The following is a 144,179-nucleotide window of genomic DNA, read 5'->3' on the forward strand; positions in this document are numbered from 1 at the left end:
ATACAACTTCAGTATGTTAACCAAGCAATTTTTCTAGTGTAGTTTTCCTAAATGTGTCCTTGACGAAAATGGAGTCATACTTCAGATAACAGCAACATGAGGACGATGCGGTCTACAACAAGAGACAAGATACCTGGAGACCTCCACCTTCCGAAGCTGCGAGAATCGTGCACTAGAGCCGATCAGTGCCAAACTCATCCACAGCTTACAACTTAAGCTTAATGCTAAACGAAATAAAAAGAAACAACTCGAGTCATGCCGCATCCTTTCAAATGTTCAAGTTAATTATACCGAAGTAAAATTGGGTTTGCCCCAATCGAACACAATTTATAATATGACAAAAGTTACAGATATGTATTTGGTCAGGATAGGTACAACTTAAAAATCGTTACACCGCACGAGTACTCACAACAATTGAATAGTTCACACGGCATATTTGTACCTGGATACGAAGGTTTTGTTAAAACCACAGCTTTTATTCCAAAATGACAATAACACCAGTATAAATCGAACGTCATTACAGATAGTAGACTGTAGAGTATCATTCACGGAGACAAATTGTACATATACAGAGGAACTGATAATTTATTATAATTGCAGCTAGCACTATTCCTCTCGTTCATTTGGCAGTTTGAGCCGAGCAAGCCAGTAAGAGCTGAATTCTGCAACGCGACAACACATTGTCGTAAAATAAAACAAATTTATCACAATAACGTACACAGCAAAAAAAAAATTCCTAGACATGTGAAACTGATTAAGCAAATCTACAAAAAATGTAACAATTAGCGGGATAACGTTCATTGCGAGATACAAGCTAAATAGATCTTACGGATGTCATGCAGCGAGAATAAACTTGTCAAAATATCAAGGAGTGCAAATGCATAACATAAGTTTAATACCAGAAATGGAAATAGTTAACCCAACGTTTTACTGAAGCTGTGTCTTGATATTGAAACTGCGAATTAACGACTCTTGAACCAAACAAGCATTCCTCTGTAAATGCTTTCTTACTTGAAGGCTACCGATTAACATTGCACAAATGTGTTACCATGCATTTAGCATCATTTTGCTATCAATTCAGCAAATGTGATAAAAAAAATTCGCATTACATTCAAGCAAACTTTACATGCAGAAATGAACCACAAACGACCGCAATAAGATGTACTTATAGTAAAATGCAGATAAAACTTAAACTTAGCATATTAATTGAAAAAAGTGGCAATGAGGTAAATGCAGTGACTTGCAGCTTAACACGAACAAGATCTGCTCACGTACATTGCAGTAGTTTGATATCAAGCACATCTCCAATTAACGTACAAATAACGCATTTCCGAAACCAACCACAAACTTTCTACCATATCTTTGATGTCCGCACGGCAAACACAAGCAGTTCATGGCATCTTAATTAACAAACTGGGTCAACCACAAAAGAGCTTGTACCATGTGAAACATCGGCCAAGTCAGCTTTCCACAGTTTTGAGAGACAGACAGACGCCGTCACTCGTCTTTTCCACTATGTTCATCTGCCATGCCTTCAGAATGCGTTGGTTCTTGTAAAACTAGCTTCTGTTCCACCTGTTTTTCTATGTCGTCAAGACCCTTCTCAGCAATATTTTGTTCACGAGGTTTCGCACCTCCAAAAATTGAAGAGTTTGGATTGGCTACCGCATTTACAGGTGCATTGACGGTTCGGGGTTTTAACTGAAGCCGGGGTCTGCCACTAGATTCATCTGTTTTGAAAATATGTACAACTTGCTTAAAAATTATCTTCTATATGCACACGGCACAAACACATGATGATGATAACTACCTGATGATAGTTGTTTAAATTCTTGATCACGTGACACATGTCGATCACGTCCATAATCTCTGTCTCGACTGCTGTAACCTCTGCTGTGTCCAAAATCTTGACCGCCCCCATAACCACGATCATGATTGTTATACCTTCCGCCTTGGAAGCCATCATGACCATCACTATGACCTCCTCTTCCACGGCCACGACTAAATCCACCACGGTTTTCACCATGCTGGTCGTAGTCTTGCCGTTGATGCCCTAAGATACAACACAAACAATGCCAAAAATCACACAAGAAACAAATCGATTTGATTGAAGTATCATTAAGTTAATATGTCCATCAGCGTAATGCACGAAACTTGTACACAAATTTCCAGAGCAGTACATGATAGATTTAGTTGTTTTTACACACTTAAGACTCGCTCGCCATTCATTGCAGACTTCATTTTAATCATTCATCAAGAAACATTAATGAAGCGATTAACATGAATATAAAAAGGAGAGCTCAAGGCAGTGTGTTGCTAAAGTAGCAAAACACATAAAACGCAATTTTACCGAATCCTCCACCCCTGCCTCCTTGATAGCTTCCTCTTCCACCACGACCACCTCGGCCACCCCCTCTTTTGTTTTCTGCTATGTTCACACGTAAGTTTCTATTCTCAAAAATCTGCAATGAAAATAAGGTCTCTGTCAAATGAGCTTGTGCCTCAAAGATGTTGCCTAACTAAATCAAAGAATTAAACTATTGAACAAATATGAATATAACATTAATATTCCATTGGGAACAACAATGACCAGAAAGTTGATTATTTTACAAGTTAACAATACAATGCCGCAACAAAGTATCTACAAGAACTATGCAGCAAAATTTGGTAGTAAAACTTGAAGTGTTTTATGCTTAATGTAGAATATAAAAATAATCTAAGCAAATAATTTTCCAAAACACACTTTAGGTCGGAAGTACAAAGATTTAGTTTAATTTCATCCATCTGAAATTTGCATGTTACACCACTGGTACTGGATGAAATTCTACATTTACAAACATTAACTGGATCACCACAAAAATGAAGAGTCTGTATGTCTTATATCACAACACTTGTAATGAAGGCTGTTACCTTTACCAGATTGCATGAGGAATCAACAATATAATATAAATGGTATAGTGTCACAATTTGCGATTGATAACAGGATTTGCTGATTGCTTTATCAAAGTGAAAATATGGTATTGCAGTCTTCAGAACATCACAAAAAATTTAATTAATAATAAAACTCATGGTACAGGCAATTTACTACAATGCCAGTTCAAGGATTAAGCAGCCGCAATGTATCAAAGTATCCACAAGTGACATTATCAATGCAACATGACGTTTTCTTGCATAGTAAACTGTTAGCAGTACGTAAGCAACCTGTCCAGAATTACATGGCAGGGTGCTCCATTGATGTTAACTGGTGAGACACATTATTTCTGAAGATAGGCCGATAAAGTAGTAACGTCCTGACAGAGCAAATAGAGATCAGATCATCCGCATAAGCATAGCAAGAAAACATCATGTTTCATGATAATTTGCCTGTCTAGAAGTCGCAGTTCAGGATTGTGTAAGTAGCGGTAATGTCTGGAAGTATAGCGTTGGCCTATGTCTTAACCTCATTCTTGCATACCATACATCACTAAAAATACTATGGTTGCCACCAGGCATAGTAACATCAAATCAAATAAATTAGCAACTGTAATTCTATACTTTTCGCAATTTTTTTTTAAATACAATTCCCATTGTCCTAGTGAAGCTAACCCAAATGGGAAAATGAAATGTTGGTAGAAAATAGTGTACTGAATCTCACCAGTTGTGTATTGTATTTGATGTACATTACTGAAGTTAGTGATTTCACATTTTAGAGAGCAAATGGCATTCAAATGCAAGCTGTTTGCAGTTTTTATATTAGCCATAAGATACGATGCTACAACATCAAACAAGATTTTTGACCATACCGTAATAAAAGTAAAATGGAAATTTTTTTGAAATAAGGGCTCAAAGTTTTTAGTAACTGGATACAAATAACAGGCAACAAGTGCTACACCAGTTGTGATACATGGGCAGAATATTTTATGCCTTAGTTAATTTATTTATGTCAACAACTACCACATTTAAGCTAGATTTTTCTTTACATCAGTTTACTTGAGAAATTTTCACTTTTTTCAGAATGACAACTACTTGGAAAAAAGCAGTATACATACCGCATCATTGTACTCCAATGCTTCTTTTAGTGAGTCCACATCTTCAAACTCAACATAGCAAAACCCTAAAAAGATTTATACATTATCTTGCTTATGATGTGCAATTCTTGCAATTCCATATAACTTAACCGATACATATGCTTTGTAAGTGAACAATACTAAATTGTTGAACGTTGGCATCTAGAATTCTAGAAGGTTCTTAATAGTCTACTTCTTTTTATTCGTTTCTGGCAGATGTGATCAAAACAAAACTAATCAACATTGGATTCAATGAAATTTCCTATCTTTTACAATGGATAATAATAACCAATTACAACTGCAGGTAGGCACATGTTGTACTATGGAAATTTGCAAACATACAAATGTAATTTGTCTTTGAAAATGCGCTGGAGTGGAAGCCTTTTTTTAATTGCTAAAAAAGCAGAGTGGTAAAACTAGTGCACTTTTTTCTTTATTGAATAGCAAAAGCGAGGCCTTTTTTCACCGACGAGCAAGAGCAACGTTCTCTTTAACACTAGAACGGCCAGAATTGCGATAAGCTGTCAACGGCCGCTAGCGGTCATTTTGACCGCCTTTCCGAAAATTCGTTTTTTCTTGGAATTGCTTTGCGTGTTTGCAGCCTAATTATTGAATTAATATTTAAGTCACATAATTCCATCAATCTATCCACCAAAAAGATTTTTATTTCAAGGAATGGGCAAAATTCTGGACACAAAATTGGAAAATTTTTCACATTTGCGTTGTCGCACATCTAATACATTCAAAAAGCTCCATAGCGGTACACTTACCACATACGGTTTTGTTACATTTCAAACAACGCTTCTTGGTTTTGTTTTGTTTGCAGTTTGCAGCTATTTCACACTGTTTACTCTTCTTGGCAATTCTTTTTTCACGAGCATTCGGCAGTGTTTGAGGTCTTGCAATTGTAGCGTTGCTGCTTGATCTTTCAACGATGTAGTCTTCACGTAGTTCTGTAGCAAGCTTAAAGATGAAATCTTGTCTTGAATCCTTGTCAGCTGTTCGTTTTTTATACAGCACATAAGCATTGATGCCTGCTAAATCCAACATGTTATAGAAACAGCAGCGGGCCAACAATGTGTACCTGCTTTGACTGAATACTGCCTGGCCATTTGATCAGCCACGTCAACACCACATTTGGTCTTGTTATAAAATTCAACTGTCTCCGGTTTTTTTTTTGTCACTGTGCCAAGTTCAACAAACTGATGCAGAGAACTAAAAATACAAATGCTTTTCTTGGGCTTACACTGATACACAGTCTGAGTTGCCACATCGCCTGCCTTCATGAGCTTACTAGAATAGCGTTGCTGCAAACATTTTGCAGATGGAGGCAGTTCACGTCTAACCTTGTTCATAGTTCCAACAAGACTGGTTTTCTTCTTTTTCAGCTCTTTGGCAAGTAAAAACGATGTGAAAAAGTTGTGGGTTGTAACATTTCTGCCTTTACCCATAAATGGTTGCATGATGTTCACGACAACGTTATCACTAAGCCTTTGGGTGGGTGGACGTGATTCATCTTTGCCCAGATATGGAATGGCATTTAGGATGTACTTTGAATCGACATCAACCGCCAGCCAGAACTTTATGCCAAACCTGTCTGGTTTGTTTGGCATATACTGGGTGAATCTACAACGAGCTTTAGTTGGAAAAAGTTGTTCATCAATCGTAATATTTTCTGCAGGTTTGTAACAACTGATACTATTGTTTACAAACCTATTCCAAATATCCGAGATAAGAGCAAATTTGTTAGTTTGCAAGCGTGCTGACCTTGTGCTGCGCAAGTTGAAGCGTAGACAACGCATAATCTCACGACAACGATTTCTCGACATGGTTTGTTGAAAAAATGATACGCCTCATTCTTTATTCCAAAAATTATAAAGGGGAAGTTTTTGCCACCATACGCTTCTCGTACATATAGCAATGCTATAAATGCATTCAGCTCACACAGTGATACCTCCCAGTCTTCATTTTCTAAGACCCTTCGATGTTCCAAATTGGTACACTGTTGAATTTGTTTGAGCATATGGTTATCAAATAGAGCTTGAAAAGCACCAACGGGGGAGTCTGCCATTCTAATGGCAAAGCGTGATAGACCTGATTGCTCCGTTAGAACATTCTGAGCTGCACGCTTTCCTCGTGCTTCTACGCCGAATTCCATAAATTCCCATTGTGTGCCATCTCTTGCTGTTTCGTTTTTGATCAAACTTTCACCAGCACCCAAACAAGAATCACCATCACAGAATGTAGTGGAATGGGATTCAACGTTAGTATCAGCAGATTGTGAATCACCTTCATGAACAATGGTTTGTTGTGTATCACTAAGTTGCTCAGTTTCTTTATCGTGGACCATCTCATCTGAGGAGCAGAATTCCCAATCTAACACGTCGCCTTCATCAAATTCACTTTCCCCTCCAGAATCATCCTCAGCTATGGATCTGAGCATAGCAGAAGCTTGTTGGGCAGTGAAGCGCTTTCGTCTTTCAGACATGATGAAATAAATTTGACTATGCTTTTTTTACTCAAGCGTATTTCAACTGTGGAACCAAAACAGGTCAGCACTAACCGGGCATGTTCTCAACTCTTCTATTACAAAAAGTAATGATCGACTAACTTAGGATAAAGGCAAATTGCCTGTGTGCTACGCTGCGTTTTCTGCCTGATAAAGCGGGCTGTATGCCCACTAAAACTCAAATCAAGTCAGTCAACAGGTGTTGTTGCAGATAATGCAGTTATAAGTGCATGTGATTAGATTTAGTTATTTTGGGAAAGTTGTTTTAACCTGAGAGTATTGATCATCAATCGTATATGAACATCAATCAATGGCCAACCGAGATGACAAAATGTAAGTACAAATTCATTTGTAATTGTACATACATTTCATTGTAATTGTCATAATTATAAGAACATTATCCAGTTTGAGTTTTTTGATGATATACCAAAGTTGTTCATGAACAAACCTTTTATTCAAAATGACATTGATACATTCCGGTATTTAATTTGTTTGTAATTTAGAGTCGATTCTAATCGTATATATAATCCATGACTTATTTTCAGGGACATGGACAACTGTAGCTTTTACTCAGAAGAAAGTTCCTGCCACCAATTTCAACACACACGAGCCAGTTTCATACGTAGCACAACCAAATACGAGGAAATCAGGTTGCTGAGACTCCGAACTGGGCGTAAAACGAACGACATCAAGACGATATGTTCCCATCATGAGCAGGAACTCTTAACAAAGTTTTCTTCACTCAAGAAAAAATGTTGCGATCCGACGAATAAACATCCGGGGAAATCTAGGACTAAATCATTAAGTGTCGTTAGTTTGGATATGTTTGAGAAACTAAGTGATCCTCCATGTGTTGTAGTACCTGGTGTTAAAGTGTGTATAGAGTGTTTAATGATTCTTCAAAGGAAAAAGGTTCAATCAAAACAAGATGAAAACGAAGAAACGCGTGCAATGCACATGGATGTCGACAATAGTTCACCTGAAAATGTGAATAGCTCGTTTGTCAATCTCAATACAACATTAGTTGATCTTGATGAAACCCCAATTAAAACCGCTCACATGCCAACCTCCACTAAAATAACTAAAGGTAAACAAAAACTTGCATCAGCAACCCGGACATTTAAGAGGAAGCTAGAACTTTCGTACAAAGTTCCGTTATACAGTTCAGATTCTGATGATGAAAAATGCGCAAAGGATTACCAACGTTACCAAAGCATAATGACACAGTTAAAAGAAAAGTTTGTACAGTCTCAGAGCTACCAAGAACGAGTACAGATACTAACATTGTCACCATTTACAATAGATAGAACTATGAAGGAATTTGGAGCCACTAACTACCTAGTGAAGAAAAGTCGTGATGTGAAGAAGCAAAAGGGGATTTTGGGAATATGTGATAAGAACAAGGGCAAAACGCTGTCAGAAGAACTTAAAAATGATGTCTGTGGTTTTTATGAATGTGATGAAAATAGTCGAATGTGTCCTGGAATGAAAGATTCGTTTAGTGTTCGAAATAAGAATGGTGAGAAAGTTGAACATCAGAAGCGACTGGTATTATCCAATCTTAAGGAACTGCATTCTTCCTGGAAAGAAACTTATCCCGAAAAGGAGATTGGATTCTCGTCTTTCGCGGCTTTGCGTCCCAAGTGGTGTGTACTTGCTGGATCATCAGGAACTCACTCTGTCTGTGTCTGCAAGTACCATCAGAACCCTAAGTTGATGGCAGAAGGGTGTTTGAAATCTTCTGTTCGTGATCTTATGAAATTCTGTGTGTGCTCTACAGAGAACGAAAAGTGTATGATGGGTCACTGTAAGGACTGCCTTGGTCGTGAAGGGCTCATCGATCACCTTAAAAACTGTGAAGAACTGAACGATGTTGAGGACGTGACATACCAGCAATGGATTAGCACCGATCGCACGAAACTTACCACTATTACGGAATCAAAAGAAGACTTCATAGATAACTTTTCCTCGCAGCTATTAAAACTCACCCGCCACAGTTTCACCGCAAAATCTCAAAGTACATACATGAAGGACCTTAAATCATCAATGAAACCATTGGAAGAGATTATTCTACAGGGGGATTTCGCTGAAAATTACTTCAGTTGTTGTTCAGGATGAGATCCAAAGTTTTCATTGGGAAAATAAACAAGCCACACTGCATCCATTCGTTGCCTACTGCAAACTCAATGATGAAGATAGTACGTTAGAACACCGGAACATTTGTGTAGTAAGTGACGTAAAGGAACATTCAACCTCGACTGTGTATGCTTTCCAGCAAGTGGTGATTGAGTACATTAAGAAGGAGTTCCCAGTAGTAAAGAAAGTCCACTACTTCACGGATGGCTGTGCTGGGCAATATAAGAACAAACATAACTTCATCAATCTTTGCAACCACCAGAAGGACTTTGGCCTGGACGCCGAATGGAACTTCTTTGCCACATCCCATGGCAAAAGTGCTTGTGATGGTATTGGCGGAACTGTAAAGAGACTCCTGACCTTTGAAGCAAGTCTCCAGAGACCCTGCACGGATCCGATTCTGACAATAGAAGCCATCATGGAATTCTGTGTTGAAAGGATTCCAGGAATCAAATTCCTCAATGTCCCACCCGAAGAAGTGACAAAAGTTGACACAGACTTAAGAAATCGATTCAATATTGCTACAACTATTAAAGGAACTCTTCAGTTTCACAGATTTGTACCACTTTCGCAAACGCATCTTTCGGTGTATAAATTGAGTACACAAGTGGATCCTCCTGTTGTGGTAGCCGCCACAGCGGATGCCGAACATGACAGAATATCGGAAGTGCTGATTGACATTGAGATTGCCGAACAGAACTATGTCTGCTGTCTTTATGACAACGAACCATGGATTGGCCTGGTGGAGGATATTTCAGACGAGCATGGGGACTACAGTATAAAGTTCATGCATCCCCATGGACCCGCCAAGCTCTTTCATTGGCCTAGAGATGAAGACAAATGTTGGCTTGACAAGAAGAGCATCCTTTGTGTCATCAACACACCATCTCTTACACTTTCCACTCGGATGTACAGCATCGGCAAGCCTGACAATGTTAAAATAACTGGACTATGCAAAAAATGGAAATGTTAACTTCAGGAGTATTATCATATTGTTAATAGCCTACTTTTACATTGATTTGTATAGCCTATGTAAGTTTGCATTATTTTAATGAAAAGCATCGTGAAGGCCTGATTAATTAATTAAAATATGTCAATTAATATGAGCAAAGCCTGTTATAGTGTTAATACAATATGACATCATACTTTGAATAAGGATTATAAGTTTTGGATTTGTACTAAACTATGGCATATCTCCTGTAGTGTATTTGTGTACATTAATGCATTAGAAGGTTCAAAATGGTCATTTTATGGTCAGGCATGCCCACTAAAGTGTATTTTATTATTAAACCAAAAATATTAACTCTCTGGATTTTTTATATGTTGTAGGTAACATCTTGGGGTATAATTTGCACTTAATTTAATTTCAAGGTCACGTGATCCACAAGGTCAAACAATAGGTCAAAAAGTCACACACATTTAACTTGCTCCTATCAAGAAAAGAATGACAGATTTGGATTCTTTGTGAAATTACCTTTCCAGTGACACCAGTTTCATCAAAATTGGTCCACCGGTTACCAAAATATCAGGGCCTAAAATTTGGCAGCCGTTTTTGCAAAAATTCGAAGGCCTATATTTCTAAAACCACTGGTCCGACTGAGCTAATATTTTAGATTTGTGCTAATTATGCTAAGACCTCCCTACATACCAAATTTCAGCAAAATCGAAGAGGTAGGGGTTAAACCCATTGGGTGATTTGACATGGAATGACCCCACTATTTTTTTTAGATTCTGGCTAACTTATGCTAAGGTGTTGTAAAAATATACCTCCGAGACTTTGTAAAATAACTGCATGTGTGTTTCACAAAGCCTTTCATAATCGGAAGTCAATCTCTTTCCAGTGCTAACTGATAGCTGGGAAAATTTATTATAAATTTTTTTTGAATTTTGAATTTTGAATTTCTTTATCATAAGTGAGACAAAGACGTCATAAAAAAAAATTAATTCATTGGTAAATATAAAGACAAAGTTTGAGTACAACAAAAGGCCTAGAAACGATATTTTTGTTTAGCGGTCAAAATGACCGCTAACGGCCGTTGGAGGTAAACCACCCTCTAAAATTTTTCTGAAAGCAGTTTTCCGCTTGAAACTTGGCATGACGATTTCTGCTTATTACTTAGGAAAACTTAAAAAATTTCACAGTCATGCGATTTCCGTAAAAAAATATATCGCACTTTCAAATTCCAAAACGGTCAAATTGACCGCATCGGCCGTTCTAGTGTTAAAAGAGTGGCTGCTCAGCACCACCTAGGGGCATGAACTCTGACATATACATATATATATACACAATTTGTATTTATCAGTTATATGGAACTCTTGCAAATAAATGCTACTGGCAGCAAAATATTCAGCTGAAAGACAATAAAATTTCATAATTTTTTGTGAATGTAACTGATATCTCTCAATATTTATCACAATAAATAGAAAACTAAGAAAAACTATTAATCAATTAAAGCGATAAAATTATAGATCTACACAGCTTAAAACTTAAGAAAAATTCGTACTGTACAATGGAAAAGAATTCTAAATTGTGGATACCTTTGAACTTGTCTGTTTCCTTGTCCCTTACCATACGTACATTACGAATCTGCAAAAGTTTGTAAAAAGTTTAAGAAACAGTTCATAAATGATTTTGAAAAGGTTTCAGAGGATAATGTACATCACTTAAGGCACAAAACTAAGTACATACAACGGTTTCTACTCAACTCTGAATTGATTCCCTGATAACAGGTAGCCAGAGACCAGAGTTGATAATTCAGCACAAACGCATATAAAATCGTTGTATATTCAGATTTCAGAATAAAAGGTTAAAAACAAGAAAAGATCAGCAACCACTGTTCATACGCCACACCGTTAACTCGAAGGATCTTCATCCGAAAATCAACTAGATCTACATTGAATGGGGTAGTAGCTTCGCACGAGGCGCTAGTGATTTATTGCTACACATATGTCGATTTAAAGATACAGTAAGTCGGTCAGAGCACTTTGCATCATTCATCAATAAATCATTTTGAACTAATAAACATGAAACATGTTATTATGTACTGGAGTAACTTGTCACTATGCATTTATTCAGCTGATGTATGTTCAAATTCTACAAATGCTCAACAAAGGCCGGGTGATGTTTGAAGAAAAACTCCAGCACACTGTTCACTTGACCATGTAAAAAGAAAGTCGTAAAAGTGTAAACATAATGGTACTTGTTGACTGGGGTTACATCAGACTTGCATGTGACCTAACAGATAGGTAAAATAACAGTGAGGAAAAATCAGTAGATGGCGATTGGTGATTGGTAAGAGCAGTGAATTTAGTGGGGACCTTTATAGGAAGTTATTTGTTAATGAACAATACAATTTCTGCACTGTAAATGAACTGATAGTCGAACGAAGATAGCCACTAGACCGCCGTATAACAAGCAATCGCGTTTTAGCTGTGTCTAGTCAAATTTTGATGTTGAAGTTCTTATGAATTGGCCCGTCTGAACAACATCAAATACAACCCCTGCCCAAATTTGAAAAAGTTGCCTATCCCTGGTTGAACATGGAAATATACACTATCTGTATAACAGTGTATTCAACGTGCATACCACTACTTGTGTAATTAAAAATTGTCCTGTAGCATACAATTTATAATTGGCAAAAATGTACCTAGCAAACTTCGATAATAGGACAAAACACAACTGGGGCGATTTGACTTAACTTTTAACTAACAAGAAAAATTTCAAGTGTTTTTCAAAGAAACAATTGGGCATCCAAATTTTGGAAGTTTGGACGACCTGCTGTCCTTATCTTGCATAAGAAAAAGCTGGTTAATTTCTATCAATCATCAATAAAGTGACAATTTAAACATGGTTCACTTGGTTGTCAGTGACTTTGATAAAGTGCAATGGGTAAAGTTTGCAGGTTTGAATTCCAAAAATACAAAAATATTCATATTCTCATGGTGTTACAATTTTTCAATTCAGAACATCCCTAAAGCAAAGCCACAAAGTGATACCTTTAGATCTTTGAAAATAAGATCAATGTCTCCCTGCACAGTTTCATGAGGCAAATTCCCAACAAAGCAAGTATAAGGCTCCTGGGTAGGAAGTTCAGATTGTCTACCACCTCCACGTGATCTGTATCCACCGTGACCATAGCTAAAAAACAATAACAATTTTAAATGCAGATAAAACTCTGATAAATGCAAACTATGAATAGGTCTAAAATGGCAAACACATTTTTATAGACTGTTTGGCTGCTTGGACTGTGGGTGGAAATAAGCATTAAAAGCAAGTCAAAGCAACTTAATGATGTTGCCCATAGGCATTGATTTTTTGAAAACAGTGAAAAATTAGGGGTGGGGCACATTGATTATATAGGAGATTTTCCCATCACGAAAGCATTAAAAATGATACAAGTTACAACTTTATGTTGTTGTGTACTGTGTAGTTATGTAGCGCTTTTCCAACTTGTCCCCCTGCTTTAAATTAAATTAAAAAATTAAAATAATCAGTTAGTACACTCAAGGCAAGTGCTCTATTAAAAATGCCATCAAAACCCATACATGGAAACAGGTCGGAGAATAAGACAACCACCAGCTCATTGAGCAAAAAGCTCAAAACTAAATCAAACTTTGGTTTCTTTCCAATTGAATTGGTTACTTATTGTATAAATAAAATGAATGAATAGAAGTTTATATTTGAAGCAAATTGTTGAAGTAAAAAATTATCTATTTAGAGAGTATAAGCAAAAAATGACAGCTTTTTTATATAGGTCGTCTGCTAATCATTAATAACAGACTGAGTGGCCTTTAGTCAGTCCAAGGCCTTTTTACCGATGTTATTTGAAAGCTATTTACGTTATTTTCTAATGTTTTTTTAATGGCAGAAGTTCAATCCATGCTTTAGATGTATTTCACAGTTTAATACTGATAAAGGGCTGGATTGACCATCACTAACCACATTAAATTGAAAAAATGTATTATGATGTCAAAGTTAAGGCATTGCAGAAGGCCGCTACGCGTTATACTTTCTGCAGTTTTATTATCAGTGGAGTAGAATTCACTTAATTTGAACATGGATAATATGACCATCCAATTTATATGATTTGACCACATTTTATTTTGGTCCTAAATTTCTCCATACGAAACTCTCCGTTTACTATTACCAGGCTTCGGATATTATGACCTACTTTTCCATCCTTTTCAGATTTTTCGTGTCAATTATGCTACTTGATAGTGACAATTGTGCCACATGTATTCCCAATTTACCTACTGGCAATCATTTTAATGATTGCAGGCTTAACATTAATGAAATAAATGATGAATTGGACATACTTTGTCATTTTTATGCCTAACTGTATTGATCCTGGAGTGGTTAAACAGCAATTTCAGTTATTGTGACCATTCAGATAATATGACACAAATGGTTTGGTCCCAAGGTGGTCATAATGAGCGGTAGTCTTCTGTACCTAACTTGGTCACCTAACTTCACCTTAAACTAGGTGAGATATGCCTTTTCTACAAATGCTGTGATATTTAGTCTTTGTGATGCCAAACTAAAACAACCACTAGTATAGCAAAACATACCAGGACCATTGCAACCCTTTTTTCGCTTGCTAGATGCTGTAACTCAAACACCACTTTTATAATCTGCTAATCTGTTTTATAATCAGTAAATCTGTTCATATAGAGCACGGGTTCACGCAAGATTAATTTGTCCGGCCCGCCCCACTGACTCACAATTAAGCTTATTGTATGGTAGTCTTTTGATCAAAATGGGAATTTGGTCCGCGATACTCAGTATTCATGATTAACTGACCCTTTGTAAAAAAAGTTTGGTGACGCCTGATAGAGAGAAATATTATTAGAAAAGTAGATAATGATGCTGATATGATACAGAAATGCTGGTGTTATAATTGAAGCTGCTTGCCTAAAACAGTTGATTCTGTGACTAATACTACCTTTGATAGTTTAAAAACCTGATGTGATGGAAAAATCTGATGTTATTTTTAAATTCAATGACCTTGAATAGGTAATTTTAGTTATTAAAATCAAGACTAGAGAAAAAAATTTTTTGCAGACCTGTCTTATCTATTAGAAATTAAGCAAGTTATCCATGTTAACGTTGATGAAGAGAAAAGATTTTAATTTAAAAAAAGATCAGCACAACCATTTGTAATTTATTTTAGTTGTCTCAGGTTTGTAAAATCCAGGATCGACACAAGTGCTTTCATATCTTGTTTGCTTTTAAAGCAAAATACCTTCAAATTAAAGTCATTAACGTAAACATCTAGCCTGTTAACCAACGCCAGCCGTATTACTAAATTGAAATATGACCCAATGCAGCTATTTTCACAGTGTTTTTCAATTTATTTTCAAGACTTATATGCAAACACCAGATTCTTGTCTTAAAATTCGATTCATTTTAACTGAACAGCAGTATGTATTGATAGTGGTACCACAAAAAAGTTTGTCTTATACTTACTTTCCCTGATAATTTCCACGATCGTTATATGCCATAGTTGATACCTAATTTACTAGCCTGCAATGCATGAAAAACAAAAAATACACGATTAAAATAATACAAAATATATATGAACCTTGGTTCACTTGGGACAAGACTTACTGGCAAACTGTAGTATACAGTAATTTACTACGCAATTCATGTAGAGCTAGTAAACTGCTTCATGCTAGCTAACATTATATTCATATACCAATATTAAACCTATACCTATTATGTTTTGAAAAGTATTAATTTAATAACCGTAAACATCTGGAATGTTCATAAATAGCTTATTTTTGACATATTTCCAATATTTGAACAGGACCAAGTATTGAAATTCATGCAAAGTATAGTAATATTTAGCATAATTAACTTCAGCCAAGTTCAATTCCCATTTACAAATAAAAAAATTAGCTGCAAAGTGATGGTGTCCATTCAACCAATGCAATTTTTTTAATAATTTTCACTTTTTGTTTGCTGTGGTCACTTGTCAATTTGATTCTAACTGATATTAATACGCTCTTTAACACCGGGGTAAATTATGCGAGTTATGCCAAAACCTTTAGAGTGAACTGTCTCAAATCACAGTAGCTAGAGCATAGGTGTCAAACTCCCGGCCCGCGGGCCACATCCGGCCCGCTTTACAATAAAACTTGGCCCGCAATGCTATTTTATACATTGAACTATTTCCGGCCCACGAGATCATTGTGCAGTATAACTTACTTTTTTCAAGCAAGAAACAAGATTATAACAAATCGCACAATACAGCAGCACAACAGTTGCCTCATCATACGATAGAATAAATCGATTTATTCCCAGCCAAAACCGTCAAAAAAAACAAAAATTTGGTGCTCTTTCGCTGACTGTTCCAATTCATATACTTGTGTCACGAAACGTTCAATCAAGTTTTATCCTTACAGCCCGCGGCGTTAAATAAGTTTTGAGTTTTGGCCCCTGGTGCGATTGAGTTTGACACCCCTGAGCTAGAGTAATCACATTGCAACCTTACCCAAAACTAGGTAGCATTTCATGGGAGTTACGCAGAATATCTTCAGTGTGACCTACAGTGAAGTGGTGTAAGTTCAGTTTGAATTGATATGACATGGGCTGATGCAGCAAATCATGTCTTGGCACAAAAGTATTGAAACCATGGCAACAGTAAACTAACTTTGCTTTTGGCTGTTGTTCTCTTGTTTAGAAAAAAAAGAGCATGTTTACTTTTTTAGAGATTGCAGTTAGCATAACACATCTTTCGTGTAACCTACTCGTTATGTACGCCAAACTGACCTTCGGTGTACGCATTGCAAGTAATGGACTTTGGCCCTAGAAGAGTCATACACTTGCATAGTCATAATTCCAGTTGGCTTTAGCAACTAAAGACTACAAATCTGTAAGAATGAGCAATGTGTGCATAAAGAATAACGGGAGTGGAACAGGTGCAGTAATTAAAAAATATGGTGTCCGCTTATATTTACATTGTAAAGTGGGCGTACTTTTGTAAGTCAAGAACTTTTGTGTGGATGTGTGGATAAAAGATTCGGGTCTCTTTTACTTTTTCAGTTCCATATTTGGGTCAAGTATTGTGGAAATATTACGCCTTAATTTCTTTTCTATTACCTCATAAGTCATACATAAGTGCAAAAGGTTAAGAGACCCGAACTTTCATTTAGGGTAAAATTTCTAACCCAGGATTTTGATTATGTGACCTATATATACATACACAGGATTCTGCAAGTGCTTGCATATTTATCTCTACTTCCAGTCCTATCTCTTTTTAAAGCACTCGCGCTTTTATCTTTGTTTTCTGCACTTCGCTCATCTCAATCATCTGTATTGCAAAAATTATTGACTCGCGTAACGTAATGTTGCTTTTGGCTCGCTTTAAGCCATCTCTTTTAACTGAGCACATGCTAAAAATTTCTTGTGACATCACCACTTGCAGCATGCTGTTTTTGAGTAGCACAATGCAATTGTTGGCGTCATGTAGTTGCTGATTTCTTATTTGAAGAGGCATGGGCGTTATAACAAGAATGGAGCTGTTATTGCTGTACAGCAGCCAATTGATTTCAAATAAGACACAGCTAAGGACTGTTTACAGCTCAGTAAATGACTAAGACTGTCATTGCTCGAGTAGCACCTTGTGGTTATTTGCTGCTGCTAAAAACTGGACAGCTCACCGTTTGGTTAAATCAAGGATGTTCAAGAATATCAAGACGATTACGACCGATAATGCCCCTGCTTCCAAATTTCGATAAGATTTGATGAAAACTTATGCTTACACGACTTTTTGATAAGGTGTTATGTTAGGATAGATCAATGTTCCCTCTAAGCTGCGCGCGTGCGCAAATGCGCACTGCTGACACGGTCTCCGCGCACAGAAAATCTGTGCTGCGCACAAGAAAAAAATCCAACCTGAATTGAAAATAAAATAAACGCATAATAATGGCCACAGTGCGCACGTGGAACGTTTGATGTTGCTCACAGTGGTCCAAGGGACCGCTCAGGGAGTTAGTGTGTTTGCTCAGACTCGTGAAAAATTAGAGGGAACATTGGGATAGATATATTTATAGTTACAATTACAAGTATTACGTTGGATATTAACTGAAGAAAGATTGAATTGATAAACACTTGGTTAGCCGTTGCATAACTGCACACTCAGTGACTCGGCGAATCCTGCCATGAAATAAAGAACAGGTGGCCATGGTTGTGGCAAGACGTGAATTGGTTTCGTGTCATGCCGACATCAAACCAAGTTTTTGTACTATTAATTTTTTACCATTCACTGTAGGAAGCGAAAAGTATTGTGCTAACCTCTTTTTATAATGATTAAATAAATAAGCTCACAAACAACCAACAAATGGGAAATTTAAGCGGGAAAAATCTGAGGGCTTAAAACATGCAATGTGTAAATTACAGTAGTGCTACAACAATGGAGGTTAGCACGGCCACTAAACCTAAAAAGTTTACGGCACTTGAGCGTAACTCACACCGAAGATTCTCTGCGTAATTCACGAGGAATGCACGCTTGCATGCAAGCAAACAGCTCCTTTTTATTCAAACTAACAACTACAGCCTAGGTTCAGTTCAGAGGTTCGGCCTTGTTGCGGCGTACAATAGTTAGAAATTTTATATTGACGTGGCGTAGAACCCAATTTTTTTGGCGGAAATCTCCCTATGGTAAAATGCAAGCTTTCCATACAAGACGGTCATGCAAGACTGCCGCCCCATTACCGGTAGGCCTAACTGTTAAAAATAAAATAATTTCAAATTTGTTAGACACGACAACCGATTATGATCGACCACCGTAAAGCTAAATGCTATTCGGAAACATGGCAACATTGCTCTTCAGCATTACAAAAAGTAAAATGCTTACTACAAGCGCGTAGACCACACGTGGAAAAGACTTCACCACGTTATTTAGAGCTTCATTTTTACTGATGCCATTTATCCCAAACGCTTTGCAAACTTTCCACTATCTATAGACATCTCATTTATTAATATACCCCAGTGTGGAAGAGAATGGTTCCAGGTCAATTCAATCCAAGGACGATTCAACCCATGACGATTAAACCCAGAACGACTAAACCCAAGATGGCCCAACCTATACCTGTGGATTGAATGTTCCTGGGTTTAATCGTACGTTGGTTGAGTTATTTTAGGTTGAATCGTCCGTGGGTTCACTATAGGGTTGCCAGATCACTTGAAAATTTTCAAGGACGTTTTCATGTGGAGATGATATTGGTTTTTCACAACTTGCACACTATAAATACTATTGGATTATAGTGTTGGGGCAAATACTTTCAAATAAAAAATGTATAGCAGTAAGTAATCAACCATATTTACAAAAAGACAATGTTACATATGTTGTCATATTCTTATCACACTTTCTTATCAGACCTTTTAATATTTTCTATGTAGTACGTAGCAATGTCAGTATGTGTTATTGCGCAACTACAACTTCACATATATGCATTAGAGCTTAGGTTAACATATCACTGTCAATGTATGAAACTTTTGTCAATCTGATCAAAATATCGGGCAATAGGCCTACGTGAGAGTAGTATCGTCCAAACATCTGCCTCACTCCAACAGGCGTCCAGTTAAACAGTGCTTTGTTTTTGTAAACTTGCTCTCACCACAAGCTATCTGATCTCAACTTCGATTCCTTGTAAAATCCTGGAAATCCTTGGGTCGACGGTGACAAAATACTCCCTTTAAATTCTGTTAGAGGGGATCGGGACGTAATGTAATGTAATTTCCAACCCCCTACCACCTCCAGTGGCCACCTTCAATGTTTGAATAAGATTTTAAAATTGGAAAACATTGCGAATTACGGTTTATTTCATTAGGCTACAGTACAATCTATTACCTAAAATAGGACGGCAAGTTAATAGCATTTGCGAGACCATGGAGAGACTAAAGCCAGGATTTCAAGGTCAGCTTCTCCGAATAGTGGCACACATTACATTTAACCGAGGAACATATAGCTTACAGTCAAAGATCATATAGAGACCCAGAATAACGAGATGAAAGTTTTGCTTGTAGACCTTCACCATGCCCCATACAGTGATATTTTTATGCAGTTGAACTGAATCAATTGGGAGACTTCACATACAATAACATTTTGATAAAGCGTTGATAAGTTTTAAGTTAGTGCAATGAAACCAATGTCATGCTAAATTTGTTCCGGGCATTGTGATCTAGAGATTTGACATGACTCGGCGTAAGTTTTCCGTTCGAAAACCTAGGTAATTGGCTTAGGGCGCAGGAAAAACTTATAAGATTACAAACATAACTCACAAGAAAGAAAGCAAAACGCACAGACTTTCTGGGAATACAAGGTTTTTGATCGAAAAACTCGCGCAGAGTCATGCGACATTTTTACGTCACAATGCCCGGGACAAATTTGTCATGATACCGATTTCCAATTAAACCAAAAATAATAATCTTTTATATTTGTATTGTTTTTTTTTTGCGTTTTCCCATATTTCAGCGTACAGGGATGACTTAATTATATCGGAAGGGTTTATTTTAAATCACGACGATTTAATTTCATCAGAAGGATATAATTTTAATCGGAAAGAAATGATTCCGATATAACTAATTCAGTTCGATTTAATTTACATCATCCTGATATGTCAAATGTTAGCTTAGGAGAGCGTATTCTGACAAAAGATAATTATTTTTTACATGCCAAGACAAAAAAAGTTGTGTTCTCTGCTGGCAAACTTCTGAGGTATTAGGAGCTCGATAGAAACAAAGAAACGAAGGGTGTGCGATTTTCTGAGAGAGAGCAAAATTTTGGTAGCGAAAAACTAAGCAGAAATGCACAAAAAAATCTCGAGCAGTTTGTTTTTTGAAAGAAAAGCAAAATTTTATGCATTTTAAATCATGCGAATTTAAAATTTTCCAAGGGGACATGCCTCCGTACCTCCTAAGATAGATTGTTACGTCTCCCGTAATTTTGGGGCTGACAAACTTAAGTCGCGCTTTTCCTCGCCTCGAGTCGCCCCCCTCCAAACCTAAAGCCACCGCTGCTTACGCTGTTCTACCGTTAAGGCGATTATTGAAAATTATTGTCTGCAAGTAACACCATGTTTTGTAAATCCTCATGAAATGACACAGTGAATTGAAGGTTTCGTTTACGGATTTGTTCACAACAAATCATTTTTACGAATCCAGGAATCGTTTCCATATCCTAAAGTTGATCTTGTTTATCATACTAAAATGCCTTGGAGAAAGGGTTAACAATAGATGGTGTAGGTACAGTATATGATAATAGATCAGGGCCCTGTATGAGTGGTGTCAAACCCAAATTGCACCTACTGTAAGACCACGTTGGAATATTCCAGTAAAACGTGAGCCACATCAACAAATCAAAGATGAACTTATTTATTTCAACTAGGTGTATTTCTATTCTCTTGCGCAGTCCCGAATTTGTAACGATCATTTTCGCATTTATTGGCACTTTAAAATCTATAGAACGTTGCTGCTCCCACGCTTAACGGCATACGGTAACTTTTGATTGGCTGCTGCTGGCTCATTTATTTTTATTGAACTTTTGGATTCCATAAATTTAGTACACTAAAATTATATGGGAAATGTTACTATTCAAATCTCTAATTGTTACGCAGAAAGAACTTTATAACAAATAAGTTTTAAGGTAATTGGAGACAGAAAAATGTATGTCAACAAACTGACGGCTGTTTGTAGGATCCTAATGTTTGTTTGTTTTATGTTACTTTGTATATTTTCTGATTTCAGTATAAGCTTATACTTAAAAAGTTGTGCAACCATTGTATGGTGAAACCCAACTTAACGTGCTCAAAGGGAAATGTTTTCTTTTTGTTAAGGTTTTGAAATATAAATAGTTGATTCAATACCAATGCTATTTTTGTGTTTTTATATTTGAAGCAAAAAAAAAACAGAAAACGTACATGTATACAAAGGGAAAACAAAATACCTCAAATCAAACATTGTGCAGTTCCAACCGAAGGTTTTCAGTCAGATTTTATTGTACAGAGGTAGGAGTTTTCCAGCGTTGGGCCCAGAAGCCAAACGCAATATATCGAAAATCAATAAATTAATTGGACTAATGTAAATTCTACCAATTAGATTTAATTTCTTGTCAATTCTCGTCACAATATTCCACACGAAAGCAGACGATATCCACATCATTTCCAACTACCATGTCACACCATTCTGTTTCTGTAATATCATAGTATATCAAAACATAATGTAATGTATAATACCCAATGCCATTTGTAAATAGGGATCTTCTACACCTAAATCTGCAACTTTCTTTATAAGTTATATCATAATTTTGGTTCCAATTTTAACAACCCTTCAAATTTACTGAGGCTATATTTTTCAGCCATCACTAATTTGAGCAACTCCTGATTTCAAAACAAAGCGAAAATAAATGTGTGACGTCAATATATCATTGTGCAAGTCCTCTAAGTCTATAATGAATGTATATACATTTTCGATACCACCACCAATTTAAAAAAATTGAAAGGAAGTTATTATTACTGGACTAAGCCTTGAAGCGCATTCCTCAGCTTCGGTGGCCACGGCATTGCACCCAAACGCAATTGCACACGTTTGGGCTTTGGAACTGCAAAAAACAAGTACTGTAATACATAAGGAAATACGTTACGTTCGTACCATGGATAAAATGATCTAGGAAAGCATATTTAGCCTAAAAGCTGGGTTACACGCATAGATAGAATATAAACATTAGATCGTTTAAGAACTGCAACCATATGGAATTGCATCAACAGGCGATTGAAGCAATATTGCTTTATTTCGTATTTACGAAATTACACACTAATGACATTGCACCCCCACGGAATCGGAGGCGTACCTAGGGTTTTAGTGCCACGGAACAGAGGCGACATTTGATCCCTCACTTGTCAAAATAAATGAGAAAAAGGAACACTTAAGGAGCGACCAAAATGGAATACGCATAATTTCTATGTCTGACCACCTCGCCGACCGTGCAAAATGTCCGAAGCACAAATTATATGAATTCCAGCATTAATTCGAATAATAGTAGTTAGCAATTTATCGTGTACAATTTTGGAACGCCATATAGAACGATTTTCATGACGTGTAAACGAAATGTTTATTGTATATCTATGCGTGTAACCCAGCTGTTAGGCTAAATATGTTTCCCTAAATCATTTCACTGTTATCCATGGTACGGATGTAACGTACTTCCTGAAATATTACAGCTCTTGTTTCTTGCAGTCCCAAAGCTCGAACGTGTGCATGCAATCATTATGGTACCCTCTGCTGCTAACAGCCTCGCAGTTGTTTGGCAGCCAATACCAAAATCCAAGTAACGGTAAATACTTGCATGCTTATAATTGGGAATTTGGGATATACAGTATTTCTCTTGTACCTGGCTAACCTACCATGCACATCAGCCTGTCTATATTAAGTCTATTCTAGCTCCTTGGACGCTGTAAAATAGGCAGATATCCCAAATTTTCGTACATGGCACTATGTAGTATTCACGCCAACTCTGAAACTAGTATACTGTTGCACCCTTGCACTTAAATTTAAAGATTACACATCATTATAACGTTTGTTTTCCAAGCCGCAAAAAAACAAAGGTGATCATGTTCGTAGACGAGACGCATACCACCAGCTTTATAAAATCAAGAAACAAGTTACACGTCGTCAACGTTTAAATTTCCCTAAACCCAAGTAATAGGTAGCTTTTCCCAAACACGCACGCCTGGGTATCGGGCGACTTTATCGGACACTTTAGCAAAATTGCAAAAAAGTGCGATTACGTTTCTTAAATACATATTAACAACAAAATATACTATCATAAATAATAACGCACTAATTACACCATTGAAAAAAGTTATTACACAAGTTGCATTTGTCTTAAAGTTTCTAGTTAGCTTAATTTAGTTGTAAGTTTTGCGGAAAAGTTAACAAAACACCTAACCTATATGTAGTAATAAGTTGTAACAGGAAGTTAATAAATGTTCATGACATCAATGCAATCGTCTGTGACAAACAAAAACTGTTACCAAACATAAAACTTTGTAAAAGGTTCACAATCCCTGATGTCGCAAAATTTACAACTGATTAAAAAAATTGAATCACTGGGGTGTGTAATTCAGAATTTTATGAGAGTTTTTCAGTTTCAGTAACTTGTAATGCTAAAACGAATCTGTTAATTTTGTTTAAACGATCGTCTCAGGGTGAAGTTTTGGCCTCCTAGGCAGTAAAACAGCATCGCAAAATGCAAAAAAATGATAGTGCTGTAGTTGATTTGAATCTAGCTTATTGTAAAGCCGCCTGCAAGTTGTCCATCCATTCTCTTGCTGCTTCTTGATCATCGGCAATAAAATGGTAAAACCGTTTTGAAGTTTTGACCTACGGTTAAAACAGTGTTTAACTATACGCAAAGCAGTAGAAAAACAATTATGTTGTTGGCTATTTTATTATACTACTATTTTGATATACTGAAAACCACAAAAGATCAAAAAGAAACAGAAAACGTTATTATACATAAGGAATTATATTATTGCTAAAGTATGTAACATGCGTAACTGCGCGTAGCTACGTCCTAATGAATCATTTATGATGGCCAACGTTTTGCATGGAATTGCACCCACGCCAAACATTCACCCATTATAATCAACTAAAATGTTTTGCTTTGGTAACAAATGCTGCAACAGTAAGCCAAAAATTAATAATTACTAGACTAAACCAATTAATTCCCTCTTTCTCTTCCTTCAGAACCCACTATGTCCTCTCAAAAAGATCGTGAGAAAAAAGGTTATGCTCATGGATGCAACTCGCAATAGTGTGGATGCCTGACCTGCAGATAAGACTTTTCTTTTGTTCCTTTAGGAGCTCCTGATATGGAATCCAATATTTCAACAGATTCCAGGTCTTTTAGGTCAATGATACTCTTGCAAGTAATATCACCTCGATTTTCGTACTGACGAAGCTGAAATATATGACATCAGAAATTACAGCGGCCAGAACACAACCAGAATAGTGGAAGTTGTACAAGGAAGCACGAACCTCATGTTTCGTGGTATCTAACACAAAAAAACGCAATTTCCATTGCTTCATATAAGCTCCTTGTTTCCATAGAGATCCTTCGTACGTTCTGACCTGCATTACCATTTCGATATCGATATCATTCTTTAGAAAACTAATCTGTTACTATTAGTATTCTAAACTTAAGTTGTGATTGAAGTTCCAATTAATTTGAAAACAGTAATGCCATACCTCAATGGCATTGGTTCGGAACTGTTCAAACAGTGACACGGCATCAATATCATCATTCTGGAGAGAGACATTATCAGAGTGTGGCCCTACTTCAGGAATCTTCTCCAAAGCAAGACTTTCTTCGCGAATTACTCTCTTATAAATAAATGTGCACAACGATCCAGGTCATTTATGTTACAGAGTATGTCAGAAGTTAAATGATATCAATAAATATTTACCCGTGATATCACTTTCACAGTCCTTTGTGCGTTAAGTTTTTTAATGTCACATTGCACTTTTTTTCTGGACTGCGGTAACATCTGTAGATTAAACACACTTCCATAGAGTTGAGTGAAATACATTTAGTGGTAGACTGTCAAGTATTAAAGCAATGAGGTACAGCTTACACAAGTTGAAAACTGAGAAGCACAACATTCTTTCCAGAGGGTTTTCCATGACGTTGAAGAAATGCCAAGTTCATCATTTAAAGTATTTATCTCTTTTAGCAACATTCTGTGAACATAAACACGTACATCACAAGACTTTAGAAGTTGAGGTAGACAATTTTAATGAAACCGTGCTAACTTGATAGAGTCAGGTTCAGCATCAAATACATTGTCATAGCAATGATTCACCACTCTTCTTCCAGTGACCGAACCCCAAACACCACTTGTCTGCATGAAAAAAAAAAACAATAAAATGCTACTGCCCTTGTATAACATCTTCAAATCTAGCTGTAACACACACTATTGTATTTTATTTTTAACTATCAAGAACACATAACCACATATCAGGTCTTCCATTGCAACAACCTTACATACTACCTATAACAGTAGCTAATTTCCAGAAAGTTACAAATCAAATCAAACAAATTGAAAGGTGGTAAAGGCTGCCAAGCCAAAATTTATCTTTTGTATGAGTTATCAAGTCAATTTTTTTATGTGAAACTTCTTGTTTATGTAAAATAAATTTTAAAATCCATTTCGTTAATTAACTACTAGTCACACTGTTTATTTTGTGACCTATTTTGCTTAATAGTGTTGTGGTTCTGTGTTTCCTAAGCTACTATTTGTTTGTTTTGTCATAAAGCTCATAAAGGAAACTAAACTTTCTTTCCACCAATTCATGTCATATAAAAAGTCAATTTTAAATATATTTTTTCTCTGATGAAGAACTGAAGTTGGTCCGAAACATGTTAGTTATTTTGTTTTAGTAAATAAAGATTTAAGATAAAAGTTATGCACTAGAGATTGTTCTGATTACAACATTTTGGTACTGCGAAACCAAATTACAATCTGTGCCAAAATTACTGATCTTAACTTTACAACCAGATTTTGTTTTAGAGAACTACCAATTTTTGTATACAAGCGGTAATATCTAATTGCGATTTTGGACATGATGAACTGTGGAAATTTCAAAATTTAAGCTTCTGCAAATAATGATGTTATAACGTCATGTTAATTTGCAAAAGTTTTTAATTTGCTTCATTGTTTCAGATAAGGAGCTTTGGTGAAACTAATCAGTCATCAGGCTATAACTAAAGCTAAAAATGACACATGACAAATTCTAGTTACAATAAATACCTCAGTGGTGTCTTCTTGGTTGTGACCGGTTCCAGCTGCTAGTTCACCTAAAAGACTATCATATGGAGGGCCCTCACTAAGTGATTGCCGAGTGTAGTAGGGCCATATTTGTAAGCTGTATACCACACCCACTGGTCTCAGGATCTGGCAATTAAAACCATCCATTAAAAACTAACTTAGCTTTTCTAAAAAACAAATACAACAACTTAAACAGAAAGGTCAGAAAAGAGTCATGTTGCAATATAATCTTCTAATAATCTAATTGAAGCTACTGGTAAAGGTCCATTTTGTAGATTATGTGTATATTTTTTTGTGTGTTTTTGTTCATAGTATATTCATCATATATATCATCATTATCATCATCATCATCATATATTTCCACTGAAAGCAAAATCTGAAAGTGTAATTTTATCTCTTTTATATGTAACTACCCATTTTAAAATAAGGAATCCTTAAAAACTGAATCTCGAAGGATTGGAACTCCATTTTTATGTGTTTTCCGAATCCTACTTATCCTTTATAGTTTCATTATTAAAATGCAGCCGCTTTTGATATAAAATATAAATGTTTGTATGTTTTTGGTTCGGGAGTGAACATTTTGCAAAAATTTGTTAACAACTTTATTATTAAATTGAAAAAGAATTTTGATGTTTCTTGCCTAATGAAAGCACTATTTATGAAACTGATAATAGTATTGGCCTGGCTTATAAAGAAAAAGGATTGTTGAAGCTTGAATTTTTTAAGATTTAAAATTCTGGATATTTTTCCCAGCTAGGATATTCTAGTATTTGAAGCATGCGTTTCAACATTTGCACGATTGTTTTTTCATCTGAATTGTTGATTCTTGGGATTCTGTATAGATATTTTTGGTAGACTGAGAATAGATTAAGTCACTTTACTTTTTCTTTTCAGAAAAGGAGCTTTAAATGCTCAGAATCCAAATGGAACGAATAACAAACAACATTCTTATGGTCTAACAATTTTTTTAAATAGATTTTTTTTGCTACAATTCTGAGGAGCACTGACTACTGCTTATATCGAGTTGGTGCCAAAGTGCGAATTCTTTTCACTTCCACTAACCATTCCATTATATTTATCATACTGTTTGCTGACATTAAATGTTTACAAGTAAATGAAGTCTTTTTGGTCTCGATGTCCAGAAATTATCTTTTGGGTGATAACACTTGTAAACTATAACTCAAAACCAATGTTTAACCTCTGAGGAATTGGAGCAGTAAAGTGGATTCAGAAACACTGCAGACTGATTATCTGCCTCTTGAATATAATCCCAGAGAGACTTCGTGGGTCTGCGATGAGATGACCCTAAAGCCGTGCAAAGGAATTTTTAGCTTAAACTAAAATAAGCTAAGCTGACCATGCCATATCATACAAAAAACGAAAATAGTTTCCACATACTTTCAGGAGATGTTCTTTGTGCTGACTTGTTGTCAAACAAAACTCCAACATCAAGCCGTTCAAGATCAGAATCAAGTAAAAATGTGTTAAAACGATTTGATGCGGAGTGATAAGCAATAACTTCCAAATAGAAAGAATTGAATTCAAATGACAAAGGAAACTGACATAAAACCTATGAAAATAAAATGAGCCTACTTAATACACACTTACCAATGGTAATATTGAAGAGGCATAATTGAAATTAAACATTTAAATATAAGCAGAAACAAGTCTTAGCATGGATGTAAATATACTGCAAACAAATATTTGATATTTTTTATAGATGTAGGTCGTTATTATAATAAAACCTGATACACAGCATCCAGGAAAGTTAAAAACACAGGGGTAAAGCCACTAGAATCAACATTGTTAAAGCGATTTCTATGAAAAAAGCGATGACCAAATGATAACCATTCTTTTTGAACAAGTGTTTGAAAACCAGTAATTGTTCTGCAACGTAATAAACAAAGTAAGACAGCAATATTTACTATATAAAAAGTATATTAGCACAGCTAATGCTTACAATGAAGTGCCTTGCAATTATGAGAAACTACCATTCGTACTGTAATTAAAGTTATACGATAACTTTGTTTACATGAACCTTTTTCCTAGTGTAACATATAACATTCCTATTGTTGAAATGTGGTATGGTTATCTATACCCTGGATTTGAGAAAATCTTTGTGTGACTTAAAGTGATTGTTGCATGGTTCATGTTTCTGCCTACCTTTTGGAAGTTATCTGTCCTTTCTTTAGCTACAAATTACTAATAACATAGTATGGAGTGACATCACTAAGATGTAGATTTCTTTTGACCTAAAGCAACCTATAGCAATGCGTTTATCCAACTGACATATATTGAAATCGCAACAAAGGACAAACACTACAGTAAATTCTAACACACCAGTTCTTTCATTTGCCTTTAAGCAAGTGTTGAAGTTATAACTGTACACTTTGACTTTATGTTACTCCAGGTTCTACTTAAAAGTCATATCATAGACATTTAAAAAAAATGCAAATACTGAAGAATTGAAGGACGTTGTGTTTTGTAGCAATGAACACATTTTAAAACCTTATTTCTTAGCAAACCAAACAATTTTTAGTACTTTTTTGTTTTCATGACAATTGTGTCAAAGTCCACAAACCAGCTACATGAGCAAGCCTAAGTGAGTCAAGTTTGGTCAACGAAGCATGTCAGGTGCAAGTAAAAATTTCTAATCATTTTGGTATTTATTTGTATGGTTAATTTATGGCAAGTTGAAAAGTCATCTACAACACAACACCAGCGATTGGGACCTCATTTAAAATAAATTGCTAAAATTTCCAAATGTCAACAACTTACTTTTCATGCGCACAAATGAATAATGCGCAAAGCGATAACATGGCTATGATAACCTATTCAAACGTTTTGGCAATACTACCGTCAAGTTGGTGTTTAAGCCTAAGCATGAATTTCCAATATTTATTCTGTCTCTTTAGAAAGCAAATAAGTGATCACTATTTTTCGATATTGTAGTAAAATACCCCAACCCGTTTCCAAGCATGTCAACCCATGTCATTTATACGAGTCGAGATCACATGACCAGACAGATGCACGAACTCGCTTAAAATCGACAAAGTATAAAGCTTCTGCTCGTGGTTAATTCAAGCATTGGTTACCTAGCTTATCAGTGTGCAGTTTCTGGGTTGTAACTGTTGTACTTTTATTTGTTTTAGTAGTTTTCTGCCCAAATTTGAAACTGTTTAACATAACCACGGATCAGAAACAAGTGTTGTTAGCACTTTTGCTCAAACAAGTAAGTAGTGCTGTTAGGGATTGAACATGAGTTTACATCCTTGTCAGTCTGGCATGTTAACCGCTTCATTTTTGAGCCTTTAACTTCACCTATAGTAAGGGTCCATCAAAAGTTGAGCTAATGATGATAACTGAGGTCCTGCATCAGCTCCATCATCAACAGCCAGCATAACAGATGCGCCATTAATATCCATAATATCTATTACTGTTCCGGCAGCAAGAATCAACTGTGACACCTGTTTAACACAGGGATATAAGAATTTGTTATGATTGTTCAAAATTATTTTTACGATATTAACTTCTAGCACATCTTGTTTACTTAATAACTTGTTGATTAGTTAAGTGCTAAAGTAAAAATAGTTTAGAACTCTTACTGTTTAAAAATATAAAAATATATTAACAACATAACAACATTAAAAAATTGAAAAGGTATTAGTGGAATCATGGTACAATCCCGTTATTCTAATGCACACCTGTTCCAACCAGTGGGAATCCTGAACACCTTTCAGAAACCTAGGCGTAGTTGTTTGGACTGATTGGGAATGACTAGATGTGGAAACAGCAGAGTCAACAGGCAAGCAGCTTTTGAGTAGAGTTTTGAAGCTAGCACGAATATGTTTTGGTTCAGGTAGATCCACAGCAACAAATACAACTCTACCACTTTGTTCATGCTTCATGTTCTAAAAAAAATATATGGATGATAGCACACCCACTACTCTGTAGAAATGTATAGAAAATAAGAAGCAAACATACTGACAAAAACTTTCATCTGGCAAATGCTTACTTCCAGTGAACTAATTTAAAAATTGACTGAATTTATAGGGGCTGCATGGTTGGGTAGTGTGGAAGTAAAACTAAATAAAAAAAAAAGACAACCAAAAAAGTAACAAACAAAAAACCCAACAAAGTCTATGATACTAATCATAGGTTTTACAAAATTAGAACAACAAATTTCATTTGATATAGCTACATTAAACAAAAAGTGCACATGAAAAAGTATAAAATAAATCAATTGCATAATGTCTTACGCTTTGTGGTTGCAGCGTAATTATAGCTGTGGTTGTGTAAACATCGGTGACTTGTGCACAGCCAACATTTTTGTAAAACCATGCAACTATTATCCATATTTTTGTTTGACCCGCCACTACTTTGCTGTGTTATCATTACAAATGTCTGTCCATTTGTAATATGCTAGTGCTATTGAAGTGTCTTGAATGCATGTGACAAAACACTTTTTAACCCAACGTTGAAGTGAACGATTGCATATTTAGCATTACACAGTCAGACAATATGGACATGTTAATATTCAGCGAATTTCATACAAAACCAGTGGTCGGCAAACTTTTGTTATAATGGTCGAAATTTTATATTCATTAGTAAATGAAGACCCAATATTATATGCAAAATATGCATAATGCAGTAAATATTATAGGTAATAACTGCTTTGAAGCTCTTTTTTGCAGCAGACAGTATTTGTTGAAGCTGTTGGGGTTTAACTTTAACTTTCAACCTACAATAATTATGTAGTTTCCACAGGTTTTAGCATGATAGCCTGCAATTAATGGACGGTTAACAAACAAAAATACAGCTGCATCACTAATGTTATGTTGTATTGCAGCCTTGAAAATGTTTAAACCATTCTTAAAACCAGAGTTACGAAACAAAGTTACAAAATTTCTGAAAACTTGTCTTCTCCTATTAAAGGGGTTTCCCTTCTACTATCGAAACAATACGGTCCTGGTCCAACCTTGGTCCCGAAATGGTTTGATTAAGGTTAATATTACTTATTATTATTAGTTACTTAATATTTATTGAATTTCATACAAAACCAGTGGTCGACAAATTTTTGTTGCAATGGTCCAAATTTTATATTCATTTGTAAATGAGGTCAACTCAACCACTCGGCTATGAACTCTCAATCTCTAGTATCAATCACATCATATTAACCATGTTGTTATAATTACATTTTCACATCATGCACAAAAAAGCCCATACATTTCAACCAACCCAGAGTCCATCTTAGGTGTACCAATGGCCAGGCATTCGGGCTTTGTAGTGATAGTTTATTGTACAAAACCACACATGAAACTACCAATTACTATCCGCTAAAACATACATGTCAAACTCCCGGCTCGCGGGCCACATCCGGCCCGCTTTACAATAAAACGTGGCCCGCCTAGTTATTTCATACATTGAACTATTTCCGGCCCGCGAGATGATTGTACAGTATAACTTACTTTTTTCAAGCAAGAAACAAGATTATAACAAATCGCACAATACAGTAGCACAGCAGTTGCCCCACCATACGATAGAATAAATAGATTTATTCTATCGCTTGTAACCTGGGCTGCAACAGAAGAATAATAAAAAATAGCCTTGTCAAAAATGGTCTTATTCAGCAGCCTCGGTTTAACTTTGGCAAGTCTAACAGTACAGCACCTTTCAATATGGCCAAACTTTTTAATGCATTTTCTAATTTTAACTTTCAAATGCATGGATTTATTTACATTTTTTGATGTAGGCTATCTGTAGTACTGTCGTGTTTGACGGAATCTTATTACTGCATATCTGCGTATGAGCTTATAGTTATATAGTATACTGTAAGCCGCGTACATTCATTTTTTACATTTTCATGTTATCGGTCTACTTTTTGCTCATATTTGAAAGCGGCTTCTGTAAACATCGAACAATTCAGCACATATTTAATAAAATATTTTTCAATTCATGTTGTTCCAACTGATTGCGCGGCCCAATTTCTGTGAAATACACTGGTTTTCCCAAAGCCTTGTTTTCAATAATAAGCCTACTTCGTGGTAGGTAAGGTTTTATTCTATTTCTTGGTAGGGTATATTATTGAGTGCGACGTGTTGGATTTGTATTCAAAGAAGAATAATAAACCGAGCTTTAAACATCAAAAACTTGGTGTTATTTTGCTGTCTGTTCAAATTCATGTACTTGTGTCGCGAAACGGTCAATCAAGTTACGAAACATTCAATCAGTTATCATCCTTACGGCCCGCGGCGTTAAACAGGTTTTGAGATTTAGCCTCTGGTGCGATTGAGTTTGACACCCCTGCGCTAAAACGTAGTTACTTAAAACTACAGATACAAACAAAAATGAATATCAATCACCTTCAGTTGAGATTTGTCTACAAGCACATAAAGTTGAGCTTTGTTAGGAACACTGTGTAAATTCTCTTGTAAAAGTGTTCCATTACTGATTCCATGCATGGAAAACTGTGTTGCTGATTGCACTTTTCTGTCACTCTAAAATGTATAATGCTTTAAATATAAAAGATTGGAGGATTTATGTTCAATGTGATTAAATGACCTGTAATGGGAACAAATATGGGTTAGTAAAAGAACACTTGGAAATAAAAGATGAGGCTTTGAAGGAAATCTAATGAACTACTTTGGAAAACAAAAACCTATAATTAATCAGTTTTCATAGTTGTGCTTGTTTTTGAAACAAAATTGTTGTGACATTTGAATTCATCGTTTCAAGTCACGTTTATTTTAACTTCGTAATGCCGTATGTATTTGAAAAGCTATTTGTAATTTCTACTCTTTGACCATACCGGGTGGAGTCTTGGTTTTCAAAAAGAAGCTGTGTGGAAATGAACGAATATGTTTTTGAAACATAGATAAATTAGCTAATGCAGACAATAATATATTTTCAAATTCTTTCTTACTAGATACTGAGCCTAAAAAAAGTTACTAAGCTGCTTTCTAACTTTATGGTATAATTAATAGGCTACAACTACAACATGACAAGCAGCTTGCATTGACAAGCAGAGCATACTTGTCCATGGGATTTAACTTTTTGTTTTTTTGCAAAGCAGCATAATTTCCTGTTTTTGAGAACAAAAATCTGTTTCAAAGCAGATTTCATAGTTTTAAGCTTAAGATCATTTCCTATATAAGTGCTAGCTGTCTTTTATCTGGTTTTAAATTTGCTTTGTCGAGAAGAAGACCAAAACAGCTCCTGGTGGCTCCATGCTGTGTTCTGTATGTCTGTTGTTAAGATGGTTAAATTCTAAGATGTAATCAATCATGGAAACTTGTTACATTTCATACAAAAACTATAAGTGTCATCCACCTTTTCTCTATTGAAAGCCTCATCAAGTTTTCCTAGAAGCTACCATGTAACTGAGTAGCTCTGCCAACTCTGACACAGACAAGTACCAAATATAAACTAATATTTATCTATACTTGCAAATGTCTACACATGGTATTTTAATAAATCTGGAAGTGCCTATATTTGCTACAAGGCATAGGCATGCCCGTAGGTTTAATTATATTTGTCATAAGGTTTTTGCATTAATAAAAAAGCCAATATGGAAAGTCAGTATAGTTCAAAACATGCAAATTCAGTAAATGTGACCTGGTAATACATGTGTCTGCATTGCCAGCATATTATGTTGTGGATGTAATTTCCGCTCCTCAGCACTAAAACATTGCTGACCGCAGTTCTAACTACTAAAGTACCAGGGTAGTGTTTACAAATTGGGATAAATGTTTTCATTTGAAGGTGATTTATGGCCAATGCAAGAAATAAGGTGGCAAAGCAGATATAAAACTCAATTTTCATACATAATAGGTTTCATTGTTATCCTACAAGTTACATAACAAGATAAACGTGCATTTAGCTTTTTGACTCAATTCACATTGAGGATTAATTTACATGACATGGATTTTGTTAACGTTGGATATAAACTTACATGTGGACTCTTTTTCATATTCTCTATAGCAGCTTTACCATTTGATCGTGCTAGAGAACCCCACTTGCGATTTTTTAGCATTCTCCCAGAATAAGTCGATCCAGCTGGATTTATTGCTGAAAGTGGCCTGAAGTGTGCCTAAACAAAACTTTATATAATTTAACATAATAATAACCATCTTTTATTGCCATTGGTCCAAAGGTAACTGTACTATACAAACAGATCATTGAATGCTTGCCATGGTAACTATTCAGATTCAGATTTTTTATAGAGCTGAATTAAATAAAAAGTATACACTATCTGGGTTTAATCAATTTTTCCAGGACAAAAAACACAAAAAATTATGGTCTTATTTGTAAAATAATGTTTGCTGTTAATGGGTGTTGCATGTAAAAAAATTACAAACCTAACTAACCGAGCTGTAGTTAAAAACTTAAAAATGAGTTGAAAAAATAACAAAATAGATTTCGTTGGTATATTTTTGTCCACCCTAAAACTAAATTACTGTAAAAGAGGTGACTTTGCTCAACTAACTAGACTTTGCCTAATTCATAACTTAGCACAAAGCAGCTTGAGGTGTTGTCATAGTACCTATTAAAACGCATGTACACAACTAGTGAAAACAACTACAGAGCTGTCATGACTATGCAGTGCAACAAGAAATAATTAAAGCAACTAAACTACAGGAAATAAAAAGAGTTAAAGCAGACCAGTAGGGTTATAGACAAACTGAACAAGATAATGAGTGTGGGACTTTTGCAAATGATATCATTCCAAAAAAATTTGCACCATTTTTTGAGCTGAGTTTGGGGATGCAACTTACAAATAAATACAGTATATGAAGCTTTTAACAACACACTATGTAAAACTACTGTGTTATATAAACCGTTTAACTATAATCGAATGTGGGTTGAAATGCGCAATACCATATTCAGACCACTTTCAAAGCAAAACCATCACTCTTACTTCTTTATCTGTTCTTGAAACCTGCGAATCTACCACTGAGGTAGAAGCTTGTGGAGACATTATCGAAGCAATGCTCAAAAGAAATCTTTCTTCTTCTGATGAGGATCCAAGAGTGCCCTCATCTGACACTAATAAAAACACAACATATATAGTAATAAAAACACTAATAAAAATGCAACATCGTAAGCAAACCTTTACTCAAATCAAGGGTTCAAAAACATTTTTTGAGACTGAATATCTATTGAAAAATCAATTTCACATTAAGTTTCCTATCCAACTAAAACTACACACCGTATGGCTAACTTAATAACTGTAACTAGTTTTAAGCAAAATACACTTATTAAATTAGTACATTACAACTCCTACACTGTCAGCCCGAAACCTACCATTTGGGAAATGTTTGCTTAAAAATAATGAGTTAGGGTTCTCACACTTACACATAGGAGTAGAATGTCCACGCTTAAATAACGTGCTGGCAGTTCTGTTACGAATTGCACTGGAGCAAACTAACACAGCATTTGACGATGGGAGCTTCCACACGACACAAGGAAATCTTCCGTGATGATGGCAGTGAGAAAGAGATTTAAGTTGCTCATCAGATATTGATAAAGGAACAACAACCGAAGCAGGATAACTGTAACAAAATTATAAAACCTCTAGTAATGTGCGCTTGTCATCAGGCGAAATTTTTTATCACCTGGCCATCTAGTGGTGAATAACTTGTGTGTAGTAGTGAGGGTGCTAAAATACATATTGCAATGGAATATTGCTATAAAACATATTGCAATATTGCATATTCATCACCATCATAAAAATGTTGATGAAGTAGTCATATAATCTTCTTAACACAAAACGCCAAAAGTAGTTCAGCATTTTACTTAAAATTATGGTAGGTTTGACAGTGGTTAAATGCATCCCAAGACAAGTGCAGCGTGACCAAACAATGAATTAACCAGAAAACTTAGCTGGATAGTGAGAATTAGAAAAAGGTTGACTCCAATAAATTTAAGTGACACTTGACTTTCTATCTCACTAATATATGGTCCTACCTTTGGCAAACATCAAACATTCGATTAACTCTTGTAATACGAAATCTGTTTTCATCTGTACCAATTAGACCAAGCCTCTTGTAATCCTCTTCACAAGAACATTTTCCCAAAGACTGTATAGTCTCTTTATTTGAAAGAAATTTCTTAGTTGCTTCGCCAACAACAGGAAATCTGAAGGAGATAAAACAAATAAATTAATATTATTATTAATAAATGTAAAAAAGTATAATTGCAATAGTCAACACAATACACTGCATTAAATAGCAAACACTTTTTATATTTATACTAAAATTTCACAACATACAAGATGGCATTGAGAAAATTAAAATCTGTTAATTATTCTAAATTTTTAGATAACAATATGAAAGTTTATGTTTTGTAAGACATTGCAATTGTACAGCTATAATATTTACCATTTGGTTTGGATCTTTCCAGTTATGAGAAATAAACCACATTTTCATATAAAGCTAAATTAAGTGTACACACTAGAGATGTACCGTTGCCGATGTTAAACATCGGAAACCCGATGCATCGGCCATTTCACTGATGCATGGGCATCACCTCTTTTCCACCTTCTACTGGCTAACAAGGAACGTTTACTTGTAGTCGTACCAAATTAAAATTTATGAAACTTTAAACGAAGAACTACACATCACATGCATTTATTGGCAAGAATAAAATAAAAGAACGAAAGTAATCCAAGTGACAAAAAAGCACAAATTAACTGTTTGCAGTTGTTAAGCGTTCTACACAATTTAGGCTGCTTATATAGGATGCCATTAACAGAGTAATTCGTGGCGGGTACTCGTGGCAAGCATATTTGTTTAAACATGTTCAATAATAATAATCAAAGTTGTAATTTCTAAAGTTAAAGTAAAGAAACATTAACATTTCCCCATTTTTTGCGATGTCTATTTCGTGAAGGCGTGTAAATATTTCCACCAGTACTGAATAAGCGCTCACTTTCTACAGAAGAAGATGGTGACGAGAGAAATTTTTTTCCCATCTCACTTAAAAAGGGAAAATTTTCGGTATTATGTTTCCACCACTGAGAGGGGCATTTTTCTTTTGGTAGTACGCCCATGCCAAGGTAAGCTTCTATTTCGCTTTCAAACCTTTTCAGTTGACTTAATGTGGTAGAATAGGTTGTGGGAACATTGTGGTACGTGTTTCGAATTGACTCACTTCGGACAGAATAAAATCGAATAAATCAAACTCTGTGTTGGCGACTTGTGAAATTGGTGAAAAAGTACCTGGAGCACGAATACTTGCCTCGTTATCATTTGCTTCTTCCTCAGCTTCTGAGAATAACTCCTTGATTTTGTTTACAAAGGCGTTTTCTTCGATTTCAAGCCTCCTTGTTTTGAATCTTGGGTCAAGAAAACAGAGAGATCGTCATTTGAGACGTATTTCTTAGTTCTTTGGTTCAAGCTAGTGATAGTTTCTTCAGTCATGGTTTCAATCTTAAGCTTCCCATCTTGGAGCAGCTTGCAAATAGCCTTTTACAAACTTTACTCTAGGTATTATGATCAATGCAGTTGCCTGATGTGTGCTGCATTCTCTCGTAATATTCTCAAATGATGACAAAAATGATAATCACATTAGTAGAGTAAATAACTAATGCTTTCTGTTGCTAAAAGATTCTTTTGAGCATATAATAGGTGCTGTTCCATCTGGTTCTAGTGTCTTGGGTAATGCGATGTTTAGGTAGTAGTAGTTGATCCTGCAGTTTCGTCAACGTGTTGCAGGTGCTTAGTGAGTGGTGGAAGTGTGTAGCAACATATGTCTGAAGTCTTCACCATTGCTTGCAATTGAATTGAATCTTCAATTATTAGCTGGAGAGTACGGATGAAATAAAGCAGCCCCATTTCTCTAACAACCGGCTCCATATTTGGTCCATTATCAGTGACGACAAGATAGATTTTGTTGTGCTGTATTTAAAAATCTTCCAGCGCTTGTAGAATTTTTGCGCTTCTTCAAATAGTAATGGTTTTATAATGATCATTCGCTGTAGAAAATCATTGTCAACCTAGTGTCCTGTGATACTAATAAACAGAATTGTGGCAGTGGACGAAATCCATATATTCTTTTATGAACATAGCTAAGAGATGGTAATTAAGGCACACTTGATTGTAATGTGGATCTGATCCATGTACAAGTTTTTAAAAGTGACATGTTTTCATCTTTGGGAATCTTCAAAAATGCTTTTCTGCTGATTTAACTTCCTTATTGTTACTTCTATTTTCTGAAAAATTGCCTGAGATGATTTCATGACACAGCCACCATCACTTAACAATTTGATTATAGCCATGTGACTTTCAACTGAGAATTTCCTAAAATTATTTTATTTAAAAACAATTTTTTTTTGAAAGAAATTCCATTTTATAATGTTGTTGTCAGTATTTGATCACACTTTAAAATTCACACAATTTATTTCTGTCAAACTAACAACGTGGTGAATTTTTTAGCATAAAAATTGTGCAATTTCAAGTATTTTAACACGTCAGGATATTTCCTCAACAATCAGACAGAATCCTTTCAGCAAAAGCTGTTGAAACAATTTCTATCACCAACTGTGAAAAATTTTATTTTGATAAATATTTTCAGAGTCTTCGAGTTACTACATTAAAGAAATTTAAACAATATTTGGGTTCACCATTTGACATAAAACTTTCCTGAAAACTAGAAAATCAAACATGATTATGTTATAAAATTAAGCATTTAAACAAAAAACTTTATCCTATAGCATGTGATTCCTAAATGATATGATCTGTAAAAAGTGTGTTGTGACCTTATAAGATTCAAATAGAAGTTATTAATAAATTCCAAAATTATAAAAAAATAATGAACAAAAATTGAACTAACAAAAAAGTAATATTTTAGTTTTTGGGGAATTCACAAAATACTAATCATGTGATTACAAACAAAAGCAATAGCCTTCATTCACTCACCAACGAAATAGAGTTTTTAAACTCTACTGTATATAGTAGCAGTTTTTAATCTGTATAAAAGGCTACAGAAGAATAACTCAGAAATGAATGATAATAAAAAAACTATATTTGAAGTTAAAAATGACAAAAACAATAAGAATTAATACAGAAATCAAAGACTTCGATCTGGAATGGCCAGAAAAGCCTTACATCTGAAACTCCATCAGACTACTGCTAGAATACCTGCACAGAGTTTTTGAGAATAAAATACAGTAGAATCTGCTTAATATAACCACCCACTTTATGAACATTTTATTGTGAATTTTGCCATATGAAATTTTCCTTTTACTATTACCAGTGTTTGGATATTATGAACACTTTTTGTATCAGTTTTTCGTGTCATTTATGCAACTTAACAGTGACAATTGTGAAACTTGTATTTGTAACAAACTTTGTGAAAAACAACAGAATACGTCAACCAAATACACTTATCTATCATAAAAAATATGCAAATACTATAAAAAGAAAGTACTGAAGCACTACAATACTTCCAACAAGCTCTGTTGTGCATGTTGCGCCGGAAATTTGAAAATAAAAACAGCAACTTACTGGTTTAATGATAACAGAGTTGAATGCTTATTGTCGGGTGGAAAGGAGGTGTGACCCTTGTTATCCTGGGGAATCAGCTGCGATAAACGATTCGTCTTATTTAGGCCAACTTTTCGCTTCGCTTGTTTGTAAATGGTTTTTGCACTTGATATCCTACAAAACATATTCAAAACATGACATTGTATAACCAGTACGGACTGAACATATTATGACATGTCGTATATCTCTATAGTGTTCATACAACAATAAATTAAGATGTATTAATAAAATTTTGTAATATCTGGTTTGTCTGAGCATAATTGACTTTTTCACTTTTTTTGAGTACAAATTTTGGTCTGGAAGCTCAGGGAGGGTACCATGTACATTGCACAACTTGTTATTTCACTCTTCTGCGATGCTATATGAGGCCTTCTTGACAAAAAGACATGCCAACATTCGATAAAATGGCCTTCGCCTGCTTGGTATATAACTTGATGTGGTTCAGCAAGATATAAGCCACTTGTCCATGACAGACAGGTCAACTTAAATAAAACATCTGTAATTCTCCACTACCAACAAGTTTTTCTAAAGCATTTTAGCCAGCATGGGGACAAATTTCGATACGTGTTCTTTAGAGGGAATAGTATGCTTTTGCCATGTAAAATATTGCTGGTGTCGCTTTCAATAAAACCACGCAAAGAGGACAGTTCTTTTTTCTTAAATTTCTTGAACATCATTATAGGATATGAATATAATATGCGAAACATTGTATATACCGATAACATATATACACCATACTTTGGTACGATGGCAGAAAAAAGCTTCAAAAAGGTAACATGAAGTATTGTAACGCAAAAGCACATGGTGGGAATGAGTTGCATGTTAACCTATCTAGGCTCTCAGACTACATGGATATCGACAGCATGCGCTCCAGAAATTCATAACAGAGCATGAGAAATTTTTTCTGGATACAAAATAAAAATACCATTATGTAACATTTGCAACTAACTTTGTGGTTTCAGGCTTGTAGCGGATCATTGTACTGGATGTCGTATTTTGTGGACTTTTTGTAGAGGCTATGGCAAATGTTTTTTCAACTGCGTCTGGATAACGCCAAGCCATAATTTCATTTTCAAGTGTTTCCCGTTGTTCAGCAGAGACTTCTTCATCAAAGGCTACAAGAAGTAGTTCAAACGTGCACGAGACCAGCTGGATTCCCAACTGATCACAATAAGAAAATAGTTCTTAATGTTTTAAAACAGTTTTTGTCAAAAACTTCATATTTTCCAATGTTTTACACAAATTTAAATACCTGGCTATTAATTTCTGGATGTGAGCTGCTATGGAAGTCATGAGTGTCAAGAGATTTAATCTTAAGCAAGGTGGAGATCGGAAAAAACCGCATTACAACCTGCTCTGCAGCTGCTCCAGAAAAAGAGAAAGACACATTGATAGTTTTAAAATTTACTACTGCAAATTAAAAAATTGCAATGCAAGATAGTGTAATTTAGCTATAATAAAATTTCTCAAGAATGTACCAATTTGCATCTAAATCATTCCTAACACATGTTTTTGGAGTAATTAGTTTCTCATTAAAACATGTGAGAATTGTCTTTTAATTATGATCTCTACTGAGATAACTACAAAACCTTATTATGGTAAATATAGAAATCTACATGCCGTAAAAGCTTTTGTAAAACTTACCAAGAGGATCACATGGTGTCCCAATAAATAATACTCTATAGTTGGAAAAAAACAGTGCTCCTTCAGCTGGCAGAAAAATTGGTCCTTTAGTTCCTGTTGCAAAGCCATCTGCCCCGAGATATGCACGCAAGGGCTTCTTCATTACAAGAAATTCACCACCAATCAATTTTGGTTGTAGAAGTTTAGGCTACAAGAAAAAATGACTTTTAAAGATACAGTTTGATTTTGGAAAAAATAAAATTGCCAGGTAAATTGCACATTTGCAATCATGGGATAAGAAAGGGTTCACAAAAGTAAAGGCCGGTGTACACTGCACGTGAACAAACTGACGAAAAACTTTTTGTTTGTTTAAAAAATGGTGGGGTTTTCCCAAAAGTTTGTATTTGGCCTTCACGAGCTTTGTGCCTCGGTTGATTAGAAAAAACAACAAAAATCACTTTTGCTCAAAATTCCAAAACTTGTGAACAGTGGCCATGTGGCCAATGCGTTTTCATTGCATATATGATACATAAGTATTTATCCTAATATTTTGGGTTTTTGTATTGCATTTGGGACTGTATCATAGGACTATTAACAAATTTTTCAGTAGGCTTAGTTAGATGAATTTATTTGAAAGGAAATGGAATAGATCAGGGGTGGGCAACCTTTTTGAACCCGAGAGCCGCTTTGGTTGTTAAATTTTTATTGACGAGCCAAGTCATAAGAACTTATGACGTCATAAATAGTTTATGTCGTTTAATTGTTCCATATCTGCATACCTCAATCGAAAAATATCATTAAATTTGGATAATTAACAACTTGTCATCAATGCTGGCCTAAATAAGGAAAAGAAAAAGAGAGAAACGTTCATAAACGGTACTCTTGGTAGCCTTTACAATTTTTTTGAAATTTTACGATTCGACTAGAAGAGCCACAAAAAACATGCCGGCGAGCCGCAGTTTGCCCACCCCTGGAATAGATATTCTAGCTTTTGCAAAAGATAGTAATCACGAAAATACTTTCTTTATAAAGACTTCAATTTCCTGCTTGTAAGCATGAGGTTGTTTGAATGCTTTATTGTTAATTGCAATTTAATAAATGATGTGAAAGTGGGTCAGTTTATGTTCACCTGTAAAGGTAGAATGACTATATAGGCCTAGTTCTTTTTTCTGGCAATAGAATGAAGAAAGCAAAAACAAAAGACTGTGATGCAAAACTTGACCTGGTCTGGAAATAAGCCAAGAATTCCGCTATGAGGCAAAATTATCAGCACCAAACTGCCATACCTAATTCATCTTTCCTTAGCAAAATTGGATGAACCCAAATCAACCTTTGAATTTCCTGCTTAGCTAAGCTTAAATACACGACAGTGCAAACAATATCTCTCCTCTGTTTATACATTTTCTGCTGTTTGTTTTGAAGTTTGACTAAGTTTATAAACCTTATACCGTTTACAATTAACAAATCATTTCAATATACAAATATTTGCTTGCATTGTGTGCGCATAGTGTCAGCCATCCTTTTCTTGTGCGCCAGACACAAAAAAGTCCACATTCCTTGTGCTGCATTCAATGTGAACCGGCCTGGATATGAAATTTTAAATGCAATAAAATGTTCACTTAAAACTAGGCTGGTTGGTGGTGTGTAGATAGAAATCTGTTATCACATTAACATGCTGGTTGGGTAGCTTGTAAAAACTTCTCTGATGTAATTCTAAAATTAATTTGTCTTTTATTTTTTGAATCAGCAGTTCCAGCCAGTTTAGATATATATGGCATGCTCTTAGGCAAGAAATTTTCCACATTTTTCCAATAACATTCCATTCAGCATGGTATGATATCAGAACCTTTATCCCAGCACTAAGGAAAATCCTCTTAAACTGGGTACCATATTAACTTGATTGTAAATCGTCCTTGTTTGTAAGCCGCCTTCGATTGTAAAGCGCATCTGATAGTGTTAAAATGTTATTAATTTAAGTCACGCAGTATGTGTGGTAATTGTGTTGAAACTAAAATATGTCCGTTATTTTTGTTTTACCCACAGAAAGAGTGCTAGCCACCTAAGAAAATTATCGTTTTACCCAAAGGACGGATAAAAAGTTTTGTCAAAAAAGCGTAGCCAATTAAAAAAAACTTTGTAAGCCACGGTTTACAATCAAGTAAATACAGTATTAGTTTCAAGCTGTTGGAGTTCTGGTTGAACAGTATCTGCATGCATTTCCTGGGCCTTGTTGTTAGTAGAAATTTGCACTGGTCACCAAAGTTACAGCTGCAAACATTGTTAATACCTTAATAAAGGGAGCTATAAAACTGGGTAACATCACCGATCTATGAACATGAATTCATTAACCATAAGCCTGCTCCTATACAACCATCACAGCACCAAACTGGCAATGAACAATCAACAGTGCATTATGCATAGCAGAATAATTACACACATATATACTACACATTACAAACGCAATTAAAACTACCTTTACAAACCCTTACCGGCCTTACATGTAATACTATGCTCTATTCCTTTTACTGATTCAATAAAATATAACTGTATTATCTCCTTTTAAACATTTTAAACTTTTTAAGTAGCCTGGTACCATGTTCCACAAAAAAGTATTGAAATTACCTTTGTCATTGGGGGAAGCCTTTTGCTTTCAAGACATACATCTTGTAAAGATTCAAACTAAAAACAAAAAGTAGGTTAATGTATTATATATTTCAGCAATGCCCATGTGGATTATTTTATTGCTTACTTACAAAAAAACCAACAAAGTAAAAGCAGACAACATTTTTAATACTGAGTTGTTTGTTGTTTTTGTTGCACAACAGTCATTGTTTAATTCTGGATGCTTTAAATCAGAGGTTCACAACTGTGGGGTTCGTACACCTAGGGATGGGCAATTAGAACAGTGAGTCTGGAAGATTGGTATGCTTAACTATCTGAAACAAAAGGCCACTGGAATATTTAGTTTCTATTTTTCAGGAAGGCATTGTTGATTAATCTGTCTGTTATTTGCAAATGACACATGCAACTAATTCTTGTGCTTGCTTTCTTAGGTATGATACTAACAGCATTATCCATGTAGAAGGTGCGAGAACATATTCATAGTTTTATTGGTATGCAAGGCATAAAAAAGTTGGGAGGCTCTGTGTAAAATAATGTTCATTGCAAAAATTATATTTATACAGAGTTTTAATACACATAACCATACTTTACAGTGAAATATTAGACGGTATATTTTGGGGTAGAAATGGCATTTGTCTTCTAGCACAATTGAAGGTGCTTATTTCAATTGCATACAATATGTTTAAAAGCTTTATTTGTGTATTTTATATGGAAATTTCATTTCATGACAACTTTTTACCGGCATTAATAGGATTCAAGTTTTTATAGAGAAGTAACAAACTTGTACTGAAATGTTAAAGGTTGTGTTTCAAGTCTTAAATGAAAATAATTAACCGTTCAACGTTCATGGTTATGAAGCTTAAAACAAATATCATTTAATTCAGTAATGAAAAAACTTGCTTAAGCAAATGTCATATAGGGCCTACCTGCATATGCACCATGGCAGGAATCTTATTAAGCAGCATTGTTGTATGCTCACTGGTAATAGAGGCTTCAGTGCAAGCTCTATCTACAAATTTAGAAATAAACTTAACAACAGTATTTGCAAGATCACTCTCCTCAGCTTTTGAATTATCATACATAGCTTCATCATCCATACTTCCATTGATGGAACCTGGCAAACTAAAAGTAACATATGTTATAGAAAGACCTATCTTTTTGTGTATCGTTTTTATACTCAATTAACAAGAGATTGACAAAATGTGGCATACGAGTGGTTGTAATGAAGCATGCTCGACCAGCTATGCATGACCAATAATGCCCTGGCCGCATTGCTGCATAAACAATAACTATATATTGGCTATATATTCACCGCATGATTAGCAAAAATATTTTGTGTCACAATAATGTTGCTACTGCTATCTATTCGCTAGCAGCAATTGAAATAACTAATACGATAATTATTAGACCAAAAGATTAATCTTGTTTAAACTATGTGGGTACCTAACTGGGGAAGAATTAGCTTCCGTTCAAAACGTTCTTTGTTCCAGCTATGCATTTAAGATGACACACAAAAATGTTGTCAAAATTATCAGTCAGTTAATGGATAAAATGAATTACCTGCCAGTGAAAAAACTATTGCTGCTGGTTTCGTCTCCTGTTGCAGCCCGTAAAAACTTTCCACGATTTACACTGGATGAATCTAGAGGCACTAGCATGAACACCATTTGCTGTGCTACATGCATAGCTTGACTGAAAACAACACCTTCTTCGGCTGCAGAGATATTTTGCTGCTGAGTTGATGAATGTTCTTTCCAATTTTCAAGCTACATAATACACATAAATACAAACTTAATGTCATGAGCATAATAATCAAATGAATTTACAATTTTATGCAGAAGACAGACAAAGATGTATACAAAAACTCAACAGTTCTAGAAATACAGCAACTGAACTTATAAAGTTTTCTAGAGCATTACGGTAATTGATCGTCACTGACAAATAAAGTAACCTGTATGGCAGCAATTTTCATACATCTCCAACTGTGATTTTCAATATCATTTAAATCACTGTCATCCAAATGTTTGGGTGTGCTAATTGAGGAAGCATTGCTGCTAGAAGTCGCAAACTTGGATACAGTTGCTTTTTCCTGCAAGGAAAACAATTAATCTATTTCCCAGGTGACAGCATAGTACGATTTTGCATTGTCAACAAAATTTAAGGAAAAGATTTACTCAATATTTTTATTTACTGTGCTGTTATAAAGACGATAAATCTCTTCCTGAACATCACTAAAAAATGCTTTTTCCCAAAATCCACTTGTACTCCAGACCGGGTGATCTTGTATCACAGTGTACATAAACTGAGTTACAGTTGGTTGCAGCTTCTAATAAACCAAAGAGATTTTATCACAGTATCAAATTACTACTGACACACACAGCAACTGTGAATGTTTTCAGTTAAAATTGAAGTAGATAAAACGATATTGTATTTTATCAGAGTAGATAATCAAGAAAAATTTTAAAATATTTGTGGATAACGTATTAAAAATTATTTCTTGACAAATTTGTATGTTTTATGTTAGAATACAATCAACAACAAAATTGATAACATTATACAAGGCTGTACAAATATTTAACAAACACAACTAACCCTGTTAAAAGTAGTAGCAACCTGTAGTAAACCAGATGCCAGTGAATTTTCGTCTAGTTGTCCATAGCTATCCTATTCAAACACAAAACTGCATTTGATGAATTTTGAATCCTAGTATAATCTATTTACCCACAACACTGGAGAAAAAGGCAAATCAATGAGTGTACATTACACATATCATGGTTGTACATTGAAAAATAACTTATTACCGCAGAAAATTTGTTGCATATTTTACTTGAAATTACTTTACAAGGGTGGGCAACCAGTCAATCGTGGCCTGGAGCGATTGCAATGGCGTTGTGTTCTCACAGTTTTTTGGTTCAGACATTGAGTTTACTGTTAATTTTCTACATCTGCCTATCGTTCGTACACAGTATATGGATACCGAAAATAATGACTCAGCGATTACTCTATACTGATAATGACACTGCGCAAAGCCGAACAATTCTGGACGGGGAGATGAACAGCCGGTTCCAATATCTAGCAGAGTACATTCGATGAGCTTATACTCATATGCAAGTAGTTTGCTTTTGAGCCAATCAAAAGGTTACCAACCCGTGATTTAAAGTGCGGGGCAAATCCAAAAACAAACTGGCCTTAAATCAAATAGTAGTTGTCAGTAAATACCCTGTACAAAGGATTTGTACTAATATTAAGCAGTTATTGCTATAAATAAGTGGCAAAAGACGCAATTTATCACTTAATAATATCGAAAGTATAACTTATTACGTCACAGTAAAAGAAAAAATGTAGATGACTGTTATTTAGATCAGAATGTTTTCTGTGGCTGACAAGTAAATATTAACAGGTATAAGCAAAGCGTACTAAAGTATATAACGGGAACATTTTGCTTTAAATAAGCCTAAACTTGCTGACCGTTGGTGTATTTGTACCGGTTAATAAAAATGCTAACCTGCAATACAATGCAGTCTTGGAACCTACCTGGAATGGAGATATGCAAAATGCTTTAACTAGCCACTACTACCATACCCAATACCAACAAAGGTCATCAAGCATATTGTTTTTACATTTTGACATCACAATGACAGTCATCTCCATCATAATATGAGGTCAAATTTGCGATGCAATAATGTTAATAACTGCTTAATCATTACATATTATTAAAAATCCATTCACAGCTATATTTAGTGGTAACTACTACTGTATTTAATTCAAGGCCAACTTAACTGACGTTTTTTAACTTGCCTCTCACTTTAACAGTAAGGTTTAAAAGGATACTGTTTTAAATGTAGCTTAAGTGACTATATAAGTTTTACTTTAGCTTTAATGAGAAAACATTGTAAAAATAACCAAAAAAACTTTATCCATATCGCAATGTAGTTAATCAATGTTCGATGAACAATAAATACCTGAAGAGCAGCATTAGTAAGTCTTGCAATATAATCAAACTGCTGATTATCCAGCTGAGCCTGAGTTTTTGAATATTCTTCTAAAATTGACAGGAGAGCACTCCTTATACTTCTGCTCTTCAGAGCACGAATAACTGTCAGGTTTATAAAATATACAGTGACAAAAAAGTTGGCAAAACTTCACAATCTTATGTGTTAACTGCGTTATAGAAATGTAATATTTGCAGGAAAAAAAGTCACTTTACCTGCTTGAATAATTTTCTTTATCTCCAAAGTTTTGTTTTCAAATATGAAAGACAAACAGTTCTTTAAAACTTCTAGCCTTCTACTATTAGATGTAATGCTTCCATGAAGCTTGAAAGGTGAAACTACAATAATAAATACTTTCTGCTCACATGTAGTTAAGTTGACTGAAGTTACAACTGATTCCAAAGTATTGCTATGCAAAAAACTAACTGTAGCAAAATTTCAAATTGACACCAACCACTGAACATTTCCATCACCATTACATTACTAAGTTATGGTGGGTATAACTACTAACCACCCAATGATATAACGTAGAATTATTTTAAGCGGTTCAGGCATAAGTTACAGTAACAGTATGAACAATAAATATTGATTCAAATATGTGACACATGCAGCAAGCACATGCCAGTATAGTAGGTCTTGATAAAAATAGGTCATCATTTGACACCGTTAAGTGGAAAAACCGTTACTTTGCGTAACATAAAAAAGCTATTCCAGATCCAAAATTTGATTTTCGATCTGCATTGTTTTTGAGATTATTATTCTTTTATTTCTCCATCAAACTTTTACTTCCATAAACAAAAATTCCTAAAATTTGGTTTGGATAACTTTCAAGTTTTGTATGTTAAGATGATTTCTCTATCTTTATATCTATACTTATATCTATTGAAAATCTGGAAAGTAGATAAATACTTTCTAAAATACTTTTCATCACTGGTTATGAGCACATGAGTACGTTCATGGAGAAACTGTCAAAAATGGGCACTCTATTATTATGATTGTTGTCACCTGCTATAACAAAGTTCATGGGCAAATAATGAGCAATATAAATTAAAAACATGAGCTTTCTACTAAGACACTACAACACATTCTGAAAGGGGCCAGAGCAAGACCTGCCATCGTTAAGCAACTGAAAGAAATATCTGTGAAAAGTAAAATGTGACGTAGACAGAAATATACAAATCAAAGCAGAATGAGATTCTTGTCGTCTTGCGTAATACAATGTCCTGAAACACTATGTCAACTGGTAAGTGGTTAGTCCAATTAAATTCTGCAATATCAAAATGCCCTCTCGGTAGTTGTTGTAGGAAAATAACCTGATAACATTGAGTTATGTCCATTATTAGCAATGGTTTTGGTATGGATTTGCATATAGTAATGTTAGTGGTATATAGGATACAGTTAGTAGTATATAGTAATAGTGTTCATGGTTGCCATCTTTGCCACTAGCGACAATGTGACTTTCAACAGCTTAAAAACTGTTTAGGATTTTACCGATATACTTTGCATCACATTTTAGATACATGGCTCCATCGCATATTCGATTTTTCCAAATAAAATAAATAAGCGTAATATATGATAGCACTCTAGCACCCGCCCTCCTCATACATGTAAATGTATTGTTTATAGTGAAGCATGAAGATACTGTCGTATTTGCCCTTCCATTTGTAACGAGAACGCCCTTATCCATGAAACCAGGCTTAATTTCATGTTTACGGTGAACTGCAACACCCTTGACTGTAAGTAACTTTTTATACAGTATAACATTGTCAAGCTAATATTACAAACTGATCATTTTGAAGCAACATTTATTTACCCACGGACCACAGTCAGATATGAACCAACCTTGAAAAAACATGCACAACGTTTATATTTACCAACCAAAGTGATAAAAATAGATAACAACAAAGGTGCTAATTGATAAAACGCTTTAAAGACACAACACAATACTGACTGAAGCTACGTGAGCAACAAAGTTCGTCATACATTTCAGACCGAAATGAACAACTCAGCGGTTTTACTGACAAGATTTTCTCAACAACCTCCGGGAAGAAAAGATGCCATCACCGTTAGAAGTCCTGACGAATCTAAGAAACGCGTGCAGGCCAGACATTGTTTATCTTCGGTGTGGGAAACATGAAATATTTCAAGACCCATTACGGGTAAAAGATGAAAATCGGAAAGAGCAGATTCGCTTCTTTAAGACCAAGCAATGTGCTCTTGAGCAGCAAGCTGCCCCAAAATGTATGCTTTTGCAAGTACAACAAAAATATTAGACTGGCCTTGCACGCGTCTCACGAGGCACTTGATATACCGCTGTATTCCAGCGAATTTCCATCTGAAGTTGTCTGAGCTTCACCAAACGACAACTGCTGAAATAACAAGTGTGTCGAGTGCCATGATGCAAAATTATTTTTCGTGTCATTGCCTCAGACCGATTCCAGAATAACGGTGCAGGAAACAATCTGGAATGCATAGGAGACCTTGAAAGACAAGCTTGTCAAAACTGTGAAAACTGAAAGTATTGAAGATCTGCCATTAAATTGCACAAAAGCTTCCAAAGTTTCTTCTTCACCACCATATCAAGATCACATAGAAACAACAACATCGTTCTGATGAAGAAATAGTTCAAAGCTGTAACCCTGATGTTGTGGTGCCATAGGTGGATTTCACTGAAAACTACACCTGCAGCTATCAGGACAAAATCCAATCTGCACATTGGAATCAAAATCAGGTTTAGCTTATTTCATAACAGTGATCATTTCTCGAAAGTGATTGCGACTGACAGCCCTGACCATTCTAAGGACACCGACATTCTCTTCATTTCTGAGATGATAAAACATCTGCCAGTAGACGTGATGCAACTTAGAATGTGGTCAGATGGCCCATCGTCACAATTCTCTAAAAAGTTTGTTGCAGCGGCATTGCCGCAACTGGAAACCGTCCACCAAATTTCCATTATACGGAACTACTTTAGCTCATATTTGGAAGAAAAAATCGCACATTACTTTCCTGGAAAAAAATAGTAATGCCAGGAATGCTTATAAATATTGATTTTCCAATAATCTTGAAAAGAAGACACACGGTGACAACACACTCGTCACTGTGACGACAAAAGTTATTTTATACGATAAATAATTCACTCAAAAATTACAACAAACGTTAAGTAACGTAATGACAGTTTCTGCAGCATTATTCTGTAATCAGTCGGAGGCAGTGACACAACAATAATTTTACATCATGGCACTTGACAAACTTGTTATTCCAGCAGTTGTCATTTGATGAAGCGCAGACAACTTCTGATAGAAATTTTCTGGAATAAAGCGGTTTGGAAAACATGTAGTCTTTTTAAGCAAAACAATAGCCAGATTGCTTCCAAAATAGAGTAAGATGTTTTTGTATTTCTTTTTGGAAGCAAACATACAGTAAAAAGGTCTCACTTTTCACTTACCTATTGCGCACCTGCCATATTCTACATCCTGGCTTATGGGTCACTTTCCATTAGGAAGACAATTTTAAACGGCCAACACTGTGTTTATGACGATGTTGCACCAAAGCACCATATTAAGAAAAGTAAGAAATGTTCTAGTTCAATGCGCATGTGATGTCGATGTGGGTTGGTTTGTTCTGGTTTTGGCGATAGCTGGTTGCAAGTTCAGACGAAGGTTTAAATTTGGTAGGGCTTGCAATTGCAAATACTGTTTTTTTTTCGAGTATTTGAAGCTCAAAATTTACTGTAAAGTTTGGGTGGTTGTTTTAAAGTACAAAGATTCTTAGTACAAGATTTTAGTACAAAGATTTTAGTACAAAGATTCTGTTTAAACTAAGTATGTAGGCAGTCCTACCCTAAATCTCATTGCAAGCCAAATTTCAGGAAGGTTCATGATGTAGTTTTTGCGGTAATAGCTTATTGGTTTAATGTACTTTGCATTGAAAAGCCTATCCCTCTCAATTGGGTCATGATCCCTTAAAAGGCTGCTACACCAGCCAAACCTGTTTTAAGAGGTGGGTCATAAAAGATTAAGAAACATGACTAGAAGTGCGGATGGTAAAGCATAACATTCTATTTTAATACTTTTGTAAAAGATGTTAGTTGTAATGACTTTCAGCAGTATTCAAAACGTAACATTTGAAGCTAAACATAAAAATAGGCTATGAAAAAAAATGAGTCAATGATGTTAAACGCCTCCAAACCATCAACTAAGTTACGTCAACATTCAATGGTTTTCAACATGTCAAACAGACTTCAATGATTAGTTTGCGTGTAAATTTCCTAAATTTTATTGTTTTAAGGATGACATGTGTTCTGTTTATGGCACAAATGGAATTCTAGTCCATAACTTTACAAAACTTTTTTGGCCAGAATTTAGGTCGAGTGTATAAGCACCCATTAAACCAAGCTGTTTTTTGGCCTGATATTCTTGTCAAAAAGTTGTTTATATGATAGTATACAGGGTAAGAAAGTATTGAAAATCACATTTATCAAATCAACACAATTTAAATATGTATACATGACAGTTGCAAGATAAAAAAATTACAGCTATGCCAAACGGCACTTACCATGGTCTCTTTCATTGACATGTTTGCATCTCTCTGAGTAATGAGTGTAAGGTTTATCCTTGTTGACAGTTGTCCTATTTTCTTCCATAAATGCTTGCACTGCTGTTACACTTAATTTGGGAAAAGCAACTTGCTTTTTTCGTTTATGAGAAGACTCTGAAGGCTTAGGAATTTTTTCAGTAATGGGAAAGTGATTGGGATTTTCCTGAAAAAAATATTCGGCACATTGAGACAGATGCATGATGCTTTGAGCTGGCGGCAATAATTTGACTTCAATAATAACCAATATGATGCAGTTTTTTTAAGTTATGAGAAGATCACACTCTTTTGTAAATCTCTTCAAAATACTGAAAAACATTTTTGGTTTCCAAAATTATATCCTTTTTGACCAGGATATAATTTTTACAGGACAGGATATTGATTAAACAATAAATTTGTGAAAACGTTGTTTTTGGCGATGTGTGAGCTTAGCTCTGACTGTTACTGCGCTTTTCATGAACAGAACCCTGCTTTATTAAAGAAAGAAAATATTATACAGTACCATCCTTTGAAAACATTAGCTTAAAACATCTTTTGAAAACACGGCATGGCCTCCTTACATTCCTACTTTGTATATGTAATCTTCGTGCAAAGTTAAAATCAGTTCATACAAACGGAATGTAAACAAATCTGTGGCAAGTATGCAAGCGTCGGCAATCAAACGCCTCAACTATGATATACAGTAGAACTCGCATATAACGGATGCATATATAATGGATAACCGTATATATCGTATGAAAATTCTAGTCCGGATGGTTTCCTATTCTTTTTAGTGCATTTCAACTTGCTTATAACAGATACATTATTGTATATAATGAATACCTACAAACGAATTCTCCAGTCCCTTTCAGAAAACAGCAATGTAAATTACCTCATATACAGTATTACGGATCCATTCATTATAGCAAAGAAATCGATTGTTGAGAGTAAAATTGTTATTGTCACAGAAGAAAGCGTGCGTTATTCTTCACATTTGATTCAATCTTTCACTTGTATTGAGTGTACTGTACTGTATTAACCAGTATGCCAAAAAGAAAAAAGCAGAACACACAAAGAAAAATTGAAAATTTTGAAGTTTGTTGAAGACAACCCTTCAATGAAAAGGTGTGACATTGGAGAGAAATTTAGTATTAAGCCACAAACTCTCGATGATCTGATAAAAAACATATGTACAGCATGTTGTTTCTGACTTTAAAATGTCTTGTAATTAACTCTGGAGTGTGGTACGTGGTACGTAATACATAGGGACCTAGCGAGCCGGCGTGGTATATAACGGATGAATATCGCTGGCCCCAACTTGTCCGTAATATGTCCTACTGTACTGTAATAATGCATTTTTCCTGTTTCATGTGGACCTCTCTAAATACTTCTAGACGACTAAGAGAACAAAGCAAGCAATATACCATAGATATCTTAGTACATAGTGCACCTGAAGAAGCAAGCTTATGCTTGCGAAAGATCGTGTCGAAAAATATAAAGTTAACCTTAAGATTGCCAAACTGTATCCTGTTTCTTATAGATATCTTAGGTTCTCTTAATTATCTTAACTCTCTTGGTCATCTAGCGGTAAGTAAACTTACAATTAATGAAATATTTTCTACTGTTTTGGCTCTTGGTACTGGTTCCACGTACCAATTGAAAAGCTTAGGACACGTCGTATTTTATCGACGTAATGTCAGGCAATCCGTTGTTAACGATAGGCAGTTACTTTAGCTGTAGACCAAAGCAAAAAGGCTGCTCTTGAAAATTGCTGCAAAGTTACGAATTATTTTATGAAGTTAAACGTTTCTTTTCCATACATAATTAACACTACATATACGTCTAATTAATTCAATGAAAATAAAACGAAAGAATTTATTTCATGCTTTTAAGAGCTTTTTGCACAGTAAGGAGGCAATCGCCATGCTCTCAGATACGTCCGGGAAATTGTCTTAGATAGTGTCTTTAGTAAAGAGCACTTACTTTAACTATGCTAATTAATTTGTTTTACGATTACAGTTTAACTAAAAGTAGGCATACTATTTTTCTTCGGACAAGTTGGAAAAGCAGGCCAGGTCACTTCATAAAACGCATTGTGATAATGCATTAGATAACTATACAACAACGATAATTAATCTTATGCCGATCTTACACTCTCACAATTGGGAAATCCATAACTTTCAATTAGCTACCCATTTTTTCATTTTCTTTTGAAAAAAATTGACGCCAATGTTAACCAGGTGGGCAGTACCGCGTTACTATAGTACCGAATTACTGTACCGCGGTACTTTTTCAGAACCGGTACCGTTGGCAATTTTGACAGAAAGTATCGAATCTCTGTACTGAACTATCTTTTCCATGAAATTTTCGTCAGTCCCGGTACTCGGTACTTTTCATGTGATTATTTTAAAATTTCAACAAGTATGTTTTCAAATATACATACTAATGAATCCTTAATACCAATTTTAGCCTGTGTTAATTTTTTTTAATCTAAAAATGCCATGTAAAATTGCAAGCGATTAAGGTCACATATGCTTTGACCTGGAGTAACCTTTACCGGGGGGGGGGATAATAGCGGCAAACATTGCGTTTGCAGCAGCATCTTTTACACAAAAAGTGCCGGTAACGAGTACCGACAAACTACCGAACAAATTTTTTGAAATAGTACAGAATACTGAATCCGCCCGTACATATTTTGCCAAGTACCGGTACCGCTGATACTTTCAAAGTACCGACTGCCCACCTCTGCCGGTAATATGTATACTCCTAGCAAATCTTCAAATTTAAGTGACTTGGAAACAAAAAACAAACGAAAACTGCATTGAACTGTTTGAAGAAACACGGTACCGGTTACCAAGACGCGTTACAGCAAAGTACGACTATATTTACCGGTAATAGGTCATGTTGAATTAAAACACATGAAATTTAATTAATTTAAAAAGTTTTGCAATAAAAATAATGCGTTTTTTTATTATGGATTTCAAAAAACTTCCGTATCCCATTCCAATGAAAAAAATTATGCCTCTCACCAACGTTGAAAAGCCAAAGCGTTACAGAGAAAACTTGAAGGCTTCTACAGGCTACGAAAATTGTCAAGAAGGAAGCGGAGCGGCATGAGTTTAAGCATTTAAAATGCAAGGCCGAAGAAGATTAGCTTCACGCTGCTAAAAAGCCAAAAATATCGAAAATCGTCATTCAATCCAGCATTCACCCATCACTTCCACTCCCTACAAGAGTGTCGCGGGCCAAAAAAAGCCATTTTTCGGGCTAGAACAAGCTTGCTTTGCCAAAGTCGCCCTGAAAGTGGGATGTGGTTATGAAGGAGGTGATTAATCACCAAATCTTCACCACCATCCTCTTTTTCTGTACCAACTTCATGCTGTCGAAGGGGGCTTACCAAGGAAACGAAAGATCTTGTACTGCAAAGTGCGCTTTTGTAACAAAAACTTTGTTATTTTCATAAGGTTAATAGACAGTATTGAATATTGACATCATAGACAGTGAACTTTATGTTAGAACAGTTTTTCTTTTAATTTACCATTGATATATCTTGTAGGAGGTCAGTTAATCAATTTGTATAGTTAAAACGTCAGTTGTTAAAGTTAGGTGTAGTGAGGTATCAGAAAGGCATTTTGCTGGGACAAAGCAACATTTAAAAAAGACAAGAAAGACATCACAGTCAAAGGACTCATTCAACCTTCTGTTCAGAGTTTTCGACACGGAAACAAACACCCACGAAATCAACTGGAGGACTGTGTCCTACACCACTGAACAACCTCTCTTCCTTCCCATCCAATCTACTAGACTCTGTCACGTCAGAACCACTCTTTTTCTTGCTTCTTTGGGGTAACAAGTATATAGCAAAAGGGTAACAAGTATATAAGTAGCAAATAAGTTAATAATGCAACATCACCGGTATGAAACTGCCGAACCCCATAAGTTGGCATTGTTGTGTATGTAGCACCAATATACAAATACAACCAGTAAATTTAAAAAGCCTTACTTACATTGAAATAAAGTTGAGATGCTAATTCTTTTACATGTTTTAGAGTATGGTAAACATTAGCGAAGTCTGTTTGCAATTTTTCTGTTTCCATAACAACCTATAAAAGTCATGAAAAATATTTCAAGACACAAACACAAAACAATGCTATGAATGCTACCAATATGGTACCATATAATATAAAAACATAATTTTTGTTAAATTAAATAAATTATTAATTCGTTCTTGGACCGTAGCCCTGAATTGAATCAATATTAACACGAAATATAGTCATACAATTTGTATAATAATACATATTAAAACAATACCTCATCAAACAAGTGTGTTTTTCGATAAGGTGGACCGTTTTCCTGGACAAATAAGGAAAATGCTTGACTTTCTAATAACTTAGGCACAAAATCATATGACGGCTTGTTCAAGGCACCAAATCCTTTTATTGCAAGATAAAGTTCCTACAAGTAAAATGGGTGAATAATAAACCATATTGCTAAAAGTATTGCACTTTTCTGTCAGTCAACTATGCATAAACAACGGCCTATTTTTAATTCAATTTCTTCAAATTTTGATTCTTGTTAAATTAAACTTATTGTTCAAAATAATGCAACACACACTGTTGTGTGAGTGTGTAAACAGTAATTTTTGAAAACATTAAGTCACTTTTGAGTTCTGATCAGAATAAAGATGCTGAAAATGCAGAATTGAAACGTTTCAACAAAGGAAGACTAAATACACACGATGGGCATAGGTTAGTGAGTTACATTACCGTAATCAATTTTGTACAATTAAAAAATGGTAAGAAAACAAAAAACCTAGTATATATTGCTCAGGCAGTGTGGTGAAAGTCTGGATATTAACTTCATGACCTTGCTTTATAACTTTGGTACGAATAATTTGTATAAGTCGTGACTATAAGATGGAAGTTAATGGTGGCGAGGAGTACAATGCACATATGCAGGGGTACCCTACTTTGTATTGCGCAACTCGTACTACAGCAATGCTTTTGTACGCATACAAAAAAAGAATAACCTTCGAAACATGATAAAATAACTTTAAATAGCTAACTAACACCACTTACCTTTTGAAATCTTATGATTGGCTTTGGATGAATTCTACAGACTTGCAAACACGAACGATAACCCATCATCAACTGACTAAAAAGGCGTAAAAAAACTGCTCGAATTTCTTTGTCCTGCATTTCATTAACAAAATTTATTGAAAGAAGTAGATTTACAAACAAAAATAAAAAATAAAATTGCTCTTACACTCACAATAACCACAAAAATGATAACAGATACACTCACAATAATTCAAAACAATCCTATTTTCGAAACATGAGAAAACTTTAACATGTGGATGAAATGCTAAAACAAATTTGTCTTAAAATGAAGTGTGAATTATATTTATTCAATTAACGTATCTGTACATGATTCGGTAGTTAGTACAATTTAATGTTCGAAATTCGTCTTTTTGCATTATAACCACTTTTAGAATTTATCTGTACTACAACCAGCATCATACATTTTCATCATTCATACTTAGTAAAAACAACAAAAATTTGATGTTGAATACGGCTAACAAAAAAATACCTACGCCATAAAATTGATAAACTTGCTAACCAGACACTAATTAGGAAAAACTGATATAGGATTGACAACAAGTATTTGGCATTTCATGATTTTCAGATAAAGTGTTAAGGTTTGTTGTAACCAAATCATTGCTTTCAGACTCAAGTCAAGTCAATGCCTTCAACTTAAAAACTTTCCCGATGTCACACTATGTGCCACACTATGTGCCACACTAAGTTGGTTATCATAACATCATGGCTGTCTCGAAATTGGTCTGGTTGATATCTTTTCAGAGAAGTGTAATTTTATAGAAAAATGTTTGATTTTGTTACCTAAAGCTTCGTTTTCTTTCCCATCACAACACGACTCAACGACAACTCGCGTCATGCCACACTCTGACCCAAGTTAAGTCCTGAGAATTTGACTCAAGTCAATTCAATGACGTAAAGTCATTATAACACTAGTATCTGATATTCGTTAAATAGACTAATACTGATAACCTATAAGTTATAAGACCTCCTGATAGTTAAAACAAGGCTTCAACTGAAAAACCAGAGATTAGGTCAAGGTTTGAAAAGATAAGGTTGTACAGCTTACAGCATCATAAAAAGTTTCTAGTAGGGCCAAACACCACTTCCCTGGCTCCGCATGGCAAAGACTAAACTATGCAATAGTAATATAGTAATGAAATACAGGTTAGGAAGTTTCTCCAAAGAGCTGAATTTTATGATTCCAGTAAAACTTCACAGTTTTACAGTAGCTAAATTTGTAAATGTAAATTGACTGTGCTGTATTAACTAGCCGATGATAGCTTGGGTCAATGTAAATTATAACCATTTTTCGAAAATTTTCACCGATCACAAGTTTTAAATTTGTATTATTATTTAATTATTTTCATATACACATGTTTGGCTATCATAATTTGTAATAGACGAAAGTCTTAACTGACATGAAGCCATCAGCCTTATACTTATTGTTGTAAACACCTCAACAAGTGACTGCTTCTTCATTCATTTACTTAACTTTCCCATCTATATGTATATCTAAGTGCGGAACAGATATATGTTTGTTATTTACTCAATCAGTTATGAACAAGAAAAGCTTCTTTCTTTATGCTCTTGGGATGCAAAATTTTCACAAAAGGTAGAATTCGAACCATACATATTATAACGCTCTTTCACGAGAAAAAATCTAACAATTACAAACCTACCTTCCGGCATAAAATCAACACAAGGTAGCTAACATTGTTTCACAATCAAGCATACAAATGGAACAAATTTATTGTGATGTCATAACTGCCTATCTAACTTACAGTAATATAAAATAGGATTCCACTGCTGGACGCTTAGAACGCAAACAATATGTTAACTGCCAAAGGATGTTGGCTAAAGTCCTACAATTGCATTTATATTATGGAAGCCTTACTAAGTGTTAGTTATTGTTAACTGCGTTATTTTTCATGGGATGAAGAATAACTTAATAAAGAATACAGTGCCATTCCACCTCAACTTACCTAAGCTGGAAGCATCTTGACATCCAACAACTCAAAATTTATTTATATTCTAACAACATGTTTACATCAATGGAAGAAGGAAATGTGTAAAGCATCAGGAAAGTGTTCAAAAATGTGTGATATAAATGCATTGTTCTGACAGGCTGGATTTACGAAAAAAATCTCCTTTTGTGTTCAGTGAAAAAGGTCATTTCTAGTTAAAGAATATCTAAAAAACCTACCATAACTTTCCTTAGAAAGACTCTAGGCCCTAGAGTATAAAGCGTGTTTTTGTTTCGTATTTCGTAAATTTCATACATACCGTTTTTTAATGTTGTACCCAAAACCAAAAAAATAGGCAGTATCTTTTTCTTTCAGAAATGGGTTCATATCTTTTAAACATTTCGAAACCAGTTAAAAGCTGTTGAAAAATACGGAACTGTTACTGCAGAATCATTCGCAGTGTGTGTATGCCATGCACTAACTTGTGTACACATGCACACACATTCAAGCAATAGCTAAAATACAGTCCTAGATGCTTATGTTGCAGCTGGAGTTAGTTATGATTTAACAATGGCGAGTTCAAAAGTTAGCAAATTTTAGTATAATTTTGAATTAATGATGGTGTTTAGTGGTGTCCAATCCGTTGCTTTGTGCCAACTTTATTTTGGTATTTACTACATACCGGAGTGGTCACATTGGCGAAACAGAATTTAACATTGCAATAGCAGTGGTCATAATAACGAGGTGGTCGTGTTATCGGGGTGGTCATTAATTGAGGTATGTATTGCCATTTTGCTTCAAATATATGAAACATATCAATACCATATCAGTGAGAAGAATGAATTATAAAGGATGCCATTTTAGCATAGATAAAATCTTTTCAAAAGTTTTCCATCGATAAATTGTCGAGGTAGCGATGGAAAACCTATAACAGGAAGAAATAGGGATGTGCTGAATCAAAAACGAATATTATGCACAAATATCAATCCTTTCTGCTATTCTCAAGAACCGAAATCTTGCAAACAGATTTCTACTGAATTGCTAAAAGTTAGAAATCAACAGCATAACGCTCAATTTTTTTTACGATTGATTTGTTATAAAGACAATCAAACGTTTTTTTAAAAGTATATTTAATTCGTGTAAACAAAGAAAAATAGAATAATTTTTCATTCACCATTAAAATGACAGGTTTAAGCATTATTTTGTTGCATGACAGGTAGATTACAAAACGAAATGGGCAAAGTTAGCAGATTCAGATTCCCACGAATCCAAATCTTTTTCAATTTGGTTGGTAAAGTTTCAGCAAACCTCATGTGAAGTAAATAAATTGTAAATTGCTGAACCAATGAAAATAATTAACATCACAAACTTAGCAATACATTTTAGGAAAAGGACAAGAAATTTTTTAGTTTAATGGCTGAAGCACTTTGATGAACCCAGTTCCAATCGTATAACTATAATTAATTCTGACAATTGGTGCTCATTCAATTACAACATCAAACCTTGCAAACTGCCTAGCATTTTCTTAGTGATAAATTCTCCAACATTGTATTTATTGTATTTAGCGAACTTACTTTTTATTCAATGGTGTTACAATGAATGTTTTTTAGTATATTGAACTGCTGGAAAAATTATAATCATTATACAAGAAGTTACTTAACGCATATGCATAATAACAGCTAGCTTACCAAACGCTCCGGTTCAGATGACTTGACATGTTCTGGAGGATAAACATAATCAGCCACAACCAAATCAGGGCACAAAATCTGTTTAAATTAAAAACAATATAATGCAATATTGAATGTATCACATTTTATGATATAATATACTAAAACACAAATTCAACCAAGCAATCATACATATAGAACAGACGATAACGTACAGTAGGTGCCTTATTATATCAAAAGATGAACATCCCTAATCTGAAACAAATTGAAAATTGAACACATTATTCGTGTATTCTCTCTCTCTCTTTGGAATCAACAGTATTCTCTCAGGGAAGGCAGCAGCTTGAGAAGTACCCTAACCTAAACAATCCTTTTATTAGTCGGTATTGCAAGCATGGTATATCTTGCAAGTCTTTCCTGAAGAATTACGATGATGTGTCTACACCATTGTAGTTGGTAACCTCTTAATTAGAAAAAGTGAGAGAGTTCAACATTTAAAAACTCAGATTTTAGTGTCATATATTTAATCTAATAGCACTATACTACAAACCCTTCACAAAAAAATTGCTGAAGCCTGCGCTGAAATTACACACCACTAGCTCACCAAAATTCATGCCGATAGGAAAAAATTGAAAAAATCTGATTTAAGTTTGAAACCTCAGAAGTGACTCCAGAAAGCTCTTACTTCATAACAGCTCAACATAAAATGCATGACTACACCTACATTTCCAATTAAGATGTGCAAGTTTATTCTGCTTTTGACCCTCATAAAAATTGCACTTCAAATTTTGCTTCAACGTTTCTTCAAGCACTGAGAAAGATTTATAGAGAAGCAGAATACCTTAGTTTTCTGTGTGCTCATTTTCATCCAAGGGAATTTTTTAACAGTTGCAATAGATCTTAACCTGACCCAGTTGCTCAGGTTTAGAAACTAGGAGAATCAGATTATATACAAGCAACATATGACTAAATTTACTTTTTTCAACTAGGACACTCTCTTTACCTGGTCATGCAATTCAGTCAAGCATTGCATGAGTCAAGTACTCCAGCAATACGCGACTCGATCATCAGCTTAGCTGAGGTTAATAAGGAAGGCAATGTAGGCATCTTTCTGTTATTCTCAAGACTTTGCACAAACCTGCCTAAGAGTGAAAATTTGACCGTTGTGCTCCAACCAATATGAAAGCCACATTAAGTGTCATGAGGCTGTGACCCATTGTTTTACAGCAGCGTTTTTCAAGACATTTGTCACACTAAAACAGAAAGATGTCTTCATAATAGAACACTTCTTCTGGTCCAAAAATGTTGTATGTGCAATGTTCCTCCCATGTCTGAAATGCTTGGGTATGAAAACATCATGTCTTTTTTTATAGAAAGCAGACTTAATCTTGCTTATGTTGAAAGTGCCTTGCCAAGACACAGACGTGTGTTCCCAGTGAGAATCGAACCAAAAATCTTTTGAATGTTCGCCTGCCACTCTATTAGCTTAGGATACACAACTGACTATGCCATTAATGGTGTCACTAGTCAGACTGTGAGTCTTATAAGTTTGTGTGTGTGTGACATATGACCTGTGAGACTGTACCTTGTAAAGAAAAAATATCCAACTGTTAAATATTGGTATGACCAATGGAATAGCATCATTATGCTGGAAAACAACTTGTATTAACACAACTTCTTGCTGCTACCCTGCTCTACTGTTCCATATTAGACCATTGTTTACTAAATTGAAAGCACAAATGGGTCTTGCAGAGCAATGCGTTTGGTAAAGGCCATGCTCATGAACCTTTCTCAATTTAACCAAGAATATATTGAATGATGCATAATTGACAGTAGGTATTAAAATTGCTTTAACAGGATGTTTCAGAAATATGCTGTATGTGAAATGTGAATACAAAGCATGATCGCTTTAAAAATACTGAACATTATAAAACAGTAAAAAACTAAACAACAACATTCATGAAAAGATAATGTATTTATTGAAGAATTACTATTTATTTACTACCTACGTTTTTAATACAATCAATTTATTTCTTAGTGCAGGCAGTTTTGGAATACCCAGTATGCATTTGTAACTATCAAACAAGTTTGACTGACTAAAACAGTTAACCTAAATTCACACAGGCTGGAAGTAAACAAGTCTGAAAATTAATACAAAAATTGCAATATTTAAAAAGCTAATTTTTAATTCAAACAATCAAAATTAAAATTGGCTGTGGCTGTAGACATGCTAATTAACAATACAGTATAGCAAAATAAGACCATATACTCCGGCTTAGTTTTAACTCATCCATCACTAGTTAAGAGGTACTACTTGAAAATTGTACTTACTTTTGTTAAAGCTTCAACAACACTGGTATAGTATGGTTCAGGTATGACAGGAATTGTCACACAATCTGGCACTGAAATCACACCACCATCCAGGTCAACAGCAATAACATCCAACTAAGAAAAAAACAGCTATATAGAAGTATCCATAGAAGTTAGTGGTCTAACAGCTAAATGAATAGCTAGGAGAACTTATTTTAGTTTTCTCATTTGTGGTTTCTATTAAAAATATTCATATTCTATCCTCAATGGTTTGCTAATTGTGATGTTAAAAATAGAGACATATAGCCTATCCTAGCTATGGCTAGCTTCAAGTTACAACAGCAAAAACAATAAACATATTGCAAAGTAGTGTGTTTTCAATGATATTAACTAATCTACACAATTAAAACATATTGCTTACCAGTTCTAGTAACTCGCTTTTGAAAGATGAATGAATTCCAATTAAGAAAGGAGTAGGTGAGGATGTACATTCCAATAAATGTCTCGGTAATATTGGTATGTAAGGATAGCTGTTCTCAAAAAAATGATATTTTCATTAGCAACTTAAATACAAAATGTATGCAAAATAACTATAAATGAATGCAATTATTACACAGCACAATTTAATGTAAATGTTCTCTTTATAAGAGTTTACTTAGTCGAACATTCTGCTTGTCTACGAATCTGTTAGCAAAATTACTTAAAAACCTTAAACCTAAGTTTGGTTTAATTTTCAGGATAGCTGAAAATGTGTTACAGGTTCATCTTTGTAATCACAATACTGAAAAAACAGGTTGTGCGCCATGAGCAAAAAAAATTTGTCTAAAAATCTGTTTTCTTACTTTTATCTACAAAAGAAATAGAGATACGCAACAGGCAAAAAAGCACCGGCACATGTGTGTATGAAACAGAAAATTTTGTGAAATATTTTTTAAGTTCTGTGATAAACTAATGCAGACTTAATTGTAAATGGTAACGATTAAACATCTTAAACGTCTCAAAGTATTGATTTTTTATTCATCTCCTGGATTTGCATTAGAAACAACTAAAAAGTAATTGTGAAAAGTGACAATATAGAACGCATACCAATGTCTCTCCTTCAAATGTGCCACAGCAAAGAAACATTAACACACCATCATGCCCTAACGGTAACAAACCCCCAACAATACAAAGAGGAATATATTGTTATAGATATATTATTATATAATAATATATTATATTATTATTATTATATATATATTATATATATATTACAACGATTACAGTAGAATGTATAGAATCAGTACCATACCTGTACTTAAATGGGTACATTAAAGCTGTCAAAGCATTGCATGCTTCAGTCAGGCGAGTGTAACTGCAGGAGTAAAATAACAACTTTTGATCAATCAAAGCAGCAGAGAGTATATTCAGCACATTCAAAATACCTGCAAAAAACAAATAACGGTATCATTTGTGTTTGAATTTTAGGCTAAACGGTAAAAAAACTAAAAAAGAAACTGTAAAAACAGTAAAAAATCAATACACAATATATACAAAATTACTAAACGGCATAAATCCTTTAAATCCTAACAACAATTATATTATCATTTTTACAATTGTGAGTGGTTTAATCATAAACTTTGGTATTACTACACAACACAAAAGTAATCACTTTCAAAATTTTACTGAATATACCAAGCTGACGAAGAAGCATGGTCACAGAAGATCTTGTAATAGGCAAGTGTTTGCTTTGAGGCATCTGTAATGCTTGTTTGTCAGCAGCACCAATCGAAAATCTCAACATAGATGATCCTGATGGAGGAACTTTGACTAACAGCATCTTGGCCACAATATTTTCTATTGACATGCTGAGACCCTCAATGTATACAGTGTAGATAAGACTTAAACAATTCTGAAATACAAAGCAAATTGTAAATAACATTCCATTAAGAAGTACAATATAGCTACTGGCACAAGCCTAAAAATAGTGGATCAAAGTAATACAACAGACAAAATGCAAAATGTGTTTTACATGAATCTGTGGCGGCTTGGCTCGCTTTTGTAAAATCCTTACGTCTTTCGTAGAAATGTGTTTTCCAGAACAATTGGAGTTTTTAAACTTTCAGTCCCGCCACATCATTCTTATGAAAGAGTTTTCCAGCTAGTAAATGGAGTTTAAAACTTGCCTTTTCAGAACACTGCAAACTACCGTTGGTATATTTGAAAACTTGCTACGAATAACTTCGTGTGAAAGCTCCTTATTTAGTACGTTACCAGGTCGCTTCCAAGTAACTGTTTCCAACTTAACCAAATTTAATTTGCATTGCAAACACACCGATTTTCACGTTCACACGCTTTGAAATGTTCATGCCTTTTTTGTCATATATTTCCGCCACATCGCAGCACGTTTTATAAGCTTGAACTTTTGTGTGAGACTCCCCCAGAGCCTCAGAACCTCAGTCACAGACGCGAAGTTATAGACATATGTAATACCGTACTACTGTAGTTGTGGTGATTGAATCAGTAGACATCGTGTAAACAGTCACATGACTTGTGTTCTCGGTTATTTGTAATATTGAGAAAGTGTACAGCACCTACAATAAAAGCCTTTTCTGGCAAACGGTATTTGTTATAATATAATACGAACGTTCGGCTATCAGAAAGGTTAGAGAATTCTAACCGCACGCAACAATAGAGTCAGATACTAATGTAGTAGGTTAACTAAGTCAATAACGTAACGTAAGCTAAGACCGATAAACTCTGCATCTGTATCTGCATCTGTCGGCATCAACCTCTACATCCTAAAACGACCCCAACCTCTACATTTCTGATGACCCCGACGTTCTAGTGACCACCGACATTTCTGGTGACAACCCGACGTTCTACTGACAACCCGACGCTTCGACGTTCTAATAAACCACCGACGTTCTAGTGATCACTGACGATCTTGTGTCAAAAACGACGCGTTTCAATTCTCACACTCTCGCAATTCGCACAACCGTTCTTCACTGGTAAGTGGATTTTTCACTTTTTATACAACTACTTGCAACCATAGCTTGTAAATGCATGCTCATCGGCTTGTACCTTATTAAATTAGCTTAAGCTATTCTTATTGTGCTGCATTGTGCTGCAGTTTGAAATAAAAGTTTCTTGTTGTAAAGTATTTTTTGGTTCAATTGTGAACAATTTTTGCGGTGCGCCGCCTAAAACATTTTCTATCGGTTTTGATAAATGTCACAACCTGTGCCGACACAACGAAAAGTTACTTCGGTGCCTGGCAAAGCTAAGACAGAATACCACATGAGCACACGATCAACCGACCGTTCCAACGAGTCAATTAATAATACAACTATGTCGAACGAAAACGGGGAGGGATCTGCAAATACTCCCGATAATGGCATTGCTGGTCCGTCTGGTCTGGGTACTAGTAACCAATTACCAACAAACGCGCAACCACAGAACAATACTTTACGAAACGATTTGTTTTCACACGTTAAACTTCCTACCTTTTGGAAATTTAATCCCGAAGCGTGGATTTCTCACCTTGAACATAAATTTTCTCTTTATCAAATCACTTCTCAAACTAATCGTTACTTGTTGGCGGTAGAGGCAATTCCTGCGAAAGACCTCGCGCTCCTTCGGTTACCTTCGGCGTCAGCACAGAACTGCTACGACATATTGATCAATGAAATCTTGAGAAACTTTGATAAACGTGAGGACCATTTAGATTTTTTGTTGGCGGACCTGACGCTGCACGATCAGTCCCCGAAACATTTAATGCGCGAATTAATGAGCGCAGTAGGTCAAGAGAATCTTACTCCGCCAGTCGTCAAACTAATTCGTGCTAAATTCCTTAAAGCGTTACCACCAGACGTCGCAATTGCGTTAGCCAGCGTGGAACATCACGATCTCCAGAACCTTGCAAGCAGAGCCCACGAAATCTTGCTGCTTAAACAACCAAAAACTTCTTCGCACAACCTTTCCCTTGCCATCACTGATACGGATGACATTGACTACCCAATGCAACCGCAAATACAGCAAATTCAATTGTCTAAACCACCGCGCTATACACGATCTAACGCTAACAACGAATCTAAGAGTTCCGGGCAAAGAAATACGAATTTCACAAATCAAAATACGCCAAACCAACGCAATTCATTTAACTCAGCATGGCAACAACGATCACCACGCACAAACAATGGACAGTTTCACAAATCATACAGCAACAACGGGTTTAATCGAGATAATCGCCGACAAAATGGTTCTTCTTTTGCAAACCAACGCAAATATAATTTTTTACATTCATCCCCCACATTTCAGAAACCAGACTACCAACGTAGCAATTACCCTTGCGCGTCTGATGCTTCTAATGGCTTATGTTATTACCACGCCCGCTTCGGTAGGGATGCGCGCCGCTGTCACCCAAGTTGTAGCATGTGGGAGAACCAATCCCGCCCAACAAAAAACGCGTGGCGATCGACGCAACATTAACCCCGTCAGTCCCGTCGATCGCATCAACAATAAAAAGAGGCTGCCCCTTGTTAACTGTATATGATCACGCCAATAGTATTCACTTTTATGTAGATAGCGCGGCAGCAACTTCTCTTTTGTCCGCTAGTTTAGCTGACGTATCAAACCGCAAACCGCAAACACCGCTTTTCGCTGCTAACAGCACGCCAATTACTACGTATGGCACTACACAACTTAATGTTTCCCTTCATCCTCGTTTTTCTTATCCCTTTGAATTTGTGCTTGCGGACACACCTTTTTGCATATTGGGGCTGGATTTCCTCACTGAATACAACTTTGTTTTGGATCTTAAAGCCAAGCATCTCATAGATGTACCGAACCAACAGCAATATACGTTAGAGCCTGTTGAAAGTGATCCTGTTCGCATATCCATTCTCAGCCAGATAGATCCTGTTGCAGACCTTTTACATCAATTTCCAGACTTGCAAAAACCCATGTCAGCTGTTAAACCAGTGAAGCATTCCATCGTTCACCACATCCATACCACAGGTTCTCCTGTACGTGCACGTCCACGTCGATATAGCCCAGAAACAATGCAGATCTTGAAGAAAGAAATTGACAGCTTGCTGGAGCGAGAAATTATCCGATACAGTGATTCTCCTTATGGAAGTCCGGCCTTGCTCGTTCCTAAAGGCTCTTCTGGCAATAAATATCGTCTTGTCGTTGATTATAAATTAGTCAACAAACAAACAATCGACAGCTGTTACCCTCTTCCGTTCTTACATAGTTTTTCCGAGGTTTTGTATGGGAAAACTGTCTTCTCTAAATGCGATCTCCAAAACGCCTTTCATCAAATAAAAGTGGCTCCAGAAGATGTCCATAAAACGGCGTTTGTTTGCCCCCTAGGACAATTTGAATACACAAGACTCCCATTCGGTTTATCGGGCGCCCCACGGACCTTTTCCAGACTAATAGGGGAAGTAGTACGTCCCCTTCAGCACCTTGGAATCTTTGCTTACCTCGATGATATCATCATTGGAAGTAGTAACCTATCAGAACATCTTGAACACCTTAAGTTGCTTTTTCAACGACTTGAGGAATTTGGCTTAACGCTCAATTTAGACAAAAGTGAATTCAACCGCGAGTCTCTTGACTACCTTGGCCATCACATAAATTCTGAGGGTATACGACCAACTCAAGAAAAAGTGCAGGCCATTCTTGATTACCCACAGCCACAAACCTGCAAACAGCTGAAACGTTACTTGGGAATTTATTGCTATTATTTTCGCTTTCTGAAGCATTGTTCCACAACCTTACAACCGCTTTACAAGCTAGTTCCGAACAGTCGCAGCAAACGCGCGGCCCCTTTAACATGGAATGTCGAAGCCGAATGCGCCTTCGCCAGCAGCAAACAAGCTATTGCAAATGCTAGCACTTTAGCGTTTCCGAAACTCCATGCTCCAACTTATCTAACAGTTGACGCTTCGTTGACCGGTATTGGAGCGACATTAGAGCAATTGCAAGGAAATCAACTTGTTCCTTTGGCCTTCTTTTCAAGACAGCTGAACGCTACTCAACGTAAATACAGTTGCTTTGACCGAGAGCTGTTGGCCGCTTACAAGTCAATACGTCATTTCCGCTACTTCTTGACAGGCCGACAATTCACTTTGCGTACAGACCATCTCCCTCTGGTTTCAAGTCTCAGTAAGCTCTCCGAACATTACTCTCCAAGACAGTTCCGGCAATTGTTGTTTGTTTCAGAATATACAACAACCATTGAGCACATCAAAGGCTCTGCCAATGTTGTGGCGGACCTCTTGTCAAGGTCTCAACCTTCGGCACCCAACATTAATACTCTTTCGGACGTTCCGCCTCCTTTAGAGTATGAGAAAATAGCACAAGCTCAAGCCAATGATCCTGCTATTCAAAGACTACGCACCGCAACAACATCACTCAAACTCCAGGACTGCAAGCTGCCCAATAAGGACCTTACCATCCTTTGTGACGTGTCCACTGACACAGAGCGTGTTCTAGTTCCTTCCTCCTTCCAACGTCAAGTATTCCTGCACTTACATAATTTATCGCATCCTGGAAAAAAAGCCGCAATTAAGCTCATCAAGGAAAGATTTATATGGATAGGGATGTGTAAACAAATCGCTACCTGGGTTCAACAATGCCCAAACTGCCAGGAAGGAAAAATTTTCCGCCACACTAAAACCGCACCGGGGAAATTTAAAATTCCCTACGGACGATTTTCTGATGTTGCAATTGACTTGATTGGACCACTACCAACCTCCCATGGTTACAAATACATCCTTACGTGTATCGACCGATATACGCGTTTCGTTCAAGCGATACCAATCCCTGATGCCACCACGGAAACCGTCGCTGCTTACTTTGTTAATCTCTGGTGTTCCTTGGTCGGTGTTCCAATCATCCTCACAAGTGATCGTGGACCATGTTTCATAAGTTCCGCTTGGGCGGAAATTATGCGCTCGCTTGGTATTCAACACAATCTGACTACAGCTTACCACCCCACTGCCAATGGAATTACAGAACGTGCAAATGCAGAGATCAAGCGCGCCATCAAGTGTTCAGACGAACCTGAACGTTGGTTTCACAAATTAGGTTTTATTGTCTTGGCCCTGCGTAATCGCTATCTCCAGGATTTGAAATGTACACCTGCTGAGTTAGCTTTTGGACACACCTTACGGCTCCCAGGTGGTTTCTTTTCTGATTCCAAGCTTGCCTCTGCAGTTCCTACATCCAGCTACCTCGGTGCCTACCGAGACTTCATCAACGACCTTCAGTTTACTCCAACGACCGCTCATACAAAATTCATGCAGTCCTACGTGCATCCGGATTTGAAACATTGTGACCGCGTTTATGTTAGATGCGATCATGTCAAACGTGCGTTAGAACGCCCTTATGTTGGTCCTTTTCCAGTATTGGAAAGATACGAAAAATATTTTGTAATATCCCGTCATGGCAAACCGGATCGCGTCTCACTCGACCGTCTCAAACCTAGCTATACAATTGATATTGATGCTCCCTCACCATCATCCTCCTCGCATCAACAAAATTTTTCTTTGCAGACTCGACACCCTGCTCCTCAGTCAGTCTCCGCTACTTCAGCGAAACAGCAAACGACACCACCTACTGTCACTGCTCCTGCTTCTATAAAACCGCCTGAAGTTGTAAAGACTTCTCGGACTGGTCGCAAAATCATTCCACCGAAACGGTTCTCTGACTAAACAACACAACATGTTCGTTTGTCTGCTGCTTACATGTTTCTTTTTGTTCACATCCGCCGCTCAGACGAATCTTCATCCGGATACACAGAAATTTCTGTTATGTCAGCGTTCGCATTCTCTCGGGTTATATACCTTTGATGACGACATACATTGTCAAACGCAGACACCCTTCTCCATACACAACTGCTCTGCTACCGTGTTTGCTCCAGATCTGCATCTCCAGAAGATTCCTGCAACAGTTTGCACTTCACAGATTACTTCCTGGAGCACTACTTACTTCTTTTTTGGGAGTTATCAAAAATCGGCCAACACCTTTGACGCACACCCACCGTACAACCCAGAATGTTCGTCGTGGAATAAAACCAACGTTTCATCACATGGACCGCTGATCCTGTCTAATCCTGCGGCGTACTCAACACGCAATGCAGTCCATTATAAGTTTGTCTGGCCGACTTCAGCTTCTGGAACAGTAACAAACGACTTCTTGTTTCACACTACAATTTACTACGATTACGTCACGGACACAATGACGTCGTCTCTTGGATCTCTTGCATCGTGCTCAATCGGGCGTGGATACTGCTTAACGGGCAATCGTATGTTTATATGGCGAGTACCTTCGCATATCAACTGCCCACCAACCAAGCCTCTCGGGACTCACAAGATGCTCCTCCATTACAACTCTACGTCCTTATATAGAGTTTCCTTACCTGATCTCGGGATCTCGGTACATCACTGGAGGAAATGCTCCTCTCGTGCGAAAAACTGCTATGGCAAACATATTCACTGCGACAACAACAACTTTATCTTTCGCTACCAACAATGTACAGAGCTCGACAGACTCGCTCTTTTTCGTCCTAACCGGCTAAGGCGTGCCCCTTTTCGAACGCCATACTCTCAATTCGAGCGACTTTTTGCAACCTTCGACACACAACAGGACGACCTTATTTCAGAAGTTCTCACTACCTTCAACGAAGAGAACAAGTTCCTACATTGCCAACTCACGAAGCTAATTGGCACACTCTACAAAGCAATTGGGAAGATCTTCCCTACTGAGATACTCACTACTACTCTTGGACATCAAACCATGGGTTCCAGCCTTGGAGATTTTATGTCCAGAGCAGCATGTCACTCTATCAACGGTACCGTCTTACCGTCACTTGCGTACCGAAACGCATTCAGCCAACGTCCTCTCATCAAATATCGCGATCAAAACGGCCACAGTCAATACGGCCAACTCATTTCAGACAACATTGTCCTACCGGGAGTGCACCTGCTGGAATCGTATCGACCAGCAAGAAGTTTTGTCTTCCGAGTTCTGGGACACACTGTCCTGTATCACAACTATACTTTATCGCACGAACATGTGCAGGTGCATCAACTCAACTTACCTTTGTCGCCTATACACGTCAACTACAAGGCACCCGACTACGAGAAAATTCTCAACGAGCTACCTGACTCTGACTCGTTTACTGATCTACAATCGCTGCTCAGCTCTATGTCTGAAGCCAACCTTCTCAAGGAACAAATGCGACATGTCATGACAAGCCTTACTACTACTACTGATGAAACTATGATCAACGGATCCTACGTCGCAGACACATTCGCACACGCCGCGAAACAAACGTTACTCCTTGCTCTGTCGCAAATTACGAATCCATTTCTCTCAGCCCTTATATTCATCCTGCAACTCCTTGCCATGATGTGGGCCCTCTTCCATACCATCGGGTTTATCCGATCGTCTCCGCACCATTTGCAGTATGCCAGATCCCTTGTATCCCGTGTCCGCGCTTGGCGCCACCAACAGCAGGCGCCGGTTGCAAGACCTCAACTACCACAACCGCTGCCCTTGCCTCGGCGTTCTCGTGATGAACCGTCTCCGTCCGGATCTGCTGATGACGCACCGCCCGCTTCATCTTCTCGTGATAATTTCGCGAGCACCCACACACTTTAAGTTTCACTATGTGTATCACCTTGCTTCAATACCGATAATGTCCTTTGCATGTACAATTTTGCCGTTTTCCCTTGTCGCCGCTTTCGATTTTGTAACCGTTTTGCTTCGTTGCATGCTTAGTAGCTTATTCTTGTGCTAGTATCGTTTTCACTTTTCCCGCCTTATTGCATGCTAACTATTCCTGTGCATGAGTTTAGCTGTTTCAACCCACCTCAATAGGGGGAGGTGCAGTTGCAAAAAAAATTTACCCTCTACCCCTTTAGTTTCTCCACAGACTTTGCTGCCACTACCATTGCTGCCAAAACCACTTCAGTATGTCGACGGTATCTGATTCCTCCGCTGACGTTCAAATTGACGAAATCACTTCAGTTACTGAGATGATTCCCGACTCACCCGATTCACCGGTTCAACAATCATCTCCCGCGCCGTATGTGCCGATCGTCAGACCTGGGAAGCAAGGCGCTCCTGCCCCCATGCCCCAGAGCGCTGATCTAGCAGATATACAAGCTACGGTGTTACAACCAGTACATAGACTATTTCGGCCGTTTAAAACAACCGTTACAATGCCGACCCTTGCGGTTCCTGCGCCGCCAACCACTTCGGCTGAGGATCTACTACTTTGGTTCCAGCAGCTGGATGAACTGTTCCAGCTGGTTCCTGATTTTGAGTTTATGAGCAAAATCCTTACCATGGTAGCAGCCACACCTGCTTTCCACATGGCCCCCTTGATGAAGTATATATCCAACGGGGTTACGGACAAAACCCGGGAATACGAACAGTTCAAACAATTTTTGCATGCCCGGTTAATCTTGGAGATACCCTCCAACATGTAGCTATATTACCATCAGTTATTTTAAGCATATGTTACAGTTCATTCATTTGTATATAACTTCAGTTTTTTGTTTGTGCTTGCTCGCCATTGCCACCTTCAGTACGTTACATGTTAATTGTCATCTTTTTCCTTCCGTAGCGGGGGAGGAATGTGGCGGCTTGGCTCGCTTTTGTAAAATCCTTACGTCTTTCGTAGAAATGTGTTTTCCAGAACAATTGGAGTTTTTAAACTTTCAGTCCCGCCACATCATTCTTATGAAAGAGTTTTCCAGCTAGTAAATGGAGTTTAAAACTTGCCTTTTCAGAACACTGCAAACTACCGTTGGTATATTTGAAAACTTGCTACGAATAACTTCGTGTGAAAGCTCCTTATTTAGTACGTTACCAGGTCGCTTCCAAGTAACTGTTTCCAACTTAACCAAATTTAATTTGCATTGCAAACACACCGATTTTCACGTTCACACGCTTTGAAATGTTCATGCCTTTTTTGTCATATATTTCCGCCACATCGCAGCACGTTTTATAAGCTTGAACTTTTGTGTGAGACTCCCCCAGAGCCTCAGAACCTCAGTCACAGACGCGAAGTTATAGACATATGTAATACCGTACTACTGTAGTTGTGGTGATTGAATCAGTAGACATCGTGTAAACAGTCACATGACTTGTGTTCTCGGTTATTTGTAATATTGAGAAAGTGTACAGCACCTACAATAAAAGCCTTTTCTGGCAAACGGTATTTGTTATAATATAATACGAACGTTCGGCTATCAGAAAGGTTAGAGAATTCTAACCGCACGCAACAATAGAGTCAGATACTAATGTAGTAGGTTAACTAAGTCAATAACGTAACGTAAGCTAAGACCGATAAACTCTGCATCTGTATCTGCATCTGTCGGCATCAACCTCTACATCCTAAAACGACCCCAACCTCTACAAATCTATAACCCTTGATGATTTGCATTGACCTAAGGGTCAGTCACCCTCTGGGTGGAATGTAAGGTCTTTTTCATTTAAAAATTAGGGCAGTTTTTGTCCCATTATTGAATCCCCATACTAATTTTTTTATTATGTTGAAATTACACGTTATTGAATAAAAATCTCACTTTATCTTGGGCAAAAAACCGATGATCTGGTGGAAGACGCAGTATATGAACTGAGATATATGTATTAATACATATTGGATTAGTAAGTTAGAACTTTATGCAGATTTTTATTTTCTTATCAATTATTATAACATCATGTTGCTAAGTAACGTAAACAAGTCAGAATATCCAGGAATTCTAATTAAGCGGGAGTGTGAGTCAGCATATCTCAAGACAAATAGTTTTTTTACATTGTAATAACACTAGCATCATCTTTACAATGCTGTTACCAGATTCATACCTTCAAAACTCTAAAATCATGGACTCTGGACAGCAATACGAGACATTTAGGCATATACATCTTAGATTTAACAATGTGGGATTTATCAGGATGTTGAAGTTCGCTCATATCCACTTTGTACATGTCATCATCAATTAAGCCTTCGCCTTTAGTATCGAAAACATTATTATCTGAAGAATCAGAGATTTTGTATAAATTCCAAGCAGCATTGCCGTTTTCAATATTACCATGTGAATTTTCTATTCGGCTTGAGTCAGATGACAAATATGGCTCAGAAAAACAAAGAATAGCACAGTACTGTTGACGTCCCTGCTCATCTGTTAAAATAGCAACAAAAAACGATGGTGGCTGATGTTCCAAGCTGCAAAACCACCCAGCAGGTTGACAAAACTGCACAAGATTAAACAGAGGCATTACTTGATCAGCAAAAAGTCAATGTAAAACACTATGTAAGTAATTAGTTAAGCACATTGGATTACAGTGGCGGAGCAAAGCTTTGAACATGAAAAAAGAGCAGCATTCATCCTTTTCACATAGCTTCTTTAAGCATGCTCAACTTGCTACTTTAACACACATTTTTCTCATGTATAAAATTCAGAAGAAAAAAAAACAAACAAGTTTAACTGAGTTGATTTGCATAAACTGCTTTGTGTCGACTTGACTTGCATTAAATGGCGCTGGTTGACTTGCTTAAAAATGATTTGAATAATACACGTCAACATCACAAAATAATGAGTTCTTTTGATTTCTACAGTTAAATGAACTAAAAACGAGGATTTTATGCATGAGTTGAAATAGAACCTTAACTTTGGATAGTAGCTCTAAAAGATTCGAATAGAATTTCATAGCCTGACCGTGGCAGTATGGGTACTTATTTGTGTGCATTGTTCTAAAATCTCGCTTTATACAAAACAGAATTGTTAATGTTTGCAACTTTTAGAATTTTTGCCTGATGCCCCAGTCGATGGTCTGATATTGTTGTTAAAGTTAAAAACTCTTCCCAACTTGCAAGAAATTAATTAATCAAATAACTAGGAATGCAAGTAGAACTTTTAACCTGGTCACTGACCTAACTCCACTCACTTGGTTTTGCTCATGTATAAAAGGTTATTGTGTCATTTCATTGCCATCGATGTTACTAACTATAGTAACGTTAACTATAGTATAGTTAACTATCACTTTTGGACTTCAGATTCAAAAAATAAGTTAATACTGTATTTATTCAATTGGTTACCAAGCTTTTTTTATCGTCATTTATTCGGTTTACATTCAAGGGCGGCTTACATTTTCTTATCAAACAAATTTTATTTTCTGCTTTTTTGATGATGAATTTATGCATGCAGCCTAAATTAAAATCATGAAACATTTGATACTGTCTGCTGTTTATGATATTGTTGTGAATATTACTATTAATACATTATTATATTACCAATGCAAAACTTTTGATCTAAAACGGCGTACCATATTTTAATTTCAACATAATTTCCACACATGCTGCGCAGCTTACATTAATTTTTTAGCACTATCAGATGCGCTTTACAATTGAGAGTGGTTTGCAAACAATTTTTTTTATTCTAATTACCTTGTGATTTCAACTTTCTTGCAACATAAGCGATCTACATATATATATCTTGAGATATTGCCTTAAATTGCAGTTTGTCTGGAACATTACCAACCGTGAAAAAAATTTGCTGCTGCAGCCGCTGCTGACTTGTTTTAAATTAGATTAAAAAATAGTTTTTTTACTGGTGACTTTTTAAATACCGAATATCAAAATAAAACTTTTATAAACTTACCAACTGGATTCCAGGAGTAAAAGGAGCATTTTTCCAATCATATTCTGGAATCCTAGTCAAAACTTTTCCACGAAGTGCGTGGTCTTTATCTGTTTAAAAAAATCACAGTAAAAATGTAAATATCTTGGCTTGCTTATATCACAACCAATGCTTGGTATCTCAGATAGAATGTTCATTCCCACCGCAACTTAATCTGAGATGACAAATTTGTAAACAAACATTGCACAATGCGCATATACTTTAATAATACATACTTTGTACTTTTGTGTATCTTAAAAATGAAGTTCCCAAGCCATGAGTTTATTAAACTCCAAAAAGTACTGTTTCAAAAAGTTTTCAGTAACTTTCGGTTGACGTAGTCACATGCTTACACTGGAAATAGGTGGGTATATTTATGTTTAATCTAACTATCCTATGCTTTAAAATTAAAAAAAAACTGCTTAAACCTCTTTGATTTGGTCAAATATGTCGAGTGGAAGTACATCTTGCATTTTGGCCAATATGCCAAAAATCTTCAAAGTAACCCAAACGATTTGACTCATATAACTGTTTAGTGCATGTTTACATCAAGTTGTCGATTTAGTTAAATACTAAGAGGTCTTTCCCTACCTATCATTAAAATTTTAAGACAATATCTTAATGCATATTAAACGTGGATATTAAACGTCAAACAGTGCTTATTTTTAAAATTTTTGCTAATTTCTGATTTCTGGCATGTGACTTATCTAAAAATTGGTGGTTTTGCTATATATGCTCAGTATAACTATTCTATGTTATAGTATGTTATTCCACTATTCTATCTAAAACTAATATCTTTTGATGCAAACCAGTTCGACGCCACAAGCCCACCAAGTTTTAAGCAAAATCGTACTAACACCACTGCAATAAGTAAGGAATCCGTTAAATGTGTGTTAAGAAAAAAACTGAACTATTTTTTTAATTTTATTTTATGTGCTAAAAGTAACTTCGTTAATTTTGTAAATACATTTAAAGTTATACTGTAAATCAGGAAAATAAAAAAATTTTCTTACAGTTTGTAACAAAGGCTAGCTCAGTAACCAGGGCTACAGCAATGCGGAATCATTGCTGGATTTAAGTTGTGCAAAGACTTCCCTCAACAAGCCAGAAGAACACGATGTGCTCAACCAATGATATAGGGTTATTTATGAAGGCAAAAAAAACCTCTCTTTATATTGAGAAAGTTACTCGTCGCTTTCTAGACGATGAAAACGGTCCTGCCCACGAACTGGAGATTGACTGTCTCAAACCACATGTTGGACAAAGAAACGTTTTAGGGTCTGTCCCTGACCAATAGATATTGATTTCTTTCCTGTCTGCAACATTATCAGTGGTCCCTTGAGAGTAGAACCGCTGAAAGGTAGCCAGTGGCGCATTCCGAAATTCCCTGCAGCGAAGCGTGTATTCAATGATGTCAAGTCTATAAATAGAGGAGAGTTTGCAATGAAACTTTTGATGTGAATTGCTTGTGTGTTGTTGTTTGTTTGTTTTGGAGCAATCTTAATTTTATTTATTATTCATGCTTTTTTTTTTTATTTAGGTGCTACATCTTATGTTAAGCCCCACATGTGTTTTTTTTGTTTAGTATGTTAAATCTCACATGTTTTAATTTTTCTACGGTGTTACGCCTCACTTGTTTTCATTATTTTGATTATGTTTTAATACTTCAATAAATTTTTTTAATTAAGAAAAAAATATCATCTTAGTCTATTAATGTACTCATCAACTTTATTAGGTTAAGCAACGCAATTTGATCAGAGTACATGAATAAGGTCATTCAATACAGAATAAGTTAAAAAAAGCCACACGCCAAGAAATTCAACGAGGCGCATAATTGACTTGATATTAACAGCATGCCATTCTATTTTTGACAGACAATATATTTGCGATATTTACATTTTACCTTCACCAAACATGATACATATTAACAAAAAGCATTGAGTCTTAATTCGAACCACTAGTGGCATTGCAACTTAATAGCATTAAGCATAAGCAATAAAGAAAGAAAGTTTAAAATTACCAGAGTGACTAATTAATTTCTGAACTAGTTACGTACCGAGAATAATCGCAAAGAGCCGTTTCACGTTATCAGTTGTGCATCGTCTGTCCCATTTATTTGGCACGTGCCCCGTAAAGCAAATTGAGTGTATCGGTTTTTGTTAACACCTATACTCATCGTGTCTGTTTGGGGACCAGTGTGGCTAGTTGGTGATCTTTTTGGCCAGCGAAAGTTTCCAAAAAAGTGCGCCTAATTAGAACGTTTGACCATATATTAAGACAATTCTAGAATAGGATTCAAAATTCTGGATTTGGAATAAACTATTCTACTAGAATTGTCAATTATTCTGTACTGTACATATCCCTAGCCATATCAGGTACAAATTCATAGTTTTCAAGCATTATGACTGCTTTCCCGACTTCACCTACATCACAAAACATGCCTTCGCAATATTTATTGATATTTTGCAAGAGATATAAATGATGAAATTGTTAAGTTCGACTGCCACTCGCAGTAGTTAAAAAGAAAAAAATTAATTGGCACAAACCTGCAGCGCACTAGTTCAATAGTAACCGAGTTGAAAGCGGTAAGAGTAAAAAAATGCATGTAGTTGTTTTTATTTCGGTTTATTGGTGATTGCGATCATTTCGGTTCCAATTATTTGGAGCAAATTGAAATGGAAAAATCCTAGAATAAAACCTTTTAGTTTTTAGTACTAACAAATGCAAACGCCAACACACAAAATTTAAATGACATTCATGTACTGTAGTGGTAAACAATGGTTTGTCTATGAAAGGTTTTACGTCAGGTGTACATTAAAACACAAGAATGTTGAAAGACCTCCAATCAAGACAATGTTATACTGCTAACTGATGTTTCAAATGTTTTCATTACGAAGCATTACAAATATTTGACATTTGCAAGATGTAAAAAACTGTGCACCTCCCCCAGATAAAGGAAGTAATTAATAACTAAAAAATGTCACCAATGTTATCTACTTTAAATAACTCAAAGTAACTTAATCGGGCATTTAGGGTTAAGTCAACAAGCTTCCACGTTTTCTTTGAAGCAGTTTAACTTAGCCAGAAATCTAATTTAACAAATTAGGCTATATGTATATAATCCCTTACTTTCAGCTTCAAAATCATATCCAACAACGGCAAAATAATCCACCAAACGGTCCATTCTGAGTCAGATGCAATGTCATTTCAGTTAAAATTTTGTGTGATCACATTTAAAATGGATTAGCACAGGTGACAATGATATTCTAAAAAAAAATTGTGCAGAATGTATCTCTTCAATAATAAATTCAATCATATTTTTAACTGGATTTAAATAAACTTAAAACTAAAAGACTTGACAGCTTGGTGGGTTGAGCTTAATTGTTTGCATTATCCACATTATCCATGTTTCAAGCTCAAAAGCATTACATCAGCATGCAACACATTAATGACTACAATACCCACTCGCAGTTACTGGTAATTGAAACTGTCCTTGGCCAATTCAAAGTAGGGGATTTCTCGAATTGTGAAACAACTATGATGTCATACAACTTTTCGCACCATACATTGTTAGTGGTAAGTAACAGATTAGTGCATTCTGACCAAGACGTTTTTCATTTTTATTAGCAGGAAAGCTTTTGCTAATATGTCATATATTTTGATATAATAAAAGTACTGGTAATTACAACACCACAGTCACAAAATACTGGCTTTTGCTTTGATAGGTCGACATGCTGAAGTGACAAACAGCAAATTGAGTTCAGCCAAACTTAGCATAAAATCATACAGATTCAATTTGAATAATACTCATGATGCCTATAGGCATATAGATGAAATATATTTCCATTTCAACTGAACCTGGTTGATTTCACTTTAACATTTATTTCTGAAATATGTGTTTGCAAACATTTTTAAATAAACACTTGTATGAAATTTGTGAAATTTTTTTTTTATTTGTTTATGAGTGGCGTCATCAGTATTTAAAAAACTTTTTGCACTGTTAGTCGAGCAAGATAAAACGAAGGAAAGAAATTAAAAATTAATTTAGCGGTTTCGTTCGATTATTTTCAGATGTTAATCGTGTCTGCAACACTTAAGTTGTGTGAATAGTTGTTGCAACATCCTTAAGTTAAGAACTTAAATGATTTTTTTACACCCACCCATATACCAAATTTTAAAAACGTCCGATGTCAGTCATGCGAGTTATCAGACGAAAAAGCAAAAGGTGAAGAAACAAAGAAAAAGAACAATGTGTAAAGCAATACATATCAAACTTTTCAATTTGGTTCCGTAATTCCGTACATGCTGTTTTCTATACAATAAGTTTATACAGTGTAAATGGATTGCACTGTATAAACCAGGGGTTGGGAACCTTTTTGGCTAAGGAAGCCATGAAACCTACATATTTTTAAATGCATTTTCGTGAGAGCCATATAATATTTTTGAACACTTAATGCAACTAACGTGTAAAATTTTAAGCAAAACCAACAATTTTAGACCATGGTAAATGTCTAAATTTACTCTTTAATAACATGCTTCTTTCTGTTTATGCGACTTACAATTATAGAAAAAGTTTTATTCGTAACAATCGTGCTAAGTAATGTAATCTTAGATTTATCTGCGAGCCAGATGTCGTCAACAAAAGAGCCACATCTGGCTCGAGATCTATAGGTTCCCGACCTTTGTATAAACCACTAAATTAATTCACAAGATATATCATAACATAAATTTTGTCCTGACTTATAACAGGGATTAGTTTTACACACAAACAATGACAATTGTTTGGTTTTTGTGATGTGATTTGTACCCAGTCATCATAGAAAATCAATTTTGAAGAAAAAAGCTAATATTATCACGTAATAACTCATTGGATATTTATAAGTTAGTAAGTTTGGTATTATTTTTTCTCGAATCACTATTTGGATCATGTTTAAACCATGCGCTGATGTACTAATTTGGTGTGTCAATCATTCAATTATTCTTCAATCATTTGATTTCAAGTCATGTCGTGTGTGTGTTAATACAAGATATATTATCTTACTCAGAGGTTATTGGCATGATCTGCTATTACCTACTAGGGCAACTCTCAGACACAGATGTTTGCACAGCAACCAATAGTTTAGTCTTTATTAGCATATATTGTATTTTTTAACTTTTTACAGTATTTTCATGTGCATTCCAATTGTCAGTGTTGAAATTAGATTGAATCAGTGTTAAAATTAAGCATAGAACGAGACTCACAAATGCTCATCTTCATGAGCTTTTGAGGATATCAGTAAGTGACAGAAAGCCCCAATTTGATGCTATTGTGAGATCTAAACCAACTCATCATTTTTCTCACTGAAACAATCTTGCAGCTGTAGCACACTTGACTTTTACAAAGTTATTAATATGTTGTAGGCCCAACAATGTAGGGTACATTTACATGAATAAAGCACCATAAAAATTAAAGCTTGTCCAATATGTTTACTATTCGTATTTATTGGATCATCACGTTTTCAGGTTTCGCGGTGGTGGATCATGGCAGAAATCATTTGAACACCCCTGCCCTAGCCTATATTTACCACCTAGGGCCCTGGCTACATGTTATACCGTAATCATTTCCCTATCCAACGTGTTCATTATTTTTTTAATCGATTGTCTAAATACCAACGAAATTTTCAAATACACCATACCAGAGTTACCAGATCTTTGAATCTCCCTTGCAAATGCTGAAACATCCCACCCTTACTCCTTTTCCCCTTGTGTGTCTACCTGTCGCTCAGGACTTTGTAATTTATTTCTTTATATTATTGTTGTATGTTATTGACCACACGCCTCTTGTGTGCGCTGAATAAACAAAATAAGCAAAAAGTTTACTGAAATTTATCTCGGGTGTGCAGTCGCAATGATATACAGACGGGACCTAGCCTACACTTAACAATAGGCCTTGATAAAACAATGTAGCCTAACCCGGGCTGTCGCCAGTTAGGCATCAACAGTGGATCGTGGTAACATGCATCAAGCTAGCAAAACTTTCTGGCAGAAATTGTCTGCTAGCTTATCAAGCTGGGAAATTTAGGTGGGCTTACAATTATTTTAACAGATAAAGATAACATTCAAATGCATAATGCATTACACTTACATAAGAAAAATTATAGTATGATAAATGTAAACTATAAATAATATTATTTCTATAAATAATATTATTAAAGACTAAAGATTTTCTGACAAACTACAAGTAGAATGTTGTCTGCGGGCCGTGTTGGGTAGGCCTATTTAAAGTGAGGGGCAAGTCCAAAAACAAGTTGGCCTAGCAGTATTTATCAATAAATATGCTGTACAGGTGAAAGAATTTGTACAAATTTGTAGTGGTTAAGCAGCTACTGCCAACAATAAAGTGTCAAAAAAACGCAAATTTGTCGCATAATTATAGCCTAATTAGAATGACGGTTCTTGTCACATCTGAATAAAAGAAACAATATTTGTATCGAGTATGAATAGAATTTTTCCTGCCCACGACAAGCAAAGAGTATTACCGGTATGTATGGTTATACTGTTCTGAGCTGTATAAGAGGAACATTTTGCGTTAAAAAAGCCTGATCTAGCTTACCATTGATGTGTATGCCAACTAGTGTCTTGGTTATAATTTTAATTGATTGATTGTTAATCTGACTCCATTAAAATTGGGTGCCTCCAAAATATACAAGTTTGCTTGGACAGTAAAACTGTATTGAGATTTTTTTTGAAACCATGCATTTAGTAAGGTGATTCTACACTTTTTTAAACATTGTTTTTAAAACTAACAAACAAAGCACAAATTTTCACATTAATGTTTAACAGACAAATGGTTTGTTTACGATATGACAAATTTTGGTTCGTTTATGAAACTTTATGTATTACTTGTGTGAATTATTACACAAGAAACACATCTGCATACACTGGCGGTTATTGTTGGAATATGAGCGAGGACAATTGATGGTTGATAACTTGTTTTACTTCTGCTTCGATGATATGAGTTTTCATTTTTCAAACGTCGTGAATATGTTGTTAGTTGCTTAATTCTGTCTATACAAATTACTAAATGATAAAGTTCCCATTTTATTTATTATAAGACACAAAGGTTTTCACCTTCAGGCAAAGCTTACTGAATGTTACATTGCGCTTAGTAATAAGTGAAATCAATCACATTAAAAGGAAAGATTGCAAACATTACATCAGCATATATATGTGACACACCAGCTCAATTGAGGTAATTTATCTGAACGTCATTAAGGAGATTTATCTGAACGTCATTAACTGCTTTGCAAGATCCCAAAATAAAATTCAAGCATTTCGAAAAACAACTCGTGACGTAATCGTCACAACGTCATTATGGACCTTGTCACACCATAATCTTGTAAAACAAAACACAATGACTAAAAAGTGGGCAAGCATTAAATATTTAAGATTGTTGATAAATGACAAATGGTACCAATATTCGTATATATCAGGGGTGGCCAGACCTGCTTCATGCTCGAGCCGCATATAACAAATTCCAGTTTTAAAAGAGCCACAACACAAAACCGAATTTATTCACTTACAACGAAGTGTAGCTATTGATAAACATTAGTGCTGCGTGGTGATACTATGAGTCATTGAGTCTCCACCTGGGCTTCACCAACTCTTTTTGCAATTATTAGTATAACCGTAACCAAGACTTAAAACTAGGTCAGCTCTGACGTACAGCTTCAATCTGACAGTTTACTAAACTACAGTGTACAAGTTGGCACACTTCTGTACAATAATGTACTTTTTGGAGTGTAATTTGATTATTACTAACAATGAGTCCATTGTTACTACGTGTGACAGAACGCATTGTTTCATAATCTGATCAAACAACTCGTCTAGACCGGGAAAATGCATGTCTAATTCAACAAAGCTAATTCATTAAAGAGCCGCAGTTTGGCCACCCCCGGTATATATAGTAAAGCATAACTTAATTGGGAGTTTACGAGTGAACTTGCATTGACCATGTCAGGTCTATGGTGCAACATTGTTTTTGTAAACAGCTTGAGAAGCAGGCGCTACGATGTCAACATATTCAACATTTAGAAATAATCTTAATTTGAAATAATATTTTAATGTACTTTTGCACTGCAACTTAAAGGCCTAAATGGGAAGAAGTTATGAGATAATGCAAAAATTATGACGTAGTAATGTGTCAATACAGTACTCGATCCTGATACGGAAATACAAAAGCAATGAAGAACGATGTTAAATACCTTTCTAAATATTTATCGATAGCTTAAGAGTAAAAACATGAATAAAATTAAACCGAGCCCTGTCAAAAAACTTTCAGTTGTCAAACATTGGGAAAAAGGTGAAATGTGCTCGCCCCCATGGCTATGCTCCTGCTTGTAGTCCGATACTCGGGATTCAATTCTTCTCAAAAAGCAACTAGTTATTTATTGTGTCTTTGCTGAGCTACGCTGAATGTTTTACCAAAATATTTTATCGTGTTTTATGTATGAAACCTTCTCGGCCAGTTGATAACTGTCCATGAACCGATTGTTGTTTAGAATACGAATAGTGTCGTCTTGGACAACCATACAAAACCAAGATGGAACGACACGTGTTAAACCTTAATGTGAAAATGTGTTCTTAATTTGCAGCAAGTTTTAAAAAATATGCTTAAAAGACTATATATAATTACCTAACTAAATGCACGGTTTTAAAAAACTTCCAATTCAATTTTACAGTCCAAGTTTTCCAACGATTTTTTTACAGTATTTAAGTCCAAAAGTACCGCATGGCATTAGAACGAAACGTATGCCATCAGTGAAAATAAGGAAATACACAGCGCGTGAGTCGAAAGAAAGAAACAAAAAATGAAAGTTAGGAGAGAGAGCGGAGAAAAAATCATGTACCAATATCACTGATGGCCGTTTGGACTTGCTTTTCGCTTTAAAGATTTGTACATACGGCAGACCAATTGCATTTGACACTTAATAAGCCCCTTCACGTCATGCGATAGACAAAAAAATTTTAAGGTTTATTTCCACACGGCATTATAATAAACTAAGAAAGAAAATCTGGTTGTTCGAAAACCAAATTATAATAAATAAACAAAGAATTGAGGCTTTGGTACTCCAAAATTTGCATCTTTGCACGCGCGATTTCTTGTCAAAAACTGCCGTATTTTCTAGTCTGATCCAAGCAGATTGTATAATTGAACCAACCTGCACTGTATGAGTATGCCCACCATTTACTGAAAGTTTCAATTAAGACAAAACAATTTGACAAATTTAACAAAAAACAATAAGACTTTTTGAAATAATGCAGTAGTTTACTTGTCATGACACTTGCATTACTCAACGTGGAAAGTTTGTTAAATGTGTGGCAGATTAAAATTAGTTGTGCATATAATGGCTATTGAATCATCTTGTTGCGCGCAGGGCTTTGGAGCAGGCATAAATGTAAAATTGCTCCAGCTCCGGAGCTCATTGATAACACTGCTCCAGCTCCATTACGTCAAAAACTGAGGTTTAAGGATGAACGCTCAATTTGGAATATCTAGCGTATTAAAATAATCCCAAACAAAATAATACGATCAATGAACACAAAATATTTGATTCTGCACGAAGAAGTGTTCAAAAACCATTCGTATGAAGGAATAATATTGTCTCTATCAAGTCTTCTTTCATCGAGCATCTTAAATCTAATGAAATACATCGGAGTCGGAGCTATTTTTCTAACAACTGGCTCCAGCTCCATTTGAATTTCTCGTAGAGCTCCAGCTCCGTTGAAAATGCACGGCTCCGGCTCCAAAGCCCTGGTTGCGCGGGAGATTTCTCATTCAAAAACAGAAAATTTTCCAATCTGGTTTATTACGTTTGGAACTAAGTTAATAGGACGATCAAACAGGGTGCACAAAATTGTAGTCAATAAATCCGATAAATTAAATGAAGGTGAATGCCATTTAGATTGGAATTTTTTAGTTAGGCCAAATTAATATGTACTGTAAGCAGAGGTGGGAATGAGTGCCCTTTCTTTTTTCTGGGAGCAATCTCGAGAGCGTCACTCTTTTTTCAATGTTGGAACGAAACTGCAAGCTCACTCTTATGGTCTGTTCACTCGTCGCTCTGTTATTTGCCAAACAAAACTATGAATGCACAAGATGGTTGGATTAAAAAAAACTTAAGGTTTTTCAACTGCTCTAAGACTATTATTTTATGTATTGAATAAGAAAATGGCTGCGTTGAGACTAATTTCAAGTACAATTTTTGCACCGCATGGCGATAAATAAACAACATCATACACAACACAAAATACAGCAGCACGTCAAAACCTTGATTCGGCAGTTCGATTTAGACACTTTGTTTATAAGCTGACAATGATGAGCTGAGCTGTCATACTGGTGTAGAAAATTGTTTCACGTTATTATATATTTCTATAACTTAATAGGTAAATGCTTTAAAAGTAGTGCTGCACGTTGCTTGAAATTTAATTATGTAACTTACGTTATTCCACAGTTTGTTTTATGGTAATACTGTGATATTGTTGTTTATTGACAAAGCAGGTTTATATCACAAGTAATTGCTTAATATTGATTTTCTTTTCGATGGCAGTCTTACGAAATTGTCTTTTGTCATTGTTCTTTGTTTGGCGAAATTGTCTTTTTGTCTTGTTTTATGTTCAAGGCAAGTTGAAATGTAAATAAAGTTTACGGTCAAACGTCCTAAATCGAGCGCACACAGTTTTGTCCGCTGAAATTGCCCACAAACAAAATTAATTATTACCTTTTATGTCCTTTCGTTGACCTATGTTTCATCTAACCACAGCCATATGCTAGTCATATGCTTAAGATAAGCTCACTGCATGTGGTCTGACCTTATTTGAACTTATTTTGTCAGGCTATTGATTTCAGGCCAATAACATGTTTTACATTGGCTGCCTGAACTTTTTTGTGGAACATTTCACGCTGGTAAATTCAAGAAAGTTTTTATGTCATTTACTAAGAGGGTCTTAGTCTTCGATCATTGATAAAACATTTTTAAATGTTATGCAGAGTTAGAAGCATTAACGTGCGTTTGAATTTGGTAAACATTTTGCGGTTTGCACCTGAAACACTGGTAACCTGAGTGGTCTTGAGACGACTCTTTGCGAAAGTTTTCTGTGGTGTCTTGTAAACCTTTGTTTCATATGTTAAACATGTTTCATAAAGCATTTTATTTTCACTCATGTCCACTGCAGAAACCTAATAAAGTGGACTCACTAAAGAAGGAAATAAGATGGGAAAAGTTACATTGTACTTGTCGCTAAAGGACACTACAATTCTACTGCTGGCATAAAAGCGCTTACTGCCTTAACTTTAAAATCACTCAACCTTATCGTTTTCACTTTCAGCGTGGTAGGTAGTAAAAACGCTCCCGATTAGAATGCCAAGATGATATCGTAATCGTGTTGACCACAAAAAAGAAAGGTTGTTGGAGTATCATTACGGCTTAATTGAGATTACGGGAGACACTCAGTCTAGCTTAGCAATTTCAGAATTTAGTGGTGAATGTTTAAATTGAAAAATGCCGAAGGGTTCCATCAAAAAAAAACTTAAGACTGTGGACTGATAAAGACATAAAAAATGCTGTTGATGAATTTCTGCAAGGTAAAGGTATTTGCCAAAGCATTGCAGCTAAATATAACATAAATGAAAGAGAGAAAGAGAACCTTATCTTTTCATTAACCTAAATATGAAATATGAGGCCTTTTTGTTTTGCAACTATTTTAGGCAATTGTTATCAGTGTTTTCAGCATTATCATGGGTTTAAATAACTATATATATATATGCATCTTTTGACTGCTTACAGCTGGATTGCTTTAGAGATGGGAAAGTTGAAGTTTTGTGCTAATCTATCTTGGTTGTTTAAAGATGCTCCTTTGCTTGAAAGATACCAGATTGCGGCAGATGCTGGTTTTTTAGCTGTGGAAGATGCTTGGCCGTATGAATATGATTTACAAGATCTATGTGAAGCCAAAGACAGGGCTAAGGTGCAACAAATTTCTATCAATACTGGCTGCCAAGATACATTAGGAAATGGAGCCAATGTCAATTGTCTGCATGCTTTTCGAGATGATCTGGATTTGGCAATAAAATATGCTAATGCACTCCAGTGCAAAAACATACATATCATGACAGGAAAATGTAATAAATCTGAAGACAAAGATAAAGCTAAAGAAGTGTTTATAGATAACTTGAAGTATGCTAGTGGGCTACTGCAATCTCATGGTCTTGTTGGTTTAATTGAACCGATCAATACTTTTTCAGTTCCTAATTACTTTTTAACAAAGAGTGTGGAGGCATTAGAAGTACTCAAGCTGGTTAATAAACCTAACATTCTTTATCAATTGGATTTTTTTCATCTTCAAATAATGGAAGGAAACTTGTCTAATACACTCCAAGAAAATTTTTCCAGCATTGGTCATATTCAAATTGCTCAAGTACCGAGTCGTCATGAACCTGGCTATTCCGGTGAAATTAACTTCTCTCATATATTTGCCTTGTTAGAAGATTTGGGTTATAGTAAGTGGATAGGATGTGAGTATTTACCATCAACATCCACTGCAGAGAGCCTAGAATGGTTAAGACAATATACGAAAGAATGATTCATCGTTATAGAGCTGCAATTACTGTTTAAAATGATTAGAGAATCAATTTCATTTGTCAATTTACATGATCTATATGTACGAGTTTACTGATATGCTCTGCAGTTTAAAATAAATTATTAAAAGAAAGAAAAAAATCTCTATACGATTGGTCACTCCTAACTACATGTGAATCACAAATGGATGAAGATTTATGATTTGTGTATACATAACTGAAGTTAAACTTACAATAATTTAGACACAGGTCAAGACAAGCAAGCACTAAACGTATAATTTGCAATTCAATAGCGTAATAAGAATGAGGGCCATACCCCACCCCACATGAACCAAATGTTTGGTAGCCGTAGGCTTTCATGCATCTTAAAGTTTATCGCATTCCCTTGTTCGTGACTACTTATCGGCTGTAGTATAACTGAAAAAACATACAATAAGCAGGCGTTTTAAAATTGTACATGATAAATAATTAGCTTTTTTATGTATAAATGTGAGATTTTTACTTCGAGGCGTTCTAAACCCTTTGCAAGACATAAAAACACAACAATTTACTCGAGTTTTGGAAGCTTCCAGACAAAAGCGTTTGAGGCTTATGAAAACTCTTTCTTCCAGAGTAACATCACAGTATCCGTTGCCGTGTTCTCTCAACTCGGTTTAATCAGATTACACAAAAATTCTGCTTCATTTCTTTCAGAAGATGGTGCTTGACATATTTCACCATAGCATTTGAGCATTTCTTGCTGCAGGTTCTTTTATTTACTCGAGAGGTTATTTGCTCTTTGCCAGTGGTAGCTTTATTATGGGGCAAGCCTCTATTTCTGTACACGCGCTCTACAAAAACTGCACACTTTTTCAGGACAGGAGTCATTCACTGGTTCATAATGCCAATTAGCTGTATGAACTGTATTTAGATTAGGGGGAAAGTTGTGTAAATCGAATCTGCTTTGAGGATTCTCTGAATTATTAGGCACTCAACGGCAATAAAGAAATGAAGGGTGTAGTATCTTGGGCACCATAGAGCAAAATTTAGTGAGCTGAAAACAGAAAAGAAATGCAAACAAATCTCTTTCAGTTTGATTTTTGAAGGAAAAGCAAAATTATATGCGATTTAGAGCATGCAAATTCAAAATTTGTCCGGGGGAACCAACCACGTTAGGACAGATCGCTAGGCGGCTCCCATTATTTTGGGGCCCCAAAACTAAAGCTGTGCCATACTTCGTCTAAGGCCACCAGTGCTCATCACTATTCCTTATCGTAAAGAGTCGAATGGTAAAGTTGCAATTCTCCATAGGTGGGCAGTACCGTGATACTATAGTATCAAACTACTGTACCGTGCTACCGTCGGTTCTTTTGAAAAATAATACTGAATTACTTTTGCAAGAAATTTCAGTCGGTTCCGGTATGATTGGTACTTTTCACGTGATATTTTCAAAATTGTAACAAGTATGTTTTCAAAAATACATGTTAATTAATCCTTAGTACTAATTTGAATTTGCATCTGTTCACCTTGTTTAGTCTAGAAATGTCAAGTAAAATTGCAAGCGATTAACGTCACATATTTTTTATTTTATTTGCACTTTTTTATAGTAAATTTTAATATTTTTGCATATGTCAACTATAGTTTTTCATATTTCTCTGTAGATGGTCCTTTTTTACTTGTTCACATGAATTGTCTTTTATCTACTTTAATAAATTTTAGTTAACTTTTTTTCGACTATGCTGCGCACTTGTTTGTTGTTTATGGGGCGGCTGTCCGTGTCCTGTTGTCACCCCCTAGAGCTTGAAATTTTTATTTATGCTTCTCGTCATGTTATTATTGCTTTCGCAAAGTTTTGTGTCTTTTCTTGGTCGACTCTCAAGATAAGGTCCCATAAACTCCAGGTCGATAGGGTCCCAATATAAGTAACACCTCCCCAGCAGCTCAAACGCGGCCCAGTAGACTTACCAACAAAAATTAGACCCCTAATATAATATAATGAATACAGATCAACTCTAATTATAGTATAGTATAATACGCTTTACAAATCAGCCTGTCCTCACAGGTCCACACCTGATAGGTGGAATAACTGAAGAACAATTTTGTTGCGTGTTACTAAATGCGAATAAACAAAGTATAAAGCCCGACCATTGATACCGTAATCTGAAATGACTCTCGGATTAATAGCTTACATAGGTCTATACACATTTACACACGTCATGTTCGGTCATCGCAAACCAAGATTTTCAAGTTACGTTGTGACGATTACGTCACGAGTCACGAGTTGTTTTTGAGATGTTTGGAATTTAATTTGGGATATTGGAATTCAGTTGTTTACCAGACTTGAGTTTTCCTTAATGACGTCAGATGATTTCCTCGCTTGAACTGGTGTGTCATATATATATCGATGCAATGTTTACAATCTTCCCTTTTCATGTGATCGATTTCACTGGTTACTACAGCGCTATGTAACATTCCGTAAGATTTGCCCGAAGGCGAAAGCCTTTGTGTTATAATAGAAATGGCAACATTATCAGTTAGTAATATGTATAGACAGAAATTAAACAAACAGCATTATCAAACCGTTCGAGAAACGACAACCATCTCATCGAGTCAGAAGAAAAACTATCTATCAATTCAACCATCCTCGTTTTATAAAAATGTCATAAATTGGTGCCCGAGTAAGTTCGAAATTGCTGTGTTAGTTGCACATTGAGCGAGAAGGAATGTTACCAGCTATTTATGAAGTTTTGATGATCAAGTTTCAACAGCAAGATCAGCCAACTACGAACGCTAGTCAACGAGGAAGTTTTCAAGACATTCCATCTACAATATCAGCAACCAGACTAATTCGGAAACAACAGAAGTAATGACATGGTTCCAGGTCGATTCAACCCCGGACGATTCAACCCACGGACGATTCAACCCACGGACTTTTCAACCCACGGACGATTCAACCCCGGACGATTCAACCCAGGACGATTCAACCCACGGACCTTTCAACCCACGGACGATTGGCTTAGGTTATCACCAAGTTACTTTGTAGCCAATGTTATGTAAGCTAAATAAAGCTAATATATAGGCCTAAGCTAATATAAAGCTTTTTGTGTTTCCTTTTTTTCTTTTACCACTTCTTGTTAGCATTGGTTGTACATCAAAACACTTATTGTTTTCTGCTTTCCAGTAAAACCTTGAATATTGTTATTTTGCCCTATACAGTACTTTGCGTACATTTCTGTCTACGCCTGCTATTATTTTTTGTATTTACCCGTGTAGATCGGTTATTATATAAAATGTTCTCCTTTTAGCATTAAGTTAACATTTTTGAAGTTTTTGAAAAGACAAAATGCTTTCGACCCACGTACGTAAATGTGTGTATTTATTTTTTTGCATGTACACAAATTACAGATATTTTTATAAATACCTGTTTATACATCGATTAATTAGAAAGAAAGTTGTTTTATTTACAGGCAAGCTTAAGAACATGAACCTGAACACAAACGCAGCACGTGTAAAACACAAAGCTGAAAAGGGTACTACAAACGGTAATTAATTAGCACATATGAGCGATTGCACGCAGATACATCAATTTATCTGGCTCATTTGCATAAGTGCAAACCTTTGCCGAAAGTCTGTGAGCCAGGTGCGTGCATTTGCTTCGTGGTTGGTCCAAATTAACAACTGCTGCGTTTTGAGCACCGAGCCGGTGTATCGCGATATCGCGTTTTATACCGTCCAGAAATGACCAAATGTTCGGATGAGAACACAGAAATAGTGATTTGAGGGCATTGTGAAACCCTTCTGTGGAATTTGTTGTTTTGGGCTCGCAAAGTATCGCGTCGTCGTAATGATTCCACAACGAAGGGGGAAATCTAGCCTGTCGTTGATGGCGTCCGGTTCTTGAACCACGAATATAATTGCTTTCAAAGTAAACTAAAAGATCGTTGCAGGCAACCTCGTCTGGAAATGTGCTGGCAAGTTGTTCAAAAATACTCTCCAGGTCAGCGACTGCAACAAAAGATAATGCAATTAAGATTGACAACTTGCAGTTTCAAATGCAATGCCTTCACATCGTGACGTCACCAGACGCGCTGAAAGGCCTTCCCTCTCTTGGTGGCTTTGGTTCTAAGTAGGCCTCTAATTTGGGGCACTGGAATTGTTTGCGGTACAAGAAAAGAGAAAGAGGTTGAATCGTCCGTGGGTTGAATTGTCCGCGGGTTGAATCGTCCGGGGTTGAATCGTCCTGGGTTGAATCGTCCGGGGTTGAATCGTCCTGGGTTGAATCGTCCGTGGGTTGAATCGTCCGTGGGTTGAATCGTCCGGGGTTGAATCGTCCTGGGTTGAATCGTCCGTGGGTTGAATCGTCCGCGGGTTGAATAGTCCGGGGTTGAATCGTCCTGGGTTGAATCGTCCGTGGGTTGAATCGTCCGTGGGTTGAAAGGTCCGTGGGTTGAATCGTCCGCGGTTTGAATCGTCCGTGGGTTGAATCGTCCGCGGGTTGAATAGTCCGGGGTTGAATCGTCCTGGGTTGAATCGTCCGCGGGTTGAATCGTCCGTGGGTTGAAAGGTCCGTGGGTTGAATCGTCCGTGGGTTGAATCGTCCGGGGTTGAATCGTCCGTGGGTTAAATCGTCCGTGGGTTGAATTGTCCAGGGTTGAATGGTCCGTGGGTTGAGTCGTCCGACCACCAATGACATTGATACCTGGTTGATGTGATGAAGTTTTGATCGCCTAACCAACGTGTTATACATCTCCAAGAGCATGAGCAAACTATTGCATATACTTTTACGTATCAAGAAACAAAGTCCATTGGACATCGCAACAAACTGCATCTCTCTACCGCGAACAAGGCTTGCTACAGCCGCGGAACGACACACGCAGACGTGATCGCTCATTTTTCTACCTTCGACACGCAAGGGAAAGCGACACTTCTGTAAGCTTATGTCTCATGTTTTGTATTTCAAGTGAAACGGTGTATCGATATTTGTTATATTTACCGAACTCTGTCATTGTACTGTACTAAATTCTTGTTTTAATGTCCGTGATAAATATTTTAATCAAAGACATAATTTTGTCGAGTAAAGGTTGCCTTCAATTTCATTTCAGGCAAGCTTTACTCTGGGTAGGAAGGCTGTGTGACGATTACGTCACGAGTCACGAGTTGTTTTTGAGATGTTTGGAATTTAATTTGGGATATTGGAATTCAGTTGTTTACCAGACTTGAGTTTTTCTTAATGACGTCAGATGATTTCCTCGCTTGAACTGGTGTGCCATATATATATCGATGCAATGTTTACAATCTTCCCTTTTCATGTGATCGATTTCACTGGTTACTACAGCGCTATGTAACATTCCGTAAGCTTTGCCCGAAGGTGAAAACCTTTGTGTTATAATAAATAAAAAATGGGAACTTTATAAGTTAGTAATTTGTATAGACAGAATCAAGCAACTAACAGCATAGTCACGCAAATTTGAGAAATGAGAACTCATCCATCGAAGCAGAAGCAAAACAAGTCACCAACCATCAATCGTCCTCGCTCATATTCAAACAATTACCGCCAGCATATGCGGTCTTTATGACAGATGAGTTTCTTGTGTAATACTTCACACGAGTAGTGCACAAGCGAATTATTAAATGTCATAACGTCGTTACTTTTATTTAAAAATCAACTTATTTCACAAAAGTTCCCTGCATTTTTTTGAAACGGTTGAACCACAGGGCTGGTGGTATAGAAAATTGAGAATTTCAATATACATTTTTATTATTTCATCAAATGAAAAGATAACTTTATTGACAAAAATTGAAAGAGAAAAACTGCTTTCTATGGAAACAATAGATAACTTATTTGGTCTAAATTAAGTTGCCCACCTGTTGGAAATCATTTTTGTCACAGTTTCAGCTCAAGCATAGTACGCAAACAAGAAAACCCCTGCACAACACATTACTAAGCCAGCTACATTTACATAAATTGCGGGCCACTTTTCTTCTGTGATGTCAGTTAATGCCATCATCATTTCTTCTTGCTGGGCTAGGCTCTGGTCTGATTCAGATTCATCAAATCCACAAAATAAATCAAACGCCTTTCTCCAAAGTGGCTTGGAAGAAGCGTTGACTAACGAAAAAAAATATGTATTTTTAAGTCGTTCCAAGTAGGCTATCCGAGCAAGGCCGGCATTATCTTTAGGGTGGTTTTCATGATTGTAGTGGTTTTCACGTTTATCGTAAAAAGTGCGTAACTGGACTCATTTATGCTTTCACAATTACGTCTTATATAACTTATACTCATCTCTAAAATATTTATGAAAGTTTGCAAACAATAAATCTTTTAAAACCATACGCGTCCTACTTTGTACGCTATTATCAGATATCGAAAGGCGTTTTTCATTATTGCTTGTGTTTTCCACATCAGTGTTTGGATTTCCATCAAATCCATCGTTAGTATGTCCATTTTTCTTTGCCTGCATAAAGGTTAAGGTTTTCATTTATATAGGCTTATTTAAGTATCAATTACCAAAAGAGCTGTGTTAATAGTAGTTGTTAAATTAAACTTGTATTAATTGCACCGATAAGAAAAATTACCCAATTACCCACCGAGGAATTTGCAATGTAGCTACAAAAACTTAGTTGGCATTCTTAATTTATCCATACAAAGTTTCAGCTTGGAAAAGTAAAACCTTGTAGCCATAACATAAAAATAACAGGCTCCTAAGGCTTTGATAATTAGGGATAAGTCATTGTTTTAAGGCCCGTGATTAGCTGGGGCTCACAGGAGCTCGGACCCTCCAGGAAACATTTTAGGCCCCCTGGAGATAATGTGTTTGCAGAATAGCATGTAGTTTATAAATAACATGTTTGTAGCAGTTTTTCTTCAGGCCCATCCGGAAAACTCTTGTGTTTTTCTGGTAAACCAAGATGTATGTTTTTAGGCCCAAAAATCCACTTTTGACTTTGATCTTATGTAAAGGGATATAAAGACATGTGATTTTTGCCATATTCCAGTATGACCTAGTATCAGGCAAGGCTAGTTCACATAACAAAATTTCATGGATCCCCACAGAGCGATTTTCGAGTAATTGCATGTTTAATAACTTTAATACATAAGAAAATCTTTTTTGAAATCCATACGCCTCCTGGAATAAAAAATGAGACAAATCTTTTTAATATTCATATTTTAGTTAGGAAATGTAATAAAAGATACCTTGGTTTTATTCATGAAATCAGCTATAGGTAATCGTTTTCTTTTCATAAGACGTGTCCACCAAGTCAATCTTATAAGCTGCAACAAAGCAAATTCTCATTACATCGAAATCACTTAAGTGTGAATTTATCCGTTTTTGTTACAGCACCTTTAAGATGTGGAAAATAAAACTAAAATTGTTTTCTGTTAAATTTCCATAAATATGCAATTGGGAAAACCTTTTTAATTATAAATCTGGACATACAAAAATCAAAGGTTGCAACAAATACTTAAACTGTGAAAAAACATTCTATACTTACACATTTTTTGTTTATAGGTGGCGTAAGAAGAGTCACACATACAGATATGATAAGAGTACAGGCTGCAAGGATTAAACTGAAGTATAGATAGTGAACTTTAGAAAGTATGGTAGGTCTGAAGTCAGGCTGGCCACATGCTGGAGATCCCATTGCAAATTCCAAGATCATACGCACAATACCTATGATCATTCCAAGAATCAGGCCCCAAAACGTGCCCTAAAATTGAATTGGTGTTAATTAAAAATGCAACCTCCGAACGAAGGTTAGTAAAATGTTGTATGTAGTGGTGAAAGTGAGCTGGGACGCACCGGAGAGCCGTTTCGGTAAATATTTTTGTGCTGGAACGGCGTTCCGGAAGAAAGTACTGTATAACATAATATTTGCTCAACCACTAATTCTGTGTATTTGAAAAAATGGTGTCACATGGTAAAATTATAATTCATTTGGTAGATTCACATTATTGAAAACGTTTTGGCTCGGAATAAGTTCAAATATTTGCTTTGCTTAAACAAGTCTACACAGCTTTTATTAAGCCAATGATTAATAAGTTCAGTCCGATAATACTATAAGTTTTGACTTCTAAACTGTTTTGTTGGCATGCGATAATCCGTTATGAAAAAGTTATTTTAGAGCTGTAGTACTGGCTTATAACTTATTTAGCCATTCTTCAAAGGAGGACAATTGATTTTTATAATTCATTATGGAACCTATTTTATAGTTTCTTGAATGCGTGTATTTGATTTGGTATACACCATTAAACGGTGTAGACTTTGCATCTGTGGTAACTTTTTGAGCTGTAATGGTGGTTACAATAAAATTGAAGAATTCGTTTGACGAACTAATATTCAATAAGCTCATGAAATATTTGGAGACTAAATATGGCGTAATCGATTGCATTTGTGCTTAAAATCACTTCTGTTTGTTTTTGTCTGCGGTTTATATTTCCGGCAAGTAAGTTAAACCACTCTCAGCCCAGGTTGTGAGTGGAAATATACGCTGATTAACATCAATTACCGTTGCACAGGTTTGCACAGTATACTCTTAACTGTTTAAAAACATTTTAAAGAGAAACGTGTTTGTTTAGTTTAATGATTTATTATACTAGTTGATGAATAAAAAAATAAAAAGATTGAAAAATAAAATTCCAAAAACAATTTTTTAAATTTAACTTTAAAATTAAATTAAACAACTGATAAACTTTTAAATATATTAGAGGGTATGTTTTTATTTGTTTTGGAAATATAAATCATGTTTATTGTTAAAATAATTTTAATCCTATTTGTCTATATGTTTTTAATTTTCATTTAGTACCCAATGTCCGTTTTGGATAAAAGGACCATTTTGTGCAAACTAAATTAATGCATCAATAAATACGTTTTATAAGTCGTTATATAGCCTACATTTTATTTATATAAAACTATAATGTACGGCAAGACATAGGAGGACTCACTGGTTCATTCATTCTTGGCCAAAACACTGCCATAACAAAAACGGTTGTTATAGGCGGTGCAAGAAAACTTGTTATACTTTGAATATAGTCAAAAAGCTTCCCGTCTGCAAATACTTGAATAATGGGTACCCACGCTATGCTGATACCAACCATAATCAACATGAATAACCTGCGCGCGTACAATCAAACACAAGTTAACACCCATTAATAATAAAAATATTTGCGTTGATGATGAAAAACATTTGTCAATAAAACCTCTGAAATACCTTCCAATGATCATAAGTTCTTTGTTTGATGCCTTCGGTCTTATTTTTGTCCAAATATCACATGTAAACAACGTGCTGGCACTATTGAAAACCGATGTCAATGACGACATTAGTGACGCAATCATCACAGCAAGAAGGAGGCCTATTATTACGGAGGTTATGTCAAAATTGTCGGAATAGAAGTTACGTTGAAAAAGGTTAAAACAAACTATTGAGCTCGAGCTCAAAATTAATAGTAAATTTCTCATTTAAACTGCAGTGCAAAGTAACCAATGTTATTACATTCTTGCTGGTATTAAAAGAAAGTCAATACAATGGAAGTGAACAACAGCGTCCTAAACATTACCTTTTAGTCCATCAGGCATGATGAAGAGCACGAGTTTGGCATAAGCATAATTTGTACATCCGGCAGAAGAGCCACACACGTTTTTACAAGTTTCTGGAGTCGCACAAGCAATGGAGTCTGATAAACAAAAAAGCAAGTACAAAAACAACGTCATTATTTATATTTATACAGAAATTTAAAGTTCAAAACATAAGAGTAGTAAAGACATACTTGTAAAAATAACCCTGCTGATCATCCCAACCATTACCATCATATACATCGGCAATACTTTCAGAAGCCCTGCCATCACACAGCCACCTTTTGCATGAGACAAGTTTTTCGCAGCAAGTGTGCGTTGAACAATAACCTGCATAATGGGTTGCATCCACAATCACTTTACGTCATATAGTAAAACTCTGCTTTTAAAAAAAAAACTAAAAATCTTGCTTAAAAAATTTGTGATTGTTGATATAGACTTTTCCATGTGCAAATAAAAATATGGTTACAATTTCTAAACGATGCTTTAAATAGTTCACTTACAAAACTGAAGGAGTGAAAGGGTAAGCTAAATTGGAGTTCTGTTGAATAGTTTTTAGCGGGGATATTATTGCGCTTGTTGTTATAATATGGTCGTTTAATGGTAAAAAATTTAATTACAGTAGAGCGAATTAATAGAACAATAAATACATTCTGAAAATTTATTCGGTACATAATATTAAATACAGCATCTTACTTGATCGGTACACCAGTACCAAATTGAATTAACTGTGATCCCAAAAATTACACCAGGCCAAGGAAGATCTCCGTTTATGGGGTCCCGCAAAACATGAAATGAATCGGGACGAGGCAAGCCACAGGTAGTATTTGGTGGTCGATCGTCTGGTATGGCATTCATATACTTTGTTTCTAATTGATTGTATCCACCAATATAATCAAATGCTACAAAAAGGAAATCGTCAGCCAGTTCCAAGTTAATACAACAAACCTTATATCCCAGCCCTTTACAAAACAAATAGAACACACCTTCACAAACGAAAATTAGCAGGCGGGATTTGTATTTTAATTGTTACTGCTTGTTAATCATTGACACATTCACCAAAAGAGTGTTTATCAAAACCCTAGAAATAATGTCGTGTGTTTGTAAATATTTAACTATAATTTCTACTTCAGAAAACGAAGAATCCCGACTTACTGTAATTATAGGCTACTTTACGCAATTAATGTTTCACCCTAAACGAATAGCAACATCGGAATTTCAAGCTGAACATTGAAATCATATCTAAATTTATTAAGACATGCAGCCTACACTACACTGTCTATAATTGATTGTAAATCAGACAAAACTTCAAAGTATCCACGCAGAAAGTGTTCTTTTTTGTAGATTTAATATCATTCTTTTTGGCCTTTTAAAAATACTGCAATGAAAGCTGCAATTTTAAAAATTATGTTTTGCAAGTGAAATAAAGAAGACTCACCATTGTACTGGCATGTTATTGTAAATAAACTGTTTGTATCTGTTTGTATCTGTATGTATTGAAGTATTTTCGAAAAACTAAACACGAAATCTCGTACGTATTTCTATAGAAAATCCAAAATCCAATGTGCTTAGTGCATAGTTTAGAGCAGCCTTTAGATAGGTTTATAGCCCACATGACGGCGCACTTCAAATGGCATAAAAAAGAAAGCAAACAACAAATAAAGACACTTCGATGTATACTTACATAGAACCATCATTATCAATCCACCAATAACCATAATAAAAGTTTGAGCTGTGTCCGTGTATATGACTGCGGCAAGGCCACCAGTGATAGTATAAAGAGCAGTAATAGCCAATAAAGCACATATGGCCAAATACAGATTTAAACCAATTGCTTCTTCAATGAATATCGCACCAGCAAAGAGATCCGCCTGGAAAAAAAATAATACTGGCAATGGATACAATATTGTTTGGGTAGCATGCATCCTGTTATCTTGCATACAAAAATATACTCTGCTGACAAAAGGTTTTCGAGACTGCCAAACATGTAATCACCGATATCTTTGTGAATATATACAGTATCAGCGACAATGTGGAAAGGAACATTCGGATTCGCTGTCCTCCAAATCTTTCCCGTAAATACTCAGGCATGGTAACGACGCCAGATGCAATGTAAATTGGCGCAAACACCCAGCCCAAAACAAGCAGAGTTATCATAGCCTGAAAAGTTTGTATAGATATGTTAAGAAATCAGCGGAAATATCACGAATTTTTTATGAAGCGAAGAAATTCTTTTGAATAGAGTGCTGGTTTATCGGTGCTCTCATTTTTTGACGTTAATCATTATCTCTAGAGCTCACAAAGTAATTAAAAATTTAATAAATGTGATACATGCGCAATGAGTTTTTGAACACTTACGTTCCATTCAAATGCACCAGTTGCTATTCCAGCGGCTGCCCCAGTGCCAGCAAGGCCAACGAAGTGACCACTTCCGATATTACTGCTGTAGAGTGAAGCACCGACAGGGAACCAGGTTATATCACGTCCAGCCAAAAAAAATCCATTGATGTTACCACGGTTTGTTCTGCACATAGCCTGCAAAGATAAGGTTAAACATATAAAAATGTAATAAACACATTATCATCCTTGGAGGAGTTAACGAATAAATATAAATCCTATTATACTGTATTAAGCATATTTACCCATATCCCGACGCCGAGTATAACTACAAAGTAAGCAACTATGACACCGATGTCAGCATCTGATAAACCAGGCGGCGGCAAAGGTGGTTCGGTTGTATCAAATGTTTGAACTACAGTTGTAGCTTCCATGTTTGACCGATCTTCAAAAGTTATGTATTGCAACTCCCAAATGCAACGAAGTCTGACTTAAATTTATTTAAAAACTCGTAATTGAAGATATTCTTCTTTTGGAGTACTCCGGAGCTGGACAATCTTCCTTATTTTTGATCTTTCTAAACCATTAAGTTTTAAAATTTTAGTCTTATTACTGTAATCAAAAATACGAGAGAAAGCTAATAACCAATTTGAAAAATATAAAATTCCTTTGTAACAGGTTTAGGCTACATAACTGGCCTGGTTTCTGTTGCTGTTCTACTCAGGCTATACTAAAAGCCTTTTAATATGAATGGAATCTGCTGAATAAACTGTTTTGAAGGTTTTGTAAAGTTGTTTGCCTTCCTGTACTCGGGGATAGCTCAATAGCAGATTAATGATTACCTGCCATGCTATCGTAAATTCAGTTTGTCAAAGACTGCATGCGGTGTTTCCTTGCAAACATATACTTTGAACTCATTAAAAAATTATGCAATAAAAGAAGTAGACCTGCTTTGTCATGGCTTATGTAAGCCTTTAAAAGGGACAAGCAGCGACATGCCTATCTAGAAAAACTTGGCAAAAGTAGCAAAACATACCTTGCAGTCTTTCCAGTATATTGTTCATCTTGAACACAAAACGACATATTCACCACATGTTGAAAATCAAATCCTGTTAGCTAAAGAAATAAAGTTTAAAAGTTAAAAACTTTTTGGTAAATAAAGTTGTGCTAGTATGTATGCGGGAATTGAGTTCAGACGAGTACTTGGGGTAATTTTTATAAACGTGATCTGACTGAAAATATTTACACATTACTTCTACTTTTTCAGAAAAACCCCTTTTTAATAATTGTTACAGTATTCTGAGTGATACAACTTGATGTATATATAATTCATAGGTTAAAAATAAATGAACACATATTAATTTCGCACATATGTTGGAAGTTCCAACATCCACTTGGAACAGAAATAAATAAGATGCTGATCTACAACATAGGTCACCTAGAGTAGACCAATATACAATATTTGCTTAACACTGCTCAAGTGTCATCATCGTAAAACAGTTAAAAATGTTTTTGATGATGCTGTATCACAATCTGTTTTACCGGACAGAGATTCCGTTCATGGCGAGCATAAGTATGTTGTGAATGCCTTGCCCAAGGGCATTACATCGACTGCGTAGCCGTAGCGACAACGAATATGGGACATGGTTATGACGATTTTCATATATGCAAGTCCGGCGCTCCAACCTTCCGGCGTAAAATACAGAATGTGGCCATGCGATCTTGAACATTTTTTCTTTTACATTAACTACTTCAACAAAAGCCCGACTAAAACCGCAGTAACAGAAACGGTGGAAAAAATGTCTTAGCACCAACATTATTCTGACTTTGATAGCATCTACCATTATACATACCATTTTACAGTTTGTTTAACATCAAGAGAGTTCAAACTAAAACAAATACGAGGAATTGTCTGATAAAAGAATTGCTGTTTGCAAATGACGCACCACTTCTCACCCACAGCGTTAACGGCCTTGAGTACCTCATAGAGTATAGACAGTTTCGCAGCCACATGTGAAGAGTAATCATTGGTAATAAACTCCAGGAAGACACTTGTAATGCAACAGCTAAACGACACAAGCGACGAGATCGTAATGGAGGAAAACATTTTGGATGGTGACTCATTTGGTGATGTGGCAGTAAAAGATCTTTTGATGTGCGAAAATTTTTCAGCACGCATTGGCAAGACTGCAACCATCTTCAAAAGATTACCCACCCGTTCCTGGAATAATCGCACCTGATACACTACACTGAATTCAATACCCATATACTTCATGCGCACTGAATGGCCCTGTAACAGTGCCTCAAATGCGCCAGAAGAAAACATTATAGATGCGCTTTACATGCGCTGCCTGCAGCCTGTGGCGCATTTTAGGAGTTACGTGTGGCAACAAGGTAAAGGATAGCAGCGTGCGGAAGCCCACACTGGTTGCAGGTCCCTACTGTTAAGGTGCGTTTAAACCTGCCACAACTCAACTCAATTCGGCTCAGAACACAGCTCGCTATAATAAAGTTTAAGTTGTTTATACCAGGCGTACGCCGAGTGGAGTTGATTTGCACGCAAATAAAAGTCCTGCTCGAATTTTACCGACCAAGTTGGGCGTCGATTTTTGTGTCTCCTCCTGTTCTTGGTGTCTTGTTAGATAAGCCGGTACAACTGTCAAGGCTGAGAGTAGACCTAATGATAAGGCTATAGGCTTACTTATATGCTGTGGTAGTTTGCCAATTGCACAACATTAAAGCGTCAAAGGTTAGCCAATAAGGTAACCTAATAACTGTACCGGTAATGTACCGTTTCAGTTTACATCGTTTTGTTCGGAAATAAAGTTATTGCTGTCGATTAAAGCACTTCTTTGTTTGTTAGGTTTCATCAATGAATGTTACTTAATAAACTTTAAGGAAAAATGCAGTATTAAGTTTAATTACAAAGCACGTATTTTAATAGAGACGGTTGTTATATTATGAAAATAATTTTAATTTTGGCCGAGTAGCTTAAATGAAGCGAATTTGGATGAATTTTTGAATTGGAAGACATGACAGTTAGTTGGAAATGAAAGACGAGGCTTCGAAGAAAGTCTGATACACTACATCAGAAAAATAATAATCTGCATATTTAGTGTTTGTATTTATACTTGTTTTTAAATAAACTAATTGTTAGCTTTAGTTTGGCTTTGTAATTACCGTAGCCTACTGCCTATACTGTTTGACCATAATCGAATATGCTTTAAATAGATAACGCGAACGATGATATTTCACAAATTTTGGCTTACTAAATACTAGAGCAGGGTCTGTTTCAAACTCAACACTTTAATCCTAATAAATAAAGTGACCTTTTCCAAGTTCCAACGATCCCATCGTTCGAGGACAAGTTAATTTCACACCATTTCGCGAAATTATGTTGTGTTGAATTATGCCACGTGTAAGCAGAGAACGTTATAAGTTGAGTTACATTGCGCTACGCGGTCATGTGTAAACGTAGGTTTATACATCAAGACTTTGATGGTTAGGACAAGGTCACAGACTTCCAAATAGTTGACTTGACTTTCTAAAGACATCAGTTACGATGATTTCATTTCTGGCTCCAGGCCCATTGGACAAACTCTTCTGCGAATCTGAAAAGGATTAAATGGAATATGAAACGACCCCGTCTTGACACCATCAGCAGGTTGGGCTTGTTAAGCCACTTTTAAGCTCGAAACAAAGCCCAAAGGATGATAAAAGCTTCTAAATAATATCCCAATTTAACATCCAAAAGCCTTGTATGACTAAGGAGATCATCACTCCTGGACACATTGCATAGTCCATTAATCTATGTTTTTTATAGCGACAATCAAGTATTCGAATACATGCCTATATCCTAAATTATTTTCAATTTGGTTGGCAATTGCTTTGGACAAAACTTGATGACTCACATATAGTAACGTTGATACGACTGAAGCTTGCGGGCTGTAACAATTTTTTTTATGGTACGGAAAACAATATGCTTTCAGCTTGCGAGTGGGTGAGCATACACCTAAAGCCTGCAACAAAAGGAATTTTTGAGAAAAAACATCTTGATTTGTTTTTTGTTTAATTAAAAAACACATAATAAAGCAGCTACGATAATAACAACAAAAGCACCATTATGAAAGCAATGTAGCACTACATAGTATAAGATACCTGTACCGAATAAGGCCCGGTCCCTAATAAGGCCCATTGCTCATATTTCGCAAACCCGTGCAAATAAATGAAAGATTTTGTCCCTTCCTAAAAACTAATATGAATTCATGATGGTTTACCAGATTTCATATTTGTCACGTGATCAACCGATTCGCTAGAGCACAACAAAAATTTGATATTTGCAGTTAAGGTGGTTTTGTTAATTTAGAAAAAAATTAAGTGAGAACTTGGCCGGTTAAATGAACTGTTGTCAGCCGGCTGAAGTTTTCATGTAACAACCAACTTAGTATTGAAAAGGATAATGCACTTTTTTTTGCTAAAATTTTTCTGATGATAAAAATGTGACATTTTTTTCGTGGATGCCACATGCGCCTAATAAGGCCCATACAAGATGCTTGGCTAATTGATGTCCAGACTTCAAGAGTGGTTCCAGTCATCAGTTGGCAAATTGTTGCAGTTACTTTGATGCGCCTAGTTGCCCTAGTGGAATCGTTTTAAATGTTTGTACAACTTAAAATGTGAAATTTCTAATAATGTTATATGTTGTCTATTACTATGTTTTGAATCAAAATACTCACAAAATTGGTGGGCCTTATTAGGAGCTTATGCTCCCATTTTTTGGAATTTTTAATTTCTTTATAAAATTTTTTTGGGGGGTTGTCAGGTATTGTGGTTTTAATATATTGTAGTCATATACCCTTACTAATAGAATACGATTTTTCAGTCTATTCTCATTTATGGTTCTTGAGTTATTTTCAAAAAAGTGTTAGGTGGGCCTTAATTGGTACAGGTACCTTATATATAACATCGCGAGATGACCTATTGGTCAAAACAGTTCAGGTCATAACAAATACTTTAAAAGTGACATATGTTCGGTTCATTCGCTTTGCATTCAACGTCAAGAAGGTAGTGAGTAGAAAGTAAACAAGCAGTAACACCACCGGAAGACCTGTTTCCTACTGTGGCATTTACTCCTCAAGTGGCTGCATGGCCAAAGGGCATAACGAAACATAGCTTTCCGCCGCTTTGTATACGCACGGAAATGTGCATGATTGATATACGAGTATAGCATATATACCTACATAATTACAGTATACAGTACAAGTCAGGTCAGCGTAAATATTTGTCATGTCGGCAATTTTAAATAATGTTGCTGTAATTTATTTTTTGAGGCTGCCACTATTTCACCGAAAAAATCGTACGTTTGAAGCCATTTTTTACAGTTTCTTGATAACGTATATTAAATGTTATAACACAGTTACCTAGACTTAACAACAGGCTACATGACCTAAACACGGTAAAATAGCCACTTCCTTTTTAGGCAATAAATTTATCTGATTAAAGCCTACGTTAGGTTATAGTTTCTTTGTACAGTTTAAAAATTCTGAAATGGTTGTTTTACGTTCGCTATCTCGACATCTGTAATGCTTTATATTATAAAATGGGGAAAAACAATTGACGGTTCATTATAGTTTTTATTCTCCGCTTCATTTCAAGCAATTTTATTTTTGACTTTAGTACAAATGGTATTTTAAGCTTTGCTGCAATTTATGCTTCAAGATCAACATGATCCAAAATTGTAGGCCTACTGGTGATTTACAGGAGCAAATTATGAAACAACGTATCTATTCTACAGTATTATCACAAAAAGCACATCGATCAAAATTCATTAGATTGAACCCTTGTAAGGGTTGAATGGTTAGATTTGCCAGCAGATTAAGTTTATTTGAAAAGCCCTTAACTTTGCCTCAGTTTTTTAATTGTTAGGTATTTTATATACCTCGGTATATTTTCTTCGATTCACGCTGAGATATTGGTCGAGTACTGAGTTGATCTTCCCACTTTTGTTCATTCTTTTCGAGCGGAACTTCAAGTTTAATGAGATCGTTACACGTAGCCTTATTGGTTGCAATGTGTTATGTGACTTTTCATTCTCATCTTTTTAATAAACGAGCATCTATGTTGTTATCTCAGTTGTATGTGGACTGATGCTATATACAGAGTTGCTGTACTTAAAGTAAGCGCTCTAGTCCGCGGCATAAATTAGTCATCATTTGTACCACAAGATGTAGTCACTTAGTTGATATATTTATTTGGCGGCTATATTTGTGGTTTATAAACTTTTAGCTTCTTTTCATTTATCTAAGCCTCATAAAAACATTGGTATAAAGGCCATAGTCTTGGAATTGACCGATAAAACAAAACTAAACTAAACTCATTCGGAATAATGTCGAATATGAAAAAGTAGATGTCTAGACATTTTAGTTTATTTAAATGAGAAAAACTATTTATCTGAAAATTAATTTATTTGTCGGCCTCAAGCCAGGGCCGGATTACCACCAATTATTTGGCCAGCTACATTGTGTCGCAAATGAGCAAAAGTAAACTGATGTATAATTCACCATATTTAAAGTTTTGTATAAATTTAACCTTTAATTTTTCCAACATTTAAATAGTATTGAGTGTTTATTTAATTTTAATAGTTTCAAACTGCACTGGAACATGTTATTTTTTAAGCTTAAACTAATTGAAAGCCGACTGCAAACTTCGATGACTCAAAAATGAATTGTTATGACTAACGTATTTACGGAGGGCACCCCTCCTCCCAAAACAGACTCAATTTTCAAGGAGCATAGGTGTTTTCACGTCTTTTTGTTCATTGCTCTTCTCCTGTGCCACTTCTCATCGGCTATATTATATTGTATTGCTATAATAACCATTGCATTACTGTATATTAAATACGATGCTACGATTAAAGCTTCAGACAGCATTGCTATTAAACAATGACCAAAGTCAAAAACATAATTGGCTGATCGTGAAAGACGACAGATTGCTTGTTGGTCCCTACCCAATACAAGCTTCGTTCAGGGTTCAGGCACGTAACTAGAAGGGTGCCCTTGGAAAATATTTGTCAAGCTTTGTCTGACGTTTGTATGAGCATATTCACGGTTTTAAAAATAAAAGCAACAGTTCGGCTTGCGTTAATAGATATTCCATGTACATCCAAGCTATGCGAGTGGAATAACTTTTGTATCCGAGTTGGTATGGCACCAAACACGCAAACAAAATTTTACAAAGAAGAACTGAAACTACATCTATTCTATACAGCTCATTAGTTCTATCAATTTTGACATATGCCGGCGAAACGTGGATAATAACTGCAAGAAAGCCAAACGACTAAACGTATTCCATCAGCGTTGCCTACGGAGGATTCTTGGAGTCAGCTACCAAGAGCGCGTCACAAACGATGAAATTTTACGCAAAAATGGCTTGTTGATCCTGGACAGCATAATAGCTGAACGCAGAATGCGCTTTGTGGGACATGTGCTCAGAATGCCAGACTACCGGCACTCGAAAATTGGATAAGACTGGGACCCATCGGGTGGAAAAAGAAAATGCGAAAGACCAAAGAAGACCTGGCAGGCCACTTCCCGTAACGACTTACAGAAGTTCAACACCGCCTAGCGAAAAGTGAAAGATGTCGCATTGGATCGTTGAACTGCATGGAAATCTTTAACTGCCCTACGTGTCCAAAAAGAGTACACAAGGACCTAATGATGATGAATGCTGCATTTTGTATTTTTTCAGGCGTCACCGAAATGTATTATTTTAGTGCATCGCTTAAACCGCCCGGGCATCAATTAATGTGTAGGTGCGTATTGTAGGCCTTTATATTTACATAGAGTTAGCCACGTTGTAATATACTTTTATATTCCTTATAAACCGTTGATCGTATTATGTGATACAGTATAAACTTTCGTTATATCACCGGTTACACATGTTTGTGGCGTCATAATAATCTTTTATTGAATAAAATTGCCAGAACATGGAAATGAATAAATTAGTATTTATTGAGTCGATGGGTAACAGTAGTTGATCGAGTTGTTGGCTTGATTAGTATCCCGTCAAACGTCCGCTATAGCTATTGACTTTGGTGAAAAACGTGTCAGACAAAAACTTTTGCAGGCTGCCTTTATATAATTTATGTACACTTTGCCGTCCATAAAATTTCAGTTGTCACCATTAGAACAGTCAATGATTAAATTAAAGTGTTTTATGCATCAACACCAATTTCGTATACATGCTATACTGATGTGAAGTTTAAGCCCATCCAAAATATTTTGCACCCCCCCGCCTGATGACCTAACCTAGTTACACGGGCCTATGAGAGTTAAGTCTAGATTGTTTTGGTTAAACTATGTGTTCAAGAAAGCATTAAAATTTCGTTGATCTCACTAATCGTAGTGTAACGTACTATTGAATTGTATAGGTCTTGTATTTTTGGGTCAAATCTGTTACAGCAATGTTAAAATTTGTTTAGAGAGTCTGTTATTTATCCTTCTAATTACTATTTTCTGTTAACACTATAGCGACTTTAGGGAGGCATGCCACTCAACTTTATGTTTTTATAACATAAACCTTTTTACGTTTTCAGCCTTTTTCGTTTATTGCATTTTCTTGCTTGGGACATTTCAGCTGCAATCTACACAGAAAAGCGTATAGCATTTATAGGCGGGTTTACTACGTTTCAAAATTAATGTAGGCTATACGGCCTTAGAAGTTGTACATGGCGTCCAAAAAGTGAAAACTATAATTTGGCTGCTGTATTGTCCTCATAGATATGTAAATACATTTCCTTTAAGGCGTTTTTAAGCGGTATTTAAGGCGCAAAAGCACATAATGTTTGCGTTTTGTGCGTTTTGGGCGTGGTAGACAACCTAGTGAATTTAATAACCAATTTTAGAGCTTTTTGGCTCTCGTCAACGGAACCTTAAATACACCATTGCATGCTAACTATACACAATTTTACTTGCTAACACAATATTACAGTGATCGTTGTATTTTAATGTTTTCACACAGACGTTGTTATTTTAAGTATATATGCTAGCTGTGCAAATTTTTACCGATTGAACAATAATAGCAGCTGGCTTACTTAATTAGACCTAGGCCTAAAAAAATGTTGGAATGTTGGAGTTCATAAAGCTAAATTTGGCATCTTTGCGCTTAAATTAAAATTTTGTTGATGAAAGAGCCCGCACCAATGCTGGGCCCTAGAGCAATCCATTAGATGTATACCATATACATGCTATTTTCTTTACATATAGGTCAGCAATTTCCAAAAGAATATATGAAAAAAGAAGGAAATAGCCTGAACATTAAAGAGTACTTGTCGTTAATAACAAGAAATGATCATTAGTAATTACATGATAATCGTGGTCGATTGAATATGTGCAACACGGTTTATATTTCAAACTTTTTCAGGAATAGAAGAAAAATGCAAAATACTTAAACTTTTCATCTTCGACAGCAAAAGGATTTGTGTTGGATTGCTCCATATAGTCTTTGCAGCATCAACCAATTAAAAATAAATCAACCGTTCTATTTAAATGTCATCACAAAATTCTATTATTGTATATCCCTTGAATTAAATCTTTAAACTATCAGTCTATCACACTGAAGTCCTTCTTAAACTGGAAGATTTGACCGGCACCGTGCAGGGTGTTGTGTTGACATATGTACCGTACGGTAATTTTATTTTTGATATTATTAGGGGAAAGCTTCTGTGTTAGTTTATAAAAGCGTTTGGTGTATCTACGTTTACTTAATCAGAAAAAATAAATTTTAATGAGGAACTTATAAAACACAACAATAGCCTACCGTGTATATCACGTACAGTAATAACAATTTGGTTACTTAACACACCAATCGTAAATATTATGACAATGACAATTTATGTAATGAAACTTTTGCGCTACAATCGAATGTTATTGTAGCCACATGAAATCTTATTTAAGAAAACAAAATTAGGCTAACTTGGAAAAACATTATTTTATTCGTTATATTATTCATTTTTTATTTCATTTGAGCATAATTTATGGTTAACATAATCCCGTTTATTTGTTCATAATTACGTACATTTAGTAAGTTCGAATGATATATATTTATTATTTATATATGCGTATATGTGTTATATCATCTTATTTTTTCTAAATTGACCAATAAAGCAGCGATCAAAATATATCAAACAAATTCACCGATTCTGGTTCACACAAATCTTGTGACTTGCACTAATATTTTTATTAGCACTCTGTAAAGATATTTGAAAAAGAAGGGATCTTTGTGATAAGCTTTATTGAAAGACATATTGCGTGATAAAGTCGGTATATACGAGAAATGGATTTGCGTAAATCATTGTTATTAGAAGACGATTTATTTTGTTAACATTTCGGTTCATTGTAACAAGAGGGATGGAATTTAGCTGCGTATATCTAATTTCACGCGAGGAGCTATTAAAATTTTTCGATCAACATTTATATCATGGTCCAAATGGTATCTGCAGGGACGTAAACAAAAGCAAAAGTAAAGTTGAAAGAAGCGAATTTTTAGGAGTCATTCCTGACATCACAACGCTGATTTGGCAACGTAGTATGCTTTGCATAGGTTTCAAACTATGCTTTATTGGATGGCTTTATAGATTACACCACTGTTTCAAAGGACTTTATCAACTTAAACGCACACGGATTTAACGTAACATGACTATAGAAAGGTTTCTTTTGCAGTTTGATTTTAAATAGACTTTAAAATGTTCACCCAAGATAAATCCGTTTGCTTAGAGAAATATATAATGACTTAGGTTATATTCAATATATTGATGGAAGCACAGATTTCCTGTTATTGAAACAAAAACGTATATTAGCTATAGCTGCTTCTTCATCTATGTTCATGGGGTCAGCAAATTTTTGAAAAATCTTAGGTGACGGCATTTTCGCCCCTATATACTGTGCTATGTAGCCACTTTTGTCTTACGAACTTGTTATATATTTTCATACACAAGATATGTCACATATATTCAACGAAGTTTTCCCGTATAATCTCATGTCCATGAAACGAGATTGATCACTCGAAAATTACCAGATTGCAAACTTCGGCTAACCAGAATTTTTTTCTTTACAGTTATAAGTTGTATGATATAGGGTATTGCACGGGCTATCCGTTATTAGTTGCCAACTCATTCTGCCGTCTTAGTATATTAATTATTCTAGAATACTAAAAGTTTTTCACTTCTGCCTATGTGTCACGTTTATTTGAGTTGGTGCAAATATGTTTTATTTTGCAAAATTACAGTGGTAAAAAATATCGGCAATAAATACACAAAACAAACTTAGGGCAGAACTTAGTATGAAAAACATTGTATGTAAAAATAGTAGATACTTCTACGCAAGTGAACTAAATACGCATTCAAAATCAAATGAAGCTAAGAGATATCTCACCCTAAAACAAGACGAATGGCGAGAATCATTCGTTACAGTTTAAGTTTCAATATGAATATGATAAAAGAACAAAACAAGAAAAATAATAAATTAATCAAATTAAGAATATGGATGACTTTGTATTCTGTACAACAATAACCTTTCAACCTTGCATTTTGCCAGTAACTTCAGCTATGTTTGTAGGATTGCAGACTTGCAGTTCCACTACTTTTATAACGTAAAGGCTTTCTATGTGACATGCTTTCAGTTAACATTGGAAACTGTGAACAATTAAGCATTGTGCACAACTTATAAACAGCGATAGAAATTTCGCTGAATCCTTTGAAAGTATAAAGATGATCGACACGAAGGCCATTGCGCGGAAATGGCGGAAATTCATCTTTGGTGCTGAAGGTAATGCGTATTTTCTTGTAATCCTATAATTAAATTGGAGTATTTGTAAAAAATCTGAAATCCATTTTTGTCAATGTTATGCACCAAAGATCATTGAAATCACTTACTCGAGAATTTTTAAAAGTTTCACCATCATGACCTTAAACATGCAAATGCGGTATAATTTTGCAGAATCAGCATGCATGCAAGTCATACAATTACCTGCAACTAGAAGCTTTAGAAGTAATTTGAAGTTACGATAAACGTTATGAACAAACATTGGAAGCACAAATAAGCTAGATGCATATCATAATCAGGCTTGTAAAATCATTTTACAAATGCCTCGCTGCTTGAAGGAGCGTTGTCTATTGATTATAACAGTGGCACAATACAACGTTAAGAGCTTAAAAACATGTGGAACGTACAGTGTTCTTACATGTTAAGCAATGTATAATATATATCCTACGCATTCACTACAAAGGCTAATGTCATGCAATAGCATGAAGATCCGTATTCAATTTCTCAGATCTTTTGTCTTAAACATCGGCGTAAATACAACAAAACCCAATTTTGCTACAACTTAGTCTAAAATCGTTAAGACTACGGGTGTTTAAGCAATATTGTTAACAGCAAATAGCCAAGCAAATAATATAATGTGCAATTATAATTCATAGAAATGGTGATGCAATAGGTATTTCAATCAAAAGCTACAAACAAAAAATACTTTTACACGCAATATCGTGCCGTCATAAAACAAATGTTACCTTATCGGTTGTCAATACTACAGGAAACATTAATTGAATAAACAAGAGTGCATAAACGTGCTTATACATAATCACTTATGATGTGAAACTCTCAATATATGCATGCACATGCCTTCATTTACACCGTAAAATGGTTGTGGTATTAATTTTAACTCATACGTGCTAGCCAGCATATTTGGCATCTGCGTCAAATTTTGCACAAAAATTGTGACACGTTAATACATAATGTTCAATTACAGAAAAAGATCCTACAAAACGCAGGAACGTACGTTATTAGTGAATGAAAAGTGACGCGAAAGCACTATGTAATGCTTTTCAGTGGCATGCTGAATAGCGTTAGCAGTGGATCATGCAGTTAATTTTCAAAGTGTTGTGAAATTTATAGGTACTAATTTTTGTGAGTTTACTTTCTGTCATGCTTGTTACACTCACATTTCCTTGATGAGCTTTGAATTATGTTCTTCAATTCCTGGACGTTATAGTTGAGCTGTTGATCTGGCCGAATTACACCGGCGATTGCGCTGATTATTTGGGTTCCGTGATCGCTTTGAAGTAAAATGGCAACGTTATCCACCAATGATCGGGTATGACGACGTCTTCCCTTTCGTGGTTTGTTTTTGCGAGCTCTTCTGCTGTTGCCTTTTCTTCCATGCCTTGATCCACGGCGTTTCTTTAGTTTTCTATTTTTGCGGCTTCTGTGACCTTGCCGTTTAGGTGCGTTTGAAGCGCCAGATATTTTGCCAAACGCTTTTACGCCTGCATCTGATGTAACCAAAGCCGTTGGATCAGGAAGGTCACCACTTGTGTCAATTACGTTTAGCAGTTTTCCAAGAAAATGCTGCCTTTCCAGCGCTTTCCTGTTGCGGCTTTTGAAATCGGTTACCATGTGCTCAGCCGATCTCTTTCTGTATGATCAAATACGCAAGTTTGGCAAAAACTCGAAAAATCTTTAAAATACTTTTATATACTAAACAAACGTTAAGCATACATATTCATACCTTATCGTATGTCCTGCTCCACGTTCTGTTTTAGTAATTGCCCTTGAAAATACAGTTTCACAGGCGCTTAAAACGCTCAACAAAATAAGTATTAATCTCGCGACGTTCATTTTTCTGGGTCGTTGTGTCTCGCTAATACGAATCTAAAAGATAGAAATATGTGCATTTTCACAATTAATCGGGCACATGCAAATTTTGAAAAATTTTTACTTTCTTAAGCCATCTATAATTAGCAAAAACAACTGCATGGCTTTAATTTTCACGTGAGCGCAGAATTTATACAGATCTTACACACTGCAAAGTCAGCTTCATGTAGAATGTGTTCGCGAAAGCGTGCTATTTATACGGTCTTCGCCTTTTTTGTGAAATTTATGTTTTTCTTGCCATGAACGCTGGCGATAGGGCATTATTGCTTCATTATTAAACCCGACATCACACTTTACGATAAATCAACAGTAGGCTTGATTTCTTATAAACACGATTTTGTGGTTGGCCCTCTTAAGGCAGTTTTTTATTTTAAAGAAAATCCATGTAAAGTGTTTTTAGGCACAAAACGGATTATAGGCAAAATGTTCATCAAAACCCAGCCAACCGGTACCCATAGCAAAGTGACTTTTACTTTGATCTGCGTTTAGCTCCCGTCATCGTGCTGGGAGTATGATGTCAGCCAATGATTTTCTCATCGGATGTAAAAAAACTTTAAGCTACTGAAGTGACCCGTAAAATTGGATTAGTCAAAGGACAGCAGGAAAAACATAAGCAAGGAAACACAAAATCAGACAGCGGGTGGCCTTTGGATAAAATAAACGTAAAACCTAAAACGTTTTAACCGTATGTTATAATACACCTATATAAGTTTATTCTGATCATGTCTAAAAATACACTCTTTGGAAACAAATTAGTGGTTGGGTAACTAGTAGTGTAACTGGTTGGGTAATAGTGGTAATTAGTGGTTGGTTGGGTAAGTGGTGAGTGACTTTATGTTTAGTCAGTTTAAACTGCATTAAGATTTAATAATGCGATTAGTAAACGTCTAAACGAAGATGCCCTTAATGCTTAGATTCAAACTAATTTTGTAAATTATGTGAAAATTTGATGAGATTTAACTTTTCAACGTAATTCCTTCATCAGACATCACCGATAATTTGATAAAAATAAAGTCTTTGCGTAAACACTAATGTGGCGGAAAAAAGTACAAAAGTGAAAACAAATATACTGAGCGTGAGTATCGCGTCAATTCGTACATCATAATTATAATATTTAAGTTTAAGCACGTTGCAATTTTGCAGCATAGAATAGAACTGCAGTTATAATACCGGATTATCCATCTTTGAGTCGGAAGATATTGTTTACTTTTAAAATACGCCATGAAATGTTATACAGTAATAGCTTAATAACTTTGTGGTTAGTTACATGTTTTCTGTTCAATCTGCAATTCCTGCATACCAATAGCGCTAATATAGACAAGAGCGTGCTTAATGGTTAAATATGCATTGGTTAGATATATGATTTAGCATATTACAGGTAATAAATCATACAAGCACATATTTCCGGGAACTATATATAGTGTACTGAAAATCCCACTTCTTATACCAGCGGTTTTATGCTCACAGCCAACATAAACTAAACCTAAACGTCAAAGAAGCCGCTGATTACTCAGGGTAAAGGTGTAGCAACAAAAACTGTCATGATAAATTGTTATTTTGCATTTTGGTTAAATGATAGTGTAAGTAAATTATTTTTATTACATTATGTAAATAGAGGTAAATACGATAGATAGGTACCAGCAAAAAGTTGGTTACCGGTGAATTCTTTGCTTATACAAAAAGTAACTGTGGTTATTTATTAATTCTGCTTCAGTATTCAAATTTAACTTGTTCGTAGTTTAGTGGTTTATCCGTTAATTGTAATCTATCTACAGTTATCGCGGATGAAATGGACTAATCGTTTTAATCGAGTATGATTACTGTCGTAAGTTATTTGTTTTAATATACTTTGATAAACAAGGCTGTTATATTAATTTTATGATCCTTTGTTTGGGGAATTCATCAAACCATTTATTTTGAAACTATGGTTAAATTTTTGTTTTAATTTTGCAAAAAAAAACGTGACTCCAAACGTGAAAGGCGGCCTTTGAGTTTTGGTCACGTGATCTTGTGCTTACATTAATTTTCTTGCAATACATTTTTTATTGGATTAATTTTCTTTAGTTTATTTATAACTTGCGTAGTTTCAAAACGTATATTTTGTAAACAAATTTCGTTTGTAAACTGTGAAACTTGTTTAGCAGTCTATTATTGCTTCCAGTCTTAAATGTGCGTATTTGTGTAAACAACTAAACAACAGAAGTTCGGAATGAACTTTTATAAATTATCAACTAAACAGACGGTCACGTGACCAACGATATAAACATCGTCTGTTACTGTAGTAAACCAAGTTCACTCAAAAGATTGACAAGATGTTAGCGACACAAAAGTAAAATTCAACCATAAGTTGCAAAATATGCATGGTTTATAGTAGGCTTTCCCAACGCCAATGGCCACATGCCTAAAAGCAACCTATTAAGTTATACAAGTATAGTCCATCCGACTTGGGGAAAAACATTAACAAATGTGTGAACAATTGAATAAGGGGAAGGGAAACTCTTTAGACAAATAATTAATACATATAAGTAAATAAACATCATGCAGGTACCAGGTAATCTCATCTTTCGAATAAGTAATGTAGTAATAGAATAGATGACCAAATCATTGTCAACTTTAAGTAAGCCAACTTTCAATAGACCACCAACTTTATGCCGATTGTGAAAGTTAGAAAGTGTATTAAACAGAAACATTTAACGAAAAGCAAAACGCGCAACTTGCAAACGAGAAATGCTTTTTAAGTTTTACTTCAAGCGATTTCATTACTAGACAACATCTTCATTGGGGTGGTGCTCACACAATCGCCCTCGTTCTGACAATTCAGAAAAAGAAAAGAAAAACGAGAACGTTAAAGACCAGTAAGCAAAACCAAATTAATTATCAGCCAATATGTGTTAGCATGTCGCATTCCATAAATTTTTCACAAACAATTACCACCATTTAATGAGCTCATTATCATCATACCGTAGGCCGGCGCCCGTGGTTTGGGCACTTTCGTAATGGTTCTACACTCTACAAGTAAATATTGTTTTAAATAGTGTTTTATTTAGTTCACTGAGTTGGAATTTTTTCTTGTAGTAAGGCTTGTGAAAACCTTATGAGCTTACAAGAAAAAAACGCATCATAGGTCTTTTGCGCAAAAATTTGTTGGTTTTTCATTCACTCTGGTCGGAAGTTTACTTAATTTGAAACATGTCACAAGCCAGTTCAAACACACCACAGAGCGGATATGGTTGCTTTGTTACCGTGCAGAAACAGAAAAGTCTTCAACCTATTTTTATACCGTGTGCTTGAGCGTTATAAGCCTCAATGTGTCATACTATTCATATAGGTTACAGATAAAAGCGAATTGTGACGCATCTATTCCTGTGGATTTACGAAATCAAACACGAAAGGATTTTTCGGGTGACTCATAATACACTTAGGATTAATGATATTTTATTTAGCGAAATAAATTTATTTCAAATTGAAGTATATACAAGAATTACAGTTGTTGCTTGAATAGAGTACAACTTTAAGAAATGTTTGAAAAATTTTCACAAAATTAATATAGTTACTGTACTTGCAAAAGAAATTTAAATGCTAATAAATAATTTCGTGCATATGAGTTGTGCAACTCATGGCAATATGCCCACAGGAAACAGCAATGGTTCAAACCCTTACCTTTATCTGGATATCGCAACGATGAAATGGTGAAAATATTCCCAGCCACCTTGCTTTTTTATATTTTCTACAAGGTTATAAGGCACACGCCTAACCCTGTGGTCTAAAACCTAGTTGTACGTAGTCTGAAATATACAGATGCGACAAGATGTTAGCTTCCTTTTTAGTTTATACACTAATTTTGGCACAATAACCCAATATGCTAAAATACCTCAAAACGCTTTATCGCAAGACCAATTTAAGCACAATCATAAAAACTGCAAGACCCACAAGCTATGCAAAAGTTGGTAAATAATATCTGTACGAAATTAAAACTCTGCCTGAACACATGCCCTGATTTAAATGGGTACCTTTTACCAATGGGTTGTAACTGTTGTGGCGCACTTCCAGATGAATTTTATTTAATACATGTTCCTTTTATACAATCGTGAGAAAGCTTGTATTCTTTAATGGACACGAACCCCTACTTTTGACATGGAGAGCTGATTTTAATTAATTCTTTAAAAATTTACACCTAAAGCTTGTCCTTGCCTGGTGACAAGATCTCCTGCCACGAATAAAACATCGGCTTGTTAATGTTCAGGCTTAATTACACAACTTGGGTATGATTAAAAGTCTCATATATGTTAAGACGCCAAAAAGTGTCATTTGGATGTTTAGTGCGCAAACGATGAAAACGTCTGTGAAAAGAAAATACACGAAACCCCGTTACGGGCGAACGCTATTGTTAGAGGGATTATTTACCGGCAGGTGAGGTGATATTTCAGAAATTCACTTTCGGTCGTGTTTTTGTCTGGCCGAACACTACTTCGTCTATATCAAATAGTGTATACCGTTACTTGATACCGGATTCCTCATTTGTTGTTTATCGCCCACATAAGTCTAAACCGTCACATTTAAAAGTTTGTTTAAATTTATTCAAGACTTTATTTAAAAAAAGTTGGCATTGCATTTTTATTTGTATGTTATGTGAAACGTATAGGTGCGTGAGACATGAACAAAGTCTTAACCGCATCTTTTCATTAACTAGCAGTTCTTGTCAAGAATTTTTAAATATCCCCGACGGTTGAAAGAAAATGATAACTGATGTCAAAGATCTATTCAACTCAATGATTAGTGTATAATATAAATAGCTTTGAAGATAAAGTATATTTACACAAATTACAAATAAAATGCTCAATAGCTTTTTGTATTATAATTGATTTAAATAACTTAAACTTAGAAGAACTAACTTAATTTATTCCAAATATAGACGGAATGTAGAAGAAGATACTTTTACAACTTCCCTTTGCCAAATAACCATTAATCGCTATTTATTCAGGCGAAAATTCCTTTAGGAAATTATGCTTTATCCAGGAAGATATAAACACCTATTCTTACCATAAATAATACAGTATATCTTCAGCCACAAGTTTCAATTTACCAAAATGGATGAAATTTCACCTGTATTATTACTTCAACCACTTACGCGTTGTATTGTTTGCACCTTGTGTAGGGCCTGTGTTTTATTTTAGAATCTGTTGTCACTAAAATAGCTTTACGGAGTGATTCTTGACACAAACCCATGAGCACATTGAAATGGCGCTACCACATCTGTACTTATACGTTGATATTCCTTTATTTGTCACATTTCACATCTTATAAACTTGCTAGAAAATGCAAATAATTTTCATTGGATAATAATTGGCTTTCGCGCTCTTTCACCTCAAACGTAAACAAAAAACCTTTTTCTGAAATGACATAAGTTCGTCAATGGTGCGGACTTTTGTAGCACAAAGTATATATAGTCTTTGTCGGCTGATATAGCTTAAATCTTATATAGGGACTTGAATATGTGGGTAAAATTCCGATGCCGGAAGATTTTCTTTCAGTTAATTTAGAAATAGTTACATTGCTTTGTTCTTCAAAAGATGGCGACTATATCATCAAAGACTTCCTAAGATCAAAAATTTTAATCAAGCCTTTACTTCAACCGATTTGTTGTAATGACCGTGAATTTCATAATAATGGGCGTGAAAATTACCGCGGTCCTTTGCAATGATCCGAATATGATGTCAAACATGCCATTATATACCGGCTAGTGGAAATATTACATTTCGTGGAAAAAAGTTTTGATAATGAGGTATAGCAGCTGAAGTATCTTGACATTTTACTTTGTTTTACACATCATGTCACGCATCTGTGCTCCATTATTCAGTTTTGTCATTAAAAAAAAAGTCAAAAACTAAATTAAAATTTTGAAACCAGATAGCCCTAAAATGTAGGTAACTTAATTAATCAACGCCGTTTAATCAATCTTTTTACTACCTAAGTATGCTGTTTATGAAACCTTAAAAACATTCATACTTTTCACAACAACATAAGAGGTTAATTGTAATTTTGTTTTGATAGCGGTCCCCAGGAGGTTAGTTTATATCCGAAACCAGGATAACTTCACATGAATAAATTCAAAATCGCTGACTAGTCTCAAATACTCTACGGTATTTTTAGCTGTCGACAATACAATTAAAAACGGCGGAAAGATTATTTCCATGACTACATGTATACATCCTCCCATTTATAGACATTTTGAGCTTATACATACTTTTCCTACTTCTACAGAGATGTTTTTTTAAGTTGCGATGTTGTTACATTCGCTTTGACAATTGGTGTTGTGCTGAAAGACGCTACGTTACAATCTGATTGTCATCAGAATGACATCGTTGCAACTCCGATTTTCTTTGTGGTGCGAACGGAAGCGATTCGACAAGATAGTGCGTGTTTAACGCTATACACTAAGCAGGCGATCCTCTTAGGCTTTTAAATTGTTTGGATTTCTCTTCTTCAATGAGTCTAGACTAATTCTAAATCGACGAACGTTTTCAAGTGGTTTTGCTTCATATCGTCTTCATCGCACATGATTGTCAACTTAATCACAGATTTACCTGCGCAACAAAATCAAAATATTTTCCAAATACAGAAAAACTGCTTTCTATGCTCGAAATGTATATTATGAACAATTTCTATTTAACCCAACGTCGGACTTGTTGAAATTTTCGAGAATATTTTTATTTTTCTTATGGAAAAATAACACTTTAGTGTCATTATTTTATTACGTTAAAAGGGGAGGATGAGCAATCATAATTTCTCGAGTAACAGCATTTATCATGGCTATTGGGTCTGCAATTGTAATTTCGCATGATAAGTAATTAAATAATTTACCATTGAATTGACGTAAATTTTTCTTTGAAACAAACATATTTCTCTGCTCTTATACGTTAGAACTTGGTTGGTGTATCAACCTCTAAGTTGATTGCAGGTGTGTTTTAACATTGACGGTAAAGTTTTGAAACTATACATAGTTTCAGCTGGTACGCTGCATAGCGACTGCTTTACAACTGCTTCATGTGTTATATAATTCACTTTAGTGCAGTAATACTGATAATATGGTGTTTGTTAATATGTAATGTTATATAAGTGATAATACCTGCAAGAATATTTTATTACAGCTGCTCTTTGTAAGTAACATTATAAGATTTTTTTCTTTAGTCTGTTAAAACCCGAAACCATTTGTCTGTAAAAACATTAATGTAAAATTAAGATAACAAATTTTTACTTTGCCTTACATCCATTATACTCTCACCCAAAACGGAAACACTTAGATAATAATATCATGGGCCAAGTTCAACAATACACCAAGAACAGTGTAAAGCTTATCCATCCGCTTTAAATCCGGAAACCCCATTTATTTACGTACTTATAGAGAGTGACACGTCAAAAATCCATGTGGGTTATTTACTGTATCTCCGTTCAAGTAGTACGAAGTTATATATTTAGCAACGCTTTGCAAAATGGCTTAACTTGTTTCTTAATTCTTTAACAATACTTATAGTATTCTTAGAATAATTTTATAGTATAAAAAGGCTTCCTATTTATAAACGGCCATAAGTTATCTTATGAAGTAAAACAAACGGATGTCGAACTAACGTTGCTTCCGCATTTATTGTTGAGTGCCCACATAACTTTGTGAATAAGTGGTAGGCCATCCCACCGTTTGGGCAATGGATATTTGCTAACAACCGCGCACATTGAGAATTTCGAAATGAAGTTCAAAAGCGGAAAGACAACTGCTCTAACTTTTAATCCGTCTTAGTCATTAGGTATGACATGTCGATTACGCACGATTTCAAATGTTCGAAAGCGCTCAAAAAAAGTCATAACCCTTAAGATTTCGGCTGTACAAAGGACTTCAACCAATTTTTTCTTTGCAGAGCAAAAAATTAGAAGGACGTCTTTGTTCTTACGACTGTTTTCACTGTTGACTATTAGCTGCTATGTCAGATAATAGGATGACGTCGCTTACACATCATTAAGCACAAACAGCTTTGTTCTATATTACGCTAATTAGCGATTAGTGGATAAAATGAATAATAGGCGTTCAAAGGCTTCTATTGTACTTTTATTGCTAGTTATTTTTTCCGCACCAAACCTTTTTAAACACTTTAGCAGTTTAACTTAATTGATTCTAACACGATGTAACTTATACCAATAAAACATCCTTCAGAATGTTCTGCCCCTTGCAGTAAACAACATATTACAGAACAAATTTTTATTTTTTTTAACTTACTGTTAATGAAACATTAACACTAACAGACGCCGTGGCGAGTATTACAAGAATATATCAATCATAGTATGCATAATAAACACGTTACTCGGCAGTTGAAGGTGCAGTTACAAAAAGCCCACAACAAACAGCAAGTGTTTTCGAGTTTCGTTTACGCAGGTTGAATGTTACGTCATTACGTCATTTTAGACAGGCCAAACTACCACAAAGAGTTACTTGAAAGCTAAAAATACCACCCAGTCGGGATGCTATGCGTAATTTCCCGAAATAGAGACATACCTTTTTTGGTGCAATGAATATTATTCGGGCATGACCGGTGAGCCAAGCGGAACAGATGTCTATATTCTATTAGCTTCCTGAAGAGCTATGCTATAAATTTACTGCCAGTTAAAAATGGCAATTATGCTTATATCTAGTGCTTTTAGCGATTTACTTAAACCGAGGGCATAAAACACCACACAGCAGTATATTCAAATAATGACGAATGACTTTGAAAAATTATTGCAAGCAGTTACCTCGAATGGCCGTAAGTTTCGTTTTTATTCCGATAAAGCTATTAGCATATACGTCTCTGCAAAGTCCAACTTATTATAGCGCTATTTTATATTGAAACATTACCCTTAGTAGAAAATAAAAAACAAGGTCCAAAGGCAGGGAACAAAATAGTTTTATTTTTCAAAAAAAGTACAGCAAATTTTATACTTTTATATTTTATTTTATACCCGAAGCAAATACGTTGTTAAAACAAGATGCGTTATTTAGGAAATCCCTATTGTATATAGGTCTAATTCACCACACCGAGGATTTTCATTTTAATTTAAACTAGAAAAAAATCCCTGCAGTTTATTAGCAACTATTCACGATTAGTTCAAAAGCGAAGCATCATTTTCCTTACGATGTAGCGCTATCACACGGTCAGAATTTAGTTACAAGCCAGAAACTGCAGTTTCTGACCCCAAACTGCAGTTTCTGACCCCAAACTGCAGTTCTGAAACTTCTGCAAAGTTCATTAGCGTAGTAGGCCTATCCGAACTATACTGTAAATCAAGTCATATTTCCAAACCGGAAATTACTTTCTTTGATTTCTAAAAAGCTGTGATTGTAGCGGAGATGGTCTCCGCCTGTCGATGAATAATCGCAACCAAAGAGTAGTGACCCTGGATAAAAGTAAAAGGTAAGCTGTATAAAGCAATGTGTGGAAGTAACTTTTTGTTTGCGATACCAATTTAGTTATAGCTACAAGCGGGGCTTAACACATTTCTAAAAAAAACATTTCACACGAGACACCGTTCAAGGGTATTTAGATTTAAAGGGCTCTTCTTGACTTCAGATCGGTTCGTCTGAGTAACGGGCTGACAGTGACCTGAATTGAGCACTCAGCTTTAACAATATAAAAAGTATTTATTACAGTAAAAATAAAACAATAAAATCAAGGAAACTGTAACACTTCCGCCTCCTACGCAAGCATCGGTTTTTAGAATGACCTCGTATAGAGCCGCAATCAATGCGCCCATTTGGTAGGATTGCATGGGTATTGGTGATAGATATTGTTATATTTATTAATTTATATTTACATTCAGGCCATTTTCTGGTGGTCATGACAATAACGTAAGGCGTTATTGAAGATCCCGAGTTTGCGCAGCAAAAATGCACACCAATGATAATCTTTGGAAGATGTGATGACATTGCTGCTCGTTGTAAGATGGAATTTTCTCTGGTACATAGACAGTGATGTACGAAAATAGATGCCAGTTTACTTATTTTGCTCTATAGTCTGATGAAATCACATTTACTACATTACATTTCTGTCTGGTGGTGATAAATTATTTTAATGAATCATGTGCAAAAGGTATATGATAGATTCTGCAAAATGATTATCTCTTCAAACCAATTTGACAATCCTCTTGATTTTAATGTGGATAATCAATACATAGTCTTTGGAAACCAATTTGTTTATGCACAAACAGCTGAATAATCTTCTAACCCCTATATTTTCTAACATATTTAAAGGTTAATAACAATAGGCATTTAATTGGAACCAGCGGCAGTAACAATCTTTCTTACCATATTGCAGACAAAAAAACACACAACAGTCTATAAAAATTCTTGGCGTGAAGTTCTGTAATATGTTACCGCAATGAGCTCTATACACAAGTAGCCTATATAACTTACAGGCAGAAGTAGGCCTACACCTGTGACCTGTATGCGATATTTTGTTTGCCGATATACACGCATTCGCAAAAGTTACGGTATCATGCTATTTAACCACTGAATAAGGGCCCGTTTTCTGCTGAGTCGAGACCTTTATCAAACAATGACATCATTACGTCACACAGGAGGGTAAATATTTGACACTACACCGGTACTGTCTCCGTTCCAGTTTTGCTAGGAGGGAGCGAGCGAGCAGCAAGACACTTGCAGTGCACTTGATAAAGATAGGGTGTCGGTTATCTAACACGGGCTACTTCATCGCAAACAGAAGATTAATATTACCTAGAGTCCTAGACCTACAGCGGTATAGCCTAGCCCAGGGATGTCCAACCTGTGGCCCGCGGGCCACTGTGCGGCCCGCCTGAGATTTTTGTGCGGCCCGCTAGTCATTTTCACTCCAAAAGTATGTACTTTATGTACCCATTTTTCTTGAAATTTAATAGGTTCTGCGGCCCATTGAATTATTTCAAGTGACAATGCGGCCCACTATAATAAAAGGTTGGACATCCCTGGCCTAGCCCATAAAATGGGCGATGACTCAGCATCGCTTAATATCCGATTATTGAGCTATGCTCGCCTTTGTGCAGTTTCTGCTTGACGATAATGATGTCATATGTTTAAGATCTGTTACAAAACAACATCGCTAATTAGCCTAGCTCAGTCGTTTCTTTCACAATCGAATTCAAGAAGCTTACCTGACCTACCCCAAAGTTGATAGAAAAGAAGTATTTTCTATTAACTTTGGCCTATCCAATGCTCCCGTCATCGCAGAACCGTGCTTTTTAACACTAGAAGGACGGGGCGCGTCAATTGACGCATTTTCAACCTAAGTGCATCTATAACTTTTAAGTGGTGCATCGCAAAACCGTGATATTTCCTGACTTTTCCTACATTAGTGTTAGGTAACTAACCCATGAATATGAAGTTTTTATTTTACCGGTAGAGATAATTAACGTGGTCACTACCTAGAAGGACGGGGTGCGTCAATTGACGCATTGTTACTTCACAGTACAAAAACCAGTTCTCGCGATAGAAAGCATTGTTTTCTTTCTGCTGATAATTACAGGTTTATCGAATTAGGTCACAGCTGCCAACACAGAGGTGTGACAAACGTGTCGACAAACTATGCAAGTCGACTTTTCCGCAAAACAGAGTAGTTTCGTCACAAGCGCAGCCTAATTTCGGAATTTTTGAAGTTTATCGAAGCGTAAGTGTAGTAAGAGTTTCTTAGTTAGATAAATTAGATGAATTCGTCGGCTTGGTGGTTGCTCGTGGCGTGATAGGAGGGCGCAACTTCCCTGTGAAGAGTTTGTGGGGGCGGTCGTGGGGATGTCCGATGTTTTCCCAAACCATGGCAAGAGACAGGTTTCTGGAGCTCATACGATTCCTTCGCTTCGATCTGAAGACGGAAAGGCGTAGGAATCTATTGCATGATAAATTTGCACTCGCTTCACAACTTTGGAACAGTTTTATATCAAACTGCCAAAAAGCATTCATTCCACAGTGGAAGATAACTGTGGATGAGCAACTATTGCCGTGTAAGGCACGCTGCAAGTTCATCCAATATATGGCCAATAAACCAGACAAGTTTGGTCTAAAGTTCTGGCTGGCAGTTGACGTTGAAAACAAATATTTATTCAACGGTTTTCCTTACGTTGGAAAAGATGACGCAAGGAGCCCCCACGTGAGTGTGCCCACCGACGTTGTACTGAAACTCATAGCTCCGCTTTTTCAAGGAGGTTACAACGTCACTTGCGATAATTTTTTCACCTCACTTGACCTGGCGTTGCGACTTGCGGAAAAGAAGTGCAGCCTCGTAGGGACAATGCGCCAGAACAGGAGAGAAGTCCCGGAAGAGTGCAAGAAGAAAAAGGAGTTGCGTGAAACAGAAGTGTTTAGGCACGAGTGCTTGTATTTTCAATGCGATTGCTTTTGTTAATTAAAATGCACAAAGCGGACATGCGATAGAAGTAGTTTTTTCGGAGCAACAGCACAGTTTTCTCAACAAAAAACGTTAGATTTGCGCCGTTTTGACCTTTTGCGTCAATTGACGCACTCTGTCCTTCTAGGTATACGAAAATTGCCGTCCTTCTAGTGTTAATGGTGTTTTCAATCTGAGAAAATTTATTTCGTTAAGTCATAAAACATTACGCAAAAACGCGCAATACTTCATATTGTTTGAGTTTGTTTGACTTTCATAGTCAAATGAGTTTGAGCCACCCTTCAGCAACTTTCTGTGACGGGCCCTGTAACTTTATTCATCAATGTTTAGGAGCCGTCCAACACCAAAAAATGCGATAAAAGTCTTGTTTGTTTGATTATACAGTGAATTTACTAGAAAAAAACAGATTGCTCGAAAAATGTTACATGGGGATCTCTGAAATTTTGCACATAGTTTTAGTATGCCTTGGACTAACATTCCATAAAATTCAATCAAAAAACCATGCTTTAAACTTTTTTAACAGTGGCGCAAGATTAACACCAAAATTTTTGGCCTAATAACCCAATTTTAGCTACTTTCATTGCAATTTTTAACTTAAACCGCACGCGACCTAGGACATTCAAGCACGCCAACTGATAGGATAATTCCCATGTTAAAAAACGACACCAATCATACCGCCCTCTGATTGGTCTAGTCAGCTATTTAAATGCTTTTGTAAGACGTAACAAAATCATAAACAACTTACTTTTACCCTGCTTGACGGCTTCTTTAGTAAACTTTACGCAGAAGAGCTTAATGTGTTACGATATAGCCGTAGGGTTAAGGTACTCTCTCCATTGATTACATGACGTTTGTATGTATCTCATTCGGTTCACACAGGAGGGATTGAGATGCGTAAGTACATATTTTTTGTGAAATATAGCGTCCAAACAAAATTTGTCAAAAATGTGTTACAAAGTGCAAATAAGTTGAAAATTTCTGCTGGTTACAGAATATTAGGTGAGCATATTTCATCACATTAGTACAAAGCGTTCAGCTAGAAGGTAATTTGTGAACGCGTTGACAAATTGCAAACATGTTCACAAATTACCAACCTATTCACGAATTGCAATCGTGTTGACAATTTTGGAACGCGTGTTTTTGTCAACGCGTAAACGAATTACGAACACGTTCGCAAATTACGAACGCGTTAACAATTTACAATTGCGTATAATAATGACCCGTTCGGTCAACAGAGCAATGTTTTTGTACACAATAGTTTAACTTTAGCATGCATGCTATTTATGAACACGTTCAACTGTTATGAACCGGCCAGGCAAAATTTCATACTTGCGCGTTCGCAATTTACGTACACGCTGAACAAAGCGAATTCTGACACATATGGCTAACGGCTTGACTCAAACTTAAAAACCAGAAAACCGAGTCAAGAAAAGAGTCACGTTATGACAGATGTAACAGCAAAACAGAGCTTCAGGTTATAAGATGGTTGTTTCTCACTTTTCTTAAAAAAATAAGATCTATACTCTAGTTTACAGTAAATTTAAGATAGCCATAACATAAGTATAATTGATAAATAATTTAACGCAACGCGCAATATGACGTGAAATAAATATTTATAAAATGTCATGCACCAGAAAAGTAGCCTTTGTTATTGCTATTATTGTTATCTTGACTTGACTAAAGTACAATTGAAATAGACTCGAGTCCAGCTGCGAACAGAATTGACTTGAGTTAGAAAGAAGATAACTAAGTTAAAACAATATTATTTCGTTTTTAATAGAGTAGGTTGTTTTTGGAATTTGAAAATTTGACGAAAATTTATAAGCCTATACCAATGCATGCAGTATCTACAGTATTTGCTTATTCAATTGGAAAGCTTTATTTTGTGAATTATGAGTTACTAGATTGCAATGTTTTAAAACGTTTGTCAAGTTATGGTATTCCGACATGCGTAAAGCCTAATGACACAACTGTACCAACGAAGCCGTACTGTAGTTACAGTTCTAAATAATCCGATGCATTAATTTCACGTTTTCAAAAAATTTCACCACTCGTTACGAGGTTCACTGTTTGAGCTATATTAAAATGAACTTCTAAAATATATGGTTATATATAACAAGACTGCACCGATAAAGAAAAACACTTTCACAAAAGATGGGCCGTTTGCAGATTGCCGGCATATGACATTGTTGCGTTTTGCTGAAAAATTATATGCTTCCACAAACGAACATAGGGCGAGCAGTAGGACTTCTGCTACTCTAATGGCTATTTGCTTGAATAGCCGAAGTACTGTAGAACGTAGTCTAACTCTTAAATGATTACAAACATGGTTTGGAAAAGAAAAAGTGAGAAGATTGTAACTTAGCTTTTTTCATGCAAATTTTACTGGTTTTGAATTTTCTTTGTTTGCTTTTTTAACCAATGAAATGCCATTGAAAACAAATTGCTTTTGACGTTGGCATGATTTAAATCAGATCTGTAATGATGTTCTTGAATTATGACTTGTCCGCAATAATTCAACTTTTTAGTAAGAGCTACTCTTGATATCTGTCTAATCATTCCACCATTTGAGGAATAACTGCTTTTGGGTTGGCTTTTTGGCATTGTTCAGCAAATTTGTCAAAAATTTAATTTAGACCCTTAATTCTTAATTGACAAAATGCAAACTACATTCTAAAAAGACACGTGACAGAGCACAAGCACAAAATTGAGGCATCGTACCCAGTAATACCCACTGTGCATCAATTGTTCTCTTCACATAAATGATGCAGGTATTTCTGAGAAATATCAATTCTTGTCGAAAGATTTGTAATGAATAATTAAAATTTGAAAAAGCTGCCTCATTGGTTGACCTTGGAAAGAAAGATCGCTTGATACTCTTTATGTAAATGCAACCACCGTTTTGTTATAATGTCACCTACAGTAAAGTTGAAATTGTAAAAGGAATGCAAGAAGGAAATACTATTTGTTTTGTACACACATTAACATCATCATCATTAACGTGTTTGCTGAAACAGTGAAGAACTGGATGAAGCTGTCGAGCAGTCTATTTTTATTAAGCAAAATGAAGAATTGCACAAACAGAACAGCCACACTTGAGAGGACAGTCAAATCGATCAATCTAGATTCTAGATCATGAATTGCACAGATTCGTGCAATTTCAACCCTTTCCTGTTCAAACTCTTCTGCATGACATGGTGATTGAGTCCTTACACTTTTTTGTTGCAAATTGGCCACCAAACGTTTGATGATAGTTTTTATATTTGTATCAGCAAAAATAAATATTTCTTTTCGAACTATTTCCGTACCTTTTGTAACAGATATGGGTCAAAAGAAAAAAGATTCTTTAATTTTTTGGCAACTCATTCCACTCTGGACCTTTTGTCACATTGTGCTGGCGTTATTATAGGCCTAATATATTCTGTCAATTCCAGTCTAATTAGTTGCAGGTTAAAAGACTAGCTCTAAAAATTGAAGTAGGCCTTAAGTGTCTTGCTTGATGGATGGGTGGAAGCCCCGAACAGCTTCTGCAAATTGATGTCGGCAATCACGAAATAATTGCATTCGTTAGCCAAGAGCTAAATGTCTAACCTTCCAGCTTTATCGTAAACAGTGACAAAATTCGTTTGTAAGAAAAATAGAGACAATAACGCAGTGAAAAAAAGTCGTTCATTGACCCGAAGACTTCTGCCAACGTTAAACTAAATCATAGGCGTAAGAGTTTCTCAAAAAAGTACCAGTAGCTGAGTTACTATGAATATGAAGACACCATCCAATATCCATCTCCAAAACAACGATAGACTAAAATGCACCACTTTAATACAAATTGTAATGGTAGCTTCAAGCTTGGTTTTTCCTAATGTCTAAGAAGCGTTTGTAAAAATCGTCGCAGCATAACCCTTTCTCTCTCTTTGAAACTCCTTTCATCCTCACAAGAGGCTCGGGGAGGCGAAGCTTTAAAAACTCCCTCAACATTTTGTCAAATCTGACAGTTTGACTGAAATGATACCATCAACTAATCGGGAAAATGCCAGTCGTATGTGGTTTGTACCACCTGATTCTGGGTTGACCCATTGGTCTTCTACCAGACGGTGTGCTGGCAAGTATAAGTTTGCATGTCTTTCTGAGGTGTCCTGGTGACATGACCAAACCATCGTAGCTGGGACCTCTCACTTTAAGGCTCTACAGATACAACCGCGTGAAAAAGCAAAATTTAACTTAGATCAAAAACTTCGTGAAACGAAAGTTGCTGTATAAAAATCCATGTAAACTGAATCCTTTCTACTTATTGTGAAATATAACGAAGGGTTAACTACAACGTATTTACTGAAAAGACACACTAATAGGATTTTAGAAAAGGGCAAGAGTAAATTTCGCTTTCCATGGACCGTACTCTAGTTTGGTCTGTGTAAAGTCAACGTTTTATTTCGTGACTCATTACTTTACTACTGTATTACCAACTTGTAATTAAATAAAGCTTATGAACAAGTTAGACAGTTGCTGGCTAATGTTCGAAACGTCACATCCCAAATATACCACACAAAGCCTATTTATATTTTCAGTGTATGAACATGACCACCACTTAGTATAGAAATAACGGAGCAGGCCATTGTTCATTTAAACTTCATCACAATAGATATAACAAAATGTTTTCATGAAATAGAAACCAAAGCACAGATAAGATCAACTACACTTTTAGTAACTTAACTTTCGAGATTTCAGACTGAAATGAACAAAATATCGTTTCGAACAGCTTAATACAAACATCACGGTCTACAACCACTTGAAGTTAAAGTTGATGGTAGCTGAACCGCGTTCAACCCAGTATAAACGAAATAACAAAAAAGCAGAATATATGATTGTACTCCAGGATTAACTGTTATTTTTTCGACACAAGCTTTCGCAAATATCAGCTTGCTTCATCAGGGGTACGACTTCATACACATAAACGTTGAAGTTCCAAAAGTTTTATCGAGCAATCCCTGGCCAATGTGGCAAACGTGGTTTAAGAAAGCGAATAATTTAGGAAGTTTCTGCCCGGATAACCATCTTGAGAAAACATAAAAAATGTCGAAAGTGACAGAGAAGCCAAAATGATTATTCAGGAAGGTCGCCAATATCACGGCAAATTCTTCTAAGTTACAATTTGGAATCTTTATAATAAACCCCACTACTTCGATTCATAGAAATGTGATTTACTTTTTTGGTGTTCTATTCGCATACTGTGATAACTTCACAATTCTATTACTTTTATCTTTACATGACATTGAACTACCGCAATTTAAAGTTTTGTCATCCTGTCTTGAGGTCTTGGGCGGAAGCTTCGTGTACATATGCTTATTTTTATTGTTTCCCATTCTTCGATGGTAGTTCTGCAATTGTCTGTTAGTGTAATTTTCTCTACTATCCTCTGTTCTTGACACGCCTACTTGTAAACCAGATGTAGAAGTAGAAGGCTTAGTTGCAGTTTCATCGGTTTGCCTTTTCTGCAACTGTAAATGTGCGATGTAAAACAAACAATCAGAAAATTCTTCAATAACCTTTCCAAATAGTGTAGCGGTTAAGCTGATATTGTTTGAACAGTTTGTGCGTCGTCTGATAAAAACACCACATTTTCAAGAGTGCTACGCTATGACTTGAAGTTTGTTTTAGACGTGGAGGCATTTCAGGTTTTTCTTCTGGAAGTCGTTGTAGATCGGCATATCTGGCCAGCGGTCGTTTGCAAAATTTGCAGCGAGTATAAACGCGTTTAGAACAACAACGTGTAAAAGTTATCGTTACGATTTTGGAATGTTGTGTGACATAATAGGAATGCGAGTGACAAAAACTAACACCGAAATGCAGACGAAACAGAAAACTGACATTCGCATCACCAATTATTATTATTAGCTCAGACAGAGACACGGTTTGGTTGGTTCACAATAAAAATATTAGGTCATAAGTACGTTGGATTTGATTATTATTATCTACTCAGAATAGGCAATAAGCGTTTGATATTGCAAAACATCTCTTAAGGGTGATTAAAGCGACATTTGACGAAAATACATTCGAAACTCAACTACTTTATTACTAGCTGGCTGCAATTATTTTATTACCACGGACAGCAAATGCTGTGTTTTTATTTTAACTCGCATTTGGTCTTGTACGTATCCGGCAAGATCGATAATTATAGCTGGACTTCACAGACGACAAGAATGGTGGAAGTAACAGTAAAGGTGTGTTGAGAATGCGAAACGGTCTCTTAAATTTCAACTTTATTTGCTTGCTTGACTTCTGTAAAGCTGAAAATTAATTGTTCACCAGCTGTATCTTGGATGGTAGAAATCGCAACCTAAATAATGTACATTTACTTGTACGCCTATACATCGCATTAACTGTCAAGTCTTAGCATAATTTAAACATAGCCATGATTTCACGGCGCTCAAGCTCCGATGCAAGCATTTCATTGATTCTTTCTGACAATTACTAGCGTTGTTAACCACAACGTCCGTTATTAACTACAATTGGGTCCAAGCCCAGTAATGTTGCTTGTAGTCTAATTAAAAGAAAATGGTCACAAATACCATGGAAGTAGCTGTTTGATGGGGCTAAATTTACCATTGTTCATTATTCGTATTGAATATCACATGTTCAATGCAATTCGTCCAGCGTATATCGGCTGATATTTATTACTTGTAGTAAAACTAATTTGGACCACCCAGGATGTGAATAATACACCTAAGCAACATGAAACTTCAAAAGGAAGATAAAGAAGTGCTGAATTTTTCTGACAATAGAACTATTAATGAGCTGTTTAAAATGCAGAAAGAATGATAGTAAATTTAGCGCAAACAAACATGCACTTCAACCATTTGTGCTGGTACTGTAAATGTGCATTGTGCATACTATACACTTCCTGCGAACCATGCAAATGATCTCGGGCCAAATAAAATTGCTTGATGGGTCAAATGTTGCCCGCGTGCTTACAGCTAGACCACGCGGATCCACAACGAATTTTAGAAGTAACAGCTAAAGTGCCTCCACGTCTAAAAACAAACTTCAGATCATAGGGTACCACTCCTGAAAACTAGGAGCTTCTATCACGAAGTGCATAAATATTTTGCTAATTCGCTTAGGTAAATTGGCAACGATCAAGTAAGAAAATGATTGTGTTAAAACAAAAAAAATTGCATTACATCCCACAAACTTACTGTTGACAGCCAATTTTTCTTCTGTTCAGTTTTAATATCAATAATTCCACCTCTCTCTTTCTGCATCCGGTAGATTTGTTGCAATGCCTCACGTTTCCGTTTAAGATTACTCATATCAACATTTGTAATCTAGAAATTTCACAAAGATAAAATTGAAATTCGTGCTTGCAAGTAGTCTCCTTGTTCCAAATACTTTTAATTATACACTTCTCAACTTTGATGTTTGAAATCACTGAAACAATGATTGTAAAAATTTATATAGCCTACTTTTATGTTGACATATTATTTTTTTATAATTTTTATGTAGTTTGCGGTGCCTTACTTCAATACCATTTTGTAATTACTGTTGTCTGTAACACTTGCAACGATAAAGGTAGTTGGTTGCAAAACCCGATTCATTTACAAATTTAACTGAACTAATGTCTGTCAGAAACTAAACGTGAGAGCTGCTAAATTTTTATATTTAACGACAGCTATTTGCTAAAGGAGGAGTGTTGACTCGAGAGGTCTAACCAAACTAGTAATAATTAAAAACTTATAAACGCCTATTGCCCTGTATGACCACTTGCAAGGTTTCTTACGTTGTATAACACAAGGTAGCTCTAAATACTCAATAGGCTTCAATTGCCAAATTCAAAATGAACGCACACACCGAATAAGAAAATTCGAGTAGACAAAATTTCGGCAACCAAACTCAGAATGCGGCTAAGGTTATATACGATTCAAAGCCAAGCATAGAACAAAAATCACATCAAAACAGGTGCTGCTCGCATAGGCTATCTCAATTTATTCTCAACTAACCAGAAGCCACATTGCTATAGACTCAATCGCAAGAAAACGATGATGTATCTGAGCTGGTTATTACACAACCTACCCAAGTTGCTGTGTTTGGTTTTATTTCCCGCTGAATAAAGCAAAACTTTAATTATTTATCGTTCTAGTTTATTTTAGCCACCAAAATGCCTTGGAAGTCGCAAAACCGCAGAACCAAAGATGCATGCATGCACACTAAATGCAATTGCTTCTTGGTTGACTTGGTATTGGTACCTCTATCGGCTCATGGCAGAATGGTTAGCGCGTATAGCTCGTAAATATTTGAAACCGGTTCGGTTCGCAGTTGTGCTATCGTTGTAATAACCTTGAGCAAAACATCAAAGAAAAAAAATTGTGCAAAAATCGATAACGGGTAACATTGGCCGACAAATTAGTCATGTAAAAAAGGTTTATGAAACTCATACGCTGGTAAAGGCGCTAGAAACTTACTTGCAACTTTTGTAATGAAATCGTTTATTGCTTTCATGCAAAGTTCATTAAAGGCTTTATAATTCGCCGATAAAGTTACTAGTCTTCTCCTGTTTAATCAAACCTGTGTGCAGTACATCAATGGGCTGTTACCGATTAATCCGAACATGAATAAAACTGTTTTGTAATCCCACGTCACATTAACAATGTCGTTGACAACAACTTTAAACAAAACTTTACAATAGTTTTAACAACAAATATTCTATATTCTTGAAGGATTGCTTAACACGTGTAAGATGACGTAAAAAAACAAAATTTGTTTTATCGCAAGTAATGCATCGTGTGTGTGACTAAGAGATTAGAACTTTTTTGTTATACTACATATAAAGGCAAGTATTGCAGACCGTGGTAGGATTTTCTGATTATGTCAGTTGCAGCTTTTGTAAACGTCATACGACTAGAAAAGTCTACGATATGCGCCGGGTTCGGTGCCAGTGTCCACTTCCATCAATATTACCTCATTATTTACAGGTTCTTTCGCGTTTTGTACTACATCAACTGGAAGCGAAATCATGATCCTGCAAACTGGGCATGGGACAGATGTTACGTTGCTGTTTGCACTGGCAGTATTCGCCGGCAGACATTCATGTGGGTGAGCATCATCATTGCTGTTGGTATGATGGAGAAGATATTGATAAAGACAAAAGCAATGATAGTAGTGAAAACAGTCCGTTTTCAGAAATTCATCATATACCTAATAAAAACATTAAAACCTCATCGTAATACAACCGGTGCTTAGATATAAATTTCTTTTTGATTTTCATTGTGTTACAGTCTTTACATTTTCTGATTTCTAGGTGACTTTTATATCTGGTATTTAACCTGGAAAGACTGGAGGCATATAGGACATGGAGAATATGGAAGATTGTTAGACGTTAAACTGTCCTTTGCTAATTCTATAAGATCATATAAAATTGATGACCCTTGATTGCTCTCAATGTGCTCCATCATTTTCAATTTAAGTGCGTGGAGATGATCATCTGATAAACCCCTAGATGCTTGGAAGTCTACTGTCAGGGCTGCATCAGGATACTACAATAATTAATAGACCAAAATGACAACCATAAAAACAGAACATTAAACAGAAGTCAATTATTAGAAAAGTAATCTCACTGTATTTATTCTTGCATAAGTTGCATTTTTTTTGTACCAAATATTTTCCAGAAAGTATGGAGTGAGTCTGTGTGACATATATACGATATTGATGTGGTGCTTGTGAGAATAGAATCTGTAAAAAAAATTTTTATCAATTTTTTTTTTTTGGGGGGGGGGCAACTTATACAAGAATAAATACTATAATTTCGCATAATCGCATATATTCAGTATTCATACTTCATTGGGCACTTGTAATTTTAGCTGAACCATGACATATTGCAATTTTAAGTCTTGTCCTGTTGCTGGGTATAAAGTAATTGATAAAACTGTGGTTTTCTCACTGAAAGAAAAACAATAAAGTTAAACAGAAAAGAGAATAATTAGTTTTGTTTTAACGTTGCTACAAATTTGAGGTATGTTGAAACAATGAGAGGGTATTGCCAGGGCCAGCCTGGAAATAGTCACTCACCTCAAAAGGACAAGGTTGGCACTTGGCAGGTGGCATATACACTTATACATAAGAAACAGTACATATTTAACAACAAAATTGTCTGTGTGCAAGTTGGGCGATTCACTGCCCCCTTGCCGAAAGTTTCATGGCCTGCCAGGGGTCCAAAAAACTTTATAAGTAAACAAAAACGTATTTTTGCACCAAAAATTGCTCTGATAAAACATCAAATCATGATAATAATAAAATTATGTTCCAGAAAAAGAAATGTAACTACTTAAAACAATGCTGAAAACTATAATTTAAACTGTCATAAACATTAGCCTACCAACAAAAAGTGTTATTTTCCATGCCCACAGTATCAGTGACAGCTAATGAGATTTATATATACCCTATTTCCATGCACAAGAAGACCTAGTGCTTGGCCTACGCACGGCATGCCTAGCCTATACTTCGTGGCTTTGTATGGCTTGTGTTTCGATTTCCTATCCTGGGATCGGACAAGCATGAAAAGTTGGAGAAAAAGCTGTTGTCACTTGCTGCGAATGCTAGTCCCTGCCATTGACCCACCTATTTTTGTAGGCCCAATGACAACACAGTTTGGGCCTAGTACTAGGTCTGCATAAGTTGCATCATTCCATATATGGAAAGTAAGGCCTAACAATAGGCCTGAAAAGTCGACAAGGAAATGGGGTAATAGGACAATACAAAGGACGCAGTGAAAAGAGAATTAACAATCCTGGCTGGCGGCTGCTTTATTCCCGCTTGCAAACATACACTGATTATGCGTCAAGATTGCAGAAAAGAAATTCGTAATGACTTGACATTGCATGCTTTGGCACAACCTAATGTTGTGATTAATTGCAACTGTTTAATCCCTTTTTTGATATTATTATGAGTTATCAAGGATGCATTGCATTACCATAAAACATGTCTTCTCATTTCATCATAACAAGCTGGAAAAAAGCAAAAACCATGCTGAGATGCGTTTTAATGTAGCACTACACATATATAACGTTTTTAGTTGTGTAGTTAGATGTATATTCCACAATGTGTTTTTAGATTTATATTAAGATGTATTTCACACGTATTGTTGTGGCCATAATGTGAGACTGCGTTTTTATATAGAATTAGTAATTCATCGATATGTCACTTGCGACTCCTTTTATTATTAGCAAGTTTTCTACACACGTACACGGTTTACACCTCTCACACCCCTCCCCCCCAGAGTATGTTACGCTGCCCAAAATTTCCAATCTCACACTCTAATGATAATTAATTGATTACGCTGTGGTTTGTTGGAGAAGAGTTGATTGAGTCTACGTTTGGATTTATTAGAAGAAAGATGGTTGTTTTTATCAAAGAAATGCTAATAAAAGTTAGAAAAGCAAAAGGAGCTAATTGACAAGCCGTAAAAGCGGGAAGTTTCCTGGCTAAGGAAAGTCTTGGTTACAATACTTCAGTAAGTATATGTATGAGATACACCTAATTGGATAACCTTCCTCTCGGTTAAATCCCAATTTTTCATAGAGAATTAAGGGGCAAAGTTTAAAGCATAGATACGTCTAACACAAATTCATATATAAACTTACATATTAGAAAATATTACTTCAATAAAAACAATATGATTACTAATGTTTATACCTTTGCTTATCTTCTACTTTGAGGTCCTTTTCATAGATGGATTGCAACACCATGATTTCATCCTCAAGAAGGCTAACAGTGAGTTAGTGACATACATAAAATAAATGTGAAGTTGAAGTTCTGAACATCAGAAAACAAAAACTGATAAAACAAGCCTTTACAACTAAAGTTGCAACCTAAACAACCCAGATTGGAAAATTTGCTGTATTGATGAGATAAATCTTATTGGGCAAACAAACTTACCAAGGAGGAAGTAAGGAGTGCAATATCCAATAAATTACAAAATGGAAAATAACACATCCCGGTTAAGGTTGCAACATGAATTTGAACAGTTTGTGCAAACTTTGGTGGTCTGTGTTAGTTATGAACTTAGCCATTATGGTTTTGTAAAAGTACTGGTAGCTTACAATTGGCGTATTGTTATAAAATATATAGTGGTATCACAAAACTAAAGGTGTTAATCAGTAACAACAACTATTCATGACAGGACTGATGTATGCCTTAACTGAAGTTAGCTTAACTGCTTGTAAGTATAAAACAGATGCAATTTGTAAATAATCATATTTGTTTCTCCAAGCAATCTGATGGAAAGGTGTCTTTTTGCAAGCTGAGAGGAGAACACTGCAAGTTTAATTATATTGGCAGCAAGCCCAAAATGTCACCCCTTTTTTATTCTGTAAATCAGTCTACTCCAGGGGTGTCCAACCCATGGCCCGCGGGCCACATTTGGCCGGCGGGAATGTTCTGAGTGGCCCGCGTGGTATTTTTTGAAATGACTTATATTATCAACTGAATCGCCTACGTAATTTATGGAGAACTTACATTCCGAGAAATTGGCATTTATTGTTTGTTTACTACTTTCTGACAGCCATATGGAAAACTCGCTTTCCATTGCTACGTCGTCCATCTCACCGAATATTGCCAACTTGTTAGAAACAAACAATGCTAAGCTTCACATTGAAAAGTCGACGTGTAGTAAAAACTTTGTTGACTTTACTATATCTTGGTATGTTTATTGTTCTTATAAATGTAAAAAAGGATAATACGTATTTCTAAGATTACAATTTTGGTGCGTGGGTTTCAATTAGAAATTAGCAGAAAACACTCAAGTGGCCCGCGCAATCATTCGTAAATCGCATGTGGCCCTTTGTTCAAAAAGGTTGTACACCCCTGGTCTATTCCAATAAACTGCTGAAAAAGTTGAATCTAGATTCTGAGACATGTCTTTGCGTACTTAACCGGGATGCGAACTAAACCGAGTGCACAAACTTACTTGTGAGTAACTTACGTTAAAATGAATATAGCCTACCTTTCACTTTCGGCAAACATACTTCCACTTCATTTGATCAACCCAGGAATGAAAAGGTCTTCTTACCACATGGCTGGAAGCAACAAAATTATTTTCAAAGTGACTATTTCAATTTATGTAGGTGGTGCAGCCTGTTGTTAAAGATAGACAGTTAGGTTAGGAGAATGGGTATGCAAAAAGTTGATTTTAGCTAATTAAGCTTTTACTGGAGTTAAATTTGGATTAGAAGGTAGGCTTTGGTTACTATGTTATAACATTTAGTTTAGGTTAACAAAAAGTTGACATAAATAGCTTTGAACACAAGATTTTGTTCTGGTGAAATAGCCTAGTGGCAGCCAATTATTTTAGGGGCTTAGTTTAAAAAAGTTCCGCAAGCAACTTTTCAGAACAACCCTAATTTACAGAATGTGGAAACTGAGCTACGGGAAGGCTATAGTAAACTGAACTTGGGCTAAAATCAACCAAAATTTTTGAATTAAAGTTGTGAAAACAACTTTATGCTTATTTTGCAAGTATGTTTTCTTAAATTGTTTGTCAATATATGCAGGCTTCATCTGTAAATATGTTACACTATGTAAAGTTTTGTTTAAAAGTATTTAGTGATTGCTTTGGCAACCGTAATTTTGAAGTTGTAAATTTCGGAAATTTTACTTTGGCATTATAAAAATTTTTTGGCCTTGAGATACGAAGATGAACTTGCCTAATTTGGCATTATACAACCCATCCAAATACCTTATAATTTTAGAAAATAATAGTCTTGGCAGAGTACAAAACAAAACTAGTTCACATTACCTGGCAAATTTTGGAGTTTTTGGGGTAATGTGAAGTAAGCCAAGAAAACTATAGACATGACACTAATTAAATTTTTATGTTTTTTTATTGCTTATATGGGCTATTTTAGTTTTAGTTCTGATAGGCCTAGAAAACGTCAGAGAAATACAAGCAAAAAATACAGCCCTAAAGACCTTAAGGCTGCTGAATGATTATGTACTTATAAGGCTGCTGCTCATTTACCATCCTCCAGGTATGGCTAAAAACCAATAACATACAAATTTGTTCGCAGATCCGTTCACCATTTGGTATTTGCTAACAAGAAGAAGCTGGCTGGAACTAGACTAGCCATCACCGAATTGCTGACAAAAAGAAGGATGGTCACTGTTGAAACAGCTACAAAGAAGTTTGGAAATAAAAATGTTTGGGCCTCCAATGGAAACATGTTTATCTTCCACAACCAACAAAGGCGAGCCATTTCTTCTATTGATGATATTAATAGAACTTATAGGCTTATCCATGCATGCTGAGCAAACATCTAAATCTGACACTTTAGTACGACATCAAAAAGGCTAGTTTTTCTATGCATGTAATAATAGGCCAAGTCTGAACTGGGCTGTTTAGTTACATGCCCTCAGTGTTTGCTTTTGTTTGTGCTTTGTTTTTTATATAAGTTAAGTGTACTAAAATCCTCAGAAAACACCGAAATATAATTTTTGTAATAAATGCTGTAACTGGTTTCACCCAAAGTGTGCAAACTTAACTAAAAATAAATTCAAATTATTATGTGCAGAGCAAATATTATGGTCAAATCATACAGATTGGTGGCTATAACGTTGGAAATAATAGCAGGATGGCGCACAAAAGTGTAGTTCTCACTCAATTATTAACGACTTATCAATATTGGAAGAAAAAATATTTCAATCTCTTTTTGTAGATGTAGTGGTCATTGAAAAAACAGTCACTTGTAGAACCACCTACAGGACAGCTTTTAACACATGAAATTTCTAGATATACTTAAACCAGCCTTGCAGTATATTACAAAACCTAAACATTCGTGCTACATAATGGGTAACTTAAACCACAATTTACTGGATGATACTAACCCTAACACATTGAAGTTTACTGAAACTATGTTTGAACACTCCTTTTTTCCTTTAATAAATAAACCTACACGTTTTACTGAGTCATCTGCAACAGCAAATGACCACATTTGGACTAACATATTTAATGTTGAAATCAATAGTGGAAGTATTATAGACTGTATTGCTGATCAATTACCACTTTTTCTATGCTCTAGCCTATAGGCTCACCAAACTCAGTTTTCTACAAACAGGCTTCATTGAAAAGAAGATTCAATGAAGCCAACATATCACAATTCATGAGTAACCTACAAAATATGAACAATCTTGATATACTTCTAGATATGGATGTTAATAGTGCCTTTAGCAAATTTACTGACAACTTTTATGAAAATTTTGCTGCAAAACCAGCTAACAATCATATCAGGGCTATTAAGAAATCAAAAGTGTGGTTTCCACCTGACTTGAAAGAACTCAAAAGAAAAAAAGAGTTTGCTCATAGGAAGTTCTTAAGAAAGGCCGATCCACAAAGTACACTAAATAACCTTTCCAACAAAAAAAATTATGAGACAAAAAATTGAAAATAAACAGGACTAGCCTACAGTATTACAAATATCTGTTTAACCACAATAAAAAGAACATGAAAGCAACTTGGAAAATAATAAATAATTTACCAGGAAAAGCAAAGAAACAAAAGTCTTGTCTTTAAATTAAATGGTGAACTAGTAACAGATCCCTTGAAAATTGCAAATTATTTTAATTCTCATTTCTCATCGGTTGCAGGTGACTTGTTAAACAAGATCCTCCCTTCTCCCACTACATTTCAAAGCCTTTTAAGTATTTTTTGTAAACCTACTGACCCTAGGGAGGTCCAACAAGTAATAAACAGCATTAAACCGAATTCTATAGTACAGGTATTGTTGGCAGGTTATTGTGAGGTCAGCACTTTAACAACTCTGCTACCAAGCTAAGAAGTCCAGCCGCCACTGGACGGCTGGCAAAACTTACGCCGAGGTCTAGCCTATATATTTCTGTACAAAACATACTGCATGCTTTCTTACAACTGATGGAATCAACAGTAAAAATCACTTCCAGGTTATAACTTAAACTG

At 35.7% G+C, this 144,179-nt stretch overlaps 7 protein-coding genes and 1 pseudogene across 15 annotated transcripts; 3 read left to right on the forward strand and 5 right to left on the reverse strand.

The window, feature by feature from the left end:
• Positions 1-335: 335 nt before the first annotated feature.
• On the reverse strand, positions 336-15,214 carry LOC143445413 (eukaryotic translation initiation factor 4H-like). Its single transcript, XM_076944497.1, has 7 exons — positions 15,158-15,214; positions 12,688-12,829; positions 11,230-11,278; positions 4,029-4,093; positions 2,351-2,462; positions 1,811-2,053; positions 336-1,730 (listed from the first exon to the last, which is right to left on the reverse strand). The coding sequence occupies exons 1-7, from the start codon at positions 15,190-15,192 to the stop codon at positions 1,498-1,500; spliced, it is 879 nt and encodes a 292-aa protein (XP_076800612.1). The 5' UTR covers positions 15,193-15,214; the 3' UTR covers positions 336-1,497.
• Positions 6,749-9,664, forward strand: LOC143445412 (uncharacterized; annotated as a pseudogene). The gene is made up of 2 exons (XR_013113821.1): positions 6,749-6,888; positions 7,101-9,664. The product of XR_013113821.1 is annotated as an uncharacterized LOC143445412 (transcript).
• An 8,103-nt stretch (positions 15,215-23,317) lies between the features above and the next one.
• LOC143445355 (myotubularin-related protein 13-like) lies at positions 23,318-89,563 on the reverse strand. The gene is made up of 44 exons (XM_076944403.1): positions 89,422-89,563; positions 80,728-80,864; positions 77,581-77,669; positions 76,012-76,174; positions 75,785-75,930; positions 65,591-65,807; positions 65,208-65,340; positions 64,338-64,446; positions 63,938-64,051; positions 61,628-61,705; positions 57,955-58,068; positions 57,188-57,331; positions 56,884-56,979; positions 52,859-53,063; positions 48,517-48,639; positions 48,272-48,405; positions 46,902-46,973; positions 46,501-46,635; positions 46,261-46,398; positions 45,870-46,075; positions 45,236-45,431; positions 44,310-44,366; positions 41,709-41,895; positions 41,317-41,426; positions 41,014-41,225; positions 40,026-40,178; positions 36,487-36,657; positions 35,875-36,071; positions 35,438-35,565; positions 34,472-34,609; positions 32,883-33,017; positions 30,225-30,431; positions 29,842-29,987; positions 28,266-28,407; positions 27,919-28,090; positions 27,719-27,825; positions 26,503-26,646; positions 25,505-25,593; positions 25,327-25,432; positions 25,159-25,239; positions 24,941-25,075; positions 24,731-24,823; positions 24,522-24,653; positions 23,318-24,073 (listed from the first exon to the last, which is right to left on the reverse strand). The coding sequence occupies exons 2-44, from the start codon at positions 80,780-80,782 to the stop codon at positions 23,981-23,983; spliced, it is 5,802 nt and encodes a 1,933-aa protein (XP_076800518.1). The 5' UTR covers positions 80,783-80,864; positions 89,422-89,563; the 3' UTR covers positions 23,318-23,980.
• LOC143445358 (uncharacterized) lies at positions 65,935-75,345 on the forward strand. 2 transcript variants are annotated; one of them, XM_076944407.1, is made up of 2 exons: positions 65,935-66,906; positions 73,834-75,345. In XM_076944407.1, the coding sequence occupies exon 2, from the start codon at positions 73,885-73,887 to the stop codon at positions 74,401-74,403; it is 519 nt and encodes a 172-aa protein (XP_076800522.1). In that variant the 5' UTR covers positions 65,935-66,906; positions 73,834-73,884; the 3' UTR covers positions 74,404-75,345. The 2 variants fall into 2 exon arrangements, with proteins under 2 accessions (XP_076800522.1, XP_076800523.1); XM_076944408.1 differs by having other exon boundaries at positions 73,845-75,345.
• LOC143445357 (putative hydroxypyruvate isomerase) lies at positions 87,126-90,360 on the forward strand. Its single transcript, XM_076944406.1, has one exon. It carries the CDS (start codon positions 89,401-89,403, stop codon positions 90,217-90,219), a length of 819 nt encoding a protein of 272 aa, XP_076800521.1. The 5' UTR covers positions 87,126-89,400; the 3' UTR covers positions 90,220-90,360.
• A 5,573-nt stretch (positions 90,361-95,933) lies between these two features.
• Positions 95,934-102,730, reverse strand: LOC143445356 (sodium/glucose cotransporter 1-like). Its single transcript, XM_076944405.1, has 13 exons — positions 102,408-102,730; positions 102,124-102,300; positions 101,761-101,925; positions 101,450-101,636; positions 100,462-100,667; positions 99,960-100,095; positions 99,750-99,866; positions 99,404-99,545; positions 99,138-99,306; positions 97,688-97,903; positions 97,389-97,466; positions 96,537-96,648; positions 95,934-96,302 (listed from the first exon to the last, which is right to left on the reverse strand). The coding sequence occupies exons 1-13, from the start codon at positions 102,534-102,536 to the stop codon at positions 96,091-96,093; spliced, it is 2,046 nt and encodes a 681-aa protein (XP_076800520.1). The 5' UTR covers positions 102,537-102,730; the 3' UTR covers positions 95,934-96,090.
• Positions 102,731-113,350: 10,620 nt separating this feature from the next.
• On the reverse strand, positions 113,351-119,598 carry LOC143447261 (uncharacterized). Of its 3 annotated transcripts, none has more exons than XR_013114060.1 (4): positions 119,472-119,598; positions 115,666-115,808; positions 114,032-115,572; positions 113,351-113,947 (listed from the first exon to the last, which is right to left on the reverse strand). XR_013114060.1 is itself a non-coding variant. In XM_076947277.1 (4 exons), coding segments are annotated over exons 2-4 (585 nt in total). In that variant the 5' UTR covers positions 115,776-115,808; positions 119,472-119,598; the 3' UTR covers positions 113,351-113,945. The 3 variants fall into 3 exon arrangements, 2 of the variants coding, with proteins under 2 accessions (XP_076803392.1, XP_076803391.1); XM_076947277.1 differs by having other exon boundaries at positions 115,100-115,572; XM_076947276.1 differs by having other exon boundaries at positions 113,351-115,572.
• A 13,162-nt stretch (positions 119,599-132,760) lies between these two features.
• LOC143445383 (E3 ubiquitin-protein ligase RNF25-like) lies at positions 132,761-141,367 on the reverse strand. Of its 5 annotated transcripts, none has more exons than XM_076944444.1 (8): positions 141,216-141,367; positions 139,907-139,978; positions 138,052-138,154; positions 137,870-137,947; positions 137,542-137,751; positions 137,177-137,413; positions 135,418-135,546; positions 132,761-133,719 (listed from the first exon to the last, which is right to left on the reverse strand). In XM_076944444.1, exons 1-8 carry the CDS (start codon positions 141,233-141,235, stop codon positions 133,423-133,425), a joined length of 1,146 nt encoding a protein of 381 aa, XP_076800559.1. In that variant the 5' UTR covers positions 141,236-141,367; the 3' UTR covers positions 132,761-133,422. The 5 variants fall into 5 exon arrangements, with proteins under 5 accessions (XP_076800559.1, XP_076800560.1, XP_076800561.1 ...); XM_076944445.1 differs by having other exon boundaries at positions 139,907-140,026; positions 141,216-141,362; XM_076944448.1 differs by lacking the exon at positions 132,761-133,719 and adding an exon at positions 134,655-135,252.
• Positions 141,368-144,179: the final 2,812 nt, after the last annotated feature.

The sequence above is a fragment of the Clavelina lepadiformis genome, chromosome 2, assembly GCF_947623445.1.
Source record: "Clavelina lepadiformis chromosome 2, kaClaLepa1.1, whole genome shotgun sequence".
NCBI lineage: Eukaryota > Metazoa > Chordata > Ascidiacea > Aplousobranchia > Clavelinidae > Clavelina > Clavelina lepadiformis.

Coding starts and splice junctions, on each gene's coding strand:
- LOC143447261 (XM_076947276.1), bottom strand. CDS start 115,775: ATGAACGTCGCGAGATTAATACTTATTTTGTTGAGCGTTTTAAGCGCC. Junction 115,573..115,665: donor GGAGCAGGACATACGATAAG/GTATGAATATGT, acceptor TTGATCATACAG/AAAGAGATCGGCTGAGCACA.
- LOC143445356 (XM_076944405.1), bottom strand. CDS start 102,536: ATGGAAGCTACAACTGTAGTTCAAACATTTGATACAACCGAACCACCT. Junction 99,867..99,959: donor CAGCAGGGTTATTTTTACAA/GTATGTCTTTAC, acceptor TTTGTTTATCAG/ACTCCATTGCTTGTGCGACT. Junction 97,904..99,137: donor GGCCAAGAATGAATGAACCA/GTGAGTCCTCCT, acceptor ATTCAATTTTAG/GGCACGTTTTGGGGCCTGAT.
- LOC143445355 (XM_076944403.1), bottom strand. CDS start 80,782: ATGGACCGTTTGGTGGATTATTTTGCCGTTGTTGGATATGATTTTGAA. Junction 48,640..52,858: donor TGTCAATGAAAGAGACCATG/GTAAGTGCCGTT, acceptor TTATTATTGTAG/TTTCACCTTTCAAGCTTCAT. Junction 25,240..25,326: donor CTTCTCAGTTTTCAACTTGT/GTAAGCTGTACC, acceptor TTTAATCTACAG/ATGTTACCGCAGTCCAGAAA.
- LOC143445413 (XM_076944497.1), bottom strand. CDS start 15,192: ATGGCATATAACGATCGTGGAAATTATCAGGGAAA. Junction 12,830..15,157: donor CGTGGAAATTATCAGGGAAA/GTAAGTATAAGA, acceptor ATTGTTTTTTAG/CTATGGTCACGGTGGATACA. Junction 4,094..11,229: donor GGAAACAGACAAGTTCAAAG/GTATCCACAATT, acceptor AAATCTTTTTAG/GGTTTTGCTATGTTGAGTTT.
- LOC143445358 (XM_076944407.1), top strand. CDS start 73,885: ATGTCGACGGTATCTGATTCCTCCGCTGACGTTCAAATTGACGAAATC.
- LOC143445383 (XM_076944444.1), bottom strand. CDS start 141,235: ATGTTTGCCGAAAGTGAAAG. Junction 139,979..141,215: donor ATGTTTGCCGAAAGTGAAAG/GTAGGCTATATT, acceptor ACTCACTGTTAG/CCTTCTTGAGGATGAAATCA. Junction 137,414..137,541: donor TATGCCTCCAGTCTTTCCAG/GTTAAATACCAG, acceptor TGTTTTTATTAG/GTATATGATGAATTTCTGAA.
- LOC143445357 (XM_076944406.1), top strand. CDS start 89,401: ATGCATCTTTTGACTGCTTACAGCTGGATTGCTTTAGAGATGGGAAAG.